This window comes from Colias philodice, chromosome 3 (genome assembly GCF_061535455.1).
Source record: "Colias philodice isolate Cphi_HAF_F1 chromosome 3, ilColPhil1 Martin Lab GWU primary, whole genome shotgun sequence".
Classification (NCBI taxonomy): Eukaryota; Metazoa; Arthropoda; class Insecta; order Lepidoptera; family Pieridae; genus Colias; species Colias philodice.
In genome coordinates, this window is record NC_143088.1 from 5,116,845 (window position 1) to 5,238,740 (window position 121,896).

Genomic DNA, 121,896 nt, shown 5'->3' on the forward strand with positions numbered 1-121,896 from the left:
TCGTGAGCGAAAGCGGGATATAAAGGGGAAACTTTTGTCTCAATTCTCAAGTTTTTGTTATACTCGTCAATTTTACTTAGCGAAGGAATTTAAAACAGGCATTTGAAGCAATCAATCAACAGAAACTTATTCGAAGTTGAATGTGATTTGTGGATATTTGGCTTAGGTAAGAAAGGAAAAGACAAATATGGTTCTAGAAGCTTTTAGAGAAATCGACAACTCGAAGTTACACAACGATATTAGAATCTAAGAACAATGAAACAAGTCCTACATTTTTTATATCCCTTTGTATTTACGTTGGATCGAAGTTAGGTTTTATGCTTTGTTTCAGCCGAAAAGTCCGCTGTCGAAACTACAATTCAATTTATTTTGCAAGACGAGCCACATGTTAGCAGTCTTGTGATTCAGTTTGTTCAATTTTTCATTTCAACATCTGAAATTTTATACAAATTTTTATTGAAAATTTTAACCGCCAAGCTTTAAGTGCTACACTTAGGTATAACTGGTCTTTAAAGATTACGAATACAAATTGAGTGATTGAAAGCATTTTACTGATAGATACGTGTATGTAGGGACTCTATCAATTAGTATAACCATAAACTGTAAACCTTATTCGTTGGCATCTTATGTTCTCAACAAATTTTATAATCAGCGCAGCGTTTAAATACGTATCTACTTAGAATTCAACAAATAAGCTTTCGCGTTTCAAAACCATTTATTCAACTAAAATAATAACTGTATAAATAGTAAGAATATTTTAAACTAGACACAACTTTATACATATTTGAAAAACTTAAATAGATTTCAAGAACTATGAAAAGTTTTACCGTGTTTATGTATAAAAGAATTCTCTGAGAACACTGGCGGAACTATTTCAACCCCTTTTATTGGAACTTGAGTTCCGACGTGCCCGTTTTGTTCACAAAACAAAACTGAAAAACTAGAACTGTAGTACTCTTAGTGAAACCAAGAAACAGTGAGGTGTCACGTTGTATTAGATTGTTTATTGTTTTTTCTTTCAGAGTGTGAAATTCATATACGCTATACATTTTTTAAATCATTTTTAAACAAACATTTAAAATTTGTGAACTAGAAACGAAGTGTTTTTTTAGTTATTAGTTATAACTTATTACTAAAGATGAGTGAGATGTATGGCTTTATGGTCGTCAGAGGCAACTAAGTGTTATAATAAATCCATGGCTTGGAATAATGTTAATTTTTTTGATGGTGATTGTTTTCTGGAGGAGGATAGAAAATAATTAGGATTAAAATTATGCATTCAATTACCTTTAATAGGTAAGTATCATTGAAGTGTTTTGATGATTCTTCCATAAACAATTTACTCTATCTTAAGGTAATGTCTATTATATTCATGTACTTACTACAATTTTAATTAAATTTAATTTAATTTATGTTTACATTATTACTCAATATAGCCCAGGAACTATAATTACCTTGGATTTGGTGCAACATATTACCATATCGGGATAGTCGATATGTATTATTAAGTAATTAAACGAATATTGTTCAGATAGTTATTTGTATTTGATCAGAATATCAACATTTTTTATTTAAACTTGCAATAAAATCTGTATTTAAAGATTAAGTTTACGCTACTAACTTAAAAAAATACAACAGAAGCTTTGAAACTAATCTCTTATCAATAAAGATCTTTTCAATTGCTTGATTAAGTAGGTATAAGGTATAAAAAACATGTAGATAGAATATATTCAAAATTGTAACAATGCAATGTTATCAAAGAAAATTATTGATAGTACTAAAATATAGCCGATAGGGGGCAATGAGGTGGTTCAAAGTAATCGTCCTATTTGCATATCTTAATACCAGCCACGTGCGCGGTGCGAGCTTTGTAATATATTGCCTCTATGCTTTTAGTTTTAAAATCAGACGCGCTTATATAATAGGAGCAGACACCGCGTAAGAGGTCGACAAGAAAATTGTATGTTGTATTTTCTTTGATAAATCTTACCCTCTTCGTTGTGGTATAAAAGACTCACAGAATTTATATGCGAAAACGAATGTTTATGAAGGAGTAATGGTATCGCAAGTCACAGAACTTTAATGGCCTGTAAATGAAGTACGGTTCGGGTGTCGTGAAAGGGTCAGCGAGGGTCCCCTCACTTTTTAGAAGGTGAAGAAACTTAAGATATATGACGCGGAAAATGAGCCAAAAGTTTGTTACGAAGTCACCTCGCGCTTTAAGATATCAGATATTCCATTATAAGAATTTGAGAAAACTTCTCTTAAAAATAAAATTTTAATAGTTATACAATTAAGTAGATGGATAAAAAAGGGATTGGAAGAATTTCGCAGTAGGTACGTAAATTTTAATATGTTATTGAAGTTAAAACGTAACATAGAATCAAGGAAATATCCTTATGATTTCTAATTTTCTATTTTCATGTTTAATTTAGATAAACACCTATTTTCAGTGAAAGATACATTTTAAAACTTATACCGACATATTTAAAGCACGCCATTGTATTCAGATATCATTCAGGCTTACATTCAGGTATCAACACAATGGAACATTATTTCCCTGTAATAATAAAATCAGTGAATACTATCTGATACCATTTGTCCAAGCAAAGAAAGGGCTCGAGGTCAATCGATTAACAGACGTGACAAATACTTCCATTCACCGTTTCCAGATGGCGACAGATGTATTTTATTGTCCTACGCGGACGCAACGGAAAATTTTATATTTCCAACCGGACTGAGGCAACGGACAGCGACATGAAAGGAGCGACAAATCAACCCTCTTTCTACTGTAATATTGAGCCTATTATTTTGCAACGCTTTTTTCTTTGCGTAACACAAGACGTGAAGTAAATTTCACAACTTTGGCGAACTTTTTTTTCTTTTTATGGAGCAGTATCGTAACATACATATTTTCCTGTTTATTTCAGAACCTATTTCACTTCAGGATTTTTATAATAACACTTCAGTAATTAAAACATATTAACACACAACGATCTATCAGCATTGATCGATCAAGGCTCTATCAAATCACTATCAATACAAAACTTATACTTCACTTAAACTGCAAAATTCACTCCGTAGCTACGTAATTTTCTAAGGAAAAAATTCATTTCTTCCGAAAGATAGAACAATCACAACATTTATTACTCTGTACGTTTGCGCGTAATAAAATCCAGAAGTTAACTGGTATAGTTTAAAATTGTTTCATTTTATAGCTGGATTACGTTGGAGATATATACATTATACATAGAGTAATGACAATGTGACTAAAGGCAACATGGCCAAAGTTAAAACTTTCCACATTCATCCTTTATTATACAGCATCCACTAATTTACAGTCGAAGCTTACCCCTGCGAATTCTTGTAAGAATGAATTCCTAGGATTTTCAACTTAGATACGCTTAATGCTTATACCTTAAATTGTATTTTTAGAATACACACAAATGAAGGATAAATAACTATGTGTAAGTACTGTAATATAACTGTTATATTTTTTATTTATAAGTAAAGTTTAAAATATTTCTAGGCCATGACCACGAGCTTCACTGTTTTTCGAATGATAGAACCATCCATAAACCACCCTCGAATCCACCTGAAGACAAACAACAAAAATCATCAAAATAGGTAAAGCCATTCAGAAGGCGTTAATTGACAAACACACGTACAAAACAAATAAGACAGGAACTATTGAAGCCGAATTGTTTAGAATAAAAATTTAATTGATTTATTTCTTAATTTCATGAACAAATCATATAGGTGAAATTCTTATACATGTAGAGATATTTAAATTTATCGTCCTGTTCGCCATATAGATTGACTTATAATTTTAAACACATTGTACTCATGGAATAACTTGGATTATAGACGTCAGATGCATCCTTTCGCCAAGTATTTCTATATCGTATTTCGAAGCAAACTATGCATCCCCGGTAAACTGAAATCCCTAGGCATTATTGTGTCGAGTCTCATAACATCTCAACAAGACTAGAAGAAAATTCCCGAAGCACACATCTTCTATAATATTTTTTTAATAATTACTTTTATAAATAACTTTTTGTATTAATCATTGAGTAGAGTGAAGAGTCAAACAAGAGTCAAACCAATTTCTAATTATAGCTCTGTGAACTTATTTAATGCATTATTAAATATGTACTATTTTATTAATCACCGGCATGCTTCAACCTCTAAACATTTTACGAATTACAAAGAAGCAGAAAAGGAATCCTTATATGTAATTTATACAATAAATACACAAACATATTATACACAAGCACAATATAACTTTAAGTTAAGACCAACGTACATCTATCTCGGAAACATAATAAGCTTAAACCGCCTCTGGCCTACGTATCATAGTATAATATTCCATTGAACATGTTATAAGATGCTATTCCTTGGACGTGTACTCAGATGAACCTTAATATAACTGAATATACTGTAATATTACGTTTCATTCATCAAGATATGTAAAGGAATATACAATCCGACATCAAATTGTTATATTCGTAGAATATATCATGACGTAAAGTAAAATATAATGTGACCTAATTTATTTTGCAGCCAGTAAAAATATCACTTTTTGGCCCTTTGTATGTACGAGTATACTTTGTAATGTATGTATTCATAACTTTTATAAATATATTATACGGGACCAATACAATAGATTTTACACATACCTACAGATATATAAAACTTGAATATTGGATTAAAAAAGCATTTAAATGCTTATAGAGTAGACCAGATATTGAAAACTAAATATGCATTCAAAACTATTGAAATGAAATATTCAATTCAATGCATTTGCGTTTTCACATATTCATAATTTTTTAAACGCAAAGCGACTGTCATTTGCAAGCGTATATCGATTTAAGTAATAGATAATTACTCGCTCCCTTAAAAAAAAATTAAAAAGGGGATATATTATAACCCTGTACAAATCTCTTATTATGATTAATTTCACTAATTATGTAATTATGGCTCTTTGCCAATGTTTGAAACGCAATGTAACCTATTCGACAATAGCTAAGTCTAACACAAAGATTTCCAATTAACTATGTAAACTACAGTTTACGTCAGATTCAAATCAAATCAGGTAGAATATAGAATACGTATACTTATACGAATCGTATACGACCTTGTGGATAATTCTACATGCTCTAAATGTATGTGAAATAAACCAATTACATATGAGAAGCAGAAGTGTATTTATGGATTTAGGTTAAATATTCACAAAGGATACACTTTATCTCATCACTATGATGTTGTTGTTTCTGTTACTTTATATTACGTTTTCATAATTCACGGATAACTTCAAGGAAGCGTCCGTTAAGCAATATCCCGTTATGGGCTGTGGAAGAATTATTTAAGATGGTCCCTAGCGCTTACCCTTTTGGAAACGCTTAACAGTTCTTCATTCCGTTGGACGGTAGGGGAGTTGAAAGGTTCGCCACCGATAATCCCATCGATAAGCAAAATTCTACGGGGATGAGAGAACGTTTTCCTTCTGAATTTCCCTGCCTAATAATAGGCCTTCAAATTTACTATAAATGAACACTTCGGTGACGTAGTCAAATTTAGAAAAAAAGTAGAGTAAAGTGTGGAAGTTTGCCAAAAAATTTCAACACGCAAAGTTAAAGCGATATTATGTTGAATTAATATGGACCACTGTTGACAAAATTACCGCCCTCGCCGCTCCTCGCTCTCGTTTGAACTTGGATGAATGCAAACAATTAAGACGAAATGAAAATTTCTTAGCTATTTCTATGAATTTCCGCCGAGTTCACTTTTATAAATGCCAAGATTGAAGTTAATATTTACATTATCAATGAGGAACTGTTTCAAATTTATAAATTAGGGTAGTCTTCTATTATAGTGAGTGTAAGTTAAAAATGTAACGAGGCTATTAAAGTACCTATTAATGACAAAAAATGTAGATATATGTGTTTCACATATTATTTAATTCTGTAAGATGCTTATACTTCTAAAACATGAAAAATAAAAACGCATTTTTGAAATCCTTTACCGACGTCTAAGTTCTAGTTAAGTTCAGGTTACTTTGTTTCATTTACCCGAATGAAATATCAAAATTGCTCATGAACCGTTAAACATAATCTCTTTCGAATAATTAAATATTAAAGTCTCTTAAGACCGTTGTGCCTAAGAGCAATAGATTTATCTTATAGGTACGTATTGTACGAATAGTACGAGCGGAATTATAAATAAACACGTTTCGTCTTTCATTAATTGGAAGCTTTAACAGTAATCGTCCTCCATCAAGTTGCCATTCAGCAGATATAATAAAAACAAATGTATTTGTTACTCAGTGACGCAAATTCTAAAACATTCAAATGTTTTTATACGCATCCGAATTGGTAGGAGCAAATTACTTTAGAAGCAAAATTGTAACGTTAAAATATATAATATTCCCTTCAAATACTAGTTTTAATACAAGCGTGCGGTTAAATCGCACTGTGAAATTTGTTATAATTAAATTATTCGTTGGCGATCGCTAAACAATTTTCAGCCAATATTGACTTGTAGCCGAATGCTCAGCCAAATTGAATTAAGATCTATAATTCAATCACTGACGTAACGAAAACTTAAACAGAATGTTTAATCAGCAACTTTAACGTAATAATATAATACGGTGTTTTATGAAGGTTAAATGAAATAATAAGTTTGAAAATATAGAGAATAGATATGATTCGTTCATTTCGTATGTTGAATCATCTCTATACGAAGAGCAGTTTTCTATCTATACTTATTACTCCTCCTTTTTTTTGGGGTCTTTGAAATTAAAAGAGAAAGAAATCATAAACCACAAGAGAATAGGGTACAGAAGTTTGTCTTATCGCTATTAAGATATTTCTACCAGAAAAGCTGCGAAGGAAGATAGTAGCCAGGAGTATGTCACATACTAAAAGAGAATATATCTACTTGCATTATATTTTTTTGTAGGCAGGATAGTGTCCACTGACCCGTACTATTTTTGGCCGAGTTAACCCGCATAAAATTAAGTTTAGGTACTTTAGTTTCGGTTTAGTAAGTTTTAACATTATTCGCCGTAAATAATCTAAAATATTTCCTTGATATAATTAATTACTTCTCTATTTTGTTATTGGAGTATATGAAACAACAACAGCCAAGGGCTGTTTCACGACAAAGGTCCTTTAGGTAACCTCCTTACGGTAATATCCTTTGGGATATCATTTAATATATCAACATGACGCCGCTGGAAACAGTTCACAATGGGTTGCTGAACCGAAGCTCTACCATTATTTGTAAAGTTTTTAGTTAAAGTGTTATTAAATAAATGTTCTTTAATACTGCATTACGAAAACTACTAAGTATGAGTTAAACGTAATGAATTTAAAAAAGACGTGTGGCACTCGGGGACTGCCGCGGTAAAGATATTCCATGCTATGCCTTCAAGCCACACGTCCTAGTGGGGAGCGTGAGGTTTTTTCGTTACGGAATTTCTGGATTCAGTCCCCGCGCTCAAGGCCCGCGATAGAAACTATGCAATAGCTTAAAAATCAATAATATCAATAATAAAAAGTATCAGCATGTTATAACCGTGTGTTAAACATCGAATCATATACCTACTGAGAAACGCATCAATTATTCTTCTCGTAAAGTCATACCTTCCATTTTAAAATAAACTACAAAAGCAATAAATGTGACGAGAACATAAATTTTCAATGGAAAGCTTTTTATCGGAAACTGTTCCAATTATATTGAGTGCCGTACATGAAATCGTCATGGGACACAACTGCGAGCAACGGGAATATAGAGAAAAATAATAAAGTGACGATTTGACGCAAAATGCAGTGTGGCCTGTGGCACATGCAGGAACGGTATTAACAACTGACTGCGCACTGAAATTGGTAACAGAACGGATGCTGCAAGCAGACACCTAGCTCGATTGGACAGACTAATATTTATTTTACACGCCGACCATTTTAATCTACATTTTACAATTCACACAAAATATTTGTTGTTTCGTTTCTAAATTTGCTGGATAAACTAAACTGAAATTTTGAACCTTAAAACGGATTCTTGAAAAATGTTACAGTTAAATCTACAAAGGTAATCTTTTTTGAAAGATTTGATGGACGTCTGTACATATCTAGCGGATTTTGAAATTGTAGAGCTTTCTGTTTCGTATCTGTAATAAAAGTTAAAATTTCAAATATTTTTACTCAATAGTTCCATATTAGTTTCACCTTCAATAATTAATTCACAACAAAACACCTCTGAAAGATTTTGTCTTCAATTTTTTTTTTATTAAACATGTCGTGTAAATCAACGTAGCTGACAGAATAACGAATTATAAGGCACTATTTAATAAATTTAACGCTATTTGTTATATAGTGCTCCTACAGAATTCCTCTATACTCGTCTAATGTTTATTGTTATGGGCTCTGTATGCATAGAGTACATCCAACATGGCCACGCTGCATTCTGCAGTTACATTGCAGCATGCAGGCATTTTAAATACTGCAGCATATTAACCTGTATATATGTAATATTATTTAAAATAATTCTGCCTTTTTAAAAAGACTTTAGGCTCTATTTTCTTAACGTGTGCAAAATTTTAAAACTTCTATTTGAGGAATGAGCCATTATCAAATATTTATTGAAGAAAATGGAAACTGATATTCGTTAAACAAACAAAATAATATTAATTAACAGAGTAATCTAATCTACCGCTACATAATACCTACTCTAATCTGTTGACATTTCATGTTTGTACAGATAAATTGGCCATAGTTTATAATTACGTAAACATGTTCCATATTGGGAATTTAAATATATCTGTAAGAGAACTATTATAATAGGTACATATCTCTTTTACGAATATTACATAAAATATCTTTTGCCAGCGTGACAAACAAAAGACTGTCTGTATCTAAAATTAATTTCTAAAACTTTCGAGAAGAACAAGTGGAAAATAAATAAATAACAAAACGTTATTGTGTTTATCATATGTAAGTATATAGATATGAGTCACCTTAAAAAGCCACATATATAAAGAAGCGTCTGAAGCATTAAAATATCATTAGGTGCCATACCAGGATCATATCAATCATGACATCCTTTTGTTAAATTCACGCATTCCTGACCCCATACAACTGCTTTTAGCGTGTAACGTTTTCTATTAAATAGATATGCATATAAAAATATACATACTTATGTTTTCATATAAATATCTATGTATTTAATATGAAACTCTACATTTAAAGGTATTAATATAAATCAAACGTCATATTTTTTTAATTTGTAAATATTAGATTTTTTGTAGCCAGGAAGCTATTATCAAATATTTTACGAGATGATTCCTCGATACATTTTATAGCCTCTGTCACATTTTACGCATCCCCAATAAAGTTTTATCAACAATTTTTATTACTAAAGTAGCGCTAGACATAGCGGACCAAAAACTAGTTAAATTTTATACGTACGCAGCTTAGATATTTTCTTTATTCGGAAAATAGTAAAAATAGTAGAGAGAATAGTAGATAATATGGGCCATACCTAACCGATAACATATAATATCCTCAAGGGTGCACGATCTTTATACAGTGGATCTATTATCACCCCATTGAACCCCTAACCACCAAGGGAATTAAGGAAAAGGACTGAATTTCACACTTAGTAGAGGCAGGTTTGTGTAATTTGAACCTTCGACACTTCACTCCATACGAGCACGCAGTATCTTAGTACACTGGAAATTCTCATTACATGTAATTTTAATTAAATATTATACCTCCCACATTAATATAAGAAGCAATCATAATGAGTATAATACATAGAACCAATAAAAAATTATTCGTTTCTGTTTTTAAATACCACATTACTGCTTTAACATATTAATAAAGGAGGTACTAAATTAGAGACTAAATTTATATTAGTAACTACATATTAATGAGATATTTTGTATGCGCCACTGGTTGTGTTTCAATTAACGAAATCTTGAACATCCTACACTACTCCCGAGCTACGTGAAGATACTTCATTAGTTATTATAAGCTGCATGTCCAATTAGGTTAGGAGCTAAGTGGCACATCTAACTCTGTACTCCATTTACATAATTCAGTATCAGTCTGTATGCGATGCTCTTTGATCATAAGTCAATACTAATAATTGAGGATCTTTATGCAAATGATATCTGAGTAGCGTGTGTATATTATGTAGTATCTTGCTTCAATTGTGAATTTATGTCTTAATCCCGGATGATTTTTATATTTGGCAATTCAATAAAGAAATTTAAGCACTCTTATAGATGTGTTAATTTGAATGAAAAAATATTTTTGGTGAAAGGAAACATGGAGAAAAATGTCACTGCATTTCTAAACAGCGACGTCATTTAAATACACTCGCCCGACTCACTCATTGTACGGAAATGTGTAAGATGAAGCTCAAAGAGTGATGAGCATAACGTTTGTAGTGCGGATTTTTTTTTTTGGCATTTAAGTTCTACGTAGTACAAACTACAAACACAATGTCATTTGCATCGGCCTAGATAATGACAAATGTTGCCAAGATGCTTTTGTTTTGAGCCAGAATTTAAAAAATACAGTTTTGTTTTCTTACGAGTAGGATTGTAACAATAAGTTTAATAAAAGTTACGTCTATCAACCTCAAGGGATCAAAGGCATAATACTAAAAGGAAAACGTCGAAAGCGTAGTAAGTTTAACTGCCAGATCTTCCCGCATTAGAGTCGGCAGTGTTTATTTTATTGCGCGCCGTGTGTCGGATTGCGCAAACTGCCAGTTAGTCGGGCTACACCAACACCCCACATATTACACTCGTAATAGAATTTAGTTCGTGTTACGTATGTGGACGAGAATTCGCCCCAAGATTACTTCGCTTTGGATACACGACGGTGACTATTGGTTTCTATTGTTTGACGTTTCCCATTTTGGGGATCTTTTGTTTTCCTATGTTCAATATTTCGAGTATATTTGCAGGATAGTTAGTTATATATATATTGTGTCAAAAATGCTAAAGTTCAGATAGTACTGAAATATTATAAAGCCAAGAACTGGCTATAGGTGGGTATAGCATACATTATTGTTTTGCGATTATTCTCTACAATAATAATATACGCATGCACTATCCTTATGTAATATGCAATATGCATACAGTAGGTAACGGTACAACTTTGCGAGTCATTAAAACTTCAGTGTGCACTAATGTAGAATAAATTGAACCTCACTCTATGTTATAAAATTGATTTATTCGGTAATAAATTGCCACATGCTCTATTTAACAGACTGCGTCCATTTAATCTCTGTAGTTTCTGGTGCTTACGAACTTTATGGAGAAAAAAATTGCTATTTCAGATAAAGTACTCTCTAAATTCTATATAATAACTAAATACCTCCTTTTTTAAATTAACGGCTTGAAAGTTTTATTTGAAATAAGTTATTCGATCCTATCAAATATAAAACAGCAATAAAAGTTGAAAGAACACTAATTTTACAAAATCGTTTTCAAAAACTTGAATCAAAATTTGTAAATACAACATTTTAATTGCATACAAAGTACAGTAAGTACAAAATTTTAATTACATCATTATTATTATTTTCATCATTTCCACTCAGCTTATAAAGAACCTAATAAGATTTACTTAAGCTTAAATCTAATTAAAAGCACATAATACGAACTCCGTTTGCCGCGCTGCTCCGCTCCGGTTCCTCGCGATTACGCTAAAGTATTATGAATTTCGATGAAAAGTTTCACGCAGAAGCAGAAACTAAGTTGACCCATATTTCAAACAATTTATTAGCAAAAGTTATATCGAGGTAAAGTTAGGACAACAAATAAATTACTGGAATAGCGTCCGGCAATCCCCTGCTACCAATTTCGTCGCATGCAAACTGTGTTCTGCAGACGACAAATACTGCTACAGAATGTATTTACTTATCTCTATGCAATCTTTTTAATGTTGTTGACAGCCAACTATTCCCTTGCAATTTTATTTGTGTTATTTCAATATTCTGTTATTATTCTATTTTATTATTATTCATAAGTTATATGTTATTTATACAAAGCTGTGAACTTATGTGCATTTTCTTTTGTAACCGCCAGTGCACCAAAAATAAACACATTGCACGTCAATAGCACTCCATTAATTCACCCAAACGACTCAAAACTTATAAGGAGCTTAGCCAATTAAAAAAGACAGATAACAAACAGACAATCCAATATTGTTTATTGATATGCTTAGAAACCATTTCACCACTATATTTCATTACATCGACTATAAGGTTAATTTATTCTGTGGAAACATTTGTATCTAACCTAATTATAAAATTAAGTCCTCTGAAAATACAGCTAATGAATCAGATTAGCTGCGTGTTTAACCCATTAGCCGACATGAAAATTATTTCCCAAGCAAAACAGAGCCGTAGTTCTTTATTAAAATGTCACAACAAAGGACTTAAATAATTCTAAGGAAAACTGCGCTAACAACGGTTCTGCCGGTATTACACTTGGGATTAGCGCCGAGCCCCGAAACACAAGGCTAATTAATTAAACATTCATTTAAAAAACATCGGAAAGCTATAGCGTTTCTTTAATTGGTAGTTTTTTATAGCAAAGTAGAGATCATTGCGTTTCATACATATTAAAGACTTTACACTCAAGTCGCGTAAAGTCTAACCTAACCTAACGTAGGTAATTAAGTCGTTGATAATAAAAAAAATAAAAAACTCTACATTACAAATTGAAGTAACAGAAACAACATAGGTAATGTAGATTGTATGTGACGTAATATAGTATTATTTTTAATGAATGAAGTTATTTTCCATTAATTGTATAAACAAAATTATAAACACGATTGTAGGTGGTAGACATAGAAGAAATCATACTGAAAACTTTAGTTATCAATTTGCTCGTTCGAATAGTGTAGTTAGTAGTTCGAATAGTTAGTACCTACCTAATTGTGCTATTATTAAAATTCCTTACCGTTCCGCATAAATGCAGCAATTTCTCTTCGAACCCTACAGTAGTCGCGTATCTAAAAGTGACGTGTGCGGTCGTGTGGTCTACAAGGTACTTATACCATTTTTAAAACAAGAAAAAGTACACAAATAAATTAAAAAGTATGTTTATTTATTTATAGATCTTCATTACTATATATATTCTATTTAAAATAATCAACAAAACATACAACCATATCTTTTATGATTAGAAAAAACAACTACAACAAAAAATACCTCTCTTTCAGTCGTAATATAACATAATTCACATTATATGAGATCAAAAAAATATATACAAAAAAAACCTAGTCTAACCAGTATTTTGCAAACAAAATAAGCATCTTATAATTGCAAAATGGTTAGAACATATAAACTTTTTGCACGTACTGCACACCTTGCGTGTGTTTCAATTACGGGCTCTAACGCAGTCATGGTACCGACCAAAATAATTTCTTCGAATTGGTCCTGCTGTCGATGGCCGGGTTTCTTGGTGTGGAAGAACTAAGAAATCTTTTATTTAGACTAGTCGCCACCAAGATCATCGCAACAATGGTGTTCGGCAAACCAAGCCTCGATCAGTCTCACTTTGAGATTAGATATTAATTATACGTCTCTTTCGTCTGTTGTCCATAATTATCTAAATAACTCTGTTTTTACCTGGAAATATAAATAAATACATTATAAAATTAATAATTTATAAGTTTGTAACATTATTTTTAAAATTACAATATAATATTTGTAATAAATAAATGAAACAGTCACAACAAAAAACTTACGTAGTTGGTCGCGCGGCATACGTACGTAGACCGCGAATTTTGCGGAGCTCCTGTTGCACAACCACGCGCACCCGACTCTCCGCGCTGCACTGAGTGCATGCGGCAATTATTCAACTTAGCGTACACGAAGGATGAAATAACTGGAGCTATTAGATTTTTAGAAATTTGGAATTTTGTGTCACTGGATTACACGTGCAGACCACGCGACTACTGTAGGGTTAACAATGTAATATAAAAAGTTCATAGAATACGTAGAAAATATATTGCGTTCAATATAAATTTTTGAATTTTGGAAAGTTGCCAGAAGTATACAAAGCCGCATAGCGTGGCATGGCTAACGATTGTAGGTACAATACATGTTCATTTATATCCATCTCCTGTTATCTAATAAGCGATGCAATATGTAGGAGATTCAGTCGGTCATTAGTTCTGGTTTGTGTAACTAAGGCGTAATACGTCTTAAGATTGTAGTCTGCAATGGGATTGGAGAACTGTCGCAAGCTTTGTGAGCACTAAGCAACGTACACATGCAATATCAATAATCCTTCTAGAAGTTCTCTGGCGTATACTACCCTAGTATAATACCACTAATATGAACAAACTTGTAAATAATAAATAATATTAGGTATATGCTCTATTAGGAATATATGGAAGATAAAAACCCATGGAGGGTTATCGCGTAAAAACCACAGGACAGTTCTCTGGCATATTATGATAATATACAGTTACATATTTTGTAAAATTAAATTGTAATTCTGATATGATTTAAAAGAGCAACTATGGAGTTTCTTGCCGGTTCTTCTCCATAGATACTGCTTTCCGAATCGGTGGTAAATGTAAAAATATGCAAAAGTGCTTCTCCAAGAAGTCTAATTGAATAAATAAATGTTTGAGTTTGTTTGAGTTTGAGTTTTGAATTATATTTTATGAAGTATTTAAAATGTGTTCATAAACCTTTCTCTACCATTTCTTTATAAGCGTTGCTCATAATTTGTCCGCGATGTGTTAATTAGTTAATTTTTATTTCATATAAAATGATACTTTATAATTAAATGTGTTTTACCTATGACAAAGAAAATGAAAGAGTCGTTGGACCTAAAGCAGGAATAGTAGGAATGTATCTGTATTAAGGTTAATTAAATTAATAATCAAGACGATAGAATCTAAAGTCTATCTAGTACGAAAAGTATCAACCAGTGATGAATATAACTGTAAAAAATTTACACACAAAAATATGAGCAGAATTGTTTTTTCGTAAGTAATTGAACCATATTAATCCTTATCCAATGCAAACACAAACACAGTACTACGTGACTGTAATAGTAACAGAGGTCTTACTGTGTACCCAGAACAACGAGGTGTTACGTCACGTTAAAATTTTCATTAAACATTGAGATTGTATTAATTTTCTATTATTACGACAAAATTTCCCTGTGATGATACTCAAAATACTCGAGTTTCGAGCGACTACGAGCCGGTTGCCAAAGCAACACTTCCGTAAAGGAAATTGCCATTCACTGTGCCTTCATAAATCAGCATCCAGGTGAATATTTTATTAAAATCTCACCTGATATAAACGTGTACTCTGAGTGAGGAATAGATGTTATAATTACAGGAAAATTATACTTTAAATATTACTTACGTATTTCAAGAAATATAAATTCGTTCTTGTTTTTTAATTTAATAACGTTTGATCATACTGCTTTATAACTCCACATAAGCTTAACTCCTACATAAATATAATACTAACTATACGTGTTTTCGAATATGTAATATATCACCTAATTTGTAAATTTTGTGCGATGTATTTATAAATATAAATTTAATTTCAAAGACGACAATGATATTCAGGAACACAGCGGGTACCTACTTAAAGTTTCAGCAAAACTTTGTGGGAACAAAACGCTCGGTGTGATGTGTTTTTGAAGTTAAGTAGAAGCATGAAACCATCTGGAAACGCGATACAAAACAGGCGTGCGGCGGCTCACATTTCAAACTCAGTATTGCACAAGTCAGACCACGGAATCGGACGGTTGAAATGGGAGTTTATTTCGTGACATAAACTAGTTTAGTGCAATTCGAAATATAGGAACTAAATTGATTTTTAATTTTTATTTTATTAGACCATACGTAGAGTGAGAGAGGTTGTCGAGTTTAGAAATCCTCTTTTGTCTGTTGTCTGCAAGTTGCCTGTTATTGTTGATATATAAATTTGCTAATCTTAAAAAGGAATTAAAACAAAACTTCAGCTGGAAGCGACATAATGTGGTGTGTTTAACATGGAAAAATAAACAAAGCTTGAGATTTGAAAAGATTTTCCCACTTTTCTGAATCTAGACAAGAAATAATTGCTTAAAATTCGTGAAGTTCTGAAAACAAAACTTAAGTTCAATGATAATCAAATAATCTACTTATCACCACTTACCGACTTATAGTCTCGATCAAAATTAGCAAAATACGTTAGATAGGTACCTATACATATTTTTATTATACACAAGTCTTATATAAAAGTAAGTGAATTATAAATTCAGTAGGTAATGTATCAAAAATAAATCAACGCATAAATTAAACTCCCCAAAGATTGTAATAACGACATAAAGTACGAATGGTACAAAATTTAATATCCTGCAAAGGTAATGCACCATCACAAAGTAATTTATATTCTTTCGCCGCATGGCGCTATAACCACAATATCTTAAAATGAAGTGGCTAATAAAACAAGGGTGTCCTCGGACGGCTTTATTTGTGGAAACGGCGTATGACATTGACAAACGATCCACTCAATCAATCGCTGAACTCTTCGCTTTAAACAGGTATACTTATTTACGAGTGAGATATCAGGAGTTATTGAAAATAATCCTTAGGCTTTTACGTCAGCACAAACAATATTCTACTTTAAACCAAATATTATGTAAGTATGAAGACGATACCAAAAACGATTAACAAAATATGTGAGCAATAATAATTTATACTCAGTAGTTTGTAATTTTAACTAAATCATCTTGTGTAAAGGTGTGTGAGCATTTACTATGGAAATTAAACAGCTACTAAAGACTTTGATTTATAACAGATTAAAGAAAAATTAAATGCACCGGCGTCACAAAATTAACACCCAGCATTATTAAAGATTGAAATTGTATAAATGAAATCGTATAAATATACTTGTATCCGTATGTCGTGAGAGCACGCATGATGGAAATTTTAAGAAAAAACAAGATTGTCCCGACACCAGTTGGGACATGGGAGAAAAGTAAATGATGATGACGTCCTTTATGACTTGGGTTAATATAAAAACCTTTTTCAAATATTCTCGTTTGTTTTTTAAGCCGATTTATGGTTTATATAACCGATTCTATTTAGAAATTATCATTTCTAAAAATAAAAAAGTACGTATAAGTAAAATAACCTCTATTGCGCAAAAAAAAAACAAAAAACAAAGTAAGTATATACTTTAGGAGATGGCATCTACAACTATTCTTACTATTTTTTGCTTACTCTTTCAGTTAACTTCATTGTTATTGATTCAAAAAGGCCACGGTAATTGAATACTATACTAATTCCGCAAAGAAGATACCGCAGAATCATCATTCTTATTATGCAATACGTCCACCATCTAACCTAATTATAGAAGCTACTTTCAGAGGAGCTCTTAACTAATCAACAATTAATTACAAACTTGTATTGCACAACAGAGTGTTTCCACTTTCCTTCCATCTTTACCTAACTGAATAAGAACGGTATATACCTAATTACCTAGAATTGTTAACTTTCAATCATAATTACAGAGCATTGACGGTGACAAATATTACTTCCTATAAAATTTAAAATCCAATTCGCCATTTAACTAATTAAATTTGAAACGTCAAACTTTCTTTGGCGAGCTTGAAGTAACAAAATTTACATCGATCGAGGTTGAAACTTCTTAATTAGCGTAGGCTCTTAAAGAAAGGGTTGGCCACGTGACGATGCTATTAATCTAGCCTCGAGACCTTTCCGATTTTTATGGGAAAATAAATTCTACAAAATCCCCTTTATCTTTCGAGCGTAATTAATGTATTCTTTCATTACGGCCCTTGTGCAAGAAGACCCATTTGCCAAATATCTGTCCGTAAAATAAAGGTGATTCAGCAGAACACACTCATACTAACTAGTTAATTTAATGAAACTCTATCTTATGGGAACAGTAATATTTCTCCAATTTCAGCTACAATGTACACTGGAAGTAAATAGTAATAATCATCTTATTAGTGCTACTATATATGGTATGTATTTTACCAGGTTTTGCTTGAAAATTTTGATGTTACAAATGAACACAATTTACGGGTATCTGTCTCAAAATGAAGCCTCTTCCAAGTTAGTTGGCAGACTCACATTGAATATTTACACCGAACTTCTGCCATATAAACGTTGTCCTACTTAACTGTCATTACAAAGCAATGCAACAAAGATTTAATCGATGAACGTTCAAGCTCCATCCGTAGTCGACATTATTGATGTAGCCGTTACTCGCAATTGGCGGCTGACCGAGGCTGCCATTTTTCCACTACCTTTCAAATTGAACTTGCAATGAGGATAGATGTTATATGGCTGCATTCTGTATCCGTCGTAATGGGAAATGAATCTATCGACACTGGTTTTTTTTTTTAATTATACGTTCTTATTACATCATTAATGTTTCGGTTCCATAAGAGTGTTTTCTGAACTTTTCTGTATATTCTCCTCATTGATATAAAATTGTCTTCCTCATATATTAATATTATATTTTTATCTATCTGAACATCTATCAAAAACATATGGCTTAACATTGTACCAAGTAAATTATAATAAAATTCATCTACGGTAAAAGTGTTTTTCCTCTGATTCGTAAAATGTACGTCAATAGTACAAACCCTCCATCCACCATCAACTTTATTAAACAACGTAAATATTTCGTATCGTCATGGAAAATTCCCATAACATTTCCTTTTTCCTTTAAGAGTTCAATTTCGTATCTTTTTCTACGGTTGATATTAATGTTTCCTGCGTGCCCGTTCTGACCACAAATTACAGTCATTCATACAAAATAACTTATTATTCATCCACATCGTATGTTTGCTCAACGTGGGTTTTACTTTGGATTATGTAGCATAAATATTTTAATTCAGTGTCCTATTTAAAACTTAAACCTATCCTTAATTTTGCTTCTTCTTAGATAATGTATTCGTTATATGAAAACAATATATCAATCAATTGAGGACTTAAAGACTTATAGAAAACATATTACCTTTATAATGGTATAATCAATTAAACACATTCATAATTTCAAGCAAGATAAGCGAGAATAGCATGAAGGAATTGAAAGTTAAATCGATTAATTTTCTACTGTGTTTATTTACACCGAATAATCTTAGTTAAAAATAACATAATCCGTAAAATTAGTTTCTATTTTCACTTAAATATAACAAAAACAATGGAATCCTGCAATGCTTAGTTCTGTATTTGTCCCAAGAACAATGCTTCTAATTATATTTCATATTTGTGGAATTATACACTGCAAGTATACGTATTCTATAATGTATTTATTCTTGATATAAGAACACACTATGTTTCTTTTATTTATCCACTAGCTTTCCGCCCGCGGCTTCGCCCGCGTTTTCAAAGAAAAACCCGTTCCCGTAGGATTTCCGGGATAAAACCTATCCTATGTCCTTTCTCGGGTATCAAAATATCTCTATACCAAATTTCATGCAAATTGGTTCAGTAGTTAAGGCGTGATTGAGTAACAGACAGACAGACAGAGTTACTTTCGCATTTATAATATTAGTATGGATTGTTATGAGTGAGCAGACTTCTAATAAAATGGAGTAGGTACATTCACACACCTGGATGGATACATTATAATTAAAACATTACAAGATGAAAAAACATTACACGCAGAAATTATATTCTTTGTTTCATTTTATTTTTACTACATGATTAATATATTTGATTAATTTGTAACATTCACCTTTACAGTTATCCATGCATTCGTGCCAAATGGACAAATTGGTATCGATTGGACTGTATTTCCTGATGAGCATGGTGCACTTCAGTTCATCGACTTGAATATAAATAATGAAATATTAGACCAACTATCCAGAGATGCGAGTTTTTATAGAAGGAAAACCAGATTTTGGCTCTACACTAGGTACAGCAATTGATCAATAAGGTATTCCGTATTAAACGTCGCACCGTTTAACGCGTTAATTATTTTTAGAGATAACAAGCACATTCATGAAGAACTGTTCATCGATCGCAGACCAAATAACAGGACACACTTTAAAGCCGATAAGCCCCTTATAATGACAACTCATGGATGGGTTAACAGTGGACATTCACAATCTGTACAATATATTAAAAACGAATATTTGAAAAGAATGGATGTGAACGTGATCGTTGTTGACTGGCATCTCGCTTCTAGAACACCTTATTTGATGGCTTCTTTTATGACCGCTCTTGTTGGTGAAGATGTAAGATAATATTATTGTATGTTGTATTTTAGATTTTGGTATCATTATAGAACAGATATGTTTCTACAGAAATATGCCTAAGTATGTCTTTTCTATATTACATTCAAATTACAGGGGGCATTATTACTTTTTTTTTCCCAAAATCCAGCTAATCAATTGGACTCCCTTACAGAAATGTAAATTAGCTCTGTATTGTAAGAACCAAATAGCTACCTACTGAAGCATAATACGACAATTTGTTCAAGTTTAGTGCCTAGCTAATTTGAAGGAGACAATGATAAAATCGTATTGTACGCATTTAACTTGATTGTTTCTCAGATAAAAGACATGGTGCTCACTCTTATAAAGGAATACGATTTCGATATAAATGATTTGCATTTAATTGGGCACAGTTTAGGAGCTCACGTTGTTGGAAGGGCTGGAAATGCTCTGAAGCGACATAAAGCGATTGTCCCTCGAATTACAGGTGAGTTCTGTTTTCAGCAGCAATTCATAAAGAAAACAATAAGTTGTTTGTATAATTACTTACATAGAATAATTAAAGATTTATTAATTAACCGACTAAATTATGATGCGTTTTATAATATTATGTATATAGAACGAGTATGATATAGCTAAATAAACAAACGAAACCGATTATCGTCGATTATAAACTTGATGAAACAAATTCTTTGTATTCACCATTTTATACTTGCATATTTGTGTAACAATTTCGCTCGTAAAACATACCAGCATTACAGAATATTCTATTATGAAAAGCATATTATGAAAATTGATTAATTTCAGGACTGGACCCCGCTCGTCCATTGTTTGAACATCCGAGGGTATTCAGTGCAATTAGCAAAAATGATGCCTATTTCGTCGACATTATTCACACAAATCTTGGCGTTTTTGGATTTATCCGAGATATAGGACACGCCGATTTTTACCCAAATGGTGGTCTTAAGCAGTATCATTGTAGACACCCTGACTTGAATTGTAAGTAATAGTTTTAGCAAAATATATCACAAATTTTCACATTAATAATCTATAAGTAGGTACCTTGGGAAATATCGAATTAATAAAATTTTGTAAAGGTAAGGTAACTTCTTAAATATACCAAAAAATATTAGTGAAGTGTAAACTTTTTCGATTTCTGCACTATCAAACAATATGTAAATTGTAAGCACATAATATAATTTCAACAATATGAACATACACGATAAACGTCCATAGTAATTCGGGGTTCAGACGAAGGCTTCAGAACAGCTGTCAGATCAAACAACAGCCTACCTTTATCTAACAGGATAGCCTCCTCAGCAAACAGATAACGTTCCTTATACATATTACAAATTATTACTACATAAAGAATAATATCTAAATCAAGCAGCTATATTATGTATTCTTATTTCGAGTATCATTTTTTTCAGGTTGCGACTTGTAAATTAATAATTTAACATGTCATTGATTTTTTTTTTTGTTTTTAGTTGTCTCAGACCATAATTGTGCCTGGGTGTATTATGGGGAATCCATAAATTCTCAAATATTTGTATCACATCGATGTGCCTCCTATGACGACTTCAAGAAACGGAAATGTAACGATATCCAATATATGGGATCACCCTGCGATTCTACCGCGCGTGGGAAATATTATTTAGATGTGCCAAAATAAGCAATAAAAACCTGTACTTTACATTTAAAAGTTATTAATTGTAACCTAACCAAAATATTTCACATTTATATGTTTCAGATCATTTCTTATTTAACTTTTACTTTTGACCGATAAATTGAGATCATAATAATTTAAATATCAATTCAAGAATTCATCTCTTGTGTATTGTTATCGTTTATCTAATAAAAATTGTTTCCAAATTATAATGGCAAATTCCTGTCTACAAAGTTGTCTATATGCAGGTAATGGACTAGTGACTGTACTAATGATAAACACTAATGAAATGATAGCCTGATTAATGAACCGAAACCATTTCATTTAAGCACACCATCGTCGTGACGGCCATCATTTGGATTAATGCCGTCATTACTGGCAGCATCTGCGCTGAAATTACAGTTTATTGGACTGCGTTGGCGTCATTATCATTCCAATTATATTTTATTATTCCCTGAAAGCATGATCATTCGACTGAATAGCCTACGTGATTTCGAATGATGCTATTAATAAATAGCACAAGGATAGAGTAGCTCTACATTCGTTTAAAAGAAGAAAAATAACTTAGTTTGATAGAAAAAGCGGAAAAGTAGAAAACAATGTAAAGGTAATCGAGATCCAATGTTTTCTTATGATCGTAATTCTTGAAAGTTCCCGAGATCAACTTAATTCACGAAAGTCGAGGATAAACAAAGTGACAGATTGTCGCGAAGAGCAATCACAGGATCGCTCGAAAACTTTGACATTTAAAATTATCGCGTACGAAATATTTCAGCAACTTTTGATGGAAACAGTGCCTGGAGCGAATATCGAGAGAACTTGTCAAAAGAAAGTTACCAACGACCTTCTCACAGATCCACAGTTCTTATATAACATAAAGTGTACGGTCATAAACATTTTGTCCCCGGCTATTTCGTTTTATGTTTATATATTTAACGTGAACACAAACCCTGCATTAACTTTAAGTGTACAGGCTTTATTTGAGCCGTATGAGAGTTGTATTGTTATTGAAATATTTTTTAAATAACGCTGTTATTGAAGCTTTTAGTTATGGTTATTAATGCAATTTCGACCTGTAAAATAAAATAACTCTTACAGGGGTATTAATAAGCAATTTAATTAATGTAAAGGGGATCTGTAAATCAAATTTAAAAACTTTTGACTAGTTATAACCACATAACTTTGAATAATTTAAAATGAGAGTAGATTAAAAAAAAATAATTCAAGTAAAATGGTAGAAAATATTTACTAATTTTACAGGAAAAGATCAAAAGTAATGGCAAATATTTCAAAAGTTGTGAGATTATGTAAGAAGCTTTGAGGCCAGTTTACTAAGTCCCCGGCCGTTAAAACTCTCAACTCGAGCTCCACATTCACAATGCCTTCCGCCCCTTAAATCTCCATCACTTAAGTATGATCAACGCTTTGCTTTATGCATATTTTAACAGGCAATTTTAACAAAATGGTTTAAAATTGTTAATTTAAATAACTGGAATTGTTACATTTACTCGGCTCATTAAAAGTATTTCTAAGGTTTCATACCAAACAGCTCCCGCAGCCCGCTTCCCATACTATGGACTCTATCTACTTTGTCTAGAACATGTTTCAGTGAGTCCGACTACTTGCCGACTAACAACAAACGACTGTTAAAATAAAATGTATTGACATTTATTTCACATTGCTGGATATTTCTACCGAAAATTATTAAAATAATTATAAATTTAAAAGAAAAATATGCGTATGCACACTAATACGTATTAGGTCATTATTAGGTACACTAATTAATCTGCTATCGAGGTAATTGGAAACGGATAGAGAAATTTATCATGCGTCTCGTTGAAGCCACTGAATTTGTTGAAAACAATTTATCAGAAGGACAATCTCGGTGAGTGAAAGCGAATTCAGCGGGGCTATTCCTTGGCCGAGATAGCCCATTGTTAGCGAGTACCGCCGCCAGCGCAACCCTAATTGATATCAATTACTCGCCGAAATCTCTTCGAACGCGGCCTATAAATGTTCTCGCCTTCCGAATCTTAATAGAGCTTGTAATAAGTTGTAATATTTCAAAAGTTTGAACATTAGAACAAGAATGAAATTTAATTTTGGATCGAAATAATATTGAACACATTTTCATCTCTTCAACTAGGTATCTAGATGACACACTCGCATACAGGGATACAAGATTTTATGTCCGAAGATGCTGTAAGCATCCACATGTAGGTACTTGAGTGAAATGCTAGAGTGCTTAACAAATATTGAAATATCTAATGCGCTCTTATACTTCAGAGTGAAATCTTGTGGCAACAGCAGGCTGTACGTAAAACTTATTGTAATACAAATTTGAATTAGTCAGTGAATATATCCAAATAATAAATTGATTACAAAAAAAATTTAGTAAAATTAGACGTAGTTTATTTCACAAAAGCTTAGGAAAATTATAAAAAAGGTGTGCTAATAACTGTATTTCTCATTACATTGCATATTAGGTTTAGAAAAAAATAAAAATATATCATGCACATATATAAAATAAAACTGCAACTATTGGTACGTTTACTCATCATCTAATGGAAGCAAAATATTTTTTTTTCGATTTTGGAAAGTTCATTTTTCTTAGTATTCTTATCAATCTTTTGTTTTTGTCATGTCCGCGGGTGAGACCGCGTGGCACAGCTAGTTATTTATATAAGCTTTTAACACTTAAGCTACGCCTACGCCTACGGAACTACATGACATAGCTACGTTTATAATAACAACAAAGCTTACCTACTTCCCTTGCGCGCTACAATTCATACCAGTAATTAGATGAGTTACCTAACATATTATTATAAGCTATAATGTATTTTCCCGCAACTTCAAATTAATGGCAATGTTATGTATGGGATTATTTTGAGTGCATACCATGTGTATACCTATCAAGCACCAACAACAGTACAATTATGCCTATAACATTTCAGTGATAGTAGGTAATATTAGACCTCTTTTAACAATACCTATCCATTGTCACCATTACTTTTCATGAGTAAGATATTTGAATAGTCGAATATAAATCACAATCCAATGTCTTCTGGCAATAATAATATCAATATGATAGGAACTAATCACTTAAAACGTATTAGTCTCTCACGGGAAATGGAACCGAGTTGCGCTTTGTCTTAGCGAATTCCAAACTATCGCTAACTCAGATAATGCAGATAATCTTCTAATCTCAAACTAATTGAATGGATTAGACGTCAGCACGATCGTTTTCCTAACTCTTGTTCATTATGAGGCTACGCGAACAATGATTGATTCATTGTTTAACGTAATTCGGCGGAAGTTTAGAAGTCCCAAAACCGATGCATATTCGGTAGGCGGAAGCGGATGTTTTATCTCTCTTCTATCTAAACATCTTCTATCTACATAATATAATAGTAACGTTGGAAAGTCAAAACTGCAAGATCATTGAATATTTTATTTAAATATTCCTTGAGTCGTGACCTACAATAGATACGTAAACCAAAAATACAGTTTTTAGAATTTCTGTCTGTATGTATGTCCGGGCTAATCACAAAAAGTACTGCATGAATTTACTTAAAATTTGGTACAAAGATAGCTTGAGACCTGAGGGAGGACATAAGATAGGTTTTATCCCGGAAATCCCACGGAAACGGGAACTATGCGGGTTTCTCTTTGACTACGCGGGCGAAGCCGCTGGCGGAAAGTTAGAATTGCATATTTGGATAATTATCTCTTTATTTTATGTTGTTATCGAAATATTTGTTTTTAATCTTTAAATCAGGTTGAATGGCAGATATCGCTTCCTTGGAAAATTCGCTTGCAGAACGCAGTCTCGTCATCGTAAAGTATTTTTTCATTATGTATAAAATGGAGTGATAATGATATTTGAAATGTAAGCGAAATCAAATTATAATAAAAATTAGGTCTTACGTTACGACCTCAAAGGAATATGAATGATACAAATGAATGTTGTTTCGTTTTTGGAAGAGCTATTTTATATTCCTGTCCAAATAGGGCTCTATATCAAAGGAAACCAATTATCTGATGGTCTCTCTTTCATCACTTTGTTAGTTTACCCAAAAACACACGTATTGCGAATAAATACTTGACGATATTTCTTCGTGTTTTCGTTGGGAATAAAAATCGATACCTACATACCTAATAATTTATTTGAAATTTATGTTGTTATTAACCTAGTAGGTAACAGAGAAATAACTAAGTAAACAATGTACGTAGTTTCCATGATTAGGTATTGTTTTTAAATAAGTAACCTGAAGTAAACAAAAATATTTCATTAAAATTAGTCCAGCCATTAACGTGTACAGGTAGGTGCTCAACTTTCTAGTCTACTTGATAAGTTGAAAATGGCGTAAACTAGAGATAAGGCTCTTAAAAATACGTGCGATAGCTCATTTGATTCGGAATGACGTCTAGAAAAATGTATCGGAAATGTTTATTAGCACACAAAAAATTGCAAAAGTTATAGGCAAATTAAGTTTCAAAAAAGTAGGTATTTCGTTTATTGTTAATAACTCCGAAATTATTAACATTTCAGAAATTTTGAAAAAAGATTCTTAAAGAGGAGGAAATTTCCAACGAAAATTTCCCGACTCCCGGAATTCTATCTCCATTATTTATAATTTTAATTTAACGCTGAAAATAGCCCTCCGCGCGGCATTTTTAGTTAGCGCGCGCGGCTTCAAAACCGAGCACGTCACACTAATTATTTTTTTTAAGGTATTAAATATTAATTTAAAAATTTAAAAAAAATTATGGTGTATTCCGAACACTTCAAAGAATTTGCTCCCGTTGGAAATTTTACTTAAAGCTAATTTTTCAACAAATTAGACAAATGTTAACTAACGAAATTTTTTTGAACTTCCGTCCTTATTGCACATTAAAAAAAAATGTTTAAATAATTGTCGGTAAAATTTTTCACTTCGTGGAGCCCTTCATATAAATATCCTTAACAAGATCGCGCCATAAAAGTTTAAAAAATGTTAATACTTTGTTTATAATAATTTTTTCAAGTTAACAAAAAACTAGAAATTTCTAGTTTTTTGTTCAAATTACTTAACTTGAAAAAATTATTATAAACAAAGTAATAAAATTTTTTAAACTTTTATGGCACGATCTTGTTAAGGATATTTATATGAAGGGCTCCACGAAGTGAAAAATTTTACCGACAATTATTTAAACTTTTTTTTTAATGTGCAATAAGGAAGGAAGTTCAAAAAAATTTCGTTAGTTAACATCTGTCTAATTTGTTGAAAAATTAACTTTAAGTAAAATTTCCAACGGGAGCAAATTCTTTGAAGTGTTCGAAATACACCATAATTTTTTTAAATTTTTAAATTAATATTTAATACCTTAAAAAAAATAATTAGTGTGACGTGCTCGGTTTTGAAGCCGCGCGCGCTAACTAAAAATGCCGCGCGGAGGGCTATTTTCAGCGTTAAATTAAAATTATAAATAATGGAGATAGAATTCCGGGAGTCGGGAAATTTTCGTTGGAAATTTCCTCCTCTTTAAGAATCTTTTTTCAAAATTTCTGAAATGTTAATAATTTCGGAGTTATTAACAATAAACGAAATACCTACTTTTTTGAAACTTAATTTGCCTATAACTTTTGCAATTTTTTGTGTGCTAATAAACATTTCCGATACATTTTTCTAGACGTCATTCCGAATCAAATGAGCTATCGCACGTATTTTTAAGAGCCTTATCTCTAGTTTACGCCATTTTCAACTTATCAAGTAGACTATTCTGAATCAACAGCTCAACAGATTCCTTATTTTATTTTTTTAGACACTACCGCGAGTCAAACCCAGGGCCATGAACACACGCTCAAGCGATAACCACTGTACCAAGGAGGCGGATGACCTACACAATAAGATATATGATATACTTAATTGATTTGCTCGCATGTAACTACTATGTATTCGGTTTAATACGTATTAACTTACAAATGAGAGAAATACCTCTCAAATGTGAGTAGGAACAGTGTAGATCGACATTAAATTAGCTCCACGAAATTTTTCCTCCTCTTTGATACAGACACGTAATTATCTAAAAGCATTTGTAATCTGAGTCAGCAATTGCTGACGGTGACGAAGATGAACGTGATTGGTTCGTAGGCCCCTTGCTATATTTTATGTGAACCGTTACGGAATTTCCAATCTTCTTTGAATTAAACATACCTAATTTTCTTTTCTTTTATTAAATAGGAATCTAGAAAGTGCGACGTAGTTACCTATCAAGTGTGAAAGATAAACGTCGCCGGCAGAGAAAACTAAGAGATTCAAGGGATGAGAAAAGTGCCGGTTCAAATGAATATCTTTTTATGGGTTGTATCAAAAATAATATTCTACCAATTAATTAGATATATACTCGTATATATACGACTTCAGAGTTCAGACAACTCTACAACACTTTTTATTACCTGCGCTTGAAACAAACGGCTTGTCTCTTTTTCAAAATAATAATTTCAATTATGAAATAAGTATAATATAAGTACCAAGTACCTACAACTAAGATATAGGTGCCTACCTAGTACCCAGGTATGATTCTACATGAAACTAACCATAAAATATAATTCCCTATTCGACACCTACTAAAATCCAAAGGAAGCTTCAAAAACAAAGTCTATATTTCGAATAGCAAATTAAATTAGACATTCTTATTTCTTCGTGATGCTGTTTCATCTGTTCAAAGAAAAAAGCTTATTTGAAATTTAGTTTTTATTTTTTTAGAAGTGTGTATATTAACTTTTATATGAATAAACGTATAAAAAATCAATCGAAAATAATGCACAACGTCTGACTGATAAATTTTAACAATTTCCACAATTTTTTATCCTACTACAAAAAAGGAGGCTCCGTTCTACAAACAAACCTTTTCTAAACGAATAAATGATTGCGTATCTTTTTTCTCAGCCGTTAATGCCTTAAACGAAGAAAGCTTTATAGAGCAAATCTATGGGGACAAAAGATACATATTCATGAGGCCCCGATACAAGTCCTCTTAATTGGCTATACAGGTAAAAGAGAACGAAATTGCTTTTTACTTACTGTTTTATTTAATTCGCCATTCAGTTGAATTTATTGGCTTGTGTTAGCCATCATTAAGCTTTGTATAGGTAGAACAACAATTCCAATTTAGTTAGATGCATATTAAAGAAGTACCTAGGTAAATATTTTTCTTCAATGGAAGTACTGTCGTCTTATGTAGGTACTAAAAACTCAGAATTCAGAAAGATATAGTACCTAGATGAAATATTGGAAGCCTAAAGCGCGTCACACACGGTGAAGATACTATAATATTTTATCTTAAGATACTGTAATATTTTATGTTACAGTATTAAGATACTGTTAGGTTAATAGGTATCCGGTATCAGCGTTCTGACCATCATTAGCGCTAAGTTGTTTTTTCCTGTTACGCCATCGTCATATAAACGTAAGGGACTCATAATAAAATCGTAGTAAAACAAAGTAGGAACTAGGTATATTTTTTCAGTGTGCACTAATATTGTTCAATCAATAATAAATAGTTGTCTTCTCTTACGAATTAGGTTCACGTGGATAATGTAAATTAATATTATTATAAAATTTCTATGCATTTGGTTGAACATACGGTGTCTACTCAAATAAATACAGCGATAACAGCATGGACCGTAAGGAGGCAATATATTTTATAATACAGATGTAACATATTACTTGCTCTGTGATGTAACAAATAAAACTCACATTTTTTGACTAGATAATTGCTTTTCTTAAAGTTTATTGCACGACTCATGATGCGAAGCATCAGAGAGTGCTTTACGATCGAAAAATTTTTTTCGCCTCATTTTTCCAGCTATTCTTATTATTATAGCCTTGTTAGTTCACGGAATCAAGATATTTTGCATACTATTGTCGAGATAATTTAATGGAGATTAATCCCATACTTTAATAAGCTTTTATAATGTAGTATGCAAGCCGTATTGTGCCGTATTGTCATCATAGCGACATCTAAGCGACATTTCGGTGAAACTATGAGTAGTTAATATTCTGCTTCCTACCATCTTAATTGCGTTGTTATCGATAATGGAGTTGAAGGTGAATAAATCATTAATAAAACGACATTTGTGCATTAAATAATTTATTAAATACTTACATTGAAAACCCAAGATGGAGAATTGGAGAGTTATTTTGGACAGGGAACAGAATAACAAAGACAAACTGTAGGTAAACATCAAAATTCAAAACACACTTAACAGTGAAGAAAATTTTTATTTATTTTTTATTTCAATTAAAATGCCAGTGCTTACTTATTGTTTAATTGAGCACATTAATGGCATGTGATGCGAAGCCTCATGTGTTTGCAAATCCCAGATAATAAAGACTCATTTCACACATATAATAATCACCAAAATAGAATTTGAAGGCAGTGCTACTGTCACCTTAAAATTATGTACTTATGGTTTAATTTTCATAATATAGATTACAATTATTATAATATTATTATCAATTCATAAATGTACTTATTTTATGGATAACATGTATGTATGTATATATCAAAATTGTGCATGTGAATATAAACCTTGACTAAAAAACAGTACTATATTGAAATGATTTTAAATAAAAAACATATATTACTCTAGAATGTATACATACAAGGTAAGAATATCAGAAGTATTTTATAAATTATATGCCTTTTAATAAATAGGGTTACAAAGAAGCTAAAGAGGCTATTTACCAAATTTGAAAGAAAAATATATTACTTATGATGAAAGTTATTATAAATCTGCTTATCACCAGGTCACCTATGTAATGTAGCGCTTTTCACAAAATATAAATAAACAATATCAACGTTAAAAATTAAAAGTGTTTTTTTTATAGAAATTAAGAAAACACTTTTGAATTAATATACCTATTTCAATAAAAAATAATACATATTTAAATATTTCTTGATTTACAGAATTAGAAGTTTAACACTGACTCAATTTTTAAGACTAAGACTTAAATTATAAATTGTCTACACCAGGTGGTGTCATTAGTCAAAATGAACACTTCTTGACTTTGAAACATCTCTTTCTGTAAATCATTTTCATGTTTAATACATAACTTAACTTAATGATTTGAAACTATAAACAATTTTTCAAAAGAAAAATGACTTAGAAATGTGACATATTTTGTTATGAATTTTCATAGTCCTTCACAGCCACAACACACTTTTATGAAAATAACCTTTAAAATTGATATAATGAGAAATATAAAAATAAATAATAAACATTTTGAATAGTGATTATAACACTTAACTATAAAATTAATAACATAGTATGCATGCCATGCCATGGAAAAGTGTAAATGACCTATGACACTACAACTTTAATAATTCTCTCTATATGTGTTCTGCACATTGGACATGTACTTATTTCTTTTTGAGAACATGTCTCACAGCAACACATATGACCACAAGGCACAAATACAACTTGGGACTTACTTTCCATGCATATAACGCACTCCCCATCATCATTCAAACTTGCATCCGAATCAAGAACCCCCAAATGAGCATTATCATCAGCAGGGGGAGCGCTTGCCCCTGCTACAGCCTGAGGCATATCGCAGTTCTCATTCTTAAAGTCAGAATACATTTGTATGGCTTTCAATATATTCTCTCGATCAGTGCTCAATGATACACCACACTTTAGCAAATCTTCTTGGGTAATATTTAACAAAGACTTATCAGAAAATATGAATTGCACCAAAAAAGGTAAACAATGAATTACACCCTCCTGTAAAAGGTAGTTAGCCAAAACTGGATCTAATGTCTTGCCGACACTGAGCAAAGATCTTGGAGCAGTATCTAACAACTTTTGATAACTCCTCAGCCAAAAGTCTGTCTTATAATCACTTTCATTTTCTGCCTCATTCAAAGTCTCCAATAACTGTTTTCTTCTTTTATTTCTTTGGTCAAACAGATCATCTAACAAATTAACCAACTGTATTCTTTGATTAAGAAGTTCATTATAGTTGTACATTACATGCATTTTTTTCTTTTCTTGTTCGATAACACTCAGTCTTGCTAAATGAGATGAAATAAAAGATATTTCTTGATTGAGACTCCAACTTCTTGCATCTACCTGGTCAAGCAAGGAAGATACCATTGCTTTTTGTACATCTTGATCTTCCAAAAGCTGCTGCACAAGAACTTCTCTAGACTGGTCCTTAGCACTCAACAACTCAGATAATTTCCCGTCAAGATCGGTCTCCTGATGTAAAAGACTTTGTTTTATATTATTTAAATTATCCTTATAAAACATCTTATGTTTACTCATGGAATAGTTATCTTCTAAAAGATTTTCCATTGCTTTTAAAATATCACATTTTTTGATATTATCATAATTTTGTCTTGTTATTTCCAATAAACGATCATGTTCCAACTGTTCATGAGCAAGTTGTTGTTGAATAACTTCAGGTTTACATCTATCATATGCCATAAAATTATTTATTAAACATTCAATGTCTTTTTCTTCTCTTTGTATTGTCTGAATGAGTTTCTGCCTTTCTATTTCTTTATATTCTTGAACTCTTGCTATTTCTATATCTAAACTGATCTGATCTTTTAAAAGATTTGACAAAACTCTTTCTCTTTGCTGTTGATTAGCTTTATGGATTTTCTTTTCACTGTTTTTCATAGCTTCTTCTTGTTCCTCCCATGTTATTTTTTGTTTTGAAAAAGGGTCGGGTAATTTATTACCACTATCTACTGTTGAAACATCTGCTTCTATAGGTAATGGTGGGATATAATCAACATTTGCCTCCTTACAAAGGAACTTCATTATCTCTTCTGTGCCTTTTATAGCTACTGCAGCAGGAGGCACAACATATTGATTGTAATCCAATTCAATTGATATCAAATTTGTGGCATGACAAAGCTCCACACATATTTCATTTAAATCCTTATTTTCTGTAATATTTAGTTTTCTTAAACACTTTAAATGACCAAGACTGGGGTTTAACACTTTCAGTTTATTTGCTGACAAATCTAATATTTTGAGTGCTGTTAGGTATTTAATTTCATCTGGTATTTGCTCAAACAGGTTATTGTTAAGATGGAGTTCAGTAAGACTTGTAAGAAAACGAATATTCTTCGGTAAATGTGTAAAACAGTTGTTGCTAATATTTAAAGCTTTGATCAAATATAAATCAGAAAGTTGCCCTCCTTCATTTAAAGATTTCAGTCTGTTATTTTGTAAATAGAGAAAATCTTTTCGAAATACTTTGCATATTGAAAATATTCCAGAAGGCAGCTGTCGAAGGCTACATCCTGATAAATCAAAATCAGGTTCAGGCGATTCCTTAGCTAAATACAATTTTCTTTCCAATACAGCCCTGGAATCTTGTGAATTGTGTGCGCTTTTATTAAATAACATTATCGTTCGGCTAACGCCCGAAGCAGCGCAACCCATGTAATTAAATTAAATTGAAAAATTACTCAAAATGTCACCTTTTCATATGCACCATTGCAGCTCTACCTGGTCTATTTAGATCCTGGTTCAATACAATTCTTATGATAATTTTCCAGTCAGTCACTTGAAGATATTTCCATTTTAATTTCCTGTTTTCGCAATGTAAAGTGACTTAATAATCAGTGTTTGTTTTTTTTATTACAATTTACAAATGACAATGAGATTGACATATAAATGACACTTGACGTAGTCAATTTGACATTGTCATATTATGTCGATTGACATTTCAACTTTTTTATGGTTATCAGTTTTGATCAAAGGCGTTTACGTTTTTTGGTTCTTATATGTTTTGATCACGTTTTGATTGAGAAAAAATTTTGAATAAGGAGGGATTCGAACCCGTGTCTTTCGCCGTACACAGGCAACGCCTTACCTGTCGGCCATCCAGAATTCAGCGTCAGCAATCGAATTTGTTTCGATTTTGAGTGACTACTTTGAATGCTATAAAAGTTAAATATTTAAATGGTTTTGAAGTGAAACTTCTTTATCGGGGTTGGAAAAAAATTTTGTGTAACATTTTTTCGTTACGCGTGACATTTTTCCGTTACGCGCCATATTTTTCTTATCCCTACCACGCGTCATTCGACGTATTTCTGTAAAGTTGCATATAATAAATTATTTTTAGAAAAATAAGATTCACTTCTTACGTGTGTAGTGTGTACCTACACTAGTACACGCACACATTTTTTTTATTTTTCTATTAAATATTGTAAGCATAATGATATTACCGAATAATTTCATTTCATTTCAATTAAATTTTTCATTTAAATCTTCATTTCACTGAAACATTTGTGTCTTGATTGTGTACAGAAATGAAACATTTTTTTCTTCATATTAATTTACATTTATTTTTTATACACGAACTTAATTACTAAAACTTATACAAAAATATACTTAGTTAATTGTTAACGATAGGTATTATCTGTCATCAAAATGTATTTCTTTACCATACGGATGATATAGTTGCTGAAACTTCGTGTTAGAATTTAACCATTTTGTTTGCGATGGCAGCTGAGACTCTTTGGAATTATATAATATATTTAAGTTTGGTGTGACTGCAACATTATCGTAGGGATCGTAGCCACCCTTATGTCCATGACTATAATTATCATCATCGTAGTTTTCTAACTTTCCAGTGTTATCAAAATATGAACTTTTGCCTCGAGGAGACTGCAGTGCATGAATGTTTTCTTGGTCATGTTGATATATATTTCCATTATATTTCTGTTTTATGTGTTGAATCAAATCGCGATCTTTAGGATAATTATTTACATAGTCTTCTTGTTGCTTATCTGTATATTCAGTTCCTTCCTGTGATTTTTGAAGGATATTCTTAGGGAATGTTTCCCGTCCATTATTTAAATGCTTAACTGTGTATGGTTGGTAGACATCGTGGTATTGCATTGCACCCGGTATGACATACTCATGCGGATTTAATGGTACTGTACTGCGTCCGTAATCTAATTTACGAGCATCCGATGGATCCATATTATTCCTAATTTTACCAGAAAACTTATATACACCATCGATGTATTCATTTTCATCCTTGTTTCCTCTAACAACAAGCATTCCACTAGGAGTATTTTCTTCATTATCGGTGTAGTGAGGTACAGCGTATAAATTATTTATTTCCTTAACAACTCCAAATCCATGAACAAACATTGGAGGCACACTTTCTTTCGTTTTACTAAAATCATTAAACTTATCAATGTTGGAAAAGTCATGCAAATTATATGTTTGTGCAGCGGGTAGCTTTATAGCGACGGCTTTACCTTGATGATATCCTATTCCTCGTCCTTCGAAAGGTTTGTTTTTGTTAGGTTTCTTCGCGGCCGGAGGAGATTTTGAAGAATCGCTATCTAAAAATTTATCGGAGTCCGCATCACAGTACATTTTATTTAGCTTTTGCGTGTCCTTTTGCGACAGGCCAATCCTCTGACCGATTTCTGCTCCCCTCTAAAACAAAAAGTTTGTCATCTTTTCAATAAGAAGGAATACGCTATTCCCGTTTCTAATTATTAAGTAATCTGAGTGTATTACAAAAAAAACAGGAAAGAGGTGAAATACCCATTAAGATATACATATGGAGACGACACCGCCTACATCACTTATGTTCCGCTCAACATAAGCCATATGGCTTAACTGCACGCTCATTTTTTATTTGTTTTAAAGTGAAACGCATCAAATATGCCTTCGTGTGTGTTACGATATTGCACAAATAATACGGAAAAGTGACTAACATAACTTTTCATCGGTAAGTTCATCGGTAATTTTTAAAACTTAGTTAGAGCAAAAAAATGGCGCACAGATTTTGTTCGTGGTGTCTCCTCCATACGTAGTAATATTATCTCAATGGAAATACCTAATGAAAAAAAAATTAATACATAATTATATAAAATATTGTCACCTGTTTTGGCACGAGTGTGTCTTTCCCATTGACAGAGAAAGCTTTTCGGCTATAATGCAGAACACTTTCGTAGTCGTAACCCACGCCAAAGTCGGACACCGCAAACGAGTTGTATTTGCGAAAATTGTGTCTTGTCGCTGGAACAGATAATCAAGTTTTTGATTCTATATCTTCTCACTATTCTGAGCTGATTCACGGCATGATAATTTAATATAGTAGAAAGCTTGTAGAAAGTATAAAATATTTTGATGAAGTTAACCAAAAAATTAAAAATAACGATCTAACTACATTAGTAAAAAAAGTTATTTAAAGAACAAAACTCTAAAGAAATTTGTGATCATAATGTAAATAAACAATAGATTTAAGAATTAATATTCTAAACATCTATATCGGAATAAACTATCGCTGACACAATAACCTTGATCCACCCGTTATAATATTCTATATCCAACGAGCGACCCGTTATTTTATATCTATTTGAAGCAATTATAAGAATACCGAGCGAACCAGTATGAGAAAATATTACATAAAGATTATTCTGTTAGAGAATCTACTATGTACTTTGAATGATGTTCTCCCACAACACATCGATGTAGTCATCTCTATCAGGACTGCTCTGCATGTGGTAAAAGCCGAGGGTATGGAGTAGCTCGTGTACCACAGTTCCGTGTCTAAAACATCCACGGCCTACTGGATGCCGACCAGACAAGTTCAGCACTTGGTAACCCCCTTGATAGCCGACTTGAGAGAAGCATCCGCGTCTACTACCCTGAAATATAATCGAAAATATTTATTGCAACGGGTGATACGGAAATTTGAATTAAATTAAGTTGTTTTCACTTACCTGAATAACAACAGCATCACGATCGCCTTTCTTATAAGGCGTGAACTTTACGCAGGACGCTTGCGCTAAATCAGCAATACCGTCTTCTATAGCTTGTACTTGATCTAGATCTAAAAGTAAAGAATAACCCATTTATATATTAAAGAATTATATGCGTAAATACACGAACACGATTATAAAGACTCATGAAATATATTCATGTAGTTCTACAATATTTTTATTGCTATGATTCACTAAGAGCAAAATAATAAAGCGTTTTAACGACGAGAGATTTACTTAAAACGTGTTGAAATTTTAATACCAACGCAAACCAATTTCAAACAACAATTCCCAACCATATTTACTTACTAAAATGTTCTCGTTGAATGAAGTAAATGACTTCATTATTAGGCCACCGTTTGGTGCTGTCCGCCAGACCGTTCCGGGCGAGACCCTCCACAACGTTAGTGACAATCATGCGCCGTTGCCGATCGTTTAAGATAAGATCTCCTTCGAATTTCCCGCTTTCTTCCCATGCATTATCTGATGCTGGTTCGTCTTCATCGAAGTCTGCTTCCGGGTTACCTTTAAATACATAATTATTCCTAATGATTTCGTTTCTTGTGAATCGCGAGTTTTCTTTTTTTTTATTACTTGATTACAGTAATATTAGTTTTTTTGCTAATTCCGATAATATAATGACTTAAAATATTTAATATGGATTAATTTCACTTTATGCTGAATTTTTTACAATTATTTTTAGCAATGGCCAAAGGATCAGGGCCTAAATGCATATAATTAAGTGATATATAGAGACAAGATATAGCGACATCCTACTGAGTAACGGTTATTGTAGATTTGAACTTAATAAAATGGAACAAAGGTAAAATTGTAACAAGCACAGAAAACACAATTAGTTACCTGGATATACAAATATAACAAATACCAAACTTACTTTTAAGATTTTGATCTAATTGTGATGTCTCCTTCAAAAAGTTCTCAAAATCTTCTATTTCACTTTCGGACATCGATTTACACTTAATTATAAACACACACAATAAAACAACACAGTTTATCCACTTCATTATTCAAAAATAAAACTTATTCAATTTTAAATATTTAATAGATGCGCAATATCGTTCTGCTATCAGCTTTTAGTCGCAAGTTTTCGAAAAAAGTATGTCATATTAACGGTATACTAATGTCTCGTCGCATTGATATTTTAGCTGAGCTAGATCGATTTGATAAAAAATGTACAGCACTGCGAATTTTTTCGTGACAAAACCCATCGAGGTGGGTCTGGAATTAATATAGCTTTGAATACAACCATTTCACAAGGTGTAAGCGCACTACTGCAGCGGCGACTTGCGACAGTGAGCGTGACACAAACGGACTACGCCTACCATGCAAGAATTAATTGCCAAATTCTCTGCACCATTTACTTTATCAACAGATACAACCTTGATTTCGATAATTCTATTTGCTCTATTTATAAAAAATATATCATACAGAACCAAAAGCAGGTCTTTGAACAATTTAACCAAGTCAAGGTCCGTCCGAAGTAGGATTGCAATTTCATTTCCGTGTAATGTTTAATAACTAAATTGCAAATATTGAAAGAATTTTCTTTGAATATTTTTTGTGTAAAATCAAAATAAAAAATTAAATTAAGATTTGAAATTGAAATGGCGTTTTCTAATAAGTATTAGTTATGATGAATTATGTTGATATTATTAAATGAGACTTACATTAATAGCTTTACAACTTATAATAATAATGATAAATGTAATAATTATTAATTTGTTAGATATCAAGAAATTAACAATAATGGCACATTGTTGCAACTTTTATCGGCAATGGACACGCTTTCACCACAAATTGGCAAATTAAACGAGTGAATTGTATAGAAACATAAAAAAGCAATATAAGCTTACGTTAATCGGAATAAAAGGAAAGTTGCAAAATACAAATAGACTAAGTAGATCAACACGAAACGTTTAATACGAAAAACGTAGATAACTAGAGCAGACGGCAATTATATAGCTAATTGTTCTTATATTAAAAAAATTATGATAGATAGGTACACATTGAAATATTAAAAAAATAACACAACTTCTTTAAGACTAATTCTCTGCAGATTCTTCCTCCGTATTTTCACAGTACATTTTATTTAATTTGATGACATCTTTTTCAGACATGCCTAATCTTTGTCCCAACTTAACATCTTCCTGTAAAGAATATTATAGATAAGCAAATTTTTGCTTAAGATTACTACGCATTTTAGGGTCTTGATAAATATCAAGTCTCTAAAATATTCATTACAAAAGGTAGCCTATGTTCTTTCTCAGGTTCTAAAGATTATCTGTGCCAAATTTCATCAAAATCGGTCCAGTAGTTTATGAGCCTATTCATTACAATCAAACAAACAAACAAACAAAGTTTCCCTCTTTATAATATTAGTGTAGATGAAGCTAATAAAACGTGAAAATACCTCTAATGGAATTATCGTTCTATTTCCGTTTTTGGAAAAGGCTTTTTCCGGGTAATGCATCACGCTTCCATAGTCGTATGATATTCCAAAATCAGTTATCGTGTCATTATTGTATTTTTTGAAATTGTGCTCATGTCCTAAAACGTAAAATGTATTAAATTCAAATATTGTTAGTTACTATATAAACGTGAATTAATTACAATATAAACAGATACAGTTAAAATTAAATGTGTCCACTGCCACACTATCCACACACTTACCATCTTTAATATTTTCCCAAACAATTTCTACAAAATCGTCTCTATCATACGTACTCTGCATGTGATAAAACCCTAGAGTATGTAACATCTCATGGACTACGGTTCCATGTTTAAAACAACGTTTGGCGAGATTCAAAACTTGGTCTGGTTCATCTTCCTCGTCCTCTGGCAATCTATAACCCACATTTGAAAAGCAACCGCTTGAGGAACCCTAAAGCAAAAAAAAAATGTTACATAGAACATTTGCATAATTATGTGTCGATTCAATTGTGTATAATATAGACAGGTAGAGATAGACATAGACATAATTTCCACCTTATTATATTTTTTTCGACATATCAGGAATATTTCGTAAAGGACATCTATTACATAGGATAATATAACTTTATAGATAGAGACAGGAAGAGCCTGCTCGTAAAAAATAGACCCATATTATAACTTGTAATCTTTCAGAACTAGACCTACCATCTATGAGTGAAATTTGCTATCCTACGAACATATAGACAACTTACAAACTAAATACATATCTTCATTTTACTTCTCTCACATCTGTCGAATGTTCTGCAAAGCGTCTATTAACTGATACGTATCTCTAAGTGCCTATTTAAACACTTACAGTTACTATAATAGAGTGACATAATAATAATATGACATAGGTACCTGTATTCGTAATGCATGTTCGTTCTCTTTTCTTTTGCTGAATTGAATGCACGACTTATTGGAAATATCGGCCATTCCCATTTCGATCATCTTTATTTGATCCTCATCTGAGATAAGATTATCATTATTTATTTGATAGGACAGTAATAACAATAAAATAGGTAAGAAATAGTTGGTAAAGTGCTAAAATGTGTCGAAATACCGATTGGCTATTACTAATAACGGATTTAAATAATTAATAATTTAATGTGATTATTAATTCGTTGGATTAATATTAAAAAATCGTAAGAAATTTTTCAATAGTAAAAAATTAAAAACCTATCCTTTTGTAGGTACTTTTATGTATATCTAAAAAAAATGTTAATTTCCAATATATGCAAATACGTAGTCATTTCTCTTTGATGACGATTCTTCGGTTAATAGCCGTTTATAAATAGATTAAACAAGGCTTTTAAGGCGTGACCGGTATCGATTTTATCCATTTCTTTTTATCTTTTTTTTCTCTCAACATTGCTACAGAATATTAACAAACACAAAGTAAGGTGCGGTAGTAAGAAGTGTAGTAATGATGCTAAATATTATTGAATACAAACCGAAGTCGTCTTCTTGTATGTAATATACGACGGTATTATTGGGCCAACGTTTAGCACCGTCTAGGAGACCGTTACGCCCTTTTACTGCGGAAGTTATTGAGTCCCTTTGTTCGGATGTTAATATCATATCTCCTTCGAAGTGCTCACCCAATTCCGGATTTATACTTAAATCTGGTAAGAAAATTGATGCATATGAAATCTATTCATATATTTTGTATTATATTATTTAATGATTGTTAATATTACCATCATCGTAAACATCTTCTAATCCGTACAGCTCATCTTGTATGATAGGTGATGCTTTGCAAGAAACAATAACTAAAATCGAGAAAACGATCAACATCTTAGTGCCAAGTTTCTAACGACACTACGTTGATTTCTATGCGTTTATATAAGTGACGATTGTTAATTAGTAACGTTCGAAAATTAACAGAAACATTTAAAATGTTTTAAGACTTGAGTCGCTAACAGAGAATCCTGCTGTGAACCTTAGAGTCGGTGTTTTAAAGGCAGCGATAAACTGCTAAGTAATAAGTCATTGGCTTTCTTATCATTTGTCCTTTTTCACTTACTTTGTGTCTAGAATATTAAGTATCCTTACGTGTTACGATAAACAGAAGGAGCTTTGCTTCTACGGAATACGTTTAATGCATAGTAATACTTTGACAACTGTATCGTTAGTTCATAAACATTTATGTGTAACCGTAACCCTAACATAAACCAACGTCAACCAGAATGTGTAATAATCTCTGTACAATGATTCAACAGGTAAAAATATTAAAGTTAGCTTATATTTATATTAGGTATAAGGAAAAAATAAATAAAATACATTTTTGGTATTGTAAATAACGTGCTATATTTATATTACAAAATAATTATAAAAAAAAATCTCGACACACAAAATGTAAACTGTACACGCATGCAATTCAAATACAATATATTTTATCGACAAACCGCTAAATATAATGTACAAATAATAATAAGTAATCATATAATATTTAAAGTAAATTAAAAATAATTCATAATAACAGAATAAACCGTTCAAAGAATGAACGAAAAATAACATAAATCCATTTGATACATTATGGCATTCTTTTAACATAATACTGTGCTAATACAACAAACGATGTACACTCTTCACTTAACTGTACCATGCTAGCATTTTATTACATGTATAAATAAATATAGACATCGACACATAAAATAAAGACATTGCAGACGACCTTCATAACAAAACTGTGATATCCTGGAATCTAATTAATCATTGTTTCTAACTTACAACATCCACTATTCTGAGTAAATTAATTTAGGCAGTCTTTATATTTCATCAACCAACACCAAACGTTACTGAACTTCACAATTCATTAAATAAGTATTCAATGGAATACCATACAACAAAATGGTAACATACCTATCAACTTAACGTTCAAATTATTTATACAAATTACAATATCAAGACAAACATGTGTAAAGCGCTGTAAAACGTTCTAAATATTGGTCTAATTTATTATTGCGCGGGATGGCCATCCCTCAACATGCATAACACGCACTACCTTTTCGTTGCGAGTACATAATCAACTACTTACTGCCTTTATACGATTATGAGAATTTTAATGCATGTTACGAAATCGAATTGTAATATAGCACACCGGAATATCCTACCCCGATACATGTACATGCGGGTCACATACCAGTCCTATCGGAATGAACAATACCGATGTCAACTATTTTTCACTAGCATCCGAAATTCAAACACGGTATTGCAACATGAGTGCGGTATGTCATATTACAAGTATTATAAATTACCCTAAATACGTTGTGACAGTAAAACTCGTTTATATTGACTATATCTGAAATTTCTACGCTCACGCCTTTCTCTGAAGATAAAATGGGGTTTATTTACGCTTACCGCTAATATTTGTCTAATATAATATTTGCCTACGTATAGAGGACGTCAACCGAGTTGTAAGCGAACACTCAAAACGAGTGCATCTTATCACATATTGTGGAGTGCTTTATAAATATTACAAAATTATTGCTATATCATCAATCGTCAGTAATCTGATTGTCTTAAGGCAAACGAATAATGCTGATCACTATATGGTTATATCATATTCATTAAAAACTTCTATGAAACACGTAGTCTATGTGAATTGTTTAGTTTTTATAATAATTATTATTACCAAATGCTGTACGGAGCTTGTACTGAATCTAAGCTTAAAATTAACTATCCAAGAATTCAAGAGTAGATGACACAACAGGTGACGACGATATTTAATGTTTTCTCAAAAGTACATTTGTTAAACAACAGCTTCCTTGAAGGTAGCTTCAATAAATAGGAAAAATAGAATTTTTGAATATCAAAAATAATATGCACTAAATTTTATTTATGAAATCGCGTAAAAATTGCGCTAATTATAGTATAAAAATCTAAGTAAATTTACTTTAATTTATAGCAAAATTAAGTCGCATGATTATTAATAAAAATATATATCTATGGATAGTTTGGATTTAGTTATAAATTATGAGAAGTAATGCGATCAATGCTTTATAATACACAAATTTATATAAGATGTGATCACAAAATATAAATCAAGCTAACAGAATATCAAGGCCATATTTATTTTACTTTTATCATTTTATCGTTTCACTTTTAAGGGTGCAATGGTTTATCCATTTTGGCACATATTCTATTCATTATTTCTTAATATCCTGCGTTTGTTCTAATTCTGAAAAACCGTGAAATAGGCATGACGAAAGATTTTGAAATCCTCTTCCATAATGTGTGTATACGTTTACTATACAAGAAAAACCCTATATTTCGGTAATATACTTAAATTTAACGAAGATTAAAGCCATTTTTCAAAAAATATTTAATATCTGTGCCAAAACAGCTCGCAGGTGTCATGGCGTAGGCGTGACGTCAAACTTTGGTAAATACGTAATTATTTGTACGCATTGCGAAGAAAATTAAAAAAGTCTGTATTTAATATGTGTTATAGAAACGAATTTCAAAGTTTATGAGTGGTGTGCAGTATTGCAGTATGAATCCACATAAAAATAATGCTCAAAAATGTGTTAGTAATTATTTCAAGCGAGAAATAATAAGAAATGATTGTATAAAGTTGGTGCGGAGAACCCCGAACCACGTATTCGTGAATTCGCAATTGTATTTCTGTTCTGAGTCGATAAAGCATACGTGAAACAATAGAAAATAAATAAATATGCGTATTCTCAACATATTCATAACAACAAAACACATCTGACGCGAGTTGTTTACTTAAGCGTGACGTCACGCGTGTTTTAGTCAAAATGGCTAACTGCAGAATTTCAATGTTTCATTTTATTGATAATCTCATTAATCTTAATGGTTTTAAGATTTCTAAGTCACTATATTGAATTTATTTATTGTACATTTTCCCTTAAAAACACTAATACGATCATTTATGGATACTGTCGTCATGCCTATTGTCTGAATCTTTAAAAAATAAGCCACAAATCACAAATCATCATTAGTAATTCACACATTATAATATTACTTAAAATATAGGCACGTAATGTATATAATTATGCACCTTTTAACTATTGTTACTACGTTAGAAGTAGAGCAATGTGAAATCTTAAAACTCACGTTAAAACACGATTATAGTATAAGGCTATTCTAAGCTATACAGCATGGTGAAATATGATTACGACATTTTCGTTTCTAGTTCATTTAAAGTTCGATGATTTTTAATAATAATAGTTCACCATTTGAAAACGTCTATTTATTTACTATATAATAGCAATAAGCCTAAAATATTAAAACTTTTAAAGTCCCCTAATTCGATGTATTCAAGATGTTCAACTTGCAGATAATTCAGACACGAATGGCGAATCACAACAACTATAAAAGAGTATTAAACTTACACACGGTGTCGACTTACTTAGTGACTTGGCAAACATCTGTCAAGTTACACTGATATGTTGAGATAGTAAGAAAATATTGAATTTCAATACTGTTACAGAATAAAGTTTCATTTAAAATACTGAAGTAACCGCTACGTCGTTAAAAGCTCTCGACAGAACCCGATTGAGAAAACGCCTACAGATTTTGAGTAAAAGATTTCGCTACGGTTAGAAAATAGATACAAAACTGTACATAAATAAGGAAAGATAAATTGGGCGTAACAATGTTAGAGTCGTTAACATCGTTGCGTTCGCGTCGAGCTCGCCCGCCGATCACAGAAGTTGCACTTTTAAATATACTAATAAATTAGGCCATCTTAGGACAGATAATCACAATTAGCCATTATACATTACACAATTCCTCATAAGCAAATATATCGCAGTAATGCCACGACGATTCAGTCCTTGTTTAATTTCTTTGGGTTCGATTTGCACCTGCAACAAAGACAATAATTAAATTATTTTGCCGTATGAACTCGTTATTTATCTTTATTTGAGGTCGTCGTTTGCCATGGTCATGTGTTATGTTGTTTGTCTATACTTCTATACTAATATTATAAAGAGGAAAGGTTTGTATGTATGTATGTATGTATGTATGGTTTTCACGCATAAACTACTGGACCGATTTTGATGAAATTTGGCACAGATAATCTTTAGACCCTGAGAAAGAACATAGGCTAACTTTTATTGCGAAATATGTACCACGGGCGAAGCCAGGGCGGACCGCTAGTGTTTAATAAAATTAGATAAAAAGCGGCCAAGTTTCTTGTACTATGGGGACCCCCCTTAATATTTTTTTTTTATTTTTAGTATTTGTTGTTCTAGTGGCAAAGGAAATACATCAGTTTTGAAAATTTCTAGCTTCAGACAGTTAGAAAGACAGACAGACAACGACGTCTCAGTAATAGGGTCCCGTTTTACCCTTTGGCCTTGGGTACGGAACCCTAAAAAATGAACACTACACACACCGGGCTATGTAGCGGCAGCGGCTACGAGGCGCGGACGTAAAGGTAGCAGGTAGTATAAACACAACGAGGGGCGCCGGGCGACGGAGCGGGGATTTAGTCCATCGTCCGGTGAGATGAGGCGGCGTGAGACGTGTTCCGCTCACGCCGCCCCGTGAGGTCAGAGCTGGCGGGCTCATAGTTAGTGTTGGCCTGGAGACGGGCAGCTGCTGATGGGGTCACGGACGAATTCTACCTATACCCGTGGCCCCGTCGTTGATGCGGCTTGACGGAACACAGTGGGGTTTTGGTCGGTAGGAATCCGATATAACCCACGGCCCTTTCCCCGGAAGCCGTGGGTATCTATGCAAGATTTCCCCACTTAAAAAAAAAAAAAGGTAGTATAAACACATACCGGGCTATGTAGCGGCGGCAGCTGGCACGGGTGCGGGCGCGGGCGGGTCGGGCGCGGTGCGCGCGCGCCCGCCGCGCGGCTTGATCGTCTCCGATATCTGCCACATCGTCTCCTCGCTCAGCACGTCGTCGAACTCATTGAACATCGCCTGGATGCGCTCGTTCTTCTTTATCTTGTATTGTCTGCAGAATCGATGCTTTTATTAGTTTTCGAATGAATAGAAGCTAGTCGGGTAGTGGCAGGTAATTATTTATACAGGGGATTTAATCTCCTATGGTTTGGCGTCAGAAATTTTAAATTTATGTTTTATTAAGAATTTTACTAGAATTTTCCGACTATGTATAATATCATATCAATACTTCTGTTCTAAATATAAACTTTAAGTTTTATAAAATTTTCATCGAGTCTTTTTATTACAAATGAACCCAAATTAACTTTATTAAAATATACTCACTCTTTATGGAACCTCTTCATATTTTCCATTATATGATACTGCTGCCATCTCTTTGTAAAGTTGATACTACCGTCGGGTAGTAGATCAGGATTACCCACATGGACGAATGTTAAATCTTGTAAAAATAGCCCACTGTAAATAAAAATAAAAAATATTAAAATAGAATGCTTTATTTTCTAAGGTAAATTAATGAAAATAAATTCCTACGTCTTTCGAAAGTTCGAATCAAATCATAGTCTAATTATAATTTCTCACAAGATATATTGATACAGAATTAAATATATCATCAGTACATATATTTATAAACGTAACAGTTATGATTGCCCACATATTCAAACAATTTGTACTGAATTGATTCAATTTATTCCATGAACACTCACATGTACGGTATACAGGGTGGTTGCGTTTCATTCAACGCCTGTCGATACGCCCTAAAGGACATGGACGAGTCGATCAGCGCACAATGGTCCGTCAGCGCGTCCTCTATCGCCCTGGACCAGCCGAGACGACGTACTGGGGGACAGTCCAACGCGGACACTAGCGCCAAGTACGAGTTGAAGTTGTTCATCTTGCGGAGCGCCTTCATCACTTTGAGGAATTTGCTCGCATACTTCTCGCGTTCGCGCGCTTCGTACTGGAAATATAAATTGGTTTATTAGTTGATAAATATTAAATCGTCGCCTTACTCCATGACGTGACGGTATAGCCATGATGCGACCTTGAAATTTTACTCTCAACGCGCCTAAAGATGTTTCTCTTCAAAAAAAATTAAATTAAATTTATTGTGTAAAAATAATACAACCTTCAAAAACAGATTATTTACATGATTATGTAACGTGAAATAGGTTTAATAAGTTTTAGCTATGCTATTCAAATACAAGCTTATTAGCCACACGATCGAAAAGCATTTGTATACAAATTAAAGACAATTACCTGTTCTAATAACCTCGACCGCGCCCAGAAGCTCATCTTATTGAAGTGTTCAGTGAACCGGGTGAGATTAGGCGACTTTTCCTCCGACTGGTCTCGAGGCCACGAAAGTAGTTCCGCGGTCGTTATCCGCACAAACAGAGCCGCGTCCAACACTGTCATTTGTTCCGCGAGCTCTGATGCTTTGAAATCTAGTAAAGTATCTCTACGTAGGGATACTGTGCCATAACATGCCATTTCATATTCGTATCTGTTGTTTGACTGAAAAAAAACATAACGACATTGATATAATTGTGAAAAACAGCAAAAATCTATAGTAAATAATTGTATAAATCTTTCTCCTTACATTTTGATAATGCAATTGTTTCTGTTTATCTACGAGAATTTGTCGCAGCGCTTTGGAAATAGGCAACTCTTCAGCTTCCACAAGCCAATATATGAATTCCATTATCTCTTGCATGAGTGGTCTATCTAAATCAGCCATCCTGTAATAAAAAATAATTTATTTATATACTTAAATAAACATGAATCACTAAATGTGATGCTAACTGTGATAATGTGTTATAAGAGTTAAACTCGAGAACAGCTTCAACAATTCGGCAATCATTTTTTTACTGATCGTGCGGGGTGAGGCAAGTGTTTAATTTTGGCGGGAGGCGGAGAGTGTCCGTTCTGTAGCGTTTAGCTACTATTATGTATTCTGTGACTAAACCAGCGGCACTCACGTGAGATCGGCCACGACGCGCGTGAGCAGCCCCAGCGTGGAGCGCAGCTCGTGCGGGCGCGGGCGGAAGTGGTGCGCGCGCCGCACCAGCCGCGCCACCAGCTCGCCCGGCGGCACCCACGTGCGGTACGTCGCCAGGAACGCCTCTTGGTACGCGAAATCTGTATGTATATACGAGCGTACTGTATAAGCCGATGCGGTGGAAGCACAGAACAGTAAAGTAGATAGAAGTGTGATGTGGGCGTGGCCCACGTGTCAATGATAAGTTTAGATCACCTAACTTGCTCTCAGTTGTGCGCAGAAAAATATTCGAGTCGGTTGTCAGCTGTCAAACCTTTTTTCCATATTTATTCATTAATTAGGACGTGTTGTTCGGTATAAAGAGTGCAAAAATGATAGCAGACGAAATAATATCAGCAATGAAGGCATTTCATACCGTCGGTAAGTCTTATTTTAATTTATTTTAATTATATTTTATGTTATAACTTCGCTTGTCGTAATTTGTCAAAATTGTATACAAATATCTAGTCAAAATGAACCTTAATCCATAAGAAATTAGTACTATTATAGATTGAACAGCAAACAAGACTTTCTGGAATATTATTGCAATAAACAAACGAATGTCGCTTTAGTGATGCTTGTGGTGCATATCGACAGTATCGATACTTTAGAAAAGACAAACATGATAAATATTAAATTTTATTTTATTTTTCCTTAGCTTTCATTTGTCTAATTTATTTATAGATTTCCCAAAGAGGCTAATTTAAAAAAGAAATGGATAAATGCAACGTGACGAGTTAACTGGATGCCGAACAGTACTAAGCGGTCTAACAAAGGCCACCGATACATCAAACCTACAGCAGTTCCAAGATTTAAAATAATGCATATTTTCTGTTTGTATTTTGTAAATATAGATTTATACTATTCTATTCCGTTTTTTATTTAATAATAATAATATAAAAAGACGTACTTAGTAGTAATAAACATACTCCAAAATGTGACGCATTATACTATACTCATATAAAAGAAAGAAAAAAAAATACACAAAAAATATTTATTTGTGAATTATCGATAACAAGGCTGACATCCCTCAGAGCATAGCATCAGATAAATATCAAGTTAATGTCATTAATGTTGAGTGACACAAATTTCAACCTTATCTCTATGTGTTGCGTTTCCAATTTATATCTATCGAAAACTAACGCCCTCTGTTGTGGAGTAGCTGAATGTTTTCGAATTTGGAATTTCTGTGCAATGAGAAACAAAACAGCCTATATACCTAGGGATTTTATACTAAAATAAACCGTAACATGGTGCGTTAGGGTACATATTGAAATGCTGAATTTATAACCTAAGTCAGTTTTTACTCAAATTAAGCTGTCCAATCAAAGGCATAGTTTACTTGTAGTGTACTGTATAACTATCGGTTTAAATGTGTGGGTTTGGCGACACTGGTTTTCATACTAATTAGACATTACAGCACTTCTATATGTTTTTACTGTTCTGTGGGTGGAAGCGTCTTTTGCGATGTATTGGTGTTTTGATAAATGCCACAATACAGAAAATGCCACAACACAATAACAAGTTTAAGATATTTTCGACATATTCGACATTTGACATTTCGACACAACTTTTACTTCATAAATAACGATTTAATTGAACAGAATGATTCGTCATTAAAATACATTTATACATACATATTAGCAATCTTATACAGATATTGCAATACAATAGGTCATATTATATTAAAGTTAAGTTTTCTGGCCTTTTTAAATTCAATACTATAATACATATAAAGATTTGCAGTTTGCAACTACGCGCACTTATTAGACAATATAAAAAGAACGAAATTAAAATCTTAAAATCTTAATACGTTATCTACAAATGAATATAGAATTTTAATAAAGAATTTTCATGAGAAAGAATGTTGTGGGACTGTGACAGATTCGTGTGGCTTATTGTTTGTCTATAATCTTTAGTACATCGCAAAAGATAACAATTCTTTTTTTAACACAAGCATGTGATACTTAGCCGTATATTAAGTATCACATTGCAAAGCATAAGTGCATTATAATATTTATTAATATATACGCAAAATTGTAAATGCCACATGCTAAAAAAACACATTCCTTAAAACTATGTTACAATTTCAATCAAATAAAACTCTGTTAAGAAGCATTCAGAGGACGCAGCTTAATCTAAGTTAATATTTTTTCGATCTTATCTGATCTCTAATGAAAATTGTATCATAACAACTTTGCTAGAAGCGTTAAACGTCGATTTGCAAAATAACAAAACCCAAGCAACTACAAAGCTAAAATAGTTTTAGTAAACAACCAGCGTGTCTCTGTCAGTCCCAAATCAAACAATGATTTCACTTACACTCGTCCGTTTCTGGAAAGTGAGAGCATGAAAGTTACAATGGTTAGAGTGATTCGTATATTTAAGCCTACACAGTTAATGATGAACCCATATCCAAAGACAAATACAATGTGTACGAGTAGAATATTTATAAAATGACTAAGAAAATTAATGAATGTGATAAAGTTGATAAAATCAGATTTTCAATATATTATGTACATGCTTTTAAATGAATATGATTGATAACAAATTGTAAACCCATTTCTCAATCAAAAGATATATTAATAAAATATATTTAATAATTTGTAATATATTTACCTTTGGTAGCCTTAGTGGCGAGTACAATGAGCGCGTCTGGGTGTCCGCCCCGTACTTCGACGCCTTCTTTATTGGGCCCCTTCAATAAGAGCCAAGAACTAACGTCGGTTTGCAAAACGATATCTTCCGAATCAGACACTGCCGGGGCGCTTTTCTCCGTTTCGGATTGTATTGGCTCTATACTGCTTTCACTTCTCTGTAAATTGTTTAAATAATAAGAATAATGGGTAAACAAAATTGACCTTGAACTATATCGTTTGGTGCTATATTTCTATATCATTATATTTAAGAAATATAGCACCAATAATGTATAAGTATAATAAATGGGATGCCATCTACATTGTGACAAACATAAGACGTTATTAATGTGAATATCACATATGACTCGATAAATTGCCTTACTTATGTCTGAATATAATAACTGGAAAAAATATTAGGTTTAGTCCCTAGTTATTACCTGTGAAGGAACAGGCGAAGGTGCGGGTTGAACGAGCCGGTCCAGCTCATCATCATCGAGCGGAAACTTGCCTGGCGATGATACGCTTACGTACATCTCTTCTGTGCTCTGTAAATATTCAATAATGATAAAATATAAAAAAATTCTTCAAAATAAAACAAGTTTTTCGCTGTTAATAGTGATCAAAATAACATGTTTTCTATTGCCATTCATTAAAATTTTTACAGAATAAATACTTGTCCTCCATGTTTTCTATTTATATTGTATGTCATGAAAATATTGATTTAAAAAGGATAAACATACCACATTATTCAACAGTGATTCATCTGTCGAACTGTTATGTGAAGACGGCCGCGGTGAAGGCGGGGGTAATAATTCGTTGCTCGAATAATTTGAAATCTGTAGATAAAAATCAATGGATTATTAAAAAATCTTTTCTGTACCGATACAAATGTACTCTTTTTAAATCTAAACTCATATTATATAGCTGAAGAGTTTGTTTGTTTCAACGCGCTAATTTCAGGAACTACTGGTCCGATTTGAAAAATTCACGCTACGACCAGCAGTAGCGGAGCACAGCTATTAGACTATAAAGAAAACATCACTTCACAGATAAATTTAATTCAAGGTTAAATTTTAAGTGTAATTCCACCCATAAAAATTGCCATACTATCTTTCGTTTATATTAAATCTTTCCTTGTGTAAATATTTTAATCATTCTGTGACCTTAAGTTTGTAAATAAAAGATATACCTGTTTATTTTTATTCATCTTTGGTGGTAGCGCAGGCGGTTCGATAGGCAGTGGACTAGTACGATTCGACGTCTTCATACTGACGCTGTCCTCGGAACCACTATAAAAACACATCAGTTATAGATATCATTTGAACAAAACTAATTAAAAACTACAAATATTCCATGTAAAAAATGAATCACAACACAACATTTCGCATTCATCGATTATCAATCAATATTGCAATTAATACGGTTATTAAACTGGTTACTAGACGATAATAAAAACGAATTGGAGTGTTACATACCTGAGAGGGGGTGTGCTTAAATGCTGCACTGTTACCGACGAGGCCAGTGAGCGTTGCACCTGGTGGTGACCCACACTAATACTGCCAGCACTTGTATGTTGCGCACTAAAAATGGGAAATTTTTCTTAGAGGCAAAAAACTGCAATTACGAAATGCAAGTAAATAACGAACGTAAGGACTAGAATTAATCATCAATAATTTTTTAAGTCCTTCTTTATATTGACAAAAATAATTATAAAAACAAGTACATAGTTAGAAATATTTAATGACATCATAATAAAGTAAATAATAAATATTCGCTAAAACTTACCTAGTCAAATTATACGTGTGTATAGAATGCCTGAACATATCTGGTGGCGCTTCTGCATTTATCTGCGGGTGAGCATTGATCGTGTGACTGCAGTTCCCGAACATCTCCATATAAGCCATAACTGCACACATACAACAACTAAGTTACTACACTATAAACAAAAATCAACCTTACATCAAGTTAGAACAAAGGCGAAAATGTGCTTCTATACGACATGTGAGACAGCAAAACCGAAATGAAGCGCTATTGAACACGAGAAAACATCGGTCGTGAATAAACTACGCGAAACTCGTCGACGTTAACGGACACAAAGCGTAACTTATGTAGGAAGCAAGCTAGACGATAATAATTATGTAATGAAATGTGTCGTTAAAGCTAGAAGCACATGTAAATGAATCTCCAACACGTCGATTACTTGGAGTGGATCTGCGAACATCTGAAGATTCTGCTTAGTAACGTTAGCTAATTGTCTGATAACATGCATAGATCCACTCACCGCTGTATGCGACGCTTTGAAACACTGCAGCGCCGCACCGACATAACAGACAAACATGCCATTAAATTCCCCAAAACATTTACCATTCTTATGTACACAGTTACACCCTATACAAGGACACACCACCAGAATCCATATCACAATAAAATTTCAATAAATTGAGTGACTACTCACTAAGCATTTGATGACTAGTAAATACATTTTCTATTACTCGAAAATTGTGCAATATAAAATACAGTATTTATTAGGAAGGTTTTGAAGAGAGGACAAGGACAAGAAACAGAACAGAAAAATTTAAAAATATACTTATTTTTTTTTTTTAGTTTAGTAAGGTAAACTGTGATAATATCACAATATGTGCAGTGTATTAAATTCCATTAGATCAGTTAGAGTGAGTAAAGGGGTAAGCTTTGTTTTGCATGATGTTAACATTTTCTTAATTTCTTTGATTACTCCATTATTGTTAGACCTTCTAACTTAATAATATTATCAATTAAGTTAGAACTAATCCTATAAGCTATATATTTTTTACAAGCCCATGAGACGCAACTTGTCGAGACTTTCACATGATGTGATCCCATATAATAATTATTGTAAAATAGAAAATAAAATACTGACTGTGTTTTTTCTTGAGTGGCAATGGCGGAGGCCGTTGGTGGTTGTGCTCTGCCAGTGTGTGGGGCCGTGCCTCATGTAGCGAGAATGGTGGACTTTTCCTGAAAAAGAAATGAAATATATTAATAATATAGAATAGACATTGTTTCGATAATTTAATTAATTTAACCATTTATCTATACATATGAAATGAATAAAGATAAAAGGTATGTACAACACGTGAATAGTGTAATTTACGGGATATAAAGAATTACAACTTTTTCAAATAATATATTGTTATGTATACATATATATCTGCTTGTTGGACTTCTACTTGCACAAAGTTACAGACGAATTCAACAAATTACATCCACCCCAAGCAAAATAAAAACAAATCCTTGAAAATAAGTAGAGTGCAACGGATGCAATCTTAATGCGTATATAATTAAAGAAAAACAACAACACACCTGATTTCAACATTTGGGAAGTGTTGCTGCACATCGGCGCGGATGTTGCGCCGCGTCTTCACCGGCAACTCGGGCGGCGTCTCATTTTCATCTGACGTTATACTCTCCAATCTAATGCAGATAACGCATAATTAATTAACATAAAACATACATACGGAACAGTGATGATATGTAAGTTTATATTAATTAATATTTATTTCGGTATTACATCTTGGTTATTAGAGAAAAGTTTCTCTCTGAGTGATTTTTAATTTTAATTCAATACCATAAAAACTTCGATTGCATTGATTTTCTATTCTTGCAAATTTACTAACAACGAAATGTAGTGAGACGAGCATATAAAAAGTGCGTCTGCAATAAATCATATAATGTTGTTATGAACAATGACACAATGTATCTTATAATCTCACTTTATTTACCGTGTCGGCAAATAGCCGGCGTAAGTAGAACAAAACATTATATCATTATATTTATGTTGTTCCACGAGAAGGAGGTTAATGTATGCGTGAATTCGGTTTTTATGACTTCTTGTGATTATCGTATGTAATCGTTACTTATGTTTTCATAATACATACTTTAAAAAAAATTGAATTTTATATTTTGATCTCATAAGGTCATCGCAATTTCTAGCTATGAATGTATCTGTGCTGCAATCAAATGTGTGATTAATTAACTCGAAATTTCTATTACTGGGGAGAAAGTAAAACTTTGTGTTATGTAAACATACATAACGTATTTTTTACGTTTAAAAGGTTCGTAACATCTTAGAAGTTTATATTTGCTGACAAGATCACATATTATGGATTACATATATGTAGTTGTTTGTATGTTTGTAATGCAACATAAAATGTTATAAATTTAAGATTGGAAAGATAAACAAAATTAAAGGATTCTATGCTTTTCCAGTAGAAACTTATAATTCGTATTTAGTACAAAATCCAAAACATAAAGCATGCAATAGAAACAAACACTCCGGACACTCACTTTGTATTTTGTGTAGTTACACTGTTCATACTGATTATATTCATGCGGCTCTCAACACTTTGCATTGTGCACTTCACTTCGCTCACAAACTCTGTACTTTCAAAAGTACTGCAAACAATATCAAAACAACAAGCATGAAGAACAAACAACCTGAAGGGAAACTGATTTAAATGATGTTCATGAAGTGATCAACTACAAAAATTTAACACGAATAAACAGTGACAAATGAGTATGTGTATTGAGTATTAAAAATGTGCATGCATGTATTAAAAATGTTATTTTTAGGAATACAGCAAACATTGAGTACTCTGCATTTTATTTTATTTTTTCAGGTTTTTTTTTAATACGTATGCTGTATTCATAAAAACTAAACACAGTTTTTTTAATGTTTAAACACATAATAACTAAAGAACAATCAAAGTTATAACGTGATATAAAAATTAAAGTTACAGAATTAAGACAAAACAGCCAATACTTTCAACATTAAAGAAAAGGCGCAGCTGAATGAACTTAAAAAAATCGTTTAAAAAAAATTGTTTTGACATTTCACTTTTTAGTGCATTTCGATGCGCGTCAAAGAACAATGTCATCTATAAGGTGTAAAACAATCTCGTAAGGTGTAAACCATAAAACTCGTAAGGTGTAAATCAGTCTCATATAATATGTCACCTGTCTGCATGACTAGAATAGTGATGTGATGAGAAGGTGGATGTGAAGCTGTGCTCCGTTGACATCTCCGAGTGGCCCACGGACACGAAGCCGGACTCGTTTGAAAATCTGGACCGTGCATACAAATAAGTTAAACAAAAAAATAAAACTACGACATGCGGAACTATTTTTCAACAAGAGTAAAAATACTGAAATTAACAAATAAGTAATAATTTAAAAAGTGGCAAAAAAAATAGTAAGAACTAGTATAAAATGCCATTTGACATACGAAAATGTGTTAAGTGTGTTTCACTGTTACACTTTTTGGAGTATGTGAGTGATAAACAACAATACTTAAAAATAACTTACCGATTGTGAGAGTGTGCGTTGCTCAAGTGTGATTCCACCGAAGTCCTCATTTCATTCATATTATTACAATTACAAATACCTGGAAAAATATTAATATTTGTAAATTTGCAATTTTCCAGGAAAATTATTTACCGCAACAAAATTTTCTATAATTAAAATAGTTACGAGTGCTCATAAACGAATTTCACATACCAACTAAATCTGAACTAGGTGGGGTAATAAAAACTTCATGGTTCATAGAATCGTGCGCATTCCTGTCCTCGTCGTTGGACACATTGAGCATCGAATCTTGCGATCCACTGCTGTGGGACTGTAGAGATAATCTGAAATGACAATTTAAAAATGTATCCAAGAGTTTTAGTTTAGTTTTTATAGCGTTGCAAATCATTAAACGATGTGATTCCTATTAGTACGCGATAGTTTGTAAGAATTTATAGTTGTGTTTGTCTCTTTCGCACGAAAACCACTGCACGGATTTTTATAAAATGAAAATATATTCTATATAAATAGTAGCTGTGCCCCGCGATTCCGAAAAATAATTAATATCTACCCTCAGGTAACTAGTGGTATTAAATATTAATCATAGATGCATCGTCGAGACGACAAAGACGAGATAAAATAGAGCATAAATGATTCATAAACATAAACTCCACGTGCCTGACAATTGAATCATAACAAGATCACTACATAGTATAAAACAAAGTCGCTTTCTCTGTCCCTATGTCCCTTTGTACGCTTAAATCTTTGAAACTACGCAACGGATTTTGATGCAGTTTTTTTTAATAGATAGAGTGATTCAAGAGGAAGGTTATGTATAATAACATCCATTAAAAAGTGGAGAAGTACTGTTATTTTTGAGGTTTCTAATGTGATGTCGTAAAAAATTACATTTTTTCCGCTTACATTGCAAACGCAGGCTGAACCCTACGAGTTTTATCAAAATAATGTACTAAGTATTTATACACATTGAAAAGGTCTACAGAAAAGTCCGCGATGGTATATGTCTATCTCTTATGGATAACCCACAATAACTTATTTTTGTCATTTACTTTTTACGACAAATAATGGCTAATTTTCGAAGCGATTTTAACCAATACAGCATTAATCCTTAACCAATTAAATACCTTGAATACATTGTTCATTTAATATAGATCTATATGGCCCTTTACACCGTATGATTTAAGTGAATATTTTCGAAGATATTACAGATTTAAAAATTGCGGGACGTAGCGTTTGCGGCGGTACCGGCCGGCCGCCCGGCTATATATTTTATACCCGTGCGAAGCCGGAGCGGGCCGCTATCTATACTAATATTATAAAGAGGAAAAGTTTGTAATTATGTATGTATGTATGTATGTTTGGTTTTCACGCATAAACTACTGGACCGATTTTAAAAATTCTTTCACCATTAAAAAGCTGCATCTTCACTGATCAACATAGGCTATATTGCATTTTGAAAAAAAATAGAGTTCCTTACCAAAAATGCAATAATGTAACCCAAGGTGTAAAAAATTCCTCAATAAAACTTCTGTCATCGCGTGCGCTGCGGAATCTATTGAAGATTTAACAAAAAATGTTCTACGGTATCATAGAATGGATCAATATCTACAAGAAAGTCCGCGATACCATATGTCCATCTTCAGTAGTTATGTTACTACAACAACTTTTTTACGTTTTCAAAGTAAATAGAAGTGCCGACAGTAATCAAACCATGTTATCCATACACATGTATTAATCCTTATCCCATTAAATGATGTTTTATTATAGACTGTTTCAATACCAGCAAAATACTTTTTAAATGAAAAAAATTGGATATACCATTCAAAAGATATAACGAATTTTTAAAAGTGTCAATCTACAGAAAATAGTAGGTATACTGTTCAATACAATGAGCAGGCCGCGCCGTAGTGCGGGACGGGGTAAAGGTGATTTTCATGTGATTAAAAATTAAACCTATAGTCCGACCTATAGTAGACTCATAGAGTAAAGTAATACTTGAGTAGACTTTTCACTGTCACGATATCACTATCTATGCGGGTGAAACCGCAGGGCATTGCTAGTGTTTTTATATTGTACAACGTTCACAGTTTTTCTGTAGTGTATTTAGTATCAGCATTGCACCCGTGCGAAGCCGGGGCGGGTCGCTAGTTTTTTATAAAACGCTGCGTCAATGTTAAATATAATGACTTTTTTGCATGACTATAATATAATTAAATACAAATTGTTTTAGCATTCTAATTCATTCAGTCTAACGAAATAGGCAAAAGCACGCTTGAAACGTGAAACCATTAAATGTTAACACTAATACCGCCTCAGTAATTAATATAAGGTGACTAATGAAATAATTCCAATAATATGTATCTATTATCATAGTCGCATTATTGGAAATTATATTTGCGTAAATGGATAACATGAGGTAAAGTTGCTGTTTTTGCACATGATCAACCATTCATATACTATTATTAATTAATGTCAATCGTAAAGTGAAACTGCTTATACGCCATTTTTTGCTAAGTTATATATGTATTATAAGATCGAATAACATTGCAGTAATTACAAAACTTTAAAAACATCGTAAAAAGGAATTAATATAAAAAAATACCTACAAAAACATTTCAACAGTCTCACTTCAATTTTTAAGTAAGCATAGTGTATAATTTGAACCGTGACCAAAAATAAAATTTACTTTATTTAGCGGTAACTAGTTAATTAACAATCTCAAGATTTCCCGTGAATGATATCCCGCTGTCAATGTAAAGACGTTTAATATAAAAACTTTGCAGCAATTTATTAAGTCGGGCACAAAACAGGAACAACTTGTTGCGAACAACTTTCGCAATTAATCTCAGCTTAGGAAAGTCTTTTATAGACAGACGTGTACATTACAGTGGCTTATGAGCAAAGAGATTCCTGTATAATTTTATAATTTCTTGTGGAAAGGCGAATTATATAAAAAGTTGATTAATTCCATTTACCTGTCTATCGAAACCCCGAGCAGAGAGTTGTCGTTAGCAGACTTGCGCTTAGGCGGAAGAGGTGGGGCCAACTCGATTTTCCTGCAAAACAAACTTTCACTTTACTTCGAAACCTGATTTTTAATAACATTGCAAATAATTTAATTTATGGTTATGTGATCAAGGTTGTCAATATATAATACATATTACTTCCGAAGCGATTATTTGCATTTTAGGTAACATAGCTAGTCTCACTTTATACTAATAGCATTACATAAGCAAATTAAAAATAACTTTCACGTTCATAAATCATCGATTAATTTTAGAGCTAGAGTGTACAAAATTATAGTTTCATCTAGACGAATTGCTTTTTATTTATTATGTATCTACCTATTAGGTCTAGCAGGTTTTGGCGGGGGTGAGTCTGGAGCATCTAATATCGACTCTGAGGAATGCGATGCTCTCACACCACTCGCTTCATTTCCTGGTTCCCCTGTTAAGAGAGACCGTTCTTTTGGGGTTAGGGGTATATCTGCAACAAAAAATATGTATATTATTTTTAACATAAGATTCCATATAAATGCTTTGCTCTAATGAGATTACAGTGTATCTCTTTCAAGGTTTGTTCAGTAGTTAATCATATTTAAAGCGATAAAATTAATCTTATTTTCTTAAGGAGATATGATGAAAAATAAATATTCTTTGCAATTGAGCCCTAAATTCTTTCAGGAAATTAAGTATTCAAATTATAGTCACAAGTCACAACCTATAAAAACTAAAGTAAAAAACAATCATCATCATGTATGAAAATAGTCCTATTTAAATGTACAATATCAAATCAAACTACACTGGATACATAACAATCATACCAGGCAAAGAGTTCCTCTGTGTCGAAGCCCTTGGGGATACCAGCGCCGGGCGCGGCGACAACGCCGGCCTCGTCATATACTGCTGCGCTAAACTAGCAACCTCTTCCACCGCTGACTTCAATCCCTTCACTATAGAATTCACGTGTTCTGGTGACAATGCTGCTGTGGAAGTCTCTGTTTCAGACTCGTCTGTGTCCGCTCTGAGGCTAACCACGGTGACCTCGTCGCAGAGCCTGATCAACATGGCTAAAGCTGTACATAGCCGCTTCACCGCACTCATGAGAGGTGGCGATCGACTGCAGTACGGCTTTATCGCTGCAAACGGACCATGAACGTTAGATAAGAAAAAATATTTCAACTACATAAGAGAATTTGGTGAATCTTGAAAAAAAAATATTAATTTTATAATTAAGTATATGAAAATGTCAACAAAGTGTCAAAGGGCCATTACCCTTGTGTATGTTAGCAATCGACTCGAACACGATCGTTCCGTTATCCGGCAACATTTCCAATTTCCTCTTTGTGATGACATCTGAGAAATGTTTTAGGCCGAATCTGACCTGTAAACAAGTAAATACCAAATTAACGATCATTGGTACTATTGACTGAATGCAACTATTGACCTATTACACACTTGAATGCCTTGACGTTATTATTACTTTATTATAATAGATAGAGTATAGTACAAATGTGCACTTAGGCGTTCAATCAACGGATTCAATTATACAATTATTTATAGGCTATAGCCATGTTTAGAGACACAAAAAATAAATGTGGTTGAAATTAAAAATGTGTTTATTGTCAAGGTTAGTCTACGAGTTAACTACCTATATTTAAGTAACTATTTTCCTGCTTAGACTAATAGACAAATAACACCAAACACACATGAACGCCTTAGTTATGCTCGTTTAAATAGTTAACTTCATAACATAAAAATTAATATGTTGCCTTTTGACTCAACTCAATAATTAGTCTGGGCTGTGGTTTTTCATTCAACTGTGTGTAATGGGTTGTGCTAATGGATTTTGTTATAGATATTAAGTATGTCTCACCTCTTTGACTAGCCGTTCGAGTTCTTTGGCAGGAGTGGTTTCATTGTCTTCCGGTGTATTCAACTTTGTCCCCATATTCCGAAGCTTCGGACTAAGCGGGGAATGTGATCTAAAATTAACATCTTCATAACTATTGATATACATAAATTTTCGGAGAAATCTCGTGTTGGTTAATATTTATAGATGTATTTATATAAGTTCTCAAAATATACATGTGAAGTAATATATGCAGATCTTATCTTCTTTATATATAAAAATGAATCGCAAAATGTGTTGATAAGCGCATAACTCGAGAACGGCTGAACCGATTTCGATAATTCTTTTTTTATTATATTTCTTGAAGTACGAGGATGGTTTTTATGTAGAGAAAACGTAAATATGTACCACGGGCGAAGCCGGGGCGGACCGCTAGTACATATATAAAAATGAATCGCAAAATGTGTTGGTAAGTGCATAACTCGAGAACGGCTGAACCGATTTCGATAATTCTTTTTTTATTATATTCCTTGAAGTACGAGGATGGTTTTTATGTAGAGAAAACGTAAACATGTACCACGGGCGAAGCCGGGGCGGACCGCTAGTATTTTTATACATTTTGATGGAGTTATATTTAACTTAACCCCTGTCATATGACTTAGCACTTTCACAATGTTTTATTACGCGACAGTACAACGTTCACAATTAAGGATTGGGCAATTCAATAAAAAATAATTAAGTAGGGCCATTACATAAAATTATCACTCGAGTGTGCTGCTGAATGAAATGTTTAGTATTGCGAAAGGAAGCACTTAGTATGCGAGACATTATCGCGCAAATAACAAAGCTAAGCTATATATGATATTCAACTGAGTCCCTCTTGAACTAACACTATACTCATACAAATTTATATATAGAGTCAAAACAAAAATTTATTCGTTCAATAAAATTTAAATTATTGCAAAAAAAAATATTCAATTAAATGCTCTAATCGTGTCAGATATTTAATACTGATTAAATAAATTTATTAAAATAATTTAGTAAAAAATTTTTCTGTGATCAAAAATTTAAATTTTCGCCATATTTCAACTAGGTAAATATTTTCTGTCTTTTCCATATCCGAGATATTGAATATTAGGAAAAAAACAACGACAACGTTTTAAAAACATTGGTGTCACATTACTACAATTTTATTTAAACACATGAATATACTTAATATTGTACAAAACACAATCGCAAAAAAAATTCAAACGGCATACTCATACCGAGCCTTCCATTGTTTACTTTACGAGTCAGCTGCCAGCTACCTATCGCCCAAATAAATTATTCAATGTTTTATTGAACAGTTACCGTTTTCCATTGTACGCGAGGCGACGATGAAGTTTATTCGTACGTTTATTAATCCAGTCACCAACTGGAGATTTCACTCTGTTCGACATTTACGACGAAAAAACTAACTGCTGCTCCTAATTTCCCCACTAAATTACTTTACACTTCACTTATGCATACTGTACAACGAATAAAAGAAGATCTCACGACCGCGAGCCTGGTCGTGGACATTAAAATGTAATCATTTAACATTGCACGCACTGAACTAATGAGATTTCAGTTAACAATGTCATTAATGCGCGCGACTGTTCGTGTCGCCTCTGACTCATAATCACTGCCACATTTATGCGAACAAATATGAAAAGTACGGAATTCGCAAATATATTCACTATTAATAAACACAAATTACTGCCTATTAACTAATTTATTATTACGTAACGTTAAAACACAAAACTATTGTTTTCGGCGTAGAAGCAGAGATAAAACTGTTAAAATGGAATGACACTTTCTTGAGTTGCTGCCAGTGAGATAGTAGAGTTATGTATGCAAGTATATTTATCAATTTAGATAAGGGACAATATAGCTGAGTTGTAGATTTCATCGCTATGTATACAACGCGAATAGATAAGATCGCGTGAAATACCAACCATAATAATTATATACTAATTAGTTAGCTAATTAACTAATTACTACAAATATGACTTCTGAATAGTTGTTTCAAATTAACATATGTAGAAGTGCATTAAATGTAGTATAACATTTACTTTCAATTGATATTTTTTAATTAACTAAATGACTTACAAATGAAGTACATACAAAATACCTACAAATTGTACACACACAAAACTACAAAACTCGATATGACATAATTGTATGACATTATTGACAACCGACAAGTGTAATTAAAAACCTCCGAACAAACGAATGTAGTAAAATAGTGGTGCGTTATCACAAACGGACGCGTTTGATAATGTTCAGCTGACCTGATATTTGATGAGAGATGCGGCGGATGGGGAGCCTGCGCGGGCGAACGCATGTTGGAGATACGCTCAAGTAGATCGTCCTTGAAAGAGCGCGCGCGCCTCGCGAGCTTGTTAGCGCCGCGCAAGGACCCTCTGTGACCTGACCCTCCTTCAGCACAAGCGTCGTTGTCTGCAACAAAGAACACCTAGGCTCACACTTCAACTCTAGTCACACAACGTAAATGGCATTTGCTCAACACATATTCAGCCCTTTAGGTATTCAGTTCTGATTCTGTACACTACATGCTATCAATAAAATTCTAATTTTTGAGCTTTTATGAATCGTGTATCAATCCACTGAATAAATTAAGAAATCGACAAAACAATGAATATCTTACATGGAAAATGTAATGTGCTTAAAGCAAAACTTCTTCTATAATCTGTATACATGTATACTTATATAAAATTATCGTGTCACAATGTCAGTTTCCAAATTCCGAAGCGGCTGGAACGATTGCTGGATTGATTGATGAAATTTTGTGTGTCTATTGGGTAGATCTGAGAATCGGTCAACACCTATTTTTTATAACCCTACGTGACAAGTGTAGGGCACAACAAAAATTTTCGGACCGAACTTAAAGAAAGGGAAGTCCAGGAAAACCATCTATTTTTATTTTTCTATTATTATTATTTTTACTTCATCTCGATCATTATTATTCATGAGATGGTGGAGATGAAGCCCTTGATAATTTGCACATAAGAACATGCTGTGTGAACATTGACCTACAAAGGTATATTAAGCAAGGTCATTGACAGCATATTTATGATACATGGTCACTTAAAAACGTGCCTTCATTATTGTTTTTGTTGAATTTATATATCAATATATAAACATTTTAACTGATTTAAATGGCATTCAATAAGAACCTAGCTAATAAAATATCAATAATTATAAGAAACGTTCAGACCAAGGCCTTTAGGAGTGCTGAATAATATGTAAACAAGTGACGTAATATTCCAAATGTGGTAGCTCTAAGATAATACCATCCAAGGAAACCAGAAAATAGCTTTATTGGGTAATTAAAGGAGTAACAGAGACAATAATGGACATGTTTTTCAAGAAACCAAATTAATAAATTTGTTTCAGTACGAACTTTGATATTCACAAGAAATTCCAATGACGTAAGGAGAGCCAATAGTCGACATATCAAGCCCATGCCTTATACGTTCTTGTACATCAGTAAGTGATGTAATACGAATTATTAGGTAACGAATGCCCACAAAAAATCGTTTGTGGGCTCATTGAAAACTTTCTATTTAAAGATCCGAAAGCTGCAAATAATCCAAAAGCTATGAGGTTTGATTAAAACATAAAACGTACAAATATAACAATAAATACAAGGCAAAGTTAATCATACTACATTTATTTTCCTTAAATCTTTAAACAATAGCACAGAATCGTACCTGCAACGAAGTCTAAAGTTGATCGTAAAATGTGAACTTTGGCATTATTTATGTTTATCGTCTGGCAGGATCGGAGTTGGTGTAATAGTATTCCTATATAATATCGGAGATGAGTATACAAGTAAACACAAGTTTATCACTGATGACGCGCGAGTTATAAATAATACGCGAAGGCGACAGCAGGACGCGCCCAAACCACGGCGCGTGACGACTGAGTCTGAGACAGGCTACTGAGGACACTCGCACCGTCCCGCGCCGGACGGACGCCAGGTCATGCCCGCTTCCTGGCCTCTAGTGCGTCATACTTATACACATCATAAACATGATCCTGCACTCTTCACACCAACTCCGAACCCGACAGACCTTACACATTAACATTACGATTACTTTTGAGATGTAACATCTGTAAATCTTCCACATTTCTTGCAAAATAAATCATTTCATTTCATTTAATTTCATAACACAGAAGAATCTTCAATTTAATCATATTATGTGTTATACTTTTTTTAATTATTTAATTGTTATAATTGAAAACAATTTCTGCAGGTGTATTGGATAGTACCTACTTGATATATTTTAAGCGATTTTTTCGTCCTAGGATCGATTATCCAGAGGCTCAACCATTCAAATGATTAGTGACAACAAAATATAGTCCGATTAATCAAGTCTCGACTGTAAACTTTGACCATGATTTCATTCCAACTTCCAATTTTAAACTTCAAACTTTTAAACTAACTTTTTAAACTACCAATTTTGCTTTACGGGCTAGTTTGATTACAGAAATTAGGAGTGCTAATTTCCAGGAATAAAAAAAAACAAAATGTACGATATACAAAACCAGACCACGACCACGGACCACGGAGTACAAAAAATTTCTTCGCTAAGTCTACTTTTTATAGGGCTAACAACTATTGAGTAAATAAGACGAAACAGGAGATTTTTTCAATCGGCCTTAACATTATTGTAACAATGGGTACAATAGTAAGTTCCCGCGTCTCTTACGTCTTATTATACAATATTAGCCAGCCTATTATGTGCATTTCCACACTGCAACACAAACACTTTTACAAGGAAGAAATAGACAACCATTACTTCCGTTTTTATGGTAAACTAACAATTTCTAACGTGACCTTCCGTCTAATTTCGTGTAGTAATTAAAATTTGATACGCGTGTAGGATATAAATATAGTAATCAACGCATGACCTTAGCAAACTATAAAACAGAGTTTTGATCTAAATATATTAAAAAATAAGCTTCCGGATATGGCAAGAAACATAATACATATATCAATAAATAAAAATCAAACCTTTAACATTCTTGTCGGAATCCCCACTTATTTTTCTGTAAGTACCAACACCAGGTACAGCAGTACTCCGAGAAAACCTACGATGTACCGGTCTTCGGCGCGCTTCTTCTATTGAATATGAATTTCTAACATCCACTTTACGTGGTGCACATCGTTCTTGGGCAGGTGATACGTAATGTTTAATGCTATCATCGCGGGACAAATTTTGTAAGCTTATTCCATTTCTTATTGTTTCTTTTATTAGATTGTCTTTTTTCGACTGCTTCAATGTCAAGTTGTCAAAGCTTTTACACGGCGTTAATGTCACAATATTATTATTTCTGATGTCGTACAATTTACTAGGGTCAAAAACACTCACTCTTGGACAGTGGATCAGTATGTCTGGTGTTTTATTATATTTTACGTAATTTCCTTCTTGTAACGGAGATTTTTCCAGTTTATGGCGGTTTACCCGAAATTTCACATGTCTTCCGTGCTTCATAGCAATGTCAGCTCTTATTTCAGCAGGATGCAAATCACTGGACTCGGGATAAATACAGGGATTTATACCATTTTTATAAACACGATAACTCCGTTTATTGCGTCTTTGATTTAAATTGTCATCATGAATAAAACTTTCGTCGTAATGTGGCATTTTAACGGATATCATTTCACTCATGAAATTTTCATAATTCACTGCATTAAAAATATTTCTTTAGTTTAAAATTCAATCAAAACATGGGTCGTGTATAAGTTTGCAATAGCGAAAGGAGACCCTTTTAGAAATCTTCAATGGCGCACGTTTACTTAAAATTTCTCTTACGAATTTTAATGAAATTCTGTGTTGGCTTTCCCGGCTACTCTGAGACTGAAGCCAAAATCCAAAAACTGTTATGTATCATTGAGTAACGGAAATAGCTAAGACGTAAGGTACAATTAGGTCATTATTTATTTACAGTGAACGTCGTACTGCTATCTTACAATCGATATTTTTAAGTTTGATAATGTTGAACAATACATAATAACGGTTCTTTTCTCTAATACTTGAGTTTAGTTAAACCAAAAATCGAAGAATTTGCAATTTTAAAGCTTGGTAGAGCAGCATGTATAAATTATAACTACAATTTATTTAATATGTTTGCAGTTGGGAAATGTTTCCGCAAACATTTGCACTAGCCACTAAGTGAAACCTATGGTTTCACGTTTATTAAACTTTGTTTATGTATGTCGCTTTCTGTAAACACCACTTTTTATAAAAAAAATATATATAAGTATATTATTTTCACACTAAAATATCTCCACCACGTGCAAAAAATTCATGAAAATCCCTTCAAGGGCGCATACTTGATACTACACTGAGGAAATATCTGCGCTAAAATTAGACAGACATTTTTCACAACACTATCAACAATGCTCTCGATATTCAGCAGAGCAACGAATAGGCGAGGCTACAAGCAGCGGACCATGCGATTGACACAGGGTTTCGAATTATCGATAGATTTGCGAGATAGCCGCGGGAGAGGAGCGGTGCGATCGGCCGCGGCGGCGCGGCGGCACTGCAAGCCAGCGAGGGCAGTCGCGGTCGCTGCTGTAGGCTGTCGCACCATCAATAGTGAAAGTGCCGGTTCCATGCACCTCTGCCGGCTGCGCCCGCGCACACCTGTGCTCGCACATCATATTTTTATCTACGTGCAAAATTTAGGAACACTAATTAAACGTATGATCTGGCTGAGGAATAGATTAATTTTGTAAAATTATATTAACAAAAGATGCATTTATAAACGGAACGTTTCATTTCAAGAATTTGCATTTTTTGATGTTAAAATATTTATAATTTTTAGGTCCAACTATAAGAAAGTGATTCTAGCTTACGATTCTTATTTTTATGGATTTAAATTTTAAATAAATAAATATTTCAGAAATTTCCAGTTTACTTATTTATTAATTATTTAGTTACTAAGGATTTAGTTAACATCATTTTAAGTTTTTAACTGAATAGAGTTTTATCGTTTAACAATTTTCCCTTCTAAGTTTCAACCACATAGATTATCATCATATAAGGCATTGAAGCGAGTAAGTAAACTAGAAGTGTGCTAAAAGATCTGTGTCACTTGACCATTAACAGCGCCAGGGTTACACGCAATGGCATTTATAAATTGCTGTTAATCTGCATTTAACATGCAACCTAATATATTTTTTGAAATAGACCAATTGAAAATAGTTTTTACTTAAAGATAAAATTTTTATCAGTCGTCAAAGAAAAGTAGGTAACAATTTAAACGGTATCTTGGACAAAACAAATAAAGGAGTGCAAGTCACGAAATATATTTCTATTACCAGCGTTAGCTCAAGAAGACTATAGAATCAGGTCGGTTACGGTTGATCTAAACCCAGTACATAGTACTATAACTTACTTTCGGTGGAGTATAAATAAAAATAATTAATGCATTTAAACCGTTGCCAACATAAATGGGCCTGATTAAAAAGAAGAAAATTACAACGCTTATTATGTTGATTTTAATAACCAAATTGTATGTAGTAGCATTTACTAAACGTTTTACCGTAATTAGCAGAAATCACGAGAAAATATGTCATTAAACGAGGGGATGTTTAACAGAACCATAAACCAATTATGATTATAAATTAGGCTAATTTAACTAATTGTCATTAAAAATAGGTACATTAATTAGTTATAAAAGATTATGAGTTTCATCTACAATAAGCAAATAGAAAGAGACGCAAGTCGCAACGCTCGACCACTACAGCCACGGTCCAAGCAACTCACTTTCCAATGAGCTAGCCCGATCGCGATACCTAGCCTAACGGGATTGTATTACTTTAATGTACCTTACATGACATTAAACCGAACCAACTTACAGATACTCTCGTAGCCGTATGTATTTGCACACATTCATCAACCAAAATATTTTTTTAAGCAATTTCATAGATGCAGTACGAGTATGGCTAAGATACTAGTTTTGCGCCTTTTTTTTGTGTGGTGTTTCTCAATGTTAGCCAGAAGGGCTTCTACATTTTAACGCGGACGCGTGCAGGGTGAACTGAAGGATCACCCTGGTAGCGACATGCGCAAGGGCGTCCCCCTTGACGGGGATCTCGAACCTCGGCTTGGGCTGTCGCTTGAGTGGAGGAGGCCGGAAGGGCCCTAGTCGGACGGAGTTTTGCGCCGAATAGCCTCGTTTATTTGTCAATAATTGTGATTTGAGATGTATGGTTATGTTCGCAATCTGTTAATATTATCTTCTAACATAACAGATTATTAGTATTTTCTAGTGTTTGATTTTACGCGAGTATTGTACATTTAGTAATTCTAGTATTTCTAGTCTCCCCGTGACCACGCTCGCTGCAAAATGTTCGAAACGTCGGAAAAATAATATAACGAATAAATCGCGTTTAAAATCCGTTAAAAAATCTTTAATTTCTAACACTATTTTTAATATAGTCCTTGTGGGATCCGTGTAATTTTATTTAATGCACTATCAAGTTTGAAGGACTAAATTAAAAAAATTCTTGCGAGCGATGCGCTAAGCTAATTAAAAAAAATAATTAAATACAAAATGTAATCACTATACCAAACAGTCCATTAGAAAACGTACACGTGCAAAAGATGTCCCATGAACACACACATAGAAACTATTAAGTATCTATTAAATATTAATTATAATAAAAAAATATATGTTGACATATTGACCATGTGTTGCAATCCATGATTATTTACGGATCATACAGCACGTTTATAAGTGTAACAATAACGAATGGCAAACATCAATATACGGATGGAATAAAATGTAATACAGGGTGTCCCAAAAAGTAGTGATATACTGAAGCTGGGAGGTAGAGGACTTAGAGGGCTATCCGAATCACCCCCATTTATGTTATGCGATTTTTCGTACTTTCGGAGTTATGACGTTTTTTTCAATTTTTCATCTATCGCCGAGTACGATGAGATTTTTATTTATGGTGACGTGAATTATTGCGCTAGATGCTTGATTTTTTTTGTGTGCTAAGCTGAAAGATAGGCCAATTCAGTATGGTAACATTTACTATCGTTAGATCTTCGAATAGAATAAAAAAAAGAATTAAATGCCAAGAAAGATAAAATTACCCAGTATGTTCATAACTTCAAGGGCTCATAAAAAAATAAAATCACATAAAAAAGGTTTTCCATTTGGCTTTTAAAAACTTGCTCTATCGATCAGATAGCTACCCTGAAAATTTCATTTTATTATTCAGAAGGCTTCAATCGAAAAATTGAAATCTAAATGTGGTAAGTGCAAAATTTTTATTAACATGATGATCATTAAAACCAATAAATAGGTGTTTAATTACCAGAATTTTTTTAAAATAGCCCCGCCGTTGCTCAATGCAAGTGCGACATCACCGTAAAAAGTTGTCTTTTAAATGTCTGAATGCTCTTTTATCATTTTTAATGGTTTCTTCTGCTACTATGAATTTCCGGGTTATTTCGTCCAAATTGTGGCAGTCTCTCGTCTTTGTAGTATCCCCACAGAAAAAAATCAATAGGGTTTATGTCCGGAGACCGTGGAGGCCAGGCTAAAGGGCAAAAATACCCTGAAAGATGGATTGGTCGTTGCAGCCTGCGCATGCGCCGGTGACGCCTGCTTTAAAGCCTGGCCTCCACGGTCCCTCGACCTAAACCCCATTGATTTGTTTCAATGGGGATACTAAAAAGACCTCGGCTACTTGAGAGAATGCCACAATTTGGACGAAATAACCCGGAAATTCATAGTATCAGAAGAAACCATTAGAAATGATAAAAGAGCATTTAGACATTAAAAAGACAACTTTTTACGGTGATTTCGCACTTGCATTGAGCAACAGCGGGGCTATTTTAAAAAAATTCTGGTAATTTAACACCTATTTATTGGTTTTAATGATCATCATGTTAATAAAAATTTTGCACTTACCACATTTAGATTTCAATTTTTCGATTGAAGCCTTCTGAATAATAAAATGAAATTTTTAGAGTAGCTACCTGATCGATAGAGCAAGTTTTTAAAAGCCAAATGGAAAACCTTTTTTATGTGATTTTATTTTTTTATGGGCTCTTGAAGTTTCGAACATACTGGGTAATTTTATCTTTCTCGGCATTTAATTCTTTTTTTTATTCCATTCGAAGATCTAACGATAGTAAATGTTACCATACTGAATTGGCCTATCTTTCAGCTTAGCACACAAAAAAAATCAAGCATCTAGCGCAATAATTCACGTCACCATAAATAAAAATCGCATCGTACTCGGCGATAGATGAAAAATTGAAAAAAATGTAATAACTCCGAAAATACAAAAAATCGCATAACACACATGGGGGTGATTCGGATAGCCCTCTTGGTCCTCTACCTCCCAGCTTCCGTTCATCACTACTTTTTGGGACACCCTGTATAAGTTGATCATATGGGATTTATTATCATAGCTAATGTATAGATTTTCATTTAAATCAGAAAAATTACACCTATTATATTAACGATTATTTTTTTGTAAATATTTAAAATACATATTATGATAATTTAAGCTAAAATAATTTGCTAGGAGATAATAGATATTGTGTTATGCGCTTATCACATAGGTGGGTTTTTATTACACAAGCTCCAAGCTATGAAATATAAGATATTCTCAGAGAATTTTAGCAATAATTGTGAACGTAAGTCGAATCGATTAGTCAACGTATGTACTAACGTTATAACTCTTTATGTTACTAATCCTCTTATATCGTTTTGTAACCGATGATTAAGAAATTCGCAATAATAAAGTACTAGTACTCTAGTAGCCCATTGGTCGAAATTGGACCATTATCATAAACAAAAGTCTGCAATACACATGTCTGTGTTTTAAATGAATGGTAGTGTTAAGTTTTTTTTAAAGCGATATCTAAATAATTGTAGTATTCTGCACTTCTCCATATCTATACTTAATATTATAGAGCTGAAGAGTTTGTTTATTTGTTTGTTTGTTTGAAAGCGCTAATCTCGGGAACTACTGGTCCGATTTGATAAATTCTTTAGGTGTTAGATAGCTCATTTATCGAGGAAGGCTATAGGGTATATATCATCACTCTACGACCAACAGGAGTGGAGCCACGGGGATGAAAGTGCGCGGAGCAGCTAGTAAATTATAAACTCTAAGTAGGTATGCCGTCATACTCCTTTTTAGCGAATTGTCGTAAAAAAGTCTTAATTTTATTTTCTTCGCGTATTAAAAATATACTTATGGGTTTGTATTTATATGCAAGTTAACTTGGTACATATATAAATTCTGGTCCAATTTTATTGTTTACCTGTTGCAACATCCAACTCCAAGAGTCACGATATTAGCGCATTAAGGTGGCTTCCCACGGTCTGCGATTCTACGGATCTACACGCACAGCCGACGACTACGGACGGCAACGCACCGCAGACAGGGCTCATCCCACGGTCCGTGATAGTGCGGATCGGTCTGTATAGTTTCGTATTTATCTTCATTTCAAAATTTTTTTTTATGTTCTGGCGCTGAAGAATTCCATAAAGTTGGTTCATTTTGATAAAGATTCAAAAATTCAAAAATTTGTTCGTTCGTCCACTCCATTTTCGCAACCAAAACACTACTACTCGCGGCAGCGTATGAACAAGTTGTGACCTGTCGGTCTGTGATGACACGGACGCGCTCGGACCGCGCCGCACGAGCTCGCACCGCACCTTTGAAAAAACCGACTCGCGACGGATACGGCGCACCGCCACAGACGCGCCTGTGCTACCACGGACGAGTCCCTTCCCACGGTGCGTAGGTGCGAGCTGGTCCGCGTCCGTCCGCGACATCGCAGACCGTGGGAAGCCACCTTAAAACATCATTTCCACCTCACAAGTTACGCATAAGGTAGTAATAACAATAAATCGTTTAGAAACGGTTGTAGACCTCTAAATCGTCACAAACGCATATATTATACAAGATACATGCAAACAGTGCGTTATGGACGACTAGAGATTCGAGATATAAGTTGAAATAAGATACCATAGTACAAACCTTTCACTTTCAACAAAAGGAAAGATAACATCGACAAATTCTAATAATGCTATTCGAGCACTTAAGGCATTTTGCCAACCTGCCGTAACACAACATCAACCTCGATCAAGATTCGCTAGGTACTTTGTGCATTCAAACAAACATTTGCGCAAACAAAGCTATGCGAATAGCTTGAGGTAATGGAGGAAATAATGACTTGTGCCGAGTGCAAATGGGTTCCCCATAACGGATCTTAACATTCAGAAACACTTCATGATGTTTTCAGATATTACATCCACGAATTATAAATGGTAAGATTACAAACATCAAAGTTCTTTAATTAAATTGCACGTGTACAGTGTCATTTATCAACTATTTTTATCTATAATTTACATCACTGTAAATTGTAATAATGACGATATTTTAGCTTTTACGAATTTAAAGTATAATGGACGGTCCATTTATCGTTGCCTTGATATGTCAATCAAAAGTAATAACCTACAATAAACTTAAATTACTTATACACAATTATTTTGAGTAAATTTATTAAGAAAGGCTAAAACGTGTAATGTAGGAAATGGAAACTAGGCGGTAGTACAAGTCTCTGTCGAGGTCCCGTTATGGAGCTTTAGCAGATAGGCCAAAGCACGTAGGCATTGCTATATAACTGTCTCAAATTATAATTATTATAATGCAATAGAGATAATGATTTCAAGATGCTTGAACATTTGTAAAATATAATGAATTTAACGTTTATTTTAGAGGTTTTATAAGTGGGTCGTACATTATAAATACACTTTAATAACATCTTTAACTACATTTTCTGATATAAGATAGGTATGATATTCGTGTTATATCACGAGGCAAACTAAAAATTCATTTATATAATCTTTTCTAGAGCCGCTTTGCCGCTAATTGTCACAGTTTACTAAATCTATTACATCTAAATAATACGTGAATCAAAAACTTTGTACCCCTTTTTACGAAAATAGCGATTGCTGTGTGAAATTTGGCACACTTGTAGTCCACTAATATTATTTTAAAGCAAAGCATAAAAATACATTAAATTAATAAAAAAATAACAACCATCTAGCATTTGACTGACACACACGCAAGTTACTCTCTTAAGTTATTTTCACACCAAGATAATTAAAATATTAGGATTGGAAGATGTGGAATTATGCCAACGCGGACGATTTGTTTTTCTGGGGGGGATCAAAAGGTTAAGAAACAATAATATTATAAAACCTTCATTCTAAAGTCTCCGTCTTTCCTAAGCTTCATCTTTCAACGTAGGTGATAGCCAATTTAAGCGAAATATAATAGTTGTAGAGGAAACCGCAATCCCGTGCATTCAAATTCCTTGATCATTGACGTTTATTGCAAGGCAACCGCATTTATTGCATCGATACGATATTGATCGACATCAGAATATATTTTATCTTACTGAGATGTGCCTTTAAATTGCGTCGGCTCTTTCAAAGGTGTTATCGATATTACTCAAGCGTTAAAGAAACTTATTGGAGATAATTATCATTGTACCTACTGTCGAATAAGTCAATTAATCTTGCATTTAACTGAAAAATTACGTTTCGCTAATATATCAGCAGAGAAATTATTCATTGACAATCGTTGTAAAACAATAACTGTGACAATGCCTACCTATTTGAATTTTCACTTCACGGCCAATTTAAATGACCGAGGGAGCACGAAGACTAGAACTTTCACATATGTATTACTAGAAACTCAAACAAATTAATCGTGTCTACATACGCAATATTTTAAACTTTAAACATTGAGTTTGTAAAATTAAATGTATAAAGTAAAAAATATTGAAATTTCCCAAATTAATTTGGCACTAGAAGATGTTATGTTAGGTATACATAATGTGTATACAGTACATAAACAGTACGAACGTTGGATTTTTTGACGCTTTTCAAACAACGTAATTCCTCAACCACTTGTTGAATCAAATAGTACAATATGACCTTTACAAATAAATAGAACCTTGAAATCAAATGTTAAACAGGCAAATTCATTAATGACCCGATAGGGCGTCTAACTCTCATGCTAGTACGGAACAAGGCCGCGCTCGGCGGATACCCGCGCGGCCCGATCTTCGCATTCCATTAACTATACATCGCGAATTTAGTATTTTGGCCACACCATGTAAAAATTACTACAGTTTGGTGACTAAGTAGCTAAACAACGACGAACTATAAGTAGTACAATTAAATAAAGCTGTAGAGTTTGTTTGTATGTATGAACGCACTAATCTCAGGATTCAGGAACCACTGAGCCGATTTCACTGTTTGATCCCTGAGTGCTATAGGACCACAGACAATGGCAAACTTTAGCTATTATGTATTGTCAAATTTATAATTTTTCTCAATTTAATATTCAACCAACTTTTGGAAAAACGAGATTCCCATTCTCCTGTATTATTTTTTGGTTTTGTTACTCAATAACTGTGTGTGGGTTTTCAACTGATTTACACGATATTTGTGTTTAATAGGAAATTGCTGTCCCAATATAGAATTTGGAGTTGTGACATCCTCCCCCAGAAAATTGCAACCATTTTAGTAGAAAAAAAAATTATGTACCTATGTAACTTATAATTCCCTTTTTTTTACATTAAAATATGATTTCAACCTACAATAATGAATTGTATTAATTATATACTCTAGGAAAGTAAATTATACAATTGTTGAGGCATTGTAAAGGAAACATACTTTTTGAACACCAAATTACCAACATTGAAATAAATTCCTTGATACGCTCTAAGCAAAGTTAATTAAAACTTAAATTTAATTTAGTACTGTCTTCAAATTCTACTTAGAAAACATGCCAATGGAACTCATATTTCAAGGAAATAATAAATAACTATAATAAAATATCACATAAAAACAACTATACTTATATGTACTTTTTTTTAATTTATATGATCTATGAATGTTTATATATAATCTAGGTATCATAATGAAACTTTTAAATTGAACAGTTTTTTTTTCAATAATAACTATAGTTAGTAGGTATCTACATATAAAGTAATCTGTCTTGAATGAAACTAGCTGTTGCCCGAAGCATCGCTTGCGTGGAAAAGATAAATTTTCATGGTATAAGTTTTCATCGCCTATTTTACCCCTTTAGGGGATGAATTTTTTAAAATCCTTTCTTAGGGGACGCCTACGTTATGCCATCTACCTGCATGCCAAATTTCAGCCCGATACGTCCAGTGATTCGGGTTGTGCGTTGATAGATCACTATATCAGTCACCTTTGAGTTTTATATATATACCTAGATAAAAGTTATAACTGACTGCATATATAGAAAAATGAATAAGTTATCCTATAAAAGGCAACCACTGCAAAACTTGTCACTTGACTGGAATTTATTGTTACATTTAAGTATGTTTTCATTAAAACTTTTGATGACTGATTAATGATAATATAATTAATAAAATGCAGGCATACATGCCTTTGCTTAGATTATTAAAGTTTTTAAAAACATTCACTATGAAATAAAAACTTATTTTTGTCATTTTCAAACTTAAGTTCACATTCTAATATTTTATTTACATTGTTGATAATATTTCGCGACATGAGCTATGGCCTATGTCTAAAAAAGTATGAAATGTGTCCTTATTTTAAATACTTATAGCGCAGAAACACTGTGTTTTTAAGAGAAAGCGTGCGTTTCAAATGCGTTATTTAATAGACTGCGCTAGTAATAAATATGCAGAAGCGAAACTATTTATAAGAAGTACAAAAGTAGAATACCAATAAATTAGTAGTCTCAAGTGGAATGTTAAGAATACACAATATCTTCTTACCTTGCCCACATTTCTCAGACTTGGGAGTTGAAGTCATTATTAATTTATTATCAGTCCACTGTCATATTATTGTAGTTATTGGCGCTTTACAATTTAGAAAAACTTTTTACTGTCTTCAGTAAATTAAGAATCGACCGGCAGCCATATTAGACACTATATTTTTGTTCTGTCAACTTCTGTTTATATCAAAAAGTGTTGTATACACGTTTCACTACTTCAATAATTTTGTGATAATTAATAATTGTTACTGAGAAATAACAATAATTTGAGTTATGTTATTTACAAAAATAATAATGTGTTTAAACGGAAAACATGTTTAGATACTTAGGTTATTTTATTCAATCACAAACCAATATGTACCAGTGCAAACTTAGCACCCCATCAATGGAATTTTGGGTCGAAAATGACCTTGATCGTTAGGTCCCCGTTAGGTCCTTTAAGGTCCCACAATTTTTTCGTTAGGTCCCCTTTAGTTTTTTTTTAAATAATTTTTTAAATTTTAGGTATAAAAAAAAATGCACTTTAGCACCCCATCCATAGAATTTTGGGTCAAAAATGACCTCAATCGATAGGTCTCCGTTAGGTCCTATAAGGTCCCACAATTTTTTCGTTAGGTCCCCTTTAGTTTTTTTTTAAATAATTTTTTTTTAATTTTAGGTATAAAAAAGTTACACTTTAGCACCCCATCCATAGCAAAATTGGCAAATTTTATCAAAATCGTATTCTTTACCGTTAGGTCCGTATGGGCTCATCATTGAAATTGTTGAATTATTTATTTTATTAAAATTATAAAATAATAAAAACCTGCGCATGCGCCTTAGAGCATTAAGGCATGCGCACATCATACATAAACAGCGCGAAATTTAAAATGGTATCGTTTCATTTATTAAATAAATCTATTGTTCTGAGAGTGCTTATTTATTAAAAACCTACTTTTCAACCTAGAATTAAAATAACCTGGTATTAGTGTCAATCTATGGTGTCAATATATTTTTTGTAGCGGCCACAGGGCCACACTACGGTCGAGGTATATATTCGGAAAGAATAACATGCAACAAATCATTAATTTGATTCGGGATGACCTTCGCGTGGACACTCGAGGGGGCGGTATTCCAGTGGAACTGCAAGTGATGGCAGTTATTCGATATTGGGGCCGGCATGAGGTAGATGTGACTTGTGCTCTAGTTTTGGATATATACAATAGAAAAGCCTGTATAACGATCTATTACATTACAGATCCAAGAAGATTGTGCTGACATTCACAGAATGAGTCAACAGACACTTTCCCGTTTGTCCCGAAATGTTGCTATTGCGTTAGCTTCTAAAAGTTCGCGTTATATTAATATGCCGTCGAACTCAACCGAGGAAGCCAAAGCAATTAGGAAATTTGAGGCCATAATATGCGGGATGAAGCGTATCATTGGTGCAATAGATTGCACTCATATTAAGATACGCAAAGTGAGTGGAGAGGCTGGACAGTACTATGTTAATAGGAAGGGACATTACTCCATTAACACTCAAGTATGAACATTGTACAATAACATTTTAGTTTGATCATAGTGTATTTAAAGTAATAAATTTTCATTGTTATGTGTGCTATTATGTGTTTCTAATTTATAATAATATTGATGACAATAATTACAGGTAGTATGTGACTCTGACCTTAAAATCTGCGATATTGTGTGTCACTGGAGAGAAAGCTCAATAAAGCGGAGGTTTGAGGAGAATGAATTTCATGGGAAGCTGATTGGAGATAGCGGGTATCCTTGTACTTCGCATCTTCTAACACCAATATTAAGACCAAGGACACAGGCAGAAGAAAGGTACAACCTGAGTCACATACGAACGAGGAATACTGTAGAGCGTTGCTTTGGGGTGTGGAAGCAAAGATTCCGCATACTCAACGAAACAATGCGAGGGTCTCTGCAAGTGATCAAGACCACTATTGTTGCTTGTGCAGTTTTGCACAATTTAGCAATACTCTTTAATGAGTCTATTTTAAATCAAGGTATTTGTGCAAACTAATATGTAAACAAAGTATATTTAATAATGCCAATACATAAAAAATAAGCATATTTTAATTCTTTATTTTGTATTTTTCTAGATCCTTCAGGCCTTGAAAATCAATTATTAATCGATCCAACTATCCCTGATAATATAGAAGATGAAGACGAAAATATAAACAGGGCCATTTATATTGAAACTTATTTTAATCAATAAAAACCATATTTTATTATTTTTCAAAATTTATTTTTTTTAAATATTCCTCCTCTAATGCAAGTATTTGGAGCTTCTTCTCGTGAAGCTCCCTCTCTTGTTCTATTCTTAATAGGTGAAGCTCCCTCTCTTGCTCTATTCTTAATAGATGCAACTCTTGTTGTTGCTTCATTAATTCCTCCCTGCTTTTTTTTGCAAGGAGGAATAATTGATGCTCGTAATTGGAATTTGATTTCCCACTGTAAAAATAACATAAACATTAAACATTATTTCACATAAATCACAGCTGAACAATAAGCACAGGAAATTTCATGAAATTCTATTTTCAACATTACATACTTACGTTTTTTTTGGTTTAGCTTTGAAAATATGATGTGTAGGATTTATACGTGGCAATTCAGTGGAGAAATTTGGCAATTCAGGCTAAAAATAAAAAAATAATAATTATTTTAAAATAATATAAATTTTATTTATAATACTGATATTTTTGTATAACATAACTGATAAAAATATTATACAAATTATTATATAATATGATTACCTATGCATGTGCAGTGCTTTCATCATTTTCATTCAATTTCAATGTATCATCAGCAGACTCCTTAGTAACTTCCTATAAATATATAAAATATAATTACTCAATCTCACAATAAAAAACTATATATGCATAGCGCTATTATCCCTTAATGGATATTCCAAATTAAGGAATAATAGCAGTAGAAAATGTAAAAAATATAAACCTGTTGGCCATGTGTTGCATCGCTATCGAAAGGATTGTTATCAACCACAAACTCATTAGGAAGAGCTGCTATAAGCTCTTGATCTTCAGGCGGAGGACTTGGTGGCGGAGGTCCCCCGCCTGTCATGTTTCTTGCCGTTCTAAATTTGTGTTCCGAAGCCTTAGCTTTCTTCAAATTCCTCCACTGATTTTGTATTTGGCTTAAGTCCCTTTTATGGAGTGAAATGATATTATAACTGAAATATAAATACAATAATAATGTTATTACACTGTAACAATTTATTAAATACAAGAAACTGTTAGAATAAGTAAAACTAAAATAACCAAGACAAAACATCTTCCCATGCAAGTTTTTTTGCTGTATTTGTATTAGTCGACGTATCCTTATTCTCTAATATAATATGTGCTCGCTCGAGCACTAATTATTTTCGAAGCACTTTCTAAAGAGCAATATATATTTATTAATAAGCATTAAAACATGTAAGGAAATAAGTACATTCTATTAGATTTCTTGTGTACATTACGTACCTTATCCTCCTCACTCCAATTCGTCGAACGAGAACGTTTATTGATCATTGAACTCATTTTAAATTAAAACTGAATTTGAATTTATCAAAAATCTCAAATCTGTACAAATGTTTGAAATTTGAAAGTTATCAATATCCTGTCAGTTAAACGCAGTGTTAGCAACCTGAAGCGAACCGATTATTGTACCAGGGGCGTAAAATTATCGTAAATTTAGCATATTTGGATAGAAATTATTGTGTTTTTAGGATAAAGTCAATTATAAATAAATAAATCATATAAATTGTAATATTGATAGGTATGCAAGTTCTCTACAGTTAATCTTTTTTAAACTACTGCTGTCAAATCAACAGGACACTGAAACCCAAACGTTCTTATATAATATACAGTATTATCTATGCCCAAACGTTTTACGCGTGCTACAGAGTTACAGACCATAGACTATACAGATAACAGACTACAGACCTGAACCGAATACCGATTAGGCGATTCCCTTTCCACTTTAAGTTCAATAAACGCGCCAAGTTTAAAATTCACCCGGACAAATTTTCCCTGTTCCCATGAAAGTATCGATATGAATCACGTCAAAATTTCATATTTATAAAGAAAATTAAGAAATGGATTTGAAAAAGTTGTGAAATAAAAAATGAAAGAATTTATTTTATATATCAAAGACTTATATTTATAGAAACAGAAAATATAATTATTATATTTTCATATAATTTTTCAAAAATATAACATAGTTAACGTATTCAGAAAGAATAACGTATGTATTCATATACAATTTAATATAGTTAACGTATTCATAAAGATTAATTATTTGTGTTAACACTTAGAAATCGTTTGGCATTAAAATATTATTAAATTCCTCTACATCCGTGTCACTATACAAATCTTGAAGCAGTGCTTTCTGTAGTAATAGTTTTTTTATAGAGTAACGCTTTGTTCATCCGACTGTATTCGCTCTGTGATGAATCATACGTTGTGCAATCGTTTCCTTTACCTCTAAGTCGTTGTTTAGCTAATAGCACGTGCTACAGTTGCGGTACAGATACGCAAGCACTTAGATTACAAAATAAAATACAGATGGAGCATGTCAATCATTCATCGCCCTTGTCAAAGAAAATACGAAACACAGATAACTATATATTAGTCAGAGATACGAAATCAAAAACGAATACAGTGCCACAAACTTATCTGACCCGGTGGCAAAAACTGGAACTACGTGCCGCCATTTTGAAATGTCACATTTTCACAGACTTTTCATACGAAATATTTTGTTTATATAAAAGAAAGCGACATCAGTGACACTGTCACCGGGTCAGATAAGTTTGTGGCACTATAGTGCCACAAACTTATCTGACCTGTTCCAGTTTTTGTCACCGGGTCAGATAAGTTTGTGGCACTATACGTTCCTCCGCTAGTGCTATAGCGATTCTAGTGTCATGCAATACGTCAAAAGGGGTTTGATATTTTAGTAAAAAAATGCTGTCTTGTGATATTAAAACGCTGTAAAACTTGTTCCCGAAAACAAACAAAAAGATAAAACATCGTTTTACAGATTTTCTGTAGATTATTTGGCTTATTTAATTTTGTATACAAATAATAATTTTTCAAATACGAAGGAATTCAAAACTTCAACGTATGCTGCCAGTATTTTGAAAATGAATTTGCCATTTTTAGGGGTAAAATGGTTAAAAGATATTCGGGGTAGTGCTGTTGGATTTTTCGATCGTGAATGTGATTATTTGTATAGTGCAATAAAAGTTCATGGTCATTATTAGATTATTTTAAAAAGCATTATACATTTTTTTGTTACTTTTATAAAAAGCGTCGTTTTCGCTTGCGATTTAATTCATGTGAACACATGATGGATATGATGAAAATAAAATGTCCCGCATTCTCGACTAAAAACTACCGCTATTCGCATTCATATGTTTTGAAAAATAAAAACTTTTTTTTAATGTAATTTATTTAATAAATTTAATGTAATTTATTTAATAAAAATTGAATAAAATTATTTTGTGCATGTATAACTTTAGTAGATACTAGATAGGTGATAAAATAATTTTTACAATATTATAAAATAATATCAAAAACCCGAATTTATATTAAAATAAAAATTATAACATGACTGCTAATAATTTATGTAGCCTACGTCACTACCACCACAGCTACCTTCATAATTCAGATGATTGCAATGACACCTCACAAGTCACAACTCAAAATCGATCCAACAGTTTATACTGCAGGGCGTGTCAAAGAAATATTATACATACATACCTACACTCGAAAAACATAACCCTCTTTCTTCAGTAGTCGGGCAAAAATTTGGGAAATTTTTCATTATCTGGTAACATAACACGCACACAGAAGCACCGTGTACGTACAGTGCAACGGCGAAATGACAGCACACATAGCTTTATGGAAATGACGATAAATTATTCGGTTTAGTTCGGCAACGCTCCATCTGTCTTTTATTTTGTAATCTAAGCGCAAGCAGTTTTCGCTTCAAGTGGTTTTGATTAGATCATAGATGGCTCTGTAGAGTGTAGTTTACCACTAGACAGGCGGGACTAGGGATGGCGATCTGAGATCGATTAATCGAAGAATCGATTTTTCGAGCAGAAAATATCGATTTTTTAAATCGATATGAAGTACTGTGTCGATTCACTGAATCGATATATCACCCTTGAAAATCGACATTCGATTTTTTCTGTTTTGGTATAAACCATACAATTATTTGCATTTAGTTGAATGTGCCTGAATTATAAGAGTGCTGCCGGTTAAAGAGTTAACTACTCATAAACTCGCGAGATGGCTGTATGTTTAGTATCCTTTACTCGCCTCTCTTTAATAAAAAAGTTACGTTAGTAGTCTTTGACTTTATGTATCTATAATCTGTGACGATTGATATTGCAATTTGCATTATTCATTTGTTTTTTTTTTTTTTTTAATCTTTATTTTATTAACGAGGGTTTGATCAAACATGATCATGCCACCCTCATTGGCATTACAAAAAACAACTATCTACGCTTAATACCAAGATTAACAATTTTGTAAATAAATCTAGCTTCCTTTGAAGAAGGAAGCGCCAAAAAAACATTAACATTGCCCAACAATCTAAGATTCATTTGTTGTTGTCGTTTATTGAATACTGTTATTAGCATAATATAAGTATTTTCATGATTGATAATTGATTTTCATCAGATTTTCATGTAGTGTTTGTTGCGAAATAATAACTAATTGAGAGTAGGTAAGGTAAGTAAATAAGTAAAGCGCTTTTTATTTTTCACTTTGACGCTATTATTTTCAGTTTGTTCTGTTATTGTTTGATATCCTTATAGTTTGATCTTCTTCTTATATATAAAAATGAATCGCAAAATGTGTTGGTAAGCGCATAACTCGAGAACGGCTGAACCGATTTCGATAATTCTTTTTTTATTATATTCCTTGAAGTACGAGGATGGTTTTTATGTAGAGAAAACGTAAATATGTACCACGGGCGAAGCCGGGGCGGACCGCTAGTACGGTAATAAAAATAATTGTTATTTTTGAATTCCCTGATTTTATTGATAAGATTTCGTTAATTGCAATATTAATCTTGTTTTTAGTAAAATTGATACAAATTTACATTGTAAATGCAAACTTGAAAAAAAGATCGATTTTTTAAGAATCGATTTTGTAGGCCTCGATTTTTTCGTGAATCGATTCATTAGACTACGATTCGAATCGATTTAAAAATCGATCTTTTTCGTAAAGAATCGCCATCCCTAGGCGGGACTGACCAATGGGACTGACATATGAAACTTCACGTTTTGACTTTTGACAGTTCGGTCTTGGGAGTTTGGCTTTGGGACATTTTGGTATGGGTGAAATAATATAAATTCTCGAATTTTGCATCATGATAGAAATTATCGTACAATCAGCGTACAATGATACCATGCTATCGTACATCGTACGTAGGCACCAAATTATTGTGTTTGTACAATAATTATTGTACGGTTCCGAACGCTGGTTAAACGTCATACAAAATAAAGTCTACCATTCATATTTGTCAAAAAGTACATTTTTAGTCAAGTTTTACGTGAATAGCGGGTTTTATTTCGATAATGTTACTAGAAAAAAATACATATATTGACGTAACTTAGTTGAGAGACTGCTGAGATAGGTTTATAAGTACCTAAGATTATTTTAATCATTGTTTAAGGAGTTGAGAGTTATTTAACTGAGAGGTGTTTATGCAACAGATCAGTCAGTTTTTATAAGTAAGGCTGGTAATTTTTTACGACATCACATTAGAAACCTCAAAAATAGCAGTACTTCTCCACTATTTAATGGATGTTATTATACATATAAACCTTCCTCTTGAATCACTCTATCTATTAAAAGAAACTGCATCAAAATCCGTTGCGTAGTTTCAAAGATTTAAGCGTACAAAGGGACATAGGGACAGAGAAAGCGACTTTGTTTTATACTATGTATAATATAATAATGATAGTGATAGCACAGTATTACAATATTATTTCCTACAGTAAGGAAACGCCTTTGATGTCGCGCGATGCCGCCGCCAGCGTAGGTACTTACGCTGCCACACGAAAATACGCTAGGGTTGCAACAAATGGGAAATAAAACAATTGTGATTATTAATATTATGATGAAATCATTTATTCATATGTACATTCAAAATAATTGCGATTATTAAATCTGATGTAATCATTTGTTCATAAATATATAATTACAGATATTGCACTGCTAAATATTATTTACGTGGACACTTTATTTTTGGATGTTCTTAATTGTATATTATACCATTTAAGAAGTAATGCATTCGCATTGGGATGTACAATCTGATAAGAAAATAATGAGGACAACATATACATAGCTTTGATTTTAATTCAACAGATACAATTATTAATACAATCTTTCTGAAATATTGTTTCCTTCTGGGATTTCAATGTAGATTTACATCCGTAAACGGAACAGTTTTTGCGCGCCATAATAGAATATGTAAGTACCTATGTATAATAAAATTATTACACAAAAAATACGACTGCGTCGTCCTTTCGCGATAGTTAATGCAAACTCAGCGTGATTGCATTAAGCGGCCCGCGTCGCCCGACCCCCCGCCAGTTCCCCTCCGTTTCTCTGCACAAGTACATTCGTCGCCATACTGTAGGAAATATGGTGATACTGTGGTGATAGTCCGGCTAACGAAAGATAAGACTGGAAAAGGCGGCAAATTCAAAAAATCATCATATTAAGGTAACCTAATGGTAACTTAGGTTATAGTTGGAAATAAAGTTTTGATACTTTAATTTATTATTACGAGCTTTGTTTTTTTGAGAGATTAACAACCTCTACAAACTCTTCATCTATATAATATTATATATATGTAATCTGGTACAGTTATCTGATACAGATAAAAAAAAGAACAGCTAGTGAAAGTAATAAAAAACATAATAAAATACAATTAAATTTTGTTTAATCAATATAATCATATTAAATCTAAAAGCCGCGTTCAGCCGCGAATAAAGAATAAGAATCACTATCATTATCTCTGACATCATTAACTCTTCCATTTCTGCAGTTATTCCATCTTGTTTTTTTTGTACTGCTCTTCAACATGAATAACATGGTTCGGTCATAGAAGAAATCTCGTTGAGATACTGATTTTGTGTCTTTAAACATTTTGAACGGACAGATCGTTCAATTTTATATTGTTGCTTTAATAGTTTATAACTGGATTACTGGTATCATCCATGCAAAATAATAATAATAATATTAAACAAATCATATAATGTGCAATGCAATCAAGATGAAAAGTATCAAAATATCAAGTCACACTGTGTGTTTTTCCTTGAAAACTACATCTCTTTCAAATTGTTTCTTTTTAAATTTATTAATCATAGTTTAAAGTTTTCGTCATGTTTTCAACTCAGTTTTCAATTATTAGAAATCACTAAAATCCTAAGCTAAAATCGCAGAAAATAAAATCACTTTGACAAGCTTTGACACATCAACAACTCAGGTTTTAATGACAGTTAACTGTTAAGTGTTGCCAAATAAATTTTCGAAATAAAAAGCCAGTCTCATCTTTCGAACCAGACGTGACTAGTATAGATTTATTTATTGATTTAATAAATGAAACGATACCAATTTAAATTTCGCGCTGTTTATGTATGATGTGCGCATGTCTTAATGCTCTAAGGCGCATGCGCAGGTTTCAATTATTTTATAACTAGTGCCCCGGCTTCGCCCGTGGTACATATTTAGTATCCTATATCCTTCTCCTGGCTCTAAACTACCTCCCTGCCAATTTTCAGCTAAATCGGTTCAGCCGTTCTTGAGTTATAAGTGGAGTAACTAACACGACTTTCTTATAAATATATAGATTTTAATAAAATAAATAATTTAACAATTTCAATGATGGACCTATACGGACCTAACGGTAAAGAATACGATTTTGATAAAATTCGCCAATTTTGATATGGATGAGGTGCTAAAGTGTAATTTTTTTATACCCAAAATTAAAAAAAAAATATTTAAAAAAAAACTAAAGGGGACCTAACGAAAAAATTGTGGGACCTTATAGGACCTAACGAAGACCTATAGATTAAGGTCATTTTTGACCCAAAATTCTATGGATGGGGTGCTAAAGTGTAATTTTTTTATACCTAAAATTTAAAAAAATATTTAAAAAAAAACTAAAGGGGACCTAACGAAAAAATTGGTGGACCTTAAAGGACCTAACGGGGACCTAACGATCAAGGTCATTTTCGACCCAAAATTCCATAGATGGGGTGCTAAGTTTGCACTGGTCCAATATGTTATTTACTCAAGTTTACAGATGTATTTTAAAAATTCGCTATAATTATCTGAATTACTTTTACATGATTAAATGAAATCAAAGTTGAACTTCGCTAAACATTCAAAATGCGTACATTAATATTATTTTATTAGTCAGTTCAATAAAGAAACGAATCTTCAATGGCGGCCAAAGCTGACTTTGACAGATGGTAGGATCACCAAAAAAGAAAATAAAAATAACGTAAATTGATAATTATTTTATTAATTATTTCAAATTGTTTGTTGACAAACTTTTTTGTTATTGTATTTGTGTATTTATATGAATTATCATATTTACGTATACAGAATGTAATAAAATCCCCATAATACTTGTAATAAGTCCATAAAACTGAACAACTTTTCCCAAAGAACATATTTTGTCAAATTCCAATAAAACATTATTTACTTTCGCAAATGCATAATTGTCATTGTAAATTTATGATAAAAACTATTATAGGGAAAATCAAATACATTTTAGTGATTTTATTTTTCCATTTTTTTTTTGCATACCGTACGGCCGTGTGTGAGCGAGAGGGAATGATAAGCGCCGCCATTGAAGATTCGTTTCTTTAAAGAACTAACTAATACATAGCCTACGAGTTATGTCAATCTAATATTGAATGCACCTTCATTATCTGTTACTCGTTTGCAACAAATTGACAGCAGACAAGCAACTGATTTGTAAAAATAGAAATGGAGATCGTTGTGTTTGACATCGTGTATCAACAGTTTCTGATATCTTGTGTTATGTAGTAAATAATAAATAAAAGTGCAAAGGTTTTCGTTGACTTTAAGCAAATAATGTTCGTAGCTTGTTGAACTTTTACGGAGTGATATTGAGCAAAATTCTGTTTGTTTATTAACGCCAACAAGACGAAATAATCATGGCGGATCCACTGAGTTTGCTTCGCCAATATAATGTAAATAAAAAAGAAATTATTGAACGGGACAACCAAATTATATTTGGCGAATTTTCGTGGCCGAAAAATGTTAAAACAAACTATCTTATGTGGGGGTAAGTTATCGTACCGATACCGTTTTTCCTTTTTTGAAAATCAAATGTAACCTATTATCCAACAAAATTGTATAAATTTTTCATATCATTAAATATTTTTGCAGTTCGGGGAAGGAGGGCTGCGAAAAAGAATATTACACTTTGGAATGCCTGCTATTCATACTTAAAAATACACACTTGACCCATCCAGTTTATGTAAAACAAGCAGCTGTAAGTGAGAATCATATTTTATTTATATACAAGCAAGTGCTTGGTAAAATAATGTATTTGTAATAATATGACTTGGTATTATATATTTTAATCATTGACAGACAGTAAAAGGAATGATCGGGCAATTATCAAATATTTTAAATATATATTTATTTTTGGTCAAAAACAACAATCATGAGATCTATTGACGTACTAATATGACTTTATTTTATAATAAGTAATATTATATTTTCATAAATAACACCTATTTGCTTTTCTGTACAGGCTGCAAACATACCACCTGTACGCCGTCCCGATCGTAAGGATATGCTTGCATATCTTAATGGTGAGACGGCAACAAGTGCATCCATTGACAAAAGTGCACCCTTAGAAATACCAACGCAGGTATGTGTGAATTTGACTACCAATATTACAATCATTTGTACTGTGATTGTAATAAAACACTTATTTTAAACAATAAAGGTTAAACGGACACATGACCATGATGGTGGCGAATCAGCGGCCAAGAAACCTCGTATTGAAGAGATTCATGTACAAAAAGTGCGAGAGCAGCTTGCAGCTCGCCTTGATGCACCTAAAGAAGCTTCTGTCACTGTTGACAATATCAAGTAAGAATTTGGTTGCTAATAAATTTGGGTCACCAAAGTTGTAATAATTTTTTTTAATGGTATTTAATTTAAAATAAAAATAAAAACTGAAAATATAAATTCACTTTAATACCAACACATGTGATAACATTGCACTATAAAAGTAATAAAATAAAAATACTTTTACTCTTGTCTTACAGATCTCTATCTGAAGCCATGTCTGTTGAAAAGATTGCAGCTATTAAGGCAAAACGTTTGGCTAAAAAAAGGACTACAATTAAAAGTAATGACTACTCTGATACACTTGGTGTGGTTGGATCAGACTTGAGGGCTATTCTGGATTATGATGTTGATCTCACCAAGGATATTATCAGTCGAGAAAGGCAGTGGAGGACTAGGACAACAGTATTACAAAGCAATGGAAAAGTAAGAAGCTTATCATCATTTATTCAATATAGTTTATAGCTTTTTTAAATTGGCTGTCGATAGCTAGTTTGCTTGTTAAGCTACAATTTTATTAATACAACATCCATTAAACACATACAAATAAAGGAAAATTCCTATATTTCGTCAATATGGTATTAACTATATGTACTTAATATTATAAAGCAGAACAGTTTGTTTGTTTGTTTGGATATGCTAATCTCAGGAACTACTGGTCTGATTTGAAAAATTATTTCGGTTTTAGATAACCCATTTATACAGGTATAGGCTATACATTATCTCGCTAAGACCAACAGGAGCGGAGCACTACAGGTTAAACCGTGGGGCACAGCTAGTTGTAGATGAAAATTTATTAATTTAACTAGTCTCTTATCAAGCTTGCTATTTCAGATATTCGCAAAGAGCATTGGAGCTCTACTTGGAAGTATAAAAGCAAGGGAAGAAGGCAGGGCAGGAGTACCGAGGCCCCAGCCAGTCATACTTCCCCAACCAACAGCAATCCCTGCACAACAAACACAGTATAACAGATACGATCAGGAAAGATTTATTAGGCAAAAAGAAGGTATAATTTTATATCAAGTATGTACTCTAAAATAAAAAGAATAAAAAAATATTCACGTCTTATATGTAAATACAGGCATACCCTCAATTTTGTTTGATTCAGGGAAGATATCACATATGAGAAATAATGCAGCTTTTGTGATCGTTTATAGTTAAAGTTGACACATTTATCTCTTTATATGTTTGTGTTTTCACCAGAATATAGTGAAATAAATAAATGAAAATAAACTCCACACAAGTCATACTTAACTTGTTTATTACTAAATTCACTTTACATATTTTAAATTGTCTTAAATTGATTTATAATTTATATATTACATCTTCACGTTGCAGAAACGGAGGGCTTTAAAATTGACACTATGGGAACATATCATGGTATGACACTGAAGTCAGTGACAGAAGGCCCCAGTGTGCCGGTTGCAGCGCGAGCTCCTGCCACCCCGAACCATCCACGACAAATGCCACGTAAGTAAAATATTATGTGTCGTAATATTCAAACTATGTTGTATTGTTGTATTTGCTATAGATCTAAAAACATAAATAAAAGGTAATATAGAGTGAAAGTTATTTTATTTTGTGTGTTATCAAATTATCAAATGTGAATAGATTGAATTTTAAATGCTGTCTGTGTTGTGTGATATAATTGCAAGTCTGGTAATTTAGCATTTTATTATCTTTATTAAAATTTACTTACCTGCTTTTTTAAAATGCCTTGCCCTACCTTGAAATAAATTAATGAGTAAAGTACTATGAAGTAGAGTACATCTTATGTGTATTAAATGTATTATTGTAATAATCAAATCTTAAAATCAATCTGAGATCCAACAGACATTTTGAAGTGAAAACTTCTTTAGCGGCGTTGAGCACTTTTTCTGTAATGGGTATAAAGTCTTAAACTCGCGTCAGGACACGTGACCTGATCGAAAAAGCGTAAGACGGATACCATTCCAAAATATCAAACATGCTGAATGTTAATAATCAAGTTTTCACTTCTGCCAGCACTCCCGGAGTGCATCCTGTCTTTTTTTTCATTCATATAAGCAAACATAAAATTGCAGAAAACGGTCCCATACCAAGCACGCCCGGTCGTAAAGAGCTCCTACCAGTAGCAGCTGCAAGGCCTCCAACGGGCGGAGGGAAGAGACCTTCCCGAACGCCCATCATCATCATACCCGCAGCTGCAACCTCGCTTATATCCATGTTCAATGTTAAGGATATGCTTCAAGATCTTAAGTAGGTGTAAATGTTATAATTTTTGAAGTGAAACTTCTTTATCGGGGTTGGAAAAAAATTTAGTGTAACATATTTTCGTTACGCGTGACATTTTTCCGTTACGCGCCATCTTTTCCTTATCCCTACCACGCGTGATTCGACGTATTTTTGTAAAGTTGCATATAGTAAATTATTTTTGAAAAATAAGGTCATAAAGTTTTACTTCTTACGTATGTGCACTAGTACACGCACACATTTTTTCTTATGCTAGTTACAGTTTATGCTTCTTAATTTTAGAATGTTTAGCTCATCTTCTCTTTTATTGTGAAATGCTTACAATTCACATAATAGTGCAAGTTCTTAGTATAATTAATTCATTTCAAATAATTAATATAGTCTAGTAATTATTATGTAAATTATAGAATTATTTTATCTACAGCTAGTGCACAGAGATCTGTGCAGTAAAACAGATGTTTATTCCTTTGATAATTGTTCTGTTTTTTTTTTTATGTGGAAGTAATTTTATGAAATTTGCAATAAAATTTTCACTTATAATACCACAAGAGCTTCAAAATTATCGGGTATTTTCCGATAGGTTCGTTGCAGGGAACCTTGAGGGAAATGCCAGATAATTGCTTCAAAATTATCTGGCATGTGGTATTCGGGGGATTATTTTTCCGTCCCAAATGTCGGCCAATAATTTCACAATTGAATTCAACCTGTCAGTTTGACGTCAACTACCAGAGAAAATTTTCAAAAAATTATCAGTATAATACCATATAGGTTGTACCACGTGACGTCGAATGGTGCAATTCTATTGGTCGATATTTGGGTCGGAAAAATAATCACTTAGGGCGCTTGTGCACTACAAGGAATTTTACTGTCCGGCATTCCGATTTTTTACGGTCCGGTGTGGCATGAAAAAACCGATGAATTGCTTGTGCACCTGTCCGTCTTTACTCGGATCAGTGCAGTACAGTTCAAGGAAGTATGGCAGTATAATAAATGATTGTTTTTGCATTTTACAAGAAACGAGTAGGTAAAAATATAGAAGAATTATATTACTTCGTTATAATAAAAAGTAAAGTTCCGTAAGAGATTTAAAATGCGTGTTTCACTTATTTATTTTAATCGGTGACGAGGAGCTAAATCTATTCCCACTTGAACTTTAACTTACCAACACTTACTTAGATAATAATTATAGGTCAATGCTTGGTCAATGTATATATAAAAAATAACAATACCGACTTCTCAAATCTCATTGCCAGCTAAAAGAAAGTAAAACAAGAGCTTGCTTTCAATTGGCATATGCAATAAAAAGAGTAAAATCCAAGCAAGTGGGCACTCGAAAACAATTATACCTACAGCGACTCGTAAACTCAAAAAACCATCCGGAATAGGGAAAAGTAAAATGTCGGACAGTAAAATTACGTATAGTGCACAAGCTAGTATTTAGATTAATTGCGTGCCATACCGGACCGTAAAAAATCGGAATGCCGGACCGTAAAATTCCTTGTAGTGGACAAACGCCCTTATAATACCACAAGAGCTTCAAAATTATCGGGTATTTTCCGATAGGTTCGTTGCAAACAAATGAAGGAGTCAAGTTTTTAGTCAAGGTTAAAAAATCACGAGCGCGAAGCGCGAGTGATTTTTCCTGAAAAACTTGACGACTTTATTTGTTTGCAGGGAACCTTGAGGGAAATGCCAGATAATTTTGAAGCTCGTGTGGTATTCGGGAGATTATTTTTCCGTCCCAAATGTCGGCCAATAATTTCACAATTGAATTGAACCTGTCAGTTTGACGTCAACGACCAGAGAAAATTTTCAAAAAATTAACAGTATAATACCATGTAGGTTGTACCACGTGACGTCGAATGGTGCAATTCTATTGGACGATATTTGGGTCGGAAAAATAATCAACTTTATTACCTCAGATTCGTGGCTGTGGAGCAAAAGAAAGCCGAAGGCGCCACACGTGAAAATGAAGTATTATTGCAGAGGCGAAAGGGTCCATCTGGTGACAATGTACCCAACAATGCAACAACAATAACGGTACTTATTTGAATTATGAACTATTTATTTAACCAAAAAAAGCTTCATCCTTTTCAAGTCATTAAAGACGATTTTTTTGTGGCTATCCACAGGAAAAGAATGATTTTATCATAATACCAGCTGTTCCTCGCAGTTTTACCCGCATTGCTCCGCTCCTGTTGGTCTTAGCGTGATGATATATAGCGTATAGCCTTCCTCAATAAATGGGCTATCTAACACCGAAAGAATTTTTCAAATTGGACCAGTAGTTCCTGAGATTTGCTCTTTCACACAAACAAATAAAATCTTCAGCTTTATAATATTAGTATAGATGTATATTTTTACACGCTTTATATTAGCTTCACCTGTATGTTTGTTTGTAACCGACTTCTTTGGGCGCGATTTTGTCCCACTTTAAACGGCCAGATTTCATTCAAACTTTGTATATTTATTGAGGACCGGTGACAATACACTAATTTGATAAAATTTTCTATTTTTTAGTTCTAGTTTTTAGTTCTATAAAAAGCGTGTTTTTTAGTTTTTTAAACTATTATTATTAATTATATAAATATTGTTTAGGTCCCATATCGCGTGGTGGACAATCCCAGCAGGCTGTCAGCGGCGGAGTGGGACCGCGTGGTGGCCGTGTTCGTGCAAGGACCGGCTTGGCAGTTCAAGGGCTGGCCCTGGGATGGCAACCCTGTGCAGATATTTGCTAATAGTGAGTAGTATTTATTTATTTACACTTTATTGTGCTGGCATACAAATTAATCTTTAAAATTAAAACTTAAAAACTAGTCCAGCACAGAAGGCGGCCTTATCGCTTAAGAGTGATCTCTTCCAGGCAACCTATGGTATATGCAACCTATGGCTATGTAGTAGCTATGGTGGAGTCCTGAAGTGTCTAATTCTTTGGCTCTTTAAAACATTAAAAAAAATGTAGTTTTTACTTTTAATTTTTCCGATAAATTTGAATTTTTGTTGCACTTTAAAATTGCATATATTAATTATGTTTAATATTCATACATAATTCATGTCAAAAAGGCTTATTAGACCACCCAATTTTTAGGGACCCTAACCCTAACTAAGAGTGGTGTAATAAGACTTAGGGAGTTAGTGTCCCGATTTAGGGCGATCGGGTCTGCCCGATCTGCCTAGCTCCCTAAGCGCCCTGCAGATTGGGTAATGTAATAACGTTTAGGGCGGTTAGGGAGCTCAGTTGCCGCGCGACTAGTGCGTGGAGTGGCTGCTTTTGTCAATGATATTATATATAGAAACAAGAGGTAGATACGTCATCAACGCACCAAAACTGATTCCGTGAATTGGTCCTATTTGGGACCAATGCAATCAGTCAGATTGTCACCGGTCCCAGTGAGCGTATGTGCCGATAGGTACATTAAAGTTGTCGAAAATGCCTTCCTGTGTGTTCAGAAAGTGCACGTATTCGTGCAAAAAAATAAAGAAAGATAAAGGAATATCATATCACAGCAAAATATATTAAATTATTACAGTTTAAGAGTAAAAATAACAATTTACAATTCTTTATGAATGACACTTGCTTGACACGTGTATTGAAATAATGAAAGGGATAAAACATTGCTTCAATCACTAGTGTGACAAAGCTAGCGTACACTGTGTTCAAAGATTATCATGTAGATACGATTATTGAAAAATGAAAATAGAACGGTTATTTTATTAATTTCGATTTGGGTAAATACTTGATTATTTTTATATTTAAATCCACACAGTGCATATAATTAACAAATATATCTATTTATTATATACAATGAAATCGTGATGGCAAAAATGTTTGTTTGCAAAAATGAAGTTGAACATACGTATTAAAGAAAAGATTATCGCTACTGAAGAAAAATGCTATTTGCTTTTCTGTAAATATAGCTATCAATGAACATAAATTTTATTTGTGTTTTAGATAAAAAAGGCTTATACTTCATCCTTTCTTTTATTTCATCCTTTTTTTTTCATCTAGGCACCACTATTATTATAATTATCCTACAAGTTGGAGTGATGACCTTGTACGGGTTTCGGGAACTGCCTTGAAACGAATAGCGTAAGATCGGTCCTTATGGAGTTCTATAAGGAGGACTATGCAGTATGCTCAGCAGTGGGTGTTTATCGGGTGAAATGTCAAATGATGATGACCGAAAACGAACACCACAGCTAGTAATAAATACTTAATACAGTTATATCTCCAAAAAAGTTTTTTTTCATTTTAATACAACATCATAATAATAATTAAATAGTAAATGAAATTGTCACATTTATTTACTTGTGCAGGAAACCTATAGTAGAGCCATTTTAATAGGCAACATTTGACAGTTCAACAAAATTCAACAACGTAACCTAGTAACGACGACATAGAATAACATGATATTTCGTTTTGTTAGAACTGCACATTTGCTTAACTTTTTTCAATTACGATTACATATTTATAATAATAATGACCGATGCAACTAATTTTAAGATTTGATTTTACTGATAAACCATTCTAAACATAATAAACATTTTCTTATTTAAAGAACTGACGTCGCTACAATTTTGTGTCAATAAACCTTTTTTCTTTATAAATACCAGAGACGTTACTCTAAAAATCGAAATCTGACATCTAGAATCGAATGCATTGGTTACTTGGGAATAAAAATCATCATAAATTATTGACATGTGTTTCAAGTTCGATTGACAATTGTTTCAAGTCCGTATCGATTAATTCGCTTTAATCGATGTTTTTAAGCAGGTTACCACCCTATGAAAATAAAATTGATAGACGTCAAATGTTGCCTATTAAATTGGCTCAACTATAACATTTATAACATTGAACCTTCTGTGTCGTTAGTCTATGCCAATTACCATGGCAACTACTTGTTTATTTATATTTAATTGGTGAATTCTTATGACTTTTGCTTACACCTGCGCGGAAGTGACAAACTATCTTTGTCTTTTTTGTTTATATCATTTTATTAGAGCCATCTCTCTTATACAGTCTGTCAATGTAATAAATTAAGTAAAATGAAACTTGTATTTGTGTGTGCCTGACACTGCATATGAAGCATTTTTTTTTGATATATTGTGTGTATATAACGTATCTATACATAAAATATCATTGGCTTTTGTATGTAAGGTGTCACCAAACTTCCCTACTACAGGTTTATATAACTTAAAAGGGAAGTTCCAAATGTTTGTGATCACACCGCCATGTTAACAAATAAATAAATTGTTTAAATCAATTGTTTATTTAATTGTTTTAAAACTCAACAAGTGTTCAAATTGTTCTGCACCTACTCTAATTAATTCATTAAAACTCCCGGTTCAAGCACGCTTAGTATTTGCATATTTGAAAGCTTTTCACGTAACCGCAAATACTCTTTCACCCAGATCTTTCTCTTCTTTTTTAATATTTGTTATTGCGTCAACGGTTGCCACTGCTACAGCAACTTTTTGAAGTTTCGATACTGACGGCGGCATAATGTAAAATGCAACAATACGTTTATCTCTCTAGACATTCGCGTATAAACTGAGTTAGGGCCCAATTCGCAGAGAAGTGTAATAAGCGCCACACTAACTAGGGAACACGCCCACCCTAGATGCAGGGCCCTTCATATCGGGTAGTGTAATAAGCCTTTAAAATTTACTTAATACTACTACACAATGTCCGCAGTATGCGCGTTCCACTTGAAGTTCGACGAGATGAAGCTGGACGCGAACGTGGCGCGGTGGGCGGTGACGGTGATCAACCTGAGCCGCACCAAGCGGCATCTCGACCGCGCAGCACTGCTCGCCTTCTGGGAGACGCTCGACAAGTATGGATGCGGAATTTTTATTTATTTATTTAACATTTTTAAAATCGTTTTAGTCGGGTGACATGTTCAGAAACTTGTGTCACACCAAAACCTCACGATCGCGATCGCAGGTATAACGAGAGAGAGACGGACCGATCTCCCGTCTCATCTCGAGCGCTGCCACCAATAAGACGTTATCACGTAAACATCTCGATCGTAAACCTACTTTACAAACAACCAATTTTTTGATAAGTAGTATGTAGTAGTATTTTATGATATATTGAAATATGTAATATGCTACTTATTTACACTTATATTTATTTAAAAAAGAGATTTATTTACTTAAATGTTAAAGTTTCATTAGAATTTTATTTGCATTCAGAATGGATATTTAATGTTTACAAAAAAAGGAAAGAAACTAAAGTTATTTCTAACGGAAGTAAAGCTACTCAAGAATCCAACTTAAAAATAGTTTTTATTTGGATGATACATTTCCATGTTCTTTCTTGAATAATTGTGAATATCTTGTCTATTGTTGATTACAACAATTCAAATATTTGAGACAAGCACTCTCTTTGATTTGTAATATGGTACAGTTGGCAAAAAATATCACCTACCAAATTATAACTCAAAAACTCACAAAAGGAACTTATATTAGAATGAATTATTTGGTTCAGTGCCCAAAGTCAAATAAACACGAAGCGTGCGAAATAAACACGAGTGATCATATAGCGGTCCAGATATTTGTTTTTTATTTAGGTACGCTAAAATTCGACATTCTATATTTTGTGAGATTGACTCGGTAGGTAAGGATAATTATGATTATTTTAAAAAGTGGAACTTGAAGGGTTACGAAACTGTCTTTAAATTGATACTGAACTGAACTGATTCCATCTTTATAATTGATATTCATAATCATTACATTTTATTTTGTAGAAAAATATGTATAAAGATTTTTATTTTTGTTACAGGCACATGATGAAGAATAAGCCACATCTTAGGTTTTAATTTTGTTATAGTGTTATTGAATTTTATCCTATAGATAAATATATTGTGTGAATATATGAACGCCTTACTAGCAAGCGAATCTAAGTCAATTCATACCATTTAATTATTATTTTGACTGACTGAAGTGATATTATTTAACCAATACATAGCTGTTATGATATTAAGAGAATGTATCTCTAAGTTTCCACTAGTAAGTAGTTTAATAAAACCTTGTTAATCCGCTGTTTTGTTAAACACTATTGCCTTATATAGTTTTAATAACCCTCCTTGGAATGTTGTATTTTTTACAGAAGTATCTCAGTTTAAGAACGAAGTTTTTGTCCTACATAAATATCGGAATATTTTTCATACCTTATACTCTTTTAAATAAATTTTATATAAACTGGAGTTATTGACTAATTACATCTACTCGCTTCTTGACTTTCTTGCTTAATTAAAATTCCTCAAAAGATTAACAGTCGTGAAACTCTCGTGTAGATGTAGTTTTAATAAAAATACATTGGATCATTATGAAAGCCCAATCAACAAGATAATTAGTTTTTTGACCTTTTCTAAATATATTTAAATAGTTATCTATATGCCTTTTCTCCAGGCCTTTGCTATTTGTATAAAATTGCAATATCTTGTATGCTGAAACGAGTTTAATAAAATAATTTATTACGAGTAGGTAATATCGTCAAAAAAAAGATATAAATAAATATCAGGATATTTTCATAGATGCTACAAATAGGTATTGAGAGCAGGGCTAGTCGTTAAAATTATATAATAATAGATCTTAAATCTTCAAAACCCACTTTGATTTATAGGTTACTAGACGTCCGCCCCGGCTTCGCCCGTGGTACATATTTCGCAATAAAAGGTAGCCTATGTCCTTTCTCGGGTATCAAAATATCTCCATACCAAATTTCATGCAAATTGGTTCAGTAGTTTAGGCGTGATTGAGTAACAGGCAGACAGACAGACAGAGTTACTTTCGCATTTATAATATTAGTATGGATTTCAATAAATATTTCTATTCGTTTGTGAATAAAAGCGTCGCCCATGTATCGAATGTTTTGATTAAACACTTTGGTTCATTGAATTGGCGCCTTGCCGGCGTTGTTAAACCGCGGCTCCTAGCAACAGTGTCGTCACGCGACCTCATACCCGTCCGATTAGGGCCCTTCTGGCCTCCTCCACTCAAGCGACAGCTCAAGCCGAGGTTCGTGGTCCCCGTCAAGGGGGGACGCCCTTGTGCATGTCGCTACCAGGGTGAACCTTCAGTTCACCCCCGCGTCCGCGTTAAAATGTAGAAGCCCTTCTGGCTAACATTGAGAGACACCACACAAAAAAAAAAAAAAAAAAGCGACCTCATACTCCCAAGTGCCTTTGCGAACTGCGACATTCCTTAATCTACGTGCCAACGTTAATGACTCGTCACAACAAGCTTAAATTGCATAAATTACTCTCAATTTCAATTTGATACTCGGATGAATTGAACATTCATTACTGGGAATAAGCGGTACCAAAAATAATACAATACTTACTTGCTCTATATAATGTTTAGAGTTTAGAGTTTTGACTCGTGTGTTATTCAGCCAAAGTACAATTAAATGGTATGGAAATGTCAAAAGATCTGTGATCTTTGTCATTTAACAACAATAAATTGTTGAACTTACACTTTGTTTTATTTCCCACCTGTAATTCTTGAGTGGTCATGGAAAGGAAATTTATGACTATGAACCTATTAGGTACTTAAAGGTAGAAATAAAATTCACGATTCTATTTTCGGTTGTCTTTATTTAAAATTTACTTAATCAAATGACAATGTATAACAATAAATAAATCTGATCTTTAGGTATAGAAATAAGTATTTTAATGATATTTTCTGTACACAAAATAAAAACCATTCCGTTTTACCCATAACAATATCACATCGTTAGGTTTGTGTACTTCAATGTGCCCATATTTATTATAGATACATAAAATATTCAATTTACAATTGCTATGCAATACTTGATACATTAAAACGACTTAAGCATTTTTAATGGGCTATCCAAATATTTCTAATTTACAATTGTATTATTTGTCTCACAAAATAGTTAACACGACTGTTTTTACTTACAGTTTATTAAAATTCAAGCGTGGAGATTGTCATCTACTTACCATGTTACACTTTTAAAAACAAATCATGACGTTAAAAATATACATTCTTCTAAATAATGTATTTTTTGTTAAAATACAACAACCACCAACAATAATTACCACTGGGTGGGATTATTTATATGCCCTAACTAAGATTTTCACACTTTAAACTTATACATAATAAAAATACAACCTGAACAGTATCGTAATGCCCCGGTAAGGAATGATAGGACCAATTTTTGCCGGTCGCAAAACTTCTGCCCATATATTTTTTGTAAAAAGATAAATAAACACATTTAGTCTTTAATAAGGGATAGAAAATTGACAGTATCGTTAAGTCTTCATTGAAAAAAAAATGAAAACGCCAAAACTTTTCAATGTTGTGCAATCCCTGTAAAAGCACAATATTTGCTTTTGCAGTGATGATAGAAATAATTTCGTTATCTATCCCTTCTGATACATAATAAAAAGATAAAAATTCCTATCAAATTATAATAATTACGATAGAGCTAAATATTTAAACTAAAAACCTAGAAGTACGTCTAGAAAGCTATCTAGTATAAAATGAGAGCTGATGAATCCTACAAGCCATGAGTTTAGCACAATCACTCATAGCTATTTGTAAATGATATAGAAATTATAATTCCTTACAATATCGTGGGCTCGAATTGAGTCTTATTATTCAAAAACAAATAAATGTTTGCATTCCATCAAAAGAACTTCATGATAGTAGTTACAGTATGGGCCTTAATTTTTTTAATTTAAACCCTGTTTCTTTTTTTTTTGGCGTGACCTTAAACTGCATGATCCTTGAGGAATGATTCGTGCAAACTAATGAACGATCGTTCTACGCTTATACATAGTAAATCATCTTAAATAGCACAAAGCATTTTGAGTTTCACTAAAAATAAAATTGGTATGGTATTGAATATTTATTTATTACTTATAAACAAATATTTTAGAGCAATAATTAACATTAGGGTATTTTAAATTTTACTTTGTCAAAATACATTCAGTAAAAATTCAAAAATACCATAAAAGGAACAAATTTTGTATCAGTCAAAAAATATATTAAATGAACTTGGTCTAAAATATAGGTAAGTACTTAATTTAAATTTCGAAGTTCTTTGTCATTTAAACTGTTAGGTAATATACCTAATTGAGCTCCTACCATTTCGCGGCAACAATGAAGTGCCTTATAGAAATAAACAAGTACAGATCTTTAAATAAAATCCATATTGCAAAATATAAAGATGCCTTTTAAAGTCGGCGCGGACTCAGTATTCGAAAGTGGTCGATGTTGGCACAACTTCCAAGATCATCTGCAGAAACACCGTTATCTTATCTGTAGGAAAAAAGGATACGTGTATTGAAATAAACAAATATACAAAGAAGGCTAAAAACACCAACACGATAACTATCTACGTATCTAAATAGAAGTGCTTTTACTATAATTAACATTAAACAAAAATGATCAAAACAATCCTTACCCATGAATGGCAGAGAATAGCCCCATTTAACAAAAGGTAGATAGACGAGCAGACCACAGAGTATAAAACCGGCTGCGTAGAGATACTCCCACTGCGGCTTGTCAATGATTGGTGCTACTACCAGGTACGTCGACACTATCAGCACTATGTATGGAATTATAATGGGCACCTATCGACAAAATGGTAAATACAATTTTAATGAAGAAAGAAACGGTAAGAATAGATTTTTTTTATGAGTCGAATAAAAATCAAATAATAATTTGAGTGCAATGATGAAGCATTTCGCTTAGCGAGGATACCTCCTACTTGTAAATGTAGAGTCAGAAAATAAAGATAGGAAATGAATCAATACCTACTTCAAATATTAAGTGCATAAGTGAATACTGAATGTATGAATTGTGCAGCTAAAGTGAAAATATATTTCAAACCTTATATGGTCGAGGCGCATGCGGTTTAGTCCGTCTCATAACAATCAGAGCTAACATGGCGCCGCCGTAGAAGATCCACGCGGTAAAGGAGAAGAAGTCAATCAGGGAGTCTATTGTGCCGTACAACACCATCGCCATTGCTATCAGCGACTATAAACAAAAGACGATTTGAATTTCACAATTTAAAACCAAGTTAACAGCTACATGTTTAGGTACTGTGTTTCTGCTATCTACAAAACGTTGTCATTGTTTGGCAAATTACATTAGGCTTGCGCGTTAAAGGCAAGAATTGATAGACTTTTGAATAGTTTAAAAAAATATTTACATGGAATATCAATCCCGGTGCTGGCGTAAAGCGACGTACATGCACATACGACAAAATGTCCAGTAAATGGCCTTCGCGTGACGCTGCGAAGCACAACCTGTGAAAATATTAAATAGAGTATAGGTATTTAGACCTAAAACTGTCCTGATATAGTGAGAGTAGAACTAAGAGGACTTAGTACGACTGATAGACGCTAACAAAAAAATAGTAGATAGTGCAGCGCACATAATAAAATTATTATCGATGAATAGATGTTACATACCTAGATGCCGAGATGCAAAGGTACCAAATATGGGATATATAGCGTTTAAAAAGAACAAAATCTCGAATTTGGTGTTTATTTATATCTATAACTGTAAGATAAATTGACCCCTATAAAGATAAATATTAAAATAACGCTTGAACAATTCCGCGAAACATTTTTAGAGTCCAATTACCTTCCCGCTACAAAGAGCGTGCCATTAGCTGAGCCAAAAGTGGATATGGTGACGGCAAGCGGCATGAGCCAAGCGACTGGCCCCAGCAGGCGGTTGCCGAAGGTGACCGCCACCGCCTCGCTGTCGGCCATCTCGCTGACCGACATGACGGCCAGATATGACACGTTGACCAACGCGTAGCACAGCGTCACCAGTGGTATTCCGATTACTATACTCAGTGGTAAATTCCTAGTAATCATAAATATTAGGGAATAATGTCACTTTTTAATACATATTTTAACATAAACAGTCAATTAAAATCAATAGCAATATAGCTTTAATTAATCGTCTGCGGTGTGTGACCTGCTATGACTATAAATATATCTCCAAAGAGTAGATATTGATTGAAAACACGTAAGGAAGTTAAGAAAAAATAATAGTATTGTAAGGTTTAACTTTTCTTGAAACAAGGTACCTATAGTGTATCATTAACATACATATAAGTAGAGTCAATTATAGTAAAGTATAGTTAAGTAATAACACACTAACGCAGAAAGTGCACTTACTTGGAAGGATTTTTAATCTCTTCAGTCACATAGTTGAGGTTATTCCAACCATCATAAGCCCAAAGGCCGGTGTAGAATGCTGTTGCTATGTTGCCCAGAGTCGCCGTGCTACTGGCGAAGTTGGGCTCCTGTAAATGTCGCGTATTACCTGCACCATACGGACACAACTCCTGTCAGTCTACATCAATTATTCACTTCCCATTATGATTATAGGTATGAATTAAACGAGGAGCGGCGATGTGAATTTAGTCTGATTAGAAGAACATTCTTTGTTTTTCCGATGAAGTGTTTCGGAAGATAATTTAGAAACAAAGTAACAAAGGTAGTTACGTGACTGTTTTCTAATCAGATCGTTGATAATGTAAATTGGGATGTTGGATATTTTAAATTGTATCACAAGCGTCAATGAATGATAAAATGATATGCACACACCACGTACATTGACGAGTAGATATTTATATTACCTAATATCAATTTGTAAGCTCCTCCACACACGATTATTGCTATGGCCACAAGTTTAGCTGCCGTGAAGATGTTCTGGACATTTGTGGCCAAATTCACGCTATAACAATTGACCGCCAAAATCATCACTAAAAAGAAATAAGAACCAGTATAATGAGAGTCAAGCAACATTTTATGTCTTTCGTAATGGGATGTTGATCAAATTAATTGCTACTATTATTTTGTGTAATATTGCCAAGTGGTTTCAATTATGCTCTTATTTCAGGGTTAGATGACATCCTCACAAAGGACGTCCCATCATGACGTAAATCGCTTGAATGGACATAATGGAGTCTTCAATAATTATCACTACGCTCTAGCAATTCTGAACATGTAGAATCCCATGCGTACCTAACGTTGTAATAAATATTTCAATATTTCATTATGAATGTCAAGGAATAAAATTGATTACCAATCGCAATGACCGCTACAAGTTTGACAAGGGCGTTCGGTGGTTCACATTCCGCCACGAATGGTTCCACGGCGTATTTTGCAAAGCTCAAACAGATGATAGCCATTTGAGAAGGCTTCAAAACCAGCGTAGACACCTGAAACATAATGGAATATGAGTACTGAAGTACATTTTTATCCATTAAAACTAAAATACATAAACCAATTACCCATGAGAACAAAAATGCAGGCGGTCCTCCAAATGCATCCATGAAATATGCATATTCAGCACCAGAAGACGTGTTCATCGTCCCCAATTCAGCATATGCGAGCGCTCCTACAAGATTATTGAATACTGAATAGTCATGTACAGTGCAGAATGCCCTATTTTAATTTAATAATTTTATATGATGTGTATAGTTACCAAGCAATGATAGAAGACCACAGGCCATCCATATTATGAAGCTTATGCCCACTGAGCCAGTGCGCTCCAAAAGCCCAGAGGGCGAGACGAAAATACCAGATCCTGAAATCGAGATATTATATCAATACATATTCATATCGAAGTACAAAGTGGATCATGCATTATAAATCTTTCAATATGAAACCTAGTTATTTTGCATCGTCGTTTGTTTCGTTTTACAAATAACTAGTAGATTCATATTTCTATCGAGTCATGAAAATTCAATATAATTTGCAACGTAGATGATGCAATATAAGATTAACGCGTGTTTATGATCTGATTACATTTTTGATAATCGTGTCAGCATAAATACTTAGTGGTGAAAATGCAAGATTTAACTCTTAAATACATTTAGAATAAATCTTATTTGCTTAACAAATACAGATGTACTAACTATGTGCCTTTATATATAATCTGGTTTTATGGATTCCGAATAAAAATGTCAAGGCTTATTTGCAGTAATCCACGTACCTATTTATGAGGAATTAGCATGTTAGTGCTAATATTGTAAATATCACGTAGACGTTTTTAGTTAAATTATACATAATCACCATTGTATTAAACAAAATGAGGTTTAAAGTTTAAACAATGTTCTAAAAATATTTTTTATTTTATTTTGAAGGTCATTTTCTTTAAAAATTAGTAACTAAAACCTCCACAAGTGAAAAAACTTTGTTGACTATAAATCGCTCACCGATCATAGTTCCGACGATTAGAGCCACCCCACTGAAGAGTCCCACCCGTCTCTTGAGGTGAACAGGGTCGTCCGGAGCTGCGTCCGACCCCTCCAGCTGCAAATTATTATTCTCACGTTTATATTTTAACAATACCTCCGATAAAAACTCTTCTTATATATCTATACAAGATATTTTATAAAATGTTTTATTTTCAAGAATATAGATGCTCTACTCCCTTCGATCTTCTCTAGTTATCTTATTTTTCATTTATTATCTCAAAGTTGATTGAAATTTAAGTTTGAAGTAAGTAGTGAATAATATGTTTCGCATCCTTATTTGCATCATATAGAATTTTTATTTATTTTGTACTGAATAACAATAATTATAATTGGATTAAATGAAAAGCGAATTTCCTGATCCGTTTAAAATAAATAATAGTTATAGAATTATTTTTATTGACATTAAAATATAATATACCAGTATAACTTTAATATAAATGGAAGAGGAAATACTGTAAAGCATTAATCAAATTCTAGAATTATACTGAAATACAATTTAGTTTGACCTTCGGAGTCTAATCGACCGGTGATAATAGTCTTTCTTGTTGAAAAACCATTAGTTATTTAATTCATTTACTTTTAATTTTTTTTGCAGTGCCATTCCATTTTATTATTTTATTCTCATACAGATAACGATTTCCACTACACAACTCATTCTATGGCTTTATTGTTTGTTGTAACAAAACTATTTGCAGTTGTAATTAGTATGTAATATGTATTACCGCGGGTACACATTATTTATTAGTTTTACTCATTCTTGCAGTACTTTAAATATAGCATGCGTGGGAAAATGGTTGTGATAATAAATGTACTACATCTCCGTGGCCGCACATTCCTAAAACTTGGTCAAGGCTTGTAAACTCATAACATTATGTTTAGTTTCTTTGCTTATTTCGCATTTTCGTAGCAAGTTTCTACGTAGGGCGGGAAATACTTTTTTATGTAGGTAGTTGTTAGCAAATACGTTAACATTCGATTTATTTTGGCATATAGATGTTTAAATTTTTTATGAACATAGCCAAAGACTCACAATTCGATTTAAAATACAGTGAATATATCTAATTTTTCACGCTTACTGTTCATATTTCCAAATGCGTGAAGATGACTCTACATAGAGATCACACAGTATTTCAAGTGATTCTTTCATTACTTACTTTGTATACCTATAATATTATTTCATCTTTGTCGTTTATAAACGATTTTATCTTTCTAAGATATAGAGTAGAAACATTTTCATCTGCTTGATGCTTCACTGATCGATTTTCTTAAGAGCTAGTCGCTGATCAGTTTTCTGTGCCCAGACAGACATTTTTTATTGCCTTCCAACAAAGATCAATGACCTCTCTATTGTTATACGCGGGCGGTAAACAAGCCCGCTGATTTACTAAAATAAGATTGCTGTAATCTAATATGTAATACCGTAAACTGTTACTTATAACTTCTAGACGAAAATTGTATTTGTACACATACAATTATTTTATGAAGATAAAGGGTAATTATTTTTAATTAATTGTTTACCATAGTATTATATTATCTGTGGCTATACCTTGTCTCCTGGGTTGAGGTTGCCGTCGTCGAGCGCTCCCGCCGCGCCGTCCTCGGCGTCGCACCCGGCGGAACACCCGCGCCACACCAATCCGCCTTCGCGTGTGCTCCCTGAAATACATAGTTCTTATATTTTCTAATAAATTTCAAAAATCGATTATTACGTTCATTTCGCACATCTTATATATGGGTAATAGTTAGTTAAATATTTTATGTTCTAATACTTTATTAAATAGCAATTATTATTAGCTCCGTCTAACGGTATTCTGCCAATAGACCCTTATTACAGAGCGGTATAAATATTTATTCGATTTTTTTCTGAGACCTACTAGTTACACAACATACCTACACAAAAAGTTTTCTATTCTATCTACCAATAATATAGGTAATAATAAGTATTTTTGTAAAACTGTATATTATATTATTCAGGGGTAGATTATAAGGTATTTTCATCTCTATATTACATATTTTGTAGAAATTCAATCTTCGAGAGGCACCTTGACATGGAAACCTATGAAACGTGGGTTACGAGCACGGAGCACAATGGTCAATGAACTGTCTTGTCTGGATTTAACTACATATTGGGACATAGGTATCAGTCATTTCATTAAATAAATATACGTAGGTATCTACCGAAATAAAATTGGTTGGGTTAAAGTAGGAAAAAATTGGTATTAAAACATGTTTCACTGAATTGCACCGGTATACATATTTTTTAATTATTCTCAATGAAAATGAATGTGAAATCTTAGTGAAAATTACTTTAGTTTGTTTATTTATCTATCCCGCAAGCTCTAAGTCTAAAATAGTTATATCTAAAGTCTAGGTAGAATTTTATTTTTTACAAACAAAAACAAAACATTATTGGCGCTAGGTAAAAGCAATAAATTTTACGTTACAAACATTTACTTTAAATAATGCGACACATTATTGTGTTAAAGACATAAATCGTATCTTAATGCTATTACACAAATTGTAATTATTAAGATAGTTGCCAAGAAATTACATACTTTAACCAATGCTATAGGAGCAGCAAGATACAAATAGATTATACCATGACTAAAATACATTTCTTATGCTTAGGTATTCGTGCATTGTGTGTATGTACACGTGGATTTACTGTAAAAAAAATGGGCGTCACGTGCTTTGGAGTAATAGCGGATGAGTAATATCAATAGACGCGTAAAATTGATACTTAAAATGAGGCATAGATGTAGATCGTTGTAAAAATTATCCTATTTTTCATACCCGAATCAAACCTTACCATGCCCGTACCCACTTAATAATCGCAAGTAAAAATAAGTGACCTATAAAATCATTGGCTGGTTCAAAATCAATAGTGGACAGTGGACACAGCACTTATACAATTTTATCGACCTTGTCTACACTAGCATTATATACGGAATGAATAGGTTACTGCATACGTCATTGACAAATGGCTATCGTATTTTACAGCTAGCAATTTAATTTCAGTTTCTAGCGGTTAATGTAATTAACGGATTTGGAATTTGCCAGAAATCTAGATCTATTATTGCTACTGCTAGTGGAATTATTTAATCATTTCAGTCTATAACAGATATCTATTATTTTAATAAAAAAACACAATTTGGGATAAAGGAAGATGAATGTAAGAGATAGCCAGATAATATACCTATGAGATAATTAAATTATTAACCAATTTAACCTTGAATATCTTGCATTAATTGTATAAAAAATAAAACCAAATAGGTTATCATATAGGATATTCATATTCATGTTATATATACTGTTATAAATAAATCATCTCAAATTATGTGTTATGCAGTTGTTGTATAATTCACAAATAAATATATTATGTGAGTGTGTCTTGCTACGCCCACTTGACGATCTCATTTGCTGAGAACATCATAAAATGTTCAATATTTTGTTACGCGGCAAACAGGACGCTACGTAATCAAAACAAGCACAAATGCTGAACATCACGTAGACCATTATTTCTACGATTTGTTAGATACATAACCAATATTTGAATAAATCATTTAGAAACTTATTTCGTACGTAATAATCCAAAATAAAAGTAAATTCTACTTGTTATGATGAATAATCATTATCTTATCTCATGCACACGAATTTCTTGAAAGCTATCGTAAAACAGTGAGCTGAAGGAAGGAACAACATAACATTAAGATTTATATGTGTAATTTTCTGCAGTGACGTACTAGTTCGTTCATCACGTGCCCCGTATATAAGGTTTGTTCAAAAATACATTCAGTTTAGACAATAAATAAAACACATCCTGTATTTATGTTCGATAGAATGCAAAATGTAAACTTGTATGACGTTTTTTTTAATGTTTAGCCACATTTACAATTCAGGAAACCATTATTCGTAAGACGTTGCGTGTGTTATCTACACGATATATCGTTATTTTGTATAAATATAAAAATATCTAAGTATTTCAATCTCTCGGTCAAAGAGTTTAAATATATACAATCTATAAGCCAATTTTTAAATATGCCGCTGATGTTATTCAATTCCCGTCACGTAATCATCGTTTTCTATGGATAGGGTCACAATTATTTATTACAATTTAAGGGTCCTTTGTTGTTATTAATTTGTATCCAGAAGGTGAAAACAACTAAAGTGTTTTTAAAACTTATCCTTTAATTTTTTTCGATCCATGATTATTTTAAATTATGTTTTCTTATTATTTGGAACGGCTCTATCAATATAATACTACATCATTAAGTTGCTATTTCTTCTGGAATCCAATAGAATTAAATAAGAACAACATGACCAACTTTCAATACGACTCTATCAAGATATCTATCATGCATCCAACAGGAGCGACAATGCATCAAATTTTCATAAATCTTTAAAAATACTAATTTACGAATTAAATATTTACAAAAAATCCTCATGTTCACCTTTAATTATTTCGCCTCATATTTTCTTCTATTAAAAAAAAAACTAAAAATATTTTATCAAATTTTATAACTGACTAGCTTCCGCCCACGACTTTGTACCTACGTGCATCCCCGTTTTCCCCCGTTCCCGCAAGAATTTCGGGAAATCCTTTCTTAGCGGATGCCTACGTCCTAACATCTACCTGCATGCAAAATTTCAGCCCGATACGTCCAGTGGTTTGGGCTGTGCGTTGATAGATCACTATATCAGTCACCTTTAAGTTTTATATCTTCTTTAATATGTATATTATATAAATCTCGTGTCACAATTTTTGTCCTCAATGGACTCCACTTAACCGATTATAATAAAATTCGCACACCATGTACAGTTCGATCCAACTTGAGAGATAGGATAGTTTAAACATGTAGGTACCACGGGCGAAGCCGGGGCGGACCGCTAGTATAATTGTAGATTTGATTTGATCTGCGATAGGATTTTATCGACTTGCATATTTATCAGATTGTACCTGCTTCGGTGAAGAATAACACGGGAGCCATAGCGCCATTTTGCAGTTTATCCGTGTTTTCTGTATGCGCAGGCGCGCGCACAGAACTGCGGAGCAGTGCGGCGATTTTGTCGCGCATCGCATCGCACATGCGTCCGCGCTTCGACACCTCTAAGGGCGCCGGCGCCAGACAATACTGATATACCTAATTAATAAGTACGAGCCAATTCCTTTGCACTGAACTAATGTCTTTCGTAACACACGCACTTTGCCAATGTCGCACTGACACTGTACTAACGATTTATTGATATCACACCACACTAACTACTCAATATGTACAAATATCTAAAATGTACCGATATGTGTTTATAGATGTAAAATTTTAAGAAAATTATATATTTATTCTGATATCATTAAATAATAAGGCACTTTTGTTTCACGTTTTTAAATTTGCAATAATATGCTGTAAAACGGCGAGAATGTCAACGTTCCTCTCTGGTTCAGGGCGGACTGTCTATTCCTGGCCCGAGCCAATACGTGGGCGAACGTTTTCCTCTCGTCGTCGCCCGCCCGCCGATCAATGGCTACGAGATTTGACACCTGGGCCTTCAAAACCTCTATTATCCATATGAGTCCTGTTATAACTCTATTCTTTCAACAGCGCTCTACATAAATAAAAGGGACAGTAGAATGGTCTTCGTTACTTTGTAACAGCATTGGTAATAATAAGGTACGAAAGGATATGTTCTCGACTGGCACTGAATTGTTTCTCCTATTCTATATTTTATTTCTACTGGACTACCTTAACTTTACAGTTTCTACGGGTAGCCATGAATACAAACTTCCAGATTCATAATATTTTTGTTGTTGGGTTAATGGATCGAGTTTTATATCTTTCTTGTTGTTTTATTGCACTTATAAACACAATCTTTGATAGATTGTGTTTATAATTTTAACGAAGAACGAATTTTAATTTTAACGAAGTTAAGAAACTAGACAAAAAGCCACAAGTGGCAGAACAGAACAACTAATTTCGATATAAAATATTTTCTATACAATGGTCTTTTAAAAATCAGCATCCGTTTGTTTTGATTCACGATCAAAGCAATAATTGTACGGTAATATCATTATGATATCTCTGTATAACATACTTCAACCTCGATAGCAGTCACAAGAGTATTCATTGTTTGGCAAGCGCTGCGACTCATCCGATCGCAATCAACGTCAATACATTTTAATTGCACCTTTTCCTTCTTGATATATTAATTTGTTTATCAAAGACTACCTTGTGTCTTAATTTATGTATGCCTTTCTTATAAACATTGTGCGAGAATTCAATACGCATAGGCCGAGAAGGACTACATTTTTGCAAAGTTTTAAGGCATTCCTACAATACTGAGCTTTCTACCGTTAATGTAATTGTGACAAGCTACGTGAACAAGAGCTTCCGAATGTATATAGGTGTTGTTCATAAAGGATTTATGAAACAATTAAAGAGTTCATTTTAAATGTTAGATTGAAAACAATTCGGGAGCAAAACTTTATGATATTGATTTTCAATGTGACTTTTAAAATAAAAATAAATTATTGAAGGAAAAACTATCCCGGCCAGGGAATTTAGTATAATATTATTACTTATTTGTTTAATATTTAAGTTAAATATAACTGAATTAGGTTAGAAAATTTTACTATCTACGTCTACATTTGTATCTACATATTATAGTACATACAAAAATAATTTGGAAAATCCAGAAGTGCACGCCTCATAATTTTTTTTAATAAATATTTATTAATTATTATTTTTGTTTATTTAATAACAATTAAACCACATCGAATCAGACCCTGAAAAATGATAGGGTTCTATTCCTGAGCATACTCAAGCGTAAGAGAAAAAAAAATACTCGATTAGTAAAGTATTTCGGCCGCTATCGTGTTAACAAGAAAAAGGATCCGCACATACAGACACACGGACGTCCAAGACAGAACTTTTTTAAACTGTTTTTTAACTAGTTTAAATAACAAAAATGACATCAAAAATATCATGAACGTTAAAAATAGTGTTTTTTCTTAATATGTGTGTATGTATTATCTTACAAGTGCAATGTATGATACATAAAGACATTTTAAGTTTGAAAAATCAGATGTTTTGCGCGAAGTGACAGTAGTACCCACCTCAACGCTTCGCTTATGAGGCGTGCAATAAAAGTAAATAACCTAACGTAAAAAGTAAGCTACCTAAACCCATACGGCTCTAAGTTCATCTTATCTAGTCGGTAAATTGAGAGCTTTAATAATCTTTACGGAACCCACACCACTACGTGTGAAAAGTCACGCACTAAAGTGATTTTCATAAGAAAGGTTAACAGCAATGTTTTGTTACGGAACTTTAACAGACTTTATGTCGCCTGAAAGGTATGCCCTTGAAACAACCTTTTTGTATTATTATATAATAGGTACTTCAACTAGAAACCGAATGTATGGAAATTCATTTTCCGGAAAACAAAAAATGAAGCATAAATGTTGATTTTACTGGAGCATACAAACATTATTTTAAAAGTAATGATCACATATGAAACTTCTTTATCGGGATCTTATATATAACAAGGTCCAATTAATTGAAACAAAAAAGTTGCGCACAATAAAATCGTGATGTAAAGAAAATGCGAACCCCGCTTTTGAAACCATGTGTCTCCTTATATGACAAACTAGCGGTCCGCCCCGGCTTCGCCCGTGGTAGGTACATATTTCGCAATAAAAGGTAGCCTATGTTCTTTCTCAGGGTCTAAAGATTATCTGTGCCAAATTTCATCAAAATCGGTCCAGTAGTTTATGCGTGAAAACCATACATACATACATACAAACCTTTCCTCTTTATAATATTAGTATAGAAGTATAGATAAATGTTTTCAAGCCTCATAGAAAATTTGTATAATTTTTGATATATCAATCAATCTTTAATTGGCATTGTTAGAGGAACTATATCTCACTGTCTAGATTGTATGCATCACACACATTTAGAAGCGACTGCCAGTTATTCCGAGATTTCAACGTCACTTTATCTCATACGTATTAGATTCTGAAAATATCCATTACGATCGTTACATTTTTCTGTAATGTTACGTTATTTCTTTGTAACACACCTACTTTTTACATTTTTAAATTATTTTAACTGGCTGAGCTTTTCTAAAGTTAAAGTAGGTACGTACAGTTTTGCTCATTATCTATAATCAAAAGTTGTAATGTAAGTCTACTTTATTATTTATCTCATATAAAATCCGCAGTACAAAACATATTGTTGATACATGTAGGTATCATTGCGATATTTTTTCCAGTGTGGCGGCACCGATACACTCAATTGATGGTTCACACAATATTAAAGGGTTATACTACTTAGATATAGTTTTATGATGTTCACACTTACAAAGCGTGAACTCATTAAATTTTCAATGAGTTTGAGTAGGTAATTGTAATTGAAACTAATTTTTCAAAGCACAATAGCTACTAACAATCATTCTATTCTTAGAACTAACATCAATGTACTGAGTTACAATTGCGCGCCTTTAATTTTTGATACAATACATGACGAAATTAAATGGAAAAAAAATATCGTATCGTAGTCAGTCCTAAAAAGTTTCATCTCAACTGATGATGTTGTCTTTGATAGAGTAGTCCTTAGACCATGAGAGAAGCACGCCTGATTCAATCAATATGTTTCACGCATGCGTCAAAACACTTATAATCACATAACTTACTTTTTAGGGTTCCGTAGCCAAAATGGCAAAAACGGAACCCTTATAGTTTCGTCATGTCCGTCTGTCCGTCTGTCCGTCTGTCCGTCTGTCACAGCCGATTTACTCGGAAACTATAAGTACTACAGTGATGAAATTTGATGGGAATATGTGTTGTATGAACCGCTACAAAAATATGACACTAAATAGTAAAAAAAAGAATTGGGGGTGGGGCCCCCCATACATGTAACTGAGGGATGAATTTTTTTTTTTCGATGTACATACCCGTGTGGGGTATCAATGGAAAGGTCTTTTAAAATGATATAAAGTTTTCTAAAAAACATTTTTCTTAAAGTGAACGGTTTTTGAGATATCAGCTCTCAAAGTCGTAAAAAGTATGTCCCCCCCCCTCTATTTTTATAACTACGGGGTATAAAATTCTAAAAAAAATAGAGGTGATGCATGCTAATTAACTCTTTCAACGATTTTTGGTTTGATCAAAGTATCTCTTATAGTTTTTGAGATAGGTTGATTTAACTGTAATTTATTATATTTGCTGCTACGGAACCCTTTGTGCGCGAGCCCGACTCGCACTTGGCCGGTTTTATTTTTATTTTATAATAATTGAATTTGATTTTCCTTTTAATTTTAGATATAGTTTCGTTTCTTTTGAAGTTCATTAAAGCAACCATATATATTTTCCTTGAATTCAATTTGTGTTTTTAATATGATAGGTGTAAGCTAGAGCATTTTCCGCCATTTCTATACATATAATGTAACGTTCGTACGAATATAAGAAATATAAAGGGTAAAAGCTCCTGCGAATGCTCGAAGCTCTGTTCGGCGTCATGCCACATGCCTAGAGAAACGGGTAAAGCCCACAACAAGTGTGCATTTACCTTACATACATACGTACATTTAGTAGTAGGTACCTTACGTTTTGGTTGAAATAAGATGCGAGAGCTGTGTTTATCTTGGTGAATTATATTAAAACTATAAAAAAAATGGAAGATGGAGGAAAATGAACCAATAGGCATGACGAAAGATTTTGAAATCCTCTTCCATAATGTGTGTATACGTTTACTATACAAGAAAAACCCTATATTTCGGTAATATACTTAAATTTAACGAAGATAAAAGCCATTTTTCAAAAAATATTTATTAACTGTGCCAAAACAGCTCGCAGGTGTCATGGCGTAGGCGTGACGTCAAACTTTGGTAAATACCTAATTATTTGTACGCATTGCGAAGAAAATTAAAAAAGTCTTTATTTAATATGTGTTATAGAAACGAATTTCAAAGTTTATGAGTGGTGTGCAGTATTGCAGTATGAATCCACATAAAAATAATGCTCAAAAATGTGTTAGTAATTATTTCAAGCGAGAAATAATAAGAAATGATTGTATAAAGTTGGTGCGGAGAACCCCGAACCACGTTATTCGTGAATTCGCAATTGTATTTCTGTTCTGAGTCCATAAAGCATACGTGAAACGATAGAAAATAAATAAAAATGCGTATTCTTAACATATTCTTAACAACAAAACACATCTGACGCGAGTTGTTTACTTAAGCGTGACGTCACGCGTGTTTTAGTCAAAATGGCTAACTGCAGAATTTCAATGTTTTATTTTATTGATAATCTCATTAATCTTAATGGTTTTAAGATTTCTAAGTCACTATATTGAATTTATTTATTGTACATTTTCCCTTAAAAACACTAATACGATCATTTATGGATACTGTCGTCATGCCTATTATGGACAACATCGTATTGCCCGTTAGTTTTTGTTCGGTAAAATTGTACACCATTAATCTCGTTGGTTTTAAAAACAGGTTCGAGTCGAATCGAGTCATCAGTCAGAATGGTGGTTTAATTACCCACTCTCTTCCCACTCTTAGAATTGTTTAAAAATCGTTGTTGTTAAGTACTAATTATTAATGAAAAAAACTCATCTTATTTTTAGATTAACAGCATTAAAACGCTTTATTAATTGGAAATGATTAAATAATATAAAAAAAAGGTAGCCGAGAACTCCGAAGAGTCAAACGTTACCACGGTTTTGCGAAAGACGCGCGTTAAATCCCGCCTCGTGATCGGATCTTTCCATTTTTTTTAAGTTTTTCAACAAAGACATATTCTTTACCAATTTAACAAAATGTATAAAATTAAATATTGAGCAATTGCAAATGTTTCATTGATAATTCACGCTTTCCTTGAATCTTTATAATCTAATCGTATTTTACAGCGAAATAAAAAAATACCGCATCGTTATCACTATGACGATCTTGTTCACTTGATGAAAAATCAAATAATATTAAGAAATACCTGTTACGCATCTCTGATACTGACAATTCAGAAAAGCTTTCACCAATAATAAGAACAAAAAAATCACTGCCATAAGTAAGTTTATTTATGTGATCCAAACTTAGGATCCAAATATCTAATGATAAAAAAATATATCATTAGGTTCCAGGATTTTTTAGGATGAATGACAAACCATCATTTGATTTTGATGATGAAAGTCTTTGAAATAACTCTTGGCAACTGGACAGTCTAGGTATAGGAGCTTTTCATTACCTCTTTATATTCTAGAACTAGAAAGAAACTAATAATAAATATTATAGGATATTATTACACAAATCGACCTAGTCCCACAGTAAGCTCAATTAAGGCTTGTGTTGTGGGTACTATAGGCGACGATAAATATAATATTTAATAAATACATATATAGATAATAACACCCAGACCCAAGAACAAATAATTGAGTTCATCACACAAATATTTGCCCTGACCGGGGATCGAACCCGGGACCGTCGGCTCAGTAGGCAGTTACTTTACCACTGCGCCAACCGCGTCGTCACTCGTCAATAATACATATTCTAGCAGTTAGGCATTGTTACTGTTGGCGAATTTGTCATATTGCTGTTAAAGAGCGAAATTAGTAATTAGATAATAATAATCTAAGATAATAAGTAATAACCCATAATAACCGAAAATGGTAAGTGTGATATTAGTATTTATTTATTGATCATAATATTACATAACGCCCGTATATAGACTTACCGTTTCAAGTAGCCTGAATAAGCATGGTAACACAACACTACGAAGAAGACCCTGTTCATATAGAGCGTAGGTAGCAAATTGTTATTAATTATGTATTGTTCGGAATCACAATAAATACGTATTAGTTACATATTATAATATAAATGGTTAATAACTGTGTTAATAACTAACCCTTTAAAATTATGTCATGGTGATTGATTACGAAATTACTGTTAATTAAGATTGATTAACTGTTTAATAAACTATCCTGTCATAATATTATCTATAAGTACTAAGTAGATACTACTATTGTGCTAATATGTAGTAGTTAAGTTGTGTGTTTGTGACGTCACGTTGTACGGAGTAATTTCTGGAGTTACTGAACCGATTTTAAAAATTATTTTACCAATATAGAGTTACTTTTTCCGGGAATGTTTTAGGCTATATATCTTATTTCATTTTTATCCTATGGATAGTTCAAGCCTATAGTTCAGCAGTAGGTAGTAAAAAAAAAGAACAACATTTCTAATTGAATTATACAATTAAAAATTATGGTAGTTATGTTAAATGATTTTTAAAGAAGATTAAGTAATTTTAATGTATTGCACCTCTGTTTGCAAGAACCTGACATCTCAAAGAAACCAGATCTTGCGGAACGAAACTACCAAATCCCTTGTTTCAACCTGTGTTTAAATTTTACACATTATAATTCTGTGAAAGGTGCCATGCCATTAATAATAATAAATGAAAACCTGTAATGAAAATCAAGCAAAACTTTCTAATAATAGCTACGCAATAAGTTTAATTGCTGCTTTTTAAAGCTTTAGGCTGCCTGTCCACCGGAGCGGAGCGAGGCAGCGGAGCGGAGAAACGGAGAAATATTAACCAATAGGACTGCACAAACAGTTCGCAACTCTCTGTCCACTAAAGAGGTGCGGAGATTTTGTGCAGTCCTATTGGTTAATATTTCTCCGTTTCTCCGTTCCGCTGCCTCGCTCCGCTCCGGTGGACAGGCAGCCTTAAGGTTCCTTAGCTTTTAAGTTTTAAATATCAACGAAGATTAACAAAATTATTTTGTGAATAAAAACCTGAAGAAAGGAATTTTCGTAATGATTTATTTTTCAGGTAAGTACAAATTAGCTCTACGTATATAAATACGAAAATTTGTAAGCATTTCCGGATGAATGACTGTTTCTCGTTCGTGCGAAAACCAATGAACGGATTTTCAGGATACTTGGCAGTGATGTAGCTAAGGTACTAAAGTACTTAACACTTAAACTATAGAAGTACGAGCTTTTGCCCGCGGGTTTGTCCTTAGTTGAAACCGACCGGAACACCTAGTAAGTCGCTGACAAATTAGGAATTAGAGAAACCTGGTGCTGGAGGCTCTAGCAATAAAATAATTGGAATTATTTAAAAACAATACCTAAGTTAGAATGTTGGCAATTATTATTATATTTTAATTAATGAACAAGGAAAATAGAAAGTAGGTACCTTCCTTCCCCATTATTATGTAGAATTATATTTTGCATTTCGCGGTATTGATGAGTAAGTAAACGAAAACTTGCATTCGCATTGTGTTACAAAATAATAATATTATGATAGTGAAGTAAACCACGCTGACTAAGCAAATTTTAATACGTATAAGTAGGTGCGTATAGGTTATTAGTTACATTTTATATAATATTATATTAATAAGTATGTGGCTATTTTTTTACTTATTTTTTATTACTTTTAGGTAGATTTAGAATTTAGATCACTTTATTTTTTTCTTTCGTCTTATTTCAACCCTTAGATCATTAAGTAATGATCTAAGTTTCAACCTATTTTGTATTCAACGCTTTGTTATTAAGGACTGCATTGATAAAATAATTTGGAAAATCCAAAAGTGCACGCCTCATAATTTTTTTTTAATAAATATTTATTAATTATTATTTTTGTTTATTTAATAACAATTAAACCACATCGAATCAGACCCTGAAAAATGAAAGGGTTCTATTCCTGAGCATACTCAAGCGTAAGAGAAAAAAAAAGACTCGATTAGTAAAGTATTTCGGTCGCTATCGTGTTAACAAGAAAAAGGATCCGCACATACAGACACACGGACGTCCAAGACAGAACTTTTTTAAACTGTTTTTTAACTAGTTTAAATAACAAAAATGACATCAAAAATATCATGAACGTTAAAAATAGTGTTTTTTCTTAATATGTGTGTGTATGTATTATCTTACAAGTGCAAAGTATGATACATAAAGACATTTTAAGTTTGAAAAATCAGATGTTTTGCGCGAAGTGACAGTAGTACCCACCTCAACGCTTCGCTTATGAGGCGTGCAATATCTACCCGCCTATACCACTAGATGATATCAAATTGACTGTAAGTCACAAAATGTGTCGATAGGTACCTATTTTGTGATTTGAACAAGGACCATTACCTATCTTATCTGAAATAATAATGGAACAATAAATTTCTTTATTGAAGACCGCGATAGAATTACCACAGATATTATCAACGATATTACCTAGTGATGTTCGATGTAAAGATTAATTGGATTATTAATCTGTACCTTTATTTCGATAAAAACGTTAAATTGAATGAAGATGATATTTCCCATTTGATAAATATTATATTAATAATAGAAACTCAGTAGAAAAAATCTTCGATTACCTAATACATAGATACATATTTGCATGTTGTATGAAGGTAGGTAATTAAGCTAGGTAATTAAATTATAATAACTTATTTTCTTTATACTTATTTTATTGATTGTTAATACCAAGAAGCTTATGTTAATACTCATTTATGGAGCTTTCTTAGAGGAGGTACCTGTCAATATTTTTTTTAAATGTGTTACTCAATTACTTTATTTAAATTAGGTAGGTATGACTACGAAACTAATGAAGGATGATCAAGACTTAATATTACTATCTAGGTAGCTAAGCTATGAGTAAAATTATAATGATATTTTATCTAGTCATTTTCTTCTCTTTGTTACCGTGGACTTAATTCCAGGACACAATGTTATGGAAATCTGGCGTGACCTTGTGTGACCTTTAGATACCTATATAAAAAGCTCTATCATAGAAATTAATCTAAAATGCTTTCACAATAAGACATGTTTCGACTTTATATCTACCTACATGCTAAAGTTTTATCATGTTTAGCTCGTATAATTATTGTTTCTTAGATCGGTTTATGTTTTACAAGCAGGTAGTTATGTTGTCTACGAACAATTATTTTAAGTGATATGGTAGTTTATAGTACCAAGAAATATAGGTTGACAGAATTTTTTTGATTTAGTTAGGAGGCAGGACTCTTTACAATCTAATGATGAAAAACTCACGTGGTGTTCAAGGTCATAAAAAGTACACGAGTGCATTATTGGCTTTCGATTGATTGTTTGCGGAAAACTATATGTACTTATGTGTATTTTCTAATACATATTTTAATTATTGCGAATACCTATTTTATTATTAACAATTATAATATGGATACTATAACTATTAACAAGTACTTATAACTACAATACATATCCATAAAATAAGCTTTAGTTTAAAGCTTTTTGCACGCCTCATAAGCGAAGCGTTGAGGTGGGTACTACTGTCACTTCGCGCAAAACATCTGATTTTTCAAACTTAAAATGTCTTTATGTATCATACATTGCACTTGTAAGATAATACATACACACACATATTAAGAAAAAACACTATTTTTAACGTTCATGATATTTTTGATGTCATTTTTGTTATTTAAACTAGTTAAAAAACAGTTTAAAAAAGTTCTGTCTTGGACGTCCGTGTGTCTGTATGTGCGGATCCTTTTTCTTGTTAACACGATAGCGACCGAAATACTTTACTAATCGAGTCTTTTTTTTTCTTTTACGCTTGAGTATGCTCAGGAATAGAACCCTTTCATTTTTCAGGGTCTGATTCGATGTGGTTTAATTGTTATTAAATAAACAAAAATAATAATTAATAAATAATTATTAAAAAAAATTATGAGGCGTGCACTTTTGGATTTTCCAAACTATTTAAATTTCGATTAGGCTTAGGCTGAAAATTTGTCTGTAAATGTATTTTTTATGTTCTTTATTGTAGATAAATCTTGTGATAGTCTTATTTTCTCAAATAGGTATTAAACAGAAATCTATAACAATAATAAGTAACTATTAATTACTTTTTAATCATTATTTATTGGTTTATGATCAGAAACTAACGAAATATATTGCATCAGAGTAGAAATGGCATTTGAAGCTTCACATGTCTGAGTTACTATGCTGCTCTCCGTTAAACGATCTATCCGATAAATATATATGTACCTAGGTATATATAACATGGGTACCTATCCCATCACTTACCATTACATGCAATCGCAGGCGGCTGTTCATGGTGATGCATTTCTCGGAGCACCGTGATGCGTGTGAAGGATCGCGCCCTTTCATGTCACAAGCGAGACTGAACGAAGCGAATGCCTAGTGGTTGCCTGAAACAACCTAGCTTCCCCGTACCCCGCCCCGCATGCGCGAGCTGAAAGTAAAGCCCTTGTTCTTCTGAATCACACTGCTTACGTACTAATGAATGACTGCGATGAAATACGAGGTGACGTTCGCGTATGTGTACAGTCTAAACTTTGGTATTTATAGTATCCACATGACCGATCCGATACTTTTTATTTGTGCGATCCCTGAATATGGAAAAAATACATATCCTCC

The 121,896-nt window shown here is 32.8% G+C and overlaps 7 protein-coding genes and 4 long non-coding RNA genes across 16 annotated transcripts; 4 read left to right on the forward strand and 7 right to left on the reverse strand.

Moving 5' to 3' along the window:
* Positions 1-10,801: 10,801 nt before the first annotated feature.
* On the forward strand, positions 10,802-21,916 carry LOC149489604 (pancreatic lipase-related protein 2-like). The gene is made up of 6 exons (XM_089714961.1): positions 10,802-10,892; positions 19,764-19,935; positions 20,005-20,257; positions 20,576-20,723; positions 21,044-21,235; positions 21,724-21,916. The coding sequence occupies exons 1-6, from the start codon at positions 10,844-10,846 to the stop codon at positions 21,906-21,908; spliced, it is 999 nt and encodes a 332-aa protein (XP_089571087.1). The 5' UTR covers positions 10,802-10,843; the 3' UTR covers positions 21,909-21,916.
* An 8,976-nt stretch (positions 21,917-30,892) lies between these two features.
* Positions 30,893-33,351, reverse strand: LOC149489605 (E3 ubiquitin-protein ligase LRSAM1-like). Its single transcript, XM_089714316.1, has one exon. It carries the CDS (start codon positions 33,349-33,351, stop codon positions 31,252-31,254), a length of 2,100 nt encoding a protein of 699 aa, XP_089570442.1. The 3' UTR covers positions 30,893-31,251.
* A 38-nt stretch (positions 33,352-33,389) lies between these two features.
* Positions 33,390-38,001, reverse strand: LOC149489606 (uncharacterized). Its single transcript, XM_089714319.1, has 6 exons — positions 37,597-38,001; positions 37,011-37,226; positions 36,663-36,772; positions 36,380-36,587; positions 35,819-35,955; positions 33,390-35,367 (listed from the first exon to the last, which is right to left on the reverse strand). The coding sequence occupies exons 1-6, from the start codon at positions 37,724-37,726 to the stop codon at positions 34,330-34,332; spliced, it is 1,839 nt and encodes a 612-aa protein (XP_089570445.1). The 5' UTR covers positions 37,727-38,001; the 3' UTR covers positions 33,390-34,329.
* An 82-nt stretch (positions 38,002-38,083) lies between these two features.
* Positions 38,084-41,337, reverse strand: LOC149489607 (seminal metalloprotease 1-like). Its single transcript, XM_089714324.1, has 6 exons — positions 40,892-41,337; positions 40,646-40,816; positions 40,053-40,159; positions 39,393-39,603; positions 39,133-39,269; positions 38,084-38,869 (listed from the first exon to the last, which is right to left on the reverse strand). Exons 1-6 carry the CDS (start codon positions 40,986-40,988, stop codon positions 38,765-38,767), a joined length of 828 nt encoding a protein of 275 aa, XP_089570450.1. The 5' UTR covers positions 40,989-41,337; the 3' UTR covers positions 38,084-38,764.
* A 3,558-nt stretch (positions 41,338-44,895) lies between these two features.
* On the reverse strand, positions 44,896-77,007 carry C3G (C3G guanyl-nucleotide exchange factor). 4 transcript variants are annotated; one of them, XM_089714301.1, is made up of 29 exons: positions 67,339-67,587; positions 66,016-66,690; positions 63,266-63,434; positions 60,978-61,086; positions 60,377-60,485; positions 59,926-60,240; positions 59,447-59,588; positions 59,078-59,158; positions 56,295-56,425; positions 56,103-56,181; positions 55,755-55,862; positions 55,086-55,193; positions 54,102-54,212; positions 53,659-53,756; positions 53,041-53,064; positions 52,545-52,665; positions 52,235-52,339; positions 51,949-52,048; positions 51,500-51,595; positions 51,197-51,304; positions 50,740-50,935; positions 50,443-50,454; positions 48,062-48,221; positions 47,683-47,821; positions 47,340-47,597; positions 46,787-47,040; positions 46,407-46,538; positions 45,953-46,134; positions 44,896-45,028 (listed from the first exon to the last, which is right to left on the reverse strand). In XM_089714301.1, coding segments are annotated over exons 1-28 (4,119 nt in total). In that variant the 5' UTR covers positions 67,340-67,587; the 3' UTR covers positions 44,896-45,028; positions 45,953-45,956. The 4 variants fall into 4 exon arrangements, with proteins under 4 accessions (XP_089570427.1, XP_089570428.1, XP_089570429.1 ...); XM_089714302.1 differs by having other exon boundaries at positions 66,016-66,862; XM_089714303.1 differs by lacking the exons at positions 66,016-66,690; positions 67,339-67,587 and adding an exon at positions 76,841-77,007.
* LOC149489609 (uncharacterized) lies at positions 48,272-48,989 on the forward strand. The gene is made up of 2 exons (XR_016318311.1): positions 48,272-48,501; positions 48,805-48,989. It is a non-coding gene; the product is annotated as an uncharacterized LOC149489609 (long non-coding RNA).
* On the forward strand, positions 71,404-79,086 carry LOC149489610 (uncharacterized). Its single transcript, XR_016318310.1, has 3 exons — positions 71,404-71,418; positions 78,535-78,848; positions 78,945-79,086. It is a non-coding gene; the product is annotated as an uncharacterized LOC149489610 (long non-coding RNA).
* Positions 79,069-80,482, reverse strand: LOC149489611 (uncharacterized). 2 transcript variants are annotated; one of them, XR_016318308.1, is made up of 5 exons: positions 80,325-80,482; positions 79,798-80,032; positions 79,599-79,670; positions 79,401-79,480; positions 79,069-79,296 (listed from the first exon to the last, which is right to left on the reverse strand). It is a non-coding gene; the product is annotated as an uncharacterized LOC149489611 (long non-coding RNA). The 2 variants fall into 2 exon arrangements; XR_016318309.1 differs by lacking the exon at positions 80,325-80,482 and adding an exon at positions 80,121-80,303.
* Positions 80,483-85,789: 5,307 nt separating this feature from the next.
* On the reverse strand, positions 85,790-87,126 carry LOC149489612 (uncharacterized). Its single transcript, XR_016318307.1, has 2 exons — positions 86,322-87,126; positions 85,790-86,071 (listed from the first exon to the last, which is right to left on the reverse strand). It is a non-coding gene; the product is annotated as an uncharacterized LOC149489612 (long non-coding RNA).
* Positions 87,127-87,835: 709 nt separating this feature from the next.
* On the forward strand, positions 87,836-98,264 carry hyx (cell division cycle 73 hyrax). Its single transcript, XM_089714321.1, has 12 exons — positions 87,836-88,185; positions 88,290-88,395; positions 88,660-88,779; positions 88,858-89,003; positions 89,183-89,408; positions 89,817-89,988; positions 90,321-90,452; positions 91,046-91,220; positions 93,137-93,254; positions 93,813-93,954; positions 96,910-97,051; positions 98,002-98,264. The coding sequence occupies exons 1-12, from the start codon at positions 88,055-88,057 to the stop codon at positions 98,036-98,038; spliced, it is 1,647 nt and encodes a 548-aa protein (XP_089570447.1). The 5' UTR covers positions 87,836-88,054; the 3' UTR covers positions 98,039-98,264.
* A 1,533-nt stretch (positions 98,265-99,797) lies between these two features.
* Positions 99,798-121,625, reverse strand: LOC149489614 (b(0,+)-type amino acid transporter 1-like). 2 transcript variants are annotated; one of them, XM_089714268.1, is made up of 13 exons: positions 121,543-121,625; positions 107,024-107,133; positions 105,436-105,532; positions 104,703-104,804; positions 104,509-104,615; positions 104,301-104,436; positions 103,852-103,977; positions 103,388-103,535; positions 102,843-103,070; positions 102,406-102,502; positions 102,081-102,230; positions 101,653-101,821; positions 99,798-101,507 (listed from the first exon to the last, which is right to left on the reverse strand). In XM_089714268.1, the coding sequence occupies exons 1-13, from the start codon at positions 121,580-121,582 to the stop codon at positions 101,440-101,442; spliced, it is 1,578 nt and encodes a 525-aa protein (XP_089570394.1). In that variant the 5' UTR covers positions 121,583-121,625; the 3' UTR covers positions 99,798-101,439. The 2 variants fall into 2 exon arrangements, with proteins under 2 accessions (XP_089570394.1, XP_089570393.1); XM_089714267.1 differs by lacking the exon at positions 121,543-121,625 and adding an exon at positions 110,435-110,908.
* Between the last annotated feature and the right edge of the window lie 271 nt (positions 121,626-121,896).

Excerpts from the sequence above, each read along its gene's own strand:
- LOC149489604 (XM_089714961.1), top strand. The coding sequence starts at position 10,844 with ATGTGGACGAGAATTCGCCCCAAGATTACTTCGCTTTGGATACACGAC. Across the intron at positions 20,258-20,575 it reads CCGCTCTTGTTGGTGAAGAT|ATAAAAGACATGGTGCTCAC; the intron begins GTAAGATAATAT and ends ATTGTTTCTCAG. Across the intron at positions 20,724-21,043 it reads GATTGTCCCTCGAATTACAG|GACTGGACCCCGCTCGTCCA; the intron begins GTGAGTTCTGTT and ends GATTAATTTCAG.
- LOC149489605 (XM_089714316.1), bottom strand. The coding sequence starts at position 33,351 with ATGGGTTGCGCTGCTTCGGGCGTTAGCCGAACGATAATGTTATTTAAT.
- LOC149489606 (XM_089714319.1), bottom strand. The coding sequence starts at position 37,726 with ATGAAGTGGATAAACTGTGTTGTTTTATTGTGTGTGTTTATAATTAAG. Across the intron at positions 36,773-37,010 it reads CATTCAACGAGAACATTTTA|ATCTAGATCAAGTACAAGCT; the intron begins GTAAGTAAATAT and ends CTTTACTTTTAG. Across the intron at positions 35,368-35,818 it reads ACACACTCGTGCCAAAACAG|AGGGGAGCAGAAATCGGTCA; the intron begins GTGACAATATTT and ends TTTTTGTTTTAG.
- LOC149489607 (XM_089714324.1), bottom strand. The coding sequence starts at position 40,988 with ATGTTGATCGTTTTCTCGATTTTAGTTATTGTTTCTTGCAAAGCATCA. Across the intron at positions 40,160-40,645 it reads CATACAAGAAGACGACTTCG|ATGAGGATCAAATAAAGATG; the intron begins GTTTGTATTCAA and ends ATCTTATCTCAG. Across the intron at positions 39,604-40,052 it reads AACATGCATTACGAATACAG|GGTTCCTCAAGCGGTTGCTT; the intron begins GTACCTATGTCA and ends TTTTTGCTTTAG.
- C3G (XM_089714301.1), bottom strand. Across the intron at positions 55,194-55,754 it reads TATTCTAGTCATGCAGACAG|TACTTTTGAAAGTACAGAGT; the intron begins GTGACATATTAT and ends TATTGTTTGCAG. Across the intron at positions 52,666-53,040 it reads TCAAAGCGTCGCATACAGCG|TTATGGCTTATATGGAGATG; the intron begins GTGAGTGGATCT and ends GTATGTGTGCAG.
- hyx (XM_089714321.1), top strand. The coding sequence starts at position 88,055 with ATGGCGGATCCACTGAGTTTGCTTCGCCAATATAATGTAAATAAAAAA. Across the intron at positions 90,453-91,045 it reads CCATCCACGACAAATGCCAC|AAAACGGTCCCATACCAAGC; the intron begins GTAAGTAAAATA and ends ATAAAATTGCAG. Across the intron at positions 91,221-93,136 it reads GATATGCTTCAAGATCTTAA|ATTCGTGGCTGTGGAGCAAA; the intron begins GTAGGTGTAAAT and ends TTATTACCTCAG.
- LOC149489614 (XM_089714267.1), bottom strand. The coding sequence starts at position 110,564 with ATGTGCGATGCGATGCGCGACAAAATCGCCGCACTGCTCCGCAGTTCT. Across the intron at positions 102,231-102,405 it reads CACCGGGATTGATATTCCAT|TCGCTGATAGCAATGGCGAT; the intron begins GTAAATATTTTT and ends TTTTGTTTATAG. Across the intron at positions 101,822-102,080 it reads ATGCGCCTCGACCATATAAG|GTGCCCATTATAATTCCATA; the intron begins GTTTGAAATATA and ends TTTTGTCGATAG.